The sequence below is a fragment of the Macrosteles quadrilineatus genome, unplaced genomic scaffold (assembly GCF_028750875.1).
Source record: "Macrosteles quadrilineatus isolate MER2022 unplaced genomic scaffold, UCM_ALF_1.0 Scaffold_2__2_contigs__length_208266976, whole genome shotgun sequence".
NCBI classification, from domain to species: Eukaryota; Metazoa; Arthropoda; class Insecta; order Hemiptera; family Cicadellidae; genus Macrosteles; species Macrosteles quadrilineatus.
In genome coordinates this window covers 28521570-28665748 of record NW_026542595.1, presented here as the reverse complement: position 1 = coordinate 28665748, position 144179 = coordinate 28521570, and the positions used below count along the sequence as shown (strand labels likewise).

Sequence of the window (144179 nt, the reverse complement as noted above, 5' to 3'; positions counted from 1 at the left end):
TATAGTTGTGGTTGGAGTTAATCAAATGGTTGGAAAATGCCGACTTAGAGGAAATTTTAGGCAGGTGTTCTTTGAATCGGGTGGTAAATGATCGTGACGTCTGGCCTATGTAGAAGCTTGGGCAGTCGTTGCAAGACAACTTATAGACTCCGGTTTTATTGAACTTGTTGTCTACCCCTTCTCGTTGGTATCTTGATTTTAGCATCGAGTCAAGTCTATTTGACGTCTTGAATGCTACAACGATGTTACTTTTTGTCATCTCGCTTCTTAAGGTGTTATTAAGAACAACGCCATACTCAGCACTGACGTATTTTTTATTATTCTCCCCATCCAAACTCGGTCTGGTCGTGTTGGAGTGTTTTTTAATGAGTTTATCGATTAAGGAAGGTTTGTAACCGTTGGAAACAGCAATGTACTTTAATATGCAAACCTCATTCTTGTAATCAGTATTGTTGAGGGGAATGGACAATAGGCGGTGGACATAACTATTATAAGCGGCAATCTTGTGGCTGTATGGATGGTGTGAAGATGCGTGTATTGTCTGATCAGTCGTGGTCGGTTTTCGGTATATCTTAAATTGCAAACTATTTTCGTTCTTTGTAATAGTGACGTCCAAGAAATTTATTGAATTGTTGTTTTCGGTTTCTAGAGTGAAGCTTATGTTGGGTTCGATACTGTTTAGGAATGTTCCAAATAGTTTTAACTGTCTCTCGTTGCCATCAAACAAGATCAAAGTGTCATCGACATATCGGCAGTAAAATGACAACTTGTTTTTATGCCGGTTATTATCTGACCATAGGTGCTGATTTTCGAAATGGTTCAAAAATATCTCAGACATGATGCTGGAAAGGGGGGATCCCATTGCCAAACCTCTATTTTGAATGTAATAACTATTCTCGAACATAAAATAGTTTTGTTTTAATACACAGCTGACTAGATTCATTAATTCATTTTTGGCTTCTTTCTGTAATTTAGAATGCTTCTCTAAATTATTCCTTAGAATATTTATTGTTTCATCAACAGGTACATTAGTGTATAAATTCACTATGTCAAACGATGCAATAGTATGTGATTTTTTAAGCCTGATATTTTGAACTCTTTGTACTAGATCAACTGTATTTTTGATGCTGTGATTATTTTCAAGGACTATTTCATTTCTAATGATTTTATCTAATTTCTTAGCGATGTTGTAGGCAGGGGAAGGTCTAAAATTGACTAACGGTCTCACAGGAACATTGGGTTTATGTATTTTTGGTAACCCTCGTAAAATTGGTGGTTGGGGGTTGGTGACCTTTGCGTATCTTATTTCGTCTTTGGACAATAGATTAGTAGATTGAGAAATTAATTTATTTATTTCCTTTGAGAATGATGTAGTGGGATCGTGGCGTAGTTCATCAATATTATTATTTGTAATAAAGTCGTGGACTTTGTTTACATAGTCATCTTTACTAAGGACAACTAAACAGTTCCCCTTATCGGCTTTTGCGATAAGAGCGTTGCTTTGTTGCAGCTTGTCCCTTATGTTTGCTGCGACTTGTTTCAATGACCTGTACTTAGACAAATACTTTATTCTAGATGTTGGGTTGTTGATTGTTTTCTTTACTTTATTGGAAATCATCACTCTAGTTGTGTCTCGTGCTTCGGTTGTTTTTAAATATTTTATTGCTGTTTCGGCATTGAATAACTCGGATATTAGGCTATTTTTACGGTCATTTGGGAAGTTAAAATTTAATCCTTTATTTAAAAGACTGAGCTCTGCATCCGAAAATGTTATGTCGGTTTTGTTTATCACTCTAGGGTGAAAAACATGATTGCATTTTATAATTTCACTACTCAACTGTGACTTACATAACATTTCAAATTTCTTAGCTTGAGTTTTCCTTTTAGCTTGAACTTTCTTTTGTATTTGAAAATCCAATTCCAAGAAGACGTTATTTTGTTGTGTGTGATGTAAACTGTTCATTAACTCAAGGTGTTTATTTAGGAGAAGTTTGTTTATCATGCTTTTCTTGGCGTACAATGACTTAATTTCATTTTTAATCCAGGAAGTCTCAGCTACTCTTTTTGCTATTCTAGCTTCATTAGAATTGTTTGAGATCCGATTCAAAGAACACCTGCCTAAAATTTCCTCTAAGTCGGCATTTTCCAACCATTTGATTAACTCCAACCACAACTATACAGATATAAACAATAATCTCAACGTTCTCCATTTATGTAACAAAGGAAAATACATGGACACATTAGAAGAATTTGAAATATATCGTGCTTCAAAAAAACAGCCTGATAACATCTTAAATGAAAAACTCTCATTCGAGTCGAACATTGTTTACAATGCCGCCATACGCATCTTAGACCACAATAGATAACAGCTGATAGTGGGGGGCTATCACTTCCGGCACACGACAGTCATGACCTACCTTCTAGCGGCGCCGTACGTGTCCGATGCCTATCACGCGTTTTTCATATTTTTGTGTTGGCCAATTTATGTTTTAATGTTTTCGTGTACGTGTATGTGTCATTTTTGTGAACTTTAAACCTTGACGACCATTCCATGGATTAAATCAATGTATATACGTTTGACCTGAAGATGTGTTTTTACAACATGAAACGGCTGTAGTCAATTAACTACAAACCAGGATCACTTGACGGATACAGGTAATTTAAACCTTTTATTATACAATGTTTTACACTACCCCTAGCTTATTCAAAAACAAGAGCTCACTTATCTATTTATTTATTTATTTATTTACGGCGAAATCGCCTTTTGTACAATCAATTTAATGCATAACAATTTGTGGATCAATAAATACTATTAACATACTGTAAGTTTTACATCTTGCTATTTGGTTATGCTTTATGAATATACTTATCCATTATTAATTCGTTGTTTCAGCATATTTTACATGATAGTTAACAAGTAGCAATGTTTTACCATGGTATAATTTCCAATGATGTTCCAAAGTAAAAAAAACATTGAAAAACTGTTTACAACAAATTTTGACGTAGGCCTATAAATTAAAGTTTTTTGGTAAAACATGTTTCATGTTCAAAACCTAAAGATATCAATAGATATACCATACAATCTCTTTTAAACATATGCACAATCAAATACCTAATACTGCACGATATAAAATGTCATTCTTTTACTAGACACAAATGTCATCGACTCGCTTTGCCATTGTAAACCTGTACTAATTAATTGAGTTCTGTCAATTGGTAAATGCATTTACCCAGCCAACAAACGACATCATTAATTGGCCTAAATGATGTACATTAATTTTATTTATCGGACTGAAATATGAGGATGATTGACGTTAGTTGTTTAAAAAAAACTTGTGATGTTTAAAATATTGTTATAATAATGTAGGTACCTACTTACAAACTAATTAATTAGCTTAATCCTAGTAATATAGTTAGACTAGTTTGTAATTGAAAACCTTTAGTATTGATGACCTGGGCCCTGAGGTGAGTTGTCATGTTTAGTACCTTCCTATGATTTGTTCTCAGTTATATTTTACAGGCATAGTAGTTGTTATACAATAAAACAAATATAGTTCATTATGACAAACAATATTCTGAGAGAGAGAAAGAAATGACAAAGGATTTTAATTGATATTTAGATATTTAACATGTTTATTTTTGCAAACCAAGGAATTCCTTAAAAGCTTTACGTAAATTCTTCTAGTTTAATCAAGCTATCTGTCTATTTTTTTATTGAATCGTATTCTTTAACTGTCTATATGGTAAACATTTGACATTCAAAAATTATTTGTGAAAAGCACATTTACTTTGATGTAATATTTTATGCCAACAGTGTACTTTGATTTAAAACTCTAAAACGTATGCTCTTTGAGTTACTCTCCTTTTAAATCGATCTGAGCTTTTGTGTGGTGAAAAGGCAGCATATCCTTTGAAACTTTTATACCTTACTCCAATACAGGCTGGACCTCTTAGAGCATTTGGAAAGAGGAATGGATTATTAGAATTCAGTTTTTATGCTTTAATTTTATGCTTCAGTGAGTATGTGCCTTGCAACATACTCACTGGGGAGTGTTTGATTTAAGTTTATTGCAGATTAGAAGTATATCGTAAATGCAAAAAAACTTCAGGAAAATAATCTACTGTCGTTTCTACAATGAATGATACACTATGAATGTATTTGCAATTTTCAACAAGTTAAACACTGTCTACCTGTAATGATTATTGTCGTAATAAGTTGACACCAAAACACAACGTAGGCCTATAGTGTCAAAAGACATGTAGCCTACTCTGGTATGGCAAGTACACTTTTATCCAATTTGACCACCTAATTGGTGAATGTGGTAGAAATTAACAAAATGGGTTGGATAGTAGATTAAACCCGCCTGCCGTTTTTTACGACGAATGTGAATTGTTATGAAGTCTTAAATTATACGATTAGTAGCTAATCAATCTTAAAGGCTTATACTGCTTTTTACTATGTTTAAAAAAATATATTGCATTATCTATACAATAATCTATATGTATATTAACACGCAAGCAGGTTTCTTTTCACAGTCATAACTCGATAATGGCTTGACGGATTTTAACGTTTGAGGTATCAAATTATAGGTATCACGTAAATGTGCAAATACGTCTCAGAACATTAAGAAAGTGCATAACTTAAGTACAGTTAAGGGCTAAAGTTTGGGAACGGCGGCGCTATCAGTTAACATTAGATCAAACTCAATTCCATTTGTTTACAACTAAACATATGGACGTAGTTTGAAATAGTTTTTAAGGTTAACCACAGGCTGCAGGGCTTATTACTTTCAGAGCAAAGCCGGAATCACTGAGCTAAAATTATAACTGGAGGTAGCACTGCCATGGCAGAAGTCTGTCAAAAGCGAGTCGCTGATTTTGTTAGGTTGGTATAGCAGTAAGTTTTCTTACCATAGCAATAACATGGCTTCTTATAACTAGGTTGTATAGCAGTGAGTTTTTTTGTCATAGCAATAACATGGCTTCTTATGGACACCCACCTCACGCAAACATGGCGGCTGGCGACACGCATCTTTGACATTCAGTGCTACCTCCAGTTAGAATTATAGCTCAGTGGCCGGAATTCATATGTTTTTTTTAACATCTATTAACTAGGTCATGTTGGTTAACTTTTATATAGTCAATGCTTTCATATTTTATTTAAAATCAAAATTAAATGCCACCGGAAAGACCAAGAACTGTTAGTGGCTGGAGGGAGCGAACGTGACCGCTTGCATCAATCTCCCAATGGAACATTTTACTACAGATTAAACATACTCCCTAATGATTTTACGGACACAGAGTGGCAGTACCACCATGGTGATACATCCGACCTTGGAGAAATGAACACATAAAGTTAACTTTGTCGTGGCTTACATTTTAAGCATGAAAAGACTGGCCGAAACAGTTAAATTTTTACTCTTTGTTGCCATAAATGAAAGGTTTGTTTTTTGCGGAATTCGCCATACTTTCAGGAACTTATTCGGAAACTCCCAATCCGAAAACAGGGATGTGAGATTTAGATCCCTAAATTATTTGAATATAATTCGTCAATTCAATTCTGCCTTTGCCATGGTCAGCTCTCAAGCTCATTTAGATGAGAGGATCTACAATTTCAAGATCCATGACTTGTTTTGCCGACGAGTAGGTCCTCTAATTCCTCAAGAAGGTGTAGGTTTATCCTGAATACCTACATATGTATAACTACAACGTTGGCCCTGGACCTTAACAGACCATCAACACAATTCAAACAAAAAACGCAATTAAAGAATATGCGGGAAAGAGGGTCACAATGCCAACCCATTTGCCCAATCTTTTAAGACTGTGGCAGAAATTTGTAGGGACGAGAGCTCCGAGTAGTCAATTAGGATTCTTATGTACATAATAAGAGACAAAAGAATTGACTTCCCTCGCTACAATTATGCTACCTGTTATATGTCGCAGCTATTTTTAAAGCTGAAAACAGTGCCCCACCTGGCCAGATAAATCATAGTTTTTTTTTTACTAATAATGTTAAACGCGTATTTATTCTAGATCCATCGTTAGATCCACTTGCTTGCAATCTCATGTTCCCAACCGGAGACTTTGGTTGGGCCCCCTAATTTAAACACGCATAAAACAGAACATATCGTAGAAATAATTTAACAATGCTATAGAACGTGTCGTACTGGCTGGCCTCAAGAGATGTATTTAGCTTAGGCCTACTACATTAGGTCTGAAAAGCTCACTTTACAGTGTGTGGTTGTCACCTACTTGCTCATAGAGTGCACCCGCCTGCCTACTGTACATAAGAGATAACCAAAGCAGTACGAGAGCGGATCTATATTTCAATAATGTAGATTTCTTATATAATTTTGTACAACATAACATATTTCAAATTTCTATAATCAGTCATAGAAATTACTTTAGAGTGACTAGTTTAATTTAAATTAATTTAATTAATTTAATTTACTTTAATTTAAATAGCAAATGTTTTATTATTTTTCCATGAAAAAATTGTACTATAACTTATTATAACTGTATTAAAGTGTTTTGTTTCTGTTTTGGTTTATTTCTTTATAGTAACTCTTGGATTGAGCTCTTGCTTTTTATGTTTTTGGTATATATTCTCTTTTACGAGTTGCAGTTTTGCTCGATTTCGAGCAACGGGTTATCTAGTTTTGTCTCATTAGGCCTACATGGATTTTATTTTCCAAAATTTCCCTAAGATACATGTTTCATGCCATCAAGTATAATCGATCTAAAACAATGGTTTTACTTAGATGACAAATATTATTGTTTCCAAACAGTTGCTACTGTGTTGTAAATTATAAAGGTAGACGTTACGTAGATGTTAGAATGATTGAAGTATACAAGGTGGCGCTAGTGGAAAATGTTGTGGTAAAATAAAGCCATTAAGTACAGCAAGACAGAGTGGGTCTCGGCGTGTTATTGCGAGGCGATGTTAAGTGCAGCCATTGCCGCTGTTCTAGGTGTTAAAAAGGAATTCGACTCAAGTTGAGATTTGCTGCCTGTCGTTCCTTGACTAACGATTTCAAACGCTTTTCCCCAGACATCATTAGATATCCAAAGAGTGTTAGACTAAAATACTTTTGCACATAGATAACCAAAACCAACGTGAAGTCCAAACGTGTTCAGAGGTTGTGCACATACTACGTTTTAGTACATATTAGCGAATTGCCCTATAGGGAAGTAGCTATCACTGTAGGTGGCACGGTAAGACCCAGAGCCGGGACCGATGTATTTTTTCATTTTAATGTCCCTAGAGGCCAAAAACACTATTCGTTAAAAATTGTATGTATATACGTCCGTGAACGCGATAACTTGAGTGAATTTTGTTGATTTTAATAAAATTTGGTTTGAAGGTGTAAAGCTGAATAAACTTGAATGAGTTCGCGAACCAGCATGATCGGATCATGGGAACAGGGCTTTACGGGGGGTTTTATGGGGTAAAAATTGGGTTTTCTCATTTTTGACCCTCAAAACACAAAATTTCCCAATTTTTCTCTAGAGCTTTTCAAAGAGCTTAAAAAAACAATTTAGTGTACCGGTACCAAAGTGTTTATGTACGGTTATTGGCTAAGGAAAACATTTAAAAAAGTTGCAAATTGAAAATTTCGATGTTATTCTTACGGAGAATATTGTAAAATGGTGTAGTTTGCTTGTTTATGAAAATATTTGGATAAAACTTGGCAATTTTTTAAAATTTTATGCTAAGCTACTAATCTTTTTCCAAACAACACAGTTTATTAGCCTCCCTCTATCAGCAAACCTAGGTACTCGTTAAACTTAGGCCTAATGTTATTTCAATATAATTAATTGAAAATCAAATAAGGTAAAATAAATTCGCTTAGTCTGCAGGTTTGCTGCGGTGGGGGTATTTATGATATTCATAATCATTTCGTTCGTTTGATGCAAGTTCTGCTAACAGATATATGTGACTGAACCGTTTCATGTTTTTAAGGCAATATTAAATATATAAAATTTTAATAAATAAACACAACTCGACTGTCACAGCGCGAGGGGAACAAGAGTACTGGGCGGTAGTGGCGAGCTTGTTCACAGTCTGTTGGAAACGCCGAGCATGTTCGCAAGCATGCTCGATCGTCTGTTGAAAACGCTGAGCATGTTCGAGATCGTGTTTGACCGTCTGTTGGAAACGCCGAGCATATTTGCGAGCATGCTCGATCGTATGTTGGAGAAGCCTAGCGTGTTCGCGAGCATGTTCGGTCGTCTGTTGGAAACACCGAGCATGTTTGGGAGCGTGTTTGACCGTCTGTTGGAAACGCCGAGCATGTTTGGGAGCGTGTTTGACCGTCTGTTGGAAACGCCGAGCATATTTGCGAGCATGCTCGATCGTATGTTGGAGAAGCCTAGCGTGTTCGCGAGCATGTTCGGTCGTCTGTTGGAAACACCGAGCATGTTTGGGAGCGTGTTTGACCGTCTGTTGGAAACGCCGAGCGTGTTCGTGAGCATGCTCGACCGTCCGAAAACCGACGTTAACGTCCAAAGAACTCATTCAAATAGACTTTGGTTTTCTGTATTGTATCCCAATGGCATTTAAATTGAATAGTTTCTTACGAGATTTATCGTCTCTACGAAAGCACTGACGAATAACAACTGTTCGCCGACAAAGTGTATCATAAGAACTAATTACAAAACTCTCCACCTTCTCCAAGTCTGCGAAATCATGCATGACGATAATTTTCATGTAACTAAGCAGGGCCTATGGGTTTTGTAGTAAATTAATTATGCTCAGCGATATTAATCCAATTGTTCTTCCCTTTTGTTCTTTGCAATGTGCTAGTTTAAATGATTCTTTGACTAAAATACGTTACGAATTTTTTGTTTAATTTTTTTCTATCCTCCAAAATAATTTCATGGCGACTAATAAACCCTTAAGACATCCCAAACTTCTAAAACTTCTAAAAATATAAATTCGCTTAAAAATCCTTTATGTACCATTTCGGATTGATACCTTCCCATAGTTGGTTACTTTACTGTGCTAAATTTCATGCGGATCGCTTCAGCCGTTCAGGAGGAGTATGTGGAAAACAAAATCAGGGTTGTATTATAAGAGCTTCACTCGCTCCGCTCAACAAGAAGGCAACAATAAGCTACAACCGATTGAATCAATCTTTGCATAATTTCGATGCAACTGAATCGCTAACAATCGAAGTTTACAAAAGAGTTTACGACGGCTTATTTTTACTCCCTAGGGAAAAAGAGCTAATTTACATCCGAAACGCATGTAAGTAGTGGCGAACTACCGGTTTAAAGGCACTTGGGGCACGTTTTCCCATAAGAAATAACATGGGATCATTTTTTGGCCACCAAATCCAAAAATCCTGATCTTTGCCTAAATATCCCTATATAAACCTTATTAAACCTTGTTAAACCTTATTTCTTACTTATTCCCCATAAATATATTCGATATTAAGCTAAAAAAGCTATTTCTTATATTTATTGACCCTTACAAGTGTAAATGTAGAGTAGAGGCAATATGCCGGTTTAACGCCACTTTAGGCACGTTTTCCCCATAAGAAATACAAAATACACCACAAAAAAACGTTTGATACAAATGATGTAAAAACGCTTTGTTTGAAATATAAATATAATTATATGTCGTGAATATCCATGGTGAGCTTTTTTTGACCACTTTTTTAAAAATCCAGCTCTCGGTCTATACAAGCCTATATAAATGTTCAATACCATTGTACAACTCCATTACAATTTCAAATCCATATCCATTCGCATGTATATTCACAAAATCATCAACTTGACAGTGCGAGGTTTGTACGCGAACTCGGCTCATGGCGTGTGCGCGCTCCCGACCCATGGTCCTGCTCTCACTTCTTGTCTCTAGTGGTCTAGTCCTAGTTGGGAGACCTCATGTTGAAGTAATTTTTAGTTAAATTGTTTGAAATTTTATAATTTCTAGTAAAAAATTTAGAAAATTTCACAATTTCTGGTAAAAAATTTTGAAAATTTCAAAAAGTCTATAAATAGAGGTGGCATCGGCCCAAGACCTCATTCTCGTGCGTGATGCCGACCTGTCAACACTGCTCCGTGTCGCTCTCCACCAAAAGTAACCTGATTCGTCACTACAAGGTAATTCATCAAATGAAGGTGAAACTGTGCAAAGTTTGCAATTTAATCTGTGATAATAACGTGGCTCTAAAATCACATATATTACAAAGTCACAAGACTTGTAATTTATGTAAAATGAATGTTGTTGGACATTTTAGAAGACATGTCAATTCCTGTAATAAATGTCCATACACAATGATTAAATTTGTTGGTGAATCGATTAGAGCTGAACTTGAAAATACTCTTAAGTCTTGTCATATGCCAATAAAATGGACTTTAGTTAGGAGAATTAAATTTATAAAATATTCAATGGATAAAAATGGAAAATTAGTTAATGAAAAAGAATGTATAGTGGATTTTAGAAGTCTTACTACCTTAACTATTGAGAAGCGAGATTTAAAGCCTCAAATTAAAAATGCACTTTTAAAGATTGATGCATCCATTCACAAATATCAAGCCCAAGGCAGTGGTTGGATATATGACCATACTAAGTATTGGCAGCTGCATGTTTACAAGTATAAGCCCCTAACTCCAAAGTCATATATCCCCACACCAAAAAGTATTCAATCAAAACATGCAGTTTTAAATATAAAAAATTCAGATAATAAATGCTTCCTTTGGTCAATTTTAGCAGCTTTATATCCAAGGAATTGTATCAATGAAAGTGCTAATAGGGTATCTAACTATACACCCTATGAAACACAGTTAAATATGACAAATATAAAATATCCCGTAAAAATATCTGATATAGATAAATTTGAAAAACAAAATAATATAAGTGTTAATGTTTTTGGAGTTGAAGACCAGAAATTAATATATCCATTAAGAACAACTAAACTGAATAGTAATACTCATGTAGATTTATTATTATTACAAGAAGGTCGTAAATCACATTATTGTTTAATTCGTGATTTTGATAAGTTAATGTTCCACTGTACAAAGGATGACCATAAGAAGCATTTTTGCAAGCTTTGTTTGCAACATTTTTACACTAATGATATATTAGAACGTCACACAACATATTGTAAAAACTTTGATGCTCAACGAGTGGAAATGTCTAAACAAGATATATTACAATTTAAAAATTTTAAATATCAAATTAAAGCCCCATATGTAATTTATGCTGATTTTGAATGCTTTATAAACTCCAATTTACATACTCCATCGGGTTTTGCATTTGTCGTAGTAAAAGATTCAAAAATTATTTCTGAAGAGTTGTACAGTGGTACAAATGTTATGGATGTGTTTTTTGAAAGATTATTTCAGACTTATGATTATATTAAAAATCAAATGGCAATATATATTCCCCTGGTAATGACTCCTGAGCAAGAGGTATCTTTCAAAAACTCAACACATTGTCATATTTGTGAAAAGCCCCTATATTTTGATAGGGTGCGAGATCATTGTCATTCATCTGGCCGATACCGTGGAGCTGCCCACAATGATTGTAATTTAAACTATAAAGTAACAAAGAAAATCCCAATATTCTTCCATAACTTGAAAAATTACGATGGACATTTAATAATGCAACATTTGGGAAAGTTTAATAAACGTAAATTAAATTGCATAGCTAAAGATATGTAAAAATATATATCATTCTCTGTAGATGATTAAGTATTTTTAGATTCATACAACTTTCTGTCCCTTCCATTATATAAATTGGCTTCCAATTTAAACACATTTAGATTTATACAAAATCCACTACTACAACGTAAAGGTGTATATCCCTATGAATATATGACGGGACCAGATAAGTTTGCAGAGTCTCTACCTCCAAAAGAAGCATTTTACAGTACTCTTACTAAAGAACACATCTCTTCCATTGAATACGAACATGCTAAAAATGTCTGGACCCATTTTAATATAAATAATTTACAAGAATATCATGATTTATATCTTAAAACAGATGTATTGCTACTGGCTGATGTCTTTGAGACATTTAGAGACCTGTGTTTAAAGGATTACAAACTTGACCCCGTACATATGTATTCACTCCCTGGACTAACATGGGAGGCCTGTCTTAAAATGACTGGTATAAAATTACAATTATTTCAAGATATTGACATGCATTTGTTCATAGAAAGTGCAATCAGAGGAGGAGTCAGTATGATTTCTACACGTTACGCTAAAGCCAATAATAGATATATGGGCGAACATTATGATCCCAATCAAGAGAGTGTGTATTTAATATATTTAGATTGTAACTCGCTATACTCCACAGCTATGTGCGAGCCACTGCCTGTGGATGAATTCCGTTGGACTAATGAGATAGACTACAAATATAATCAAAATGATGAGATTGGATACATTTTAGAAGTTGATTTAAAATATGATAAAAGCTTACATGATTTACATAATGACTATCCATTAGCACCTGAGAAAATGAATGGCAAATTAATACCTAATTTAAATGACAAAACTAAATATATTTTACATTATAAAGCATTACAAAAAAATGAGGAATTAGGTTTGGTTGTTACAAAATACCATAGAATTTTAAAATTTAGACAATCAAAATGGCTTGCACCCTATATTAATTTTAATATTGAAAAACGAAAATGGGCTAAAAATGATTTTGAAAAAGACTTTTACAAATTGCTAAATAATAGTCTCTTTGGTCGAACAATTATGAATCAACGAAAGTTTCGTGATATATATCTCAAGGATGAGTCACTATTAACAAAATATGTCACTAATCCAAGGTTTGACTGTAGCAAAAAGTTCGATAACAATTTACATGCTATACATTTAAATAAATTAGTTGTAAAGTTTAATAAGCCAATATATTTGGGAATGACCATTTTGGATATTAGTAAAGTAATAATGTATGATTTCCACTATAATTATATGTCAAAATTTAAGAACAAAAGATTTCTTATGACTGATACAGATTCTTTAATGTATTCTATAGTTCCAGAGGACTTTTACAAGGAAATAGAATGTGACTTGCACTATTTTGATACCTCTGGATATAGTAAAGACCATTTCTTATACTCTGATAAAAATAAAAAAGTCACAGGCAAGTTCAAAGACGAATTAGATGGTCATATTATGTATGAATATTGTGGTTTAAGACCAAAGTTATATTCTTATATTCCTCTAAAATGGTTATATGAAGAAGACAAGCAAGCTTTAGAGGTGAAGAAAGCTAAAGGAGCTGATGGTGCTACAGTTAAACATCTCCTTAGACATCAACATTATTTGAACTGTCTTGCAACTGGGCAAGATTACTATGAGAATGTGACAAGAATTAAATCTACAAATCATCATCTTCAAACCTTAACCATGAACAAGAAAGTACTATCATTTGACGATGACAAGAGGTTTATTCTAGAAGATGGCATCAATACGCTCGCACTTGGTCACTATAAAATTGATCAAACATGAATTGTATGTGTAGATATATAATAAATGTAAATGTTAAAAAAACTACAGTCTTTTATTTATTTACCCTTACCATCCTCTTGATAGAATTGGTCAAACATAAATCTATATTTACCATTATTCTTTGACCTTTCTTTGTCTATTACGAAAAAGCCATATTTAGTTTTATCCCAACATTGATGACAGAGATTTTTAAATTGGTCAAATGAAAAATCATTACCAACATGATTGTGATATACATGTTTTAAATTTAAATCATCTTGTTTAAATAATATAAGGAAATTTACATTATCACGTAAATGTTTGTGTACTTTGCTGTAAGATCGACACAAGTAAAAACAGTTAATATTTTTATGTCGACCCATTGAGAAAAATTGTGTAATATTTTGACTATTTATGTCATCAAATACAACAACTGACTGTGATTTTACATCATTTGGTGTGATTTCACAGTCAGTAAACGTGTGTAATTTCACTTCATCACACAAACTAAATATTTCAATTATTTTTTTATATTTTTCTTGTTCTAAAGATTTAGATATTAAATATAAGTTTGCAAATTTTAATCCTTCCTTTCTTACAATTAAATTATAAATTACAACCGTCTTCCCACTTCCACTTGGACCACAAATAACACATCGAATATTGGTAGGAAATAGACCCAACTTCTTTGGTATATTTTCCTTAGTATGTACTATTTTAAATTTGTGTTTTTGTTGAATAAAAGACATTTTTTATATAATAAAAATGGTAAAAAATGATAATAAGAAAACATGTAAAAAGGGCAAAGGTTTATTCCTAAAGCCTTACAGAGGTCGAGGGTTATTGAATACTCTTATAAATAACCTTCCATTTCCACTTCACATACCATCTTATCAGTACTGTGGACCTGGGACGAATGTACGTGAGAATTTAGCTAAAAATGTACCTCCAAAAAATAAACTAGACTCTTATTGTAAAGAGCATGACATATTCTACATGAATAATCCCGATACCGCTGCTCGGAACAAAGCAGACATGAGATTAGCAGACTTAGCTTGGACTAGAGTAACGGCCAAGGACGCAAATCTTACTGAAAGAGCAGCTGCTTATGCCGTGACAAATTTGATGAAGGCAAAAGCAAAAATGGGAATGGGATTAAAATTTAATAAAAAAGATGGACAACTACCAGCTGTTAGAGGCCGCAAAAGACGTGCCTCACTTCAGGGGAGTGTACCTAAAAAGCGAGCTAAAAAATCTAACACCAAGAGTAAAAGAGTGCGGAATAGTTAATTTAGATAGCTCATCTGGCACACATTGGACAGCATATCGTAAAAATAAAGATATTGTAATTTATTTTGACCCATTTGGAATCCAACCTCCAAAAGAAGTAATTAAATATTTTGAAGGATATAAAATCTACTATACAACTGATCAAATACAAGATTTAAATAGTTCAATTTGTGGAATTTTATGTTTATCATTCATAAAAAATATTTCTTTATAAAAATGGATTCATTTACTATAACATTTTCGGGTACAGAGCCAGAGCTAAAGTCAGTGTTCTTTCCTCCCATAGAATTAAATGATGATTATGTAATTGGATTAGTAGATTTTCAAAGTTATAATTCTATATTTAATGTTAAAAAACCTCTAAATACTTTAACATATTACAAAGTAGAGAAAAAAACATTACCAAAGGGAGAGATCTCAGTTGATGATTTAAACCAGTTATTAAATGGTAAACTTAAAGTTATAATAGATAAAAATGGAGAAGCATTAATTAATACTAAATCCAAACTTTTATTCAAAGGGCTTATTCCAAAATTAAATCAACTTAAAGGCAACAAATTAACCATTGGAGAAGGTGATGATGTTTTCTTTTATGATCACAATGCTCCAGTTACAATAGAAATTTCTGAAGGAACATATGAGGTGGTTGAGCTTGCAAAGGAAATTCAAAAGCAAATCCCAGACTTTTTCCTTACAGCTAATAATAAAACTATGAAAGCGACATTACTTTCTAGCCACGTGTTTGATTTTACAAAACCATGTTTAGGGTCTGTTTTATTGGGATTTAAAGGTATTTCTACTCCTGGTGTTCAGTTTGAATCTACAAATAAAATAAACATTAATAATGTAAATGTGATTAGAGTAAAATGTAATATTGCAAACGGGTCCTATTTAAACGGCAACAAATCACATACCATACATAGCTTTTATCCAGAAGCTCCTCCTGGCTACAAAATTATTGAAGTTCCAAGAAATATTATATATTTTCCTGTAAATAAGAGAAGTTTAGATGTTGTCAGTATTACATTTGCCGATCAACACGACAAGGCAATTGACTTTAACGGAGAAGAAACTACAATTACTTGTCATATAAAAAAGATATGAGAATTTATAACAATTTATCTATAAGTGTACAAAATGCTAGGTTCCTAAAATCAATAGGACTAAAGTTAAAATTTTCTATTAATAAAAATGGAAGATTTTCTAGACGTTACAGGGAAATTCCAATTCGACGATAGTGTGGTTAAAATTACAAATCACTCCTATGTTCCCCAACACTTTAGCAATAAATAATTCTGATGAAATTCGAATATGTATTAATAATCAAGATTTGCTAACTCTCCCATGTAGAAGTTATCTGTATATTAAGGGAGAAATTGAGAATCATGATAAAGGTCATTTTATAAATAATGCATTTGCGTTCTTATTTGATGAAATTAGATACGAAGTCGCAGGTAAAGAAATAGACATTGTAAGAAACCCAGGAATTTCTAGTCTTATGAAAATATTGAGCTCTTACAATAAAACTACTAAATTGTCAAATGTAGCATTTGATTCTGACACAAATTTAAAAGAGTTCCATAAAGGTGGCAAGTTTAGTACATGTTTGCCATTAGAGCTGTTAATGGGTGTATTCGAGGATTTTAATAAGGTATTAGTAAATGTCAAACAAGAATTGGTATTGAAAAGATCCAAAAATGATTTAAATTGTATATTAACAACCACTAGTGCTCCAGCCAGTGGCACTGCTGATATGATTCCCAAAATTACACTTAACTCAATTCAATGGGTGATGCCACATGTAATACCATCAGATGGGGAGAAGTTACAATTACAAAAGATGTTATTGCAAAATAAAAATTTGCAAATTGCATTTAGAAGTTTAGAGCTGCATGAACTTCCATCATATCCCAATACCACAAGACATACATGGTCAGTAAAGACATCTTCAAGTTTAGAGAAGCCTAGGTATATTATATTTGGTTTCCAAACAGCTAGGGATAATAGTGCACGAAAAAGAACTGATGAATTTGATCACTGTAAATTAAAAAATCTCAAAGTATTTCTAAACTCTGAATATTATCCTTATAGTGATTTAAATCTCGACTTTGAAAATGGAGATGTCTCTAAAGCTTATGAGATGTTTATGAGGTTTAGAGAGACTTACTATAATACTATCCCAGATCCTATGATTAGTAGGGCTGAGTTTATGAAGAAATATCCACTAATTGTAATAGACTGTTCTAGACAGAACGAAACAGTGAAGGAAGGAATTGTTGATATTAAATTAGAGATTGAAACTGCAGAAAATGTACCAGCAAATACATCTGCATATTGTTTGATAATACATGATAAAGTGTTTGAGTACAATCCTTTGTCAAATGAGATAAATAAAATGTAAATAAAAGATGAAAAACATTCAACAAGAATTGGTTGACTCTGCAAATCAAATACGAGAGAAATATAGAGCTTTAAAACGTGGCAAGTTTCTAGAGGCTGAAGAGAGGTTCCAAACATTCCAACCTTTAATAGAGCCATTACAAGAATTAAAGAAAATCACATCAGAGAGGCCTCAAATGGAGATACTCCCAATGACTCCATCTAGAATATCAATGATACCAAGATTACAACCATTACAACCATCCACCCCACAGAAATTCAGACTATTTAGGAAATTACCTCAGTAAAAGTAGTATGACAGACACTACATATGGTATTAGACGAGAAGCAAATAATTTTTTTATTGGAAATAAGGAAGTTGATATTGCCAATGATGATGTTACAGTTGCAAATAAAACTTACAAGGGGACAAAAGGCTTGTGGCAGTTGTTAACTTTAAAAGAACCTGAGGATTATACTCCGGCTGATTTGCAAAATTATAAAGAAATTTTGGAAGCTACAAATGGGCATTTAAAGAGTTACAAAGACGGTGCACCAATTTCAAGTAATAGACATACTAAATATCTTAATATAATTAAACCTCTATTTAAATCTGTTGGTGAAGGTTTGAGACAAGTGACTGGTAATAAAATAGACTATATTTATTGGGATGATCCTAATGAGCTTGTAGATAGGTTAAGACTTCTTTGGCTAAGTCGCCAAGCCGGTAACTCAGGAGTGGATAATGAAATAGATTCCATTATTGAGGAATTGAGAGAAAGTGGAATTATTTATTAAATAAAAATATGTTTATAGATAAATTTTATCGTTTATATAATCCATATAATAAGCCTGCAGAACCCAGGGCTAGTAGTGAACCTACTTTGAATTTACAAGACGATAGTTGGAATGGTTTAAACCGTAAAATTGGTAATGTTAAAGATGGAGAGTTTGTAGATGATGTATCAACTTTGGGACAGACATTAACTAGAAAAGGTGATGTCTTTTTACAAGGTAAAACTAAATATGAGTTTTTAGAATCTAAGAATAAAAATTGGAATGCTAAAAAACAGAAAATTACTAATGTGGAAAAGGGTGAAAGTTTAGATGATGTGCCCACTTTACAACAGACTTTAATACGTAAAGATGGTGGTACATTTGTACAAGACAATAAAAATTATGAATTTTTAGAATCAGAAAATGGTGTTTGGAATGCTAAGAAACAGAAAATTACTAATGTGGAAAAGGGTGAAAGTTTAAATGATGTGCCCACTTTACAACAGACTTTAATACGAAAAGAAGATGGTAAATTTATACAAGACGATAATAATTATGAATTTTTAGAATCAGAGAATGGTGTTTGGAATGCTAAGAAACAGAAACTTAGCAATTTGATGGAAGGTACAGATAGTAAAGATGCTGTGAATGTTTCACAAGTTCCAAAAATGGAAGCAGGCTATTGGGATTTTAATAATAAAAGGTCAGTACGTGTTAAACCTGCCGTTGATGACACTGACTGTGTTACAAAAGAACAGACTATAACTTTTGATACAAAAGAAAAATGTTGGGATGCCAAAAAACAATATATAAGAAATCTACCAATGGGGGAATATTTAGATGATATTTGTTTAATGTCACAAGCTATGTATTATGATGGATCAAAATTTGTATATGCAGGAAGAAAATTTAATTTGATGGAATACAATCCTGATTTATTAGTTGCCGACCCTACATCTTTGAGTGGATTTAAGTATATAGATAATAGACCATATATACCAGAAAACTATGTATTTAAAAGAATGGAAGATAATCTATTGATTGGGGCTAATGGTAATATATTTACAGTACAAGGAAAGAATGATGTTATAAAAAATGAATGAAATTGCATACGAACTTCATAAGCCTGCAAGAAAGAATTTCATTAGAAGGTCTTTCAAAGTATTAGGTATAAACGAAACTGTACAAATAGATTTAATTGATATGCAAAACTATGCTAGAGAGAATTCTGGCAATAAATATATTTTAACTTTAATAGATACATTTTCTAAAAAAGCTTATGCTGCTCCACTAAAGAATAAGACAGGGTTGGTGGTTACAGAAGCCATTAAAACCATTCTACCAAAGGGGGTTAAAAACATTCAATCCGACAATGGAAAAGAATTTTTTAATCAATATTTTAGCAAACTAATGAAAAAATTAAATATTAATCACTATCACACGTTTTCTACAACTAAGGCTGCAATTGTGGAGAGGTTTCAAAGAACTTTAAAGAATTGGTTATATAGGGAATTTAGTGCTCAGGGGAGTTATAAATGGTTGGATTTACTTCCAAAGTTAATTCGAAAATATAATAATAAGGTGCATAGATCTATAGGAATGAAGCCTAACCAAGTGAGTATTTCGAACAGTAAATACGTGCATGAGAGGTTGACTTCTAAAGTAGTGCAAGTTAAAAAGCCAAGATATAAGGTAGGTGATAGTGTGAGGATTTCCAAGTATAAACATGTTTTTAGTAAAGGTTATACTCCGAATTGGACAGGGGAACTATTTACAATAGCAGAAGTTAAAAATACAAAGCCTGTGACCTATATCTTGAAAGATGAAAATGGCAATATAATCAGGGGAGGCTTCTATACAGAGGAGTTGTTAAAGACCAAGTATAAAGACATGTATTTGATAGAAAAAGTAATTAGGAGGAAGGGTGATTTATTGTATGTCAAATGGCTTGGATTCCCAAGTAGCCAGAACTCATGGATTTCCACTAAGGATGTCCAAGGGAGCGCACCATGAGTCGGGAGCGCGCACGAGTTCGCGTGCAAACCTCGCTCGATTTTGTGAATGGATGTGGATTCGAAATAGTAATGGAGTTGTACAATGGTATTGAACATTTATATAGGCATGTATAGGCCGAGAGCTGGATTTTTAAAAAAGTGGTCAAAAAAAGCTCACCATGTTATTCTTATGGGGAAAACGTGCCTAAAGTGGCGTTAAACCGGCATATTGCCTCTACTCTACATTTACACTTGTAAGGGTCAATAAATATAAGAAATAGCTTTTTTAGCTTAATATCGAATATATTTATGGGGAATAAGTAAGAAATAAGGTTTAACAATTATATAGGGATATTTAGGCAAAGATCAGGATTTTTGGATTTGGTGGCCAAAAAATGATCCCATGTTATTTCTTATGGGAAAACGTGCCCCAAGTGCCTTTAAACCGGTAGTTCGCCACTACTTATAAACGGTTGTTTTTGCTGCAGTGTGACAAAACCAAATTTTCGAACGTCTAAAAATACAGCCCTGTTTATTAGCGTGTGTTGTTTTACTTACTAGGAAGTGTTTATTTTAGAAGTAAATATTTTATTTAGTACTTTTAATTGTTTAATTTAAAAAAAACTCAGTTATAAAAACTCGTCGAACGCAATGATCAACAAATAAATAAATATGAACTTATCCATAGATAAATATGAAAGTTTTTTATTATTTAACCTCAAGCGTGAACTGTACGACATTTGGGGTTGTAAAATGTTTTTACATACTGTACTGTTAAATGATTATTTTCTCTAGATAGCCTAATTCCCTTTTTTCTCTCTATGTTTGTTTATTCAAACCTCAAACAAATCAGCTGACAACATTAGTATTGTCGTTACCAGTGGTCGTTACAATATTAAGGTTACTAAATAACCTACTTCGTGTTCAATGTTGTAAATTATAGTGTCTGTCTCAGTTGGAATAGGTTGTATTGATAAATCGTGTTCGTGTTGTTCCATAAGATGTCACGTTTCGTCAGTTTAGCTCCAGTTAAATTACATGAGATTAATGAAATTCAGGTGAACGACAAGCTCCTCTGCAGTGTTTGCCACGAAGACTTTAAACTCAGCGAGTTAGTGACCAAGTTGCTCTGTGATCACGTATTCCACCCGAGTTGCATCCGTCCTTGGCTGCAGAGAAAGAACACTTGTCCTGTATGTCGCAGGCTCCAGGTGGAGGAGGATGACTATGACGTGGAGGACGATTGGGAGGACAGTGAGGAAGAAGATGTTGATGTGGAGGATATCGACGCTGACATTGGTCAAGCAGTAACGGTTATAAACAATGGTACGGACAATTCCCTGTCAGTCAGTGTACATTACCAGCACAGTCCACAACATGCAACATCCATACAGACAATCAGTGATTCCGATGACGACACTCAAGTTGTATTTGACTTTGATGTCACTGATACTCCCTCCTCGCCATCGATAAATTCCGACATAGACGTTTTCGACACGACTTTTGATCCGTACAGTGATGTAGAATTTTCCGATGCCACGTCGGACATGTTGTGTCTTGCAATTCAAAACCGCTTCGACACTGATTCAACCTCATCGCGTTCTAATTTGACTGTAGATTTCGAAGACACTTTTGACTCAAACGATTTAACATGTTTTGATGTCACTTTGGAAAGCAGTATGGATATTGATCAAGATTATTTTTGAATAACTAGATTTTCACCTGGGAGAATCCCTCATTTTTGTACATGTTGGTATTATAATATTGTTATTTTCCCTAATACAGTTGTGGTTTTATTTTTTATCTAATCGTTCTAGATTCGTATTAAACAAATACTACTTTGTTGATTTAGTTTTGAAAATAATTCTTGAACTTGTTTAAGGGTGGTAATAAATCTTGAATGCATGTACTTCATGTTTTACTTTAAGAGCCTCTATACATGAACCCATTGTGTTTAAGGGTTGAAAGTTTGTTCATATCTTGACCGACTCTCCGCTCAACTTGTCCAATAACCAAACTTGGTTGATGTAGATAAAACCCTCACACCTGCTACACTCTGTGATCAAGTGGGAGTCGTTATGTTCTAATGCAATATAAATGTTAAGATGACAGGATAATACAAGATGCAGTATTAAGCCTACTTATCAATCAGTATGTAGCCTACTTTATCAAGGTAGGCCTAATGAATTATTATATTACAGTACTAGTATTGTATTGAAAACACATTTCTTGGATAGAATAAGAGTTGAATTCATTGTGTTTTTAATTTAACAACCAATCTGCTCTGGCGTAGTCTCATACTTAAACAGGTTAAAATAATTGTGGGGCCTTTGGTTCACCTATAGAATATTGTAAAATTACCTATTATAGAATAAATGCACTTTAATTGATAGGAACTAATAATGATAGTGTAATGTAGGCATTTGTATAAACATAAGAAAACAGTTACAAATTTATAATTTTCAGTTCAAAAGAGATGCTTAAAATGGTTAGGGATATAATTGTTTTAAAAATTTAAATTAAAAATTCCTGTTATTTTAATCCACTTGCTAAGAGGGTTCCCGTTGTGCATTTTATGTATAGAAAAAGACCCTAAGGGATCATGTAGGTACTATGCGAGTTATCATTTTTCACATGGGTGCCAGCTTGGCAGAGTGGGCATAACCTGAGAATCGCCATTTTAAAAATGGCGGTGGCATTTATTACATGAAACTCATAGGGAGCTTATATCTCGAAAACGGTAATATATAGCGAGTTACTTTTATTACAGTAAATGTTGCTTACACAACAAGGAACAACTTTTGTATTTATAAAAATGCCCAAAATATAACTATTTAGGAGTTGTTGAGCGATTTATGCTAATTTAACCTATAAACTCTGTTTGACAAAAAATTCTAATATTTTTATAAAACTGTTCTTTTTAATTTGGCACATAACACTAATTGATATTTACATTTAAGGTCAAAATACCCATGCAACAGCAAACCTGCAGACTAAGCATACATTTACCTGGCTGCATTTCTACTAACATATTCCCTTAAAATTGTCAGATTGATTCCTATTTAAATAACATTCATCTATAATGAGTACTTTAAGTTTGCTGCTTCAGGGAAGGTATCGAGGTGTTTTTTTTTTTTTTTTATTATCGAAATGTTGATAGCTTAGTATGAAATAAACACAATTTTCTAATTTGATTATAACATATCCATAAACAAGCAAACTACAAAAGCTTATTTATTCTCCATAAGAATAACATGGGAATTTTTAATTTACAATTTTTGAATTACCTCTGCAGCCGTAAGCATTCAACAACAATTCAATATACAAAATTTTTTCTTTTTTAAGCTCTACAAAATGGTTAAAAAAAAGAAATTGTGTAATTTTATCTTTTTAGAGTCAAAAATGGGAAAACTCAACTGTACCCTCATAAAAGCCCTCATAAACACCTGTTCCCATAGTCCAATCATGCTAGTTCGCAAACTCATATGAAAAACGTAGGTTTACACGATTGTGCCAAATTTCACTAAAATCGGATCATTTTTGCTTCAGTTATCGAGTTAAGCCGTAGTTCTGTCTTCGGATACAGATGTCGTATTGTTGGATTTACACTTTATAAATGGATTCTTTTCGGAAGGTTTACAGGAATTGTGGATGCGACTTGGTTCAGCAAGAACTTCACGATATGTACCAGTTCACATGATAGCAAACAAGCTTGGAAGTGACATTTGCTCAGTTTTCAAAGCACTTTGAAAGAGGATACATTTAAGGAAAAAAGGACACTTTTTCTCACATTTAAAAAAAGGATACTTAGTGTGAACCTGTGAATGATCTAAGACCCTAGATGTACAGTGTCCCTGAAGCAGCAAACTTAAGTACTCATTACAAATGAATGTTATTTAAATAGGAATCAAATAGGTGTTTTTCTATACATAAAATGCACACTGGAACACCCCTAGCAAATAGATTATATTCTAATGGAGAATAATTAAACTAAGCTTTCTGACTTTAAGGAGATATTTTAGTGAAAATGCAATCAGACATAAATGCATATTCGCGTAGTTTGCAGGTTCGCTGTGCGGGGGTATTTATGAATAGGTATGCTTAGACAAGGATTACTGGTGGCCTGGCAGTAGACACACCCAGGTATTAGCAAGTGACCCATCCTCTGTGGATTCTGGCAGAGGTCTTCACTTCCTCCTTGTGGTTGCTATAGATACACCTACTTCAATCCTCCCCCTCTTTAGTGTTTCTTCCCATGGGTACATACAATCAGACATAAATAAATTTTATTTTACTGTTTTAACAGGCATTTTTCTTAAGAAGTACGTCTTCTTATTTCGTTTTTAAAACACGTCTTCTTTATATCTTATCTTACTAATATTATAAATCTGAAAGTTTGTGAGTTTGTGTGTTGCTCAATCACGCATAAACTACTGGAAGAATTGGGCTGAAATTTGGCATGATGATAGCTAACATTCCCGATTAACATTTAGGCATATTCTTATCTCGAAAATCCTTTTGGGCTCCGCCCCAGTGGCTCTGTAGCTCCCCATTTTAACCTTATGAGTACTCATATTTAATGGGAAGTAAAGAGTTTAGTCAGCTGTGTTTCAACTAAAAAAGTTGGTTCTATGATATTCAAAAGCATTAAAAAGTTATAAGATTTACCAACAGGGTGCAGCACTATTTTTTTGCATTTATGAACAGCTAATTTGAACCTTTGAACTAAGCAGCTACAAAAAAATGTGATACACAATGAGAACTGTCAAAGTATGATTGTTTATAAGTAAAAAAATAAGTAAATTGCTGTAGTTTTCTTGTTTATGGATATAGGTAAATTGTGATCAAATTTATTTATTTTATACTAAGCTATTGATATTTTACAGAAAAAAACACTCTTTATTACCCTCCCTGTTGCAGCAAACCTAGGTAATCATTAAAGTTAATGTTACTTAAATAGGTTTAAGGGAAAATCAAATCAGGCAAATGGAAATTTGCTTTGTCTGCAGGTTTGCTGGGTTGGGGGTGTTTCAATAAGATAGTCATAGCTTTCATAGTGGATCCACCATGTATAGCTTCAGTATCCAATAATCAATGGTTATAGTCAACTCAAATAGAACTGGCAGTTGATTAATACCAGCTGTCCTATTTAAAAATACCTTGATCGGCCAGTATTCTATTCCCTTTGACTATAGTGTGATATATAAGATGCTATATCACAATTAATTCTATAAGTTTGATTTGGTCCAAAAGCCAGCGTATATTGGACAGAAATCAGTAATTTACATTATCACTCTCAGTCTGTGGCCCAATTCAATCCATATTTTCTTCTAAATAATAGTACCTAATTACCGGTATTTTATTTTAAAACGTATTACTGTATTAGGCATAGCATGATGGCAGTTTAGTTAGGAAATACAAAAAGAACAAAATTTGCAACGTACTAAGAGGTAACACATAGTCAAATAAACAAATAGGTAATCTACAACATTAATTCCATGACTAGTGGTGGGTAAATGGAGTAACTTACTGATAGTTAATGTTTAGTGGTCCTAGAACAATGTAAGATAAGTCTCGAATGTATATACAATACGATAAACCATTTCTATAACACAAAACCTTCTCCATTTTCTTTATAACTGTTATCCTGCCTTAAAGCTAAACCTATTTTGGATAACTTATTACAACCAGCAATTTTTTATTGTAGCCTACATTATGTTTGGATTGGACGCCTAGAAAATACACTGTCACTGCCCCCCCAAGTATTATTATGAAATTTCTTTGTGTTTTTGGCAGTAGTTTTACTTGACTTTAAACAACTTAAACATCAAAATCTCACAATACTTATATTCAAACATACAAAATAATATAAATTCGGCTTTTACATAAGGTCGTGGTATACTCTGATGGCTACAGTTAATTTGTCGTACTCTCTTGAGAAGAGATCCTGAGTAATAGCTTCTTTTACTTCTAACGAATGTGCAAGAGTCTGTTCTTTAATGTAGTCCATCCATTTACAAATGGCTTTCTTAATTTCCATGTCAGAAGTTTTTATAACAACCCAGATTTTATCAGAAATATCCAAATCCGCTTGTTTTCTTGTTTCTTGAATATTTCTTACAACATCTCGTGCATGGCCTTCTAGTTTTAATTCTTCGTCTAACTCAAGATCATAACTCAATACCCCTTTTCCATTGTCAAACACACATGCGTTTCCTATCGGTTTAAGTTTTAAGTCATATTCGTTTGAATGTATTTGATACTCTTCCGCACCCTCCCCAATTATCACATTACATCCAGCTCTTCTCCACTTATGCTCACCAAGTAGTTGGATGATTCTTTTTATTTTGTCAGGAACTCGCTTTCCTATTACTGGGAATTTAAGCTGCAGGTGCGTTTCGGCTAGTCCCTCATAGTTTGCTCGCCATTCGATTTCTTTTACATTAGCCTCTTCTTTGATCGCAACAGTATTTTCTTCTTCTAAAGAATCAATCAGTGATTCATGATATATCCTGAGGGTTCTCAAAGGCTGCCTGACTCTAACTTTGCACTGTTTTCTGGCCGACATCGCTGCATTGCAAATATTTCTGGTAAAGTCCATTTCAGCTGAAATATTATCACTCTCATGAACAGGGATATACGGAAAATCTGTTAAATGAATCGATGATTCATTAAAACGTAGACCTTGCCAGATGACGTCAGTAACGTGTGGTAGTAAAGGTGCTGTTGCTCTTAAAATGTAGTTTAACACTGTGTAAAGTGCATTATAAGCATCCAGTTTGTTTTTATCATGTTCCTTGCTCCAAAATCTTTCTCTATTCCTCCGAATATACCAGTTATTAAGTATTTCAAAAAATTCGTATACAACTTTACAAGCTTTTTGGGAGTCATAATTGTCCATTGACTTCTTAATTTTGCTAACAGCTTGGAAGCATTTAAACATTATATATTTATCTATTGTCTTTTCATAATGTAATGGATTGTTACTAACATTTGCTTTGATTACGTCGGCGTTAGCATAAAGAGTAAAAAAATTATATGTGTTCCATATAGGTTTAATTATTAGTCTTACAACATCTTGTATGGATTTCCCTTTTTTATCTATATTGAGATTTTCACCCATGACTACAGGACGAGAGAGCATCATGAAGCGTAGAGCATCAGATCCGTACTCCACAATCATCACAGAAGGGTCACAAAAGTTGTCCAAGCGCTTTGACAGCTTACAACCTTTACTGTCTAATACAACACCATGGCAGATACTATTTTTGAAAGGTGCTTCATTAAACAATGCTGTAGAAAGAATAAATAGTGTGTAAAACCAGCCTCTTGTTTGAGCCATATATTCAGCAATGAAATGAGCTGGAAAGTTGGTTTTGAATTTGTCTTCATTTTCAAAGGGGTAATGGTACTGAGCAAAGGGCATTGATCCCGACTCAAACCAGCAATCGAATATGTCCGGAATTCTTCTCATGGTTGAATTTCCACTGGGGTCATCTGGGTTTGGCCTTGTCAGGCAGTCAATATGAGGTCTGTGTAGATCTTGGATTTTTTTACCAAAATCATGCTCCATTTCTTCAATGGAACCGTACACATCAATACGAGGAAATGCTGCATTGTCCGACTTCCATACCGGGATGGGTGTTCCCCAAAACCTATTGCGGGAAATTGACCAATCATCTGCACCTTCAATCCACTTACCAAACATTCCATCTTTAATGTGTTCTGGCACCCAGTTGACATTTTTGTTTAATTCAATCATCCTGTTTTTTAATTTGGTCACTGCTACATACCAAGAAGGCATTGTGCGGTATATCAAGGGCGTGTCAGTTCTCCAACAGTGTGGATAGCTATGAGAATATGCTTCTGTATGAAAAACATTCTTATGGGCTTTTAAATGTTTTATGATGGCACTTTCAGCGTCAAACACTTGAGTCTTGTTGAAATCCCAGACTTCATCTGTAAATTTCCCAGCTTCATCAACTGGACACACAACACTGATATTCTTCTTTTTGCACAAATTAAAATCATCTTCACCAAATCCTGGTGCTATATGTACCACCCCTGTACCCTCTTCAGCACTCACATGGCCAGAGTCTAAGATTTTAAATGCCCCCTCAATTTGATCAAAGTACGGGAACAATGGTTTATAAGGCAGATTTATCAGATCCTTATATGAAAATTCCATGTCTAGATTCACAGTATCTACCTTTTTTTTGCTAATTACTTCTAAAAACTTACTTAAATACTGCTTGGCAAAAATATATAGACAGTGTTCTGTCTTCCTTCCATATGAAGGTTGAACCCATATAACAATGTATGTTATATTTCTTCCTACAGCCAATGCTAAATTACTGGGTAAAGTCCAAGGGGTGGTGGTCCAAACAAGTAGTTTACATGGAGGAGCTAGATTTTCTAGTCTTGTTGGTTTCTCTAGTAGTTCAAAAGCAACTGTAACTGATTTACTGGTTTTAATTCTATACGAATTGTCTAACTTTGTTTCAAAGTTTGACAAAGGAGATTGACAAGCCCAACTGTAAGGTACAACTCTCTCTGATTCATATATTAAACCTTTCTTATATAGTTGTTTAAAAGCCCACATTACTGACTCCATGAACCTTCGATTCATTGTTAAATAACTGTGACTAAAATCGACCCACCGACCCTGCATGATGATGTAGTTTTCCCAAGCAGACATGAATTTAATTACCTCGTCCTTACACCGTTTATTAAACTTTGCTATACCAAACTCTTCAATTTTTGTTTTTCCAGAAATATTTAGGGATTTTTCAGCCTCCATTTCTGCTGGAAGACCATGACAGTCCCACCCTAGCCACCGCTCAACCCTCTTACCCAACATGGTCTGATATCTACTGTATGTATCTTTGATGAAACCAGTAAGTAGATGGCCGTAATGGGGTCGGCCGTTGGCAAACGGGGGTCCATCATAAACAACATACCTATTTTCTTCTGACCTCTGATCTACAGATTTGAAAAATATATTGTTTTCTTCCCAAAATGTTCTAATCCCTTTCTCCTGTTTTGAGAAATCTACATCACTTTCTGTCTGTGGATAGTACAAAGCAAGCACCGTGTGACCAGGAGCTTGTAAATTTAGGTTTATGTAAACTAATAACATCCAAAGTGGTACATCTTGATTTCTTGACATTATAAACATCGTTGCATTTGGATTTTACTTTAATTCTGGATGAAAGTACGAGTAGTACTTTACAATAATAGTTAAGTTTAAGTAATATACAAATTTAATGATGAATCATTCATGCTTCTTTTCCCTGAAACAAATACACAGTATAAAACATAAAATATTATTATTTAATAGTAACAGTACCCGTTAGTTACTAGAGGGTACCCTACCTGCTTATTTGCTAGTCCTTATATATAATACGTAAAGGCGATTTCTACGAAACACTACTCCTCCGTTAATAATGGACGGATTTTTACAAACAATGTGTCAAAATTAAGTATTTTTTGTGTAGACGCCCCCTTTCACCAATTCCTGTAATAAAACTCCTCGGGCTTTGCCCCACAGGCCATCAAAATCCCAATGTATTTCTTATGAAGAAAAGATTTTGTTTACTTAAACAGACGAATTATTTGTGTTGATTACAGCTGTTCATAGTAAACACATGATACACACAAGAGTGTTAGTGGAGTGATCTTTGAGTTGACTCTTTGAGTTGAATCGCGACTTTTATTAGTTTTGAACGCCTGTAATACTTTGCAATTGCTTGAATTCGAGCAACAGGTGCATTAGTTTAATTTATTCTATGTATCTGTTTTACTACTTAAGACACCTTGGAGGCTAGAGGCCATCTTGGATAGTTTCAAACAGCCGCTGAAGAGTTAATTATTTTCAAAAAAAAACTTTTTCCTACAGTTACCTGACAAAGTGGACTTCATCCTTTTGCACTGATAACAGCCCACCAAGTGTGAATAAGGAGTTTTATTTTTTAAGTGCGTAATTCATTAATTTATTGACTTTCTTATTTTCAAAATTCTTACTATTGTATTTGTAAGGTTTATTTCCAAAAAAGAATGTCTGGGAAACGATAGTAGCCAGTACCGGTAAGTATTTTAAGTTAATATTTTTAGTGATCAGAGGAGATGAAATGTTTTTATTTACTTCACTCTCATTTATCATCACCTTACACACATCACATATTAATAAACTAGCTGGCCCGACAGACGTCGTCCTGTTGCCTAATGTGGTTTTATGTCAAATGCTCGTTCATTTTCAAGATGAGCTAGTTCGCATGGCTCAATCACGTCCTGGTTGAAGTTCGTTCGCTACGCTCACTCACCTTTAGGTTGGAGCTCGTTCGCACAACAAATATTCGTAAAAAACAAATGGAATAGAAACCTATTTGATAGCTCTCATTTGTTATGCATAGATTTGTTTTAAAAAATTAGGTTATCATTACAACAGCTGTTTCCTTAATTTAATTTTATCAAGAAATGACAAACATGGCATGGTATACAAAATAAAACATTCTTCCATAAGATGAACATGTAAACTGCAAAAGGCCATAGGACGCATCCCTTAAGGGTTTTTGAAACGGAAACAGGCTATTATGTTATTCTAGTACCTAAGGAATATCCCTGTAAATTTGCATGCCAATTGGTTCAGTAGTTTTCTAGTTATAAACGCTGTAACTAACACAACTTTCTTTTATATATTAAGATGTGTGCAAAGCAATTGTTGAAAATGTGAGAAACTGGGACTACTTCTTAATCTCACTCTATACGACAGTGACGGGAATAATTACCTCAATTCCAGGGAATACTTCTATTAAATGTCTAAGCTGTTTACCTTTGGTTGGTTGTAGCTTTAACCTTATTCAAATTTGTTTTCGAGGTTAATCGGAATAGTGTGAATTACATGTCAAGTTTGGTGATGTACGTAATCCCATGAAAATTTAAGTCTAAATTGACACAATTCATGTCTAGCGGGCACTTTGACGTTTTAGAGCCACAAAAAGAGCCCTTTCTCCCAATCGTCAGCCGATTCAGGAATCTCAACAAAATACATTAAGGCGTAAACGGCATAGCAGGTGCACAGACAAACAAAGGAAAAAGCAGGTGAAGAACGCAAGCAAAAGGTATAAACAAACTCATCCTGAAATACATTTGACAAAGATTCAATGGATGGTGAAACATCTATCAACAATGACATATCATCCGAAAATAGACTATGAAGGAGATAGCTCGGTGGCGATAGGTACCATGACGTTCAAATAATGTAAGTACTGCGAAGCCTCAAAATGGAAAGAATTTAAACATTGGGCATGTACTGCAATGGTGGTAAAGTGTAGCTACTACCATTTCAGCACCTACCTAAGCCTTTATATGCAGTCTGGTCATGGGCAACCACCCTCATACACACTTTATGAACCGAGTGAGACATTATAATATCTGCTTTATGACATCGATTGGAGCAAAACAGGTTGTAGCTTAATTGTTGACTGAAAGGCTGTTGGATCTTATACACTAATTTATTAAAAATGTCAACCAATGTGAAAGTTTCCGTAGCAAAGCACGGGTATTCCGCTAGTTAAGCATTATTCAAGAATGGTTTGTGTAAAGTTTGGTGCAGATCCGTCAAAAGGGCTCCACCCTAGAGGGTTTAAAGTGGGCAAATGTCAGACTTTTTGAACTACAATGTTTACAAATAAATACAACTAGCTGTTACTCGGCAACTGTTTTGTAGGTTTGAATAATTATAACATGCTGTATTAGTTATGATTTGAAATAGTGCCACAATGTTTCCACAGAGTGCAGCACAGAAAACTATTTTACTTAACTGTGTAAAGTTTAAAAAAGTTCGGTGCATGAATGGGCATGTAATATAAAATGAAACGTTTAAACCCCTTCGTGGGTCACCCGATAAAATCCAATGTATGTTTGTTTGTTTGTTTGTCCTTTATGGACTCATAAACAGCTCGACAGATTGTAATGAAACTATCAGGCATTATTAAGCAATATTCAAGGATGGTTTGTGTGAAGGTTGGTGCAAAAGGGCTCCGCCCCAGTGGCTCTGGAGATTCCCATATGTTAGCCTTATGAGTACTCATATTTCAATGGAATTAAAGAATCTTAACAGCTGGTTCAACTAAACAATTTGATTCTGTGATGTTCAATAGCATTAAAAAGTTAATAGGTTTACCAACAGGGTGCAGCACTATTATTTTTTTTTTATTTATGACAACACCTAATTGCAGCCAAAAGGTGAGTGAGCGTAGCAAACGGACTTCAATCTGGAGGCGAGTTAACGTAGCGAACGAGCTAACCTGAAGGCAAGTGAGAGCAGCGAACAAGCTCCAACCTGAAAGTGATTGAGTCATGCAAACGAGCATTTGACATAAAACCACATTAGGGCAGGACGATAAAAAATATATATATTTATACACCTAATGAAAAAACATTGTTTATCCACTGGCAATTAAGTAAAATGTTCTATTTTTATTTTTGGTATACACTTTTATTATTGTTCTAATATTGTAAAGAACAAATTACCATTTAAAATAATAGTTGTTAAGCACAGCAAGGCGCAACTGCTGGTAACTGATAAAATTCTTAGTAGAGGGAAACACTTTACAATTAAAGTCCAGTTATACAGTAAGAAAATAACCTATCTTTGAGCTACACACTTACCAAAGAAATATTGTTTGCATTAAGTACAATATGATAGTCAAAACAATTGCTTATTGATATAATTTTCCATGATATGTTCAAAAGTAATGTTCCAATTAAAATATTTCAAAATTCTGTTCTAATATTAGCTACTTGTACTTATTCATCGAAATCATAATGAAAGTCACAAAAACAAACACACTATAACTAAAAAACACTAGTTCTGCACAGCCAAACATTTTACTTTCAGACTGTCAATAGCAACCAGCTAGAACACTATCACAATGTTTTCGATTAGTTTTTTTGAACAATACTACCAATACCACTACAATCAGTATGTCTGATCATCTGATAGTAATTTTACTGATAAGTTTAATTTAGACCGAAGTAAAACTTCTCCGGTTCTATTACCGGTAGTTTTAAATATAGTTTATTTATTCACCTGTATTCTGCATTCAACTTGTGCTGTTGGTTTTTTACCCAAACAATACCTTTGTTAAAAAAAAAGAATCAAAATTGTAGCGTTCTGTTGTTCTACCGGTTTTTTAAATGGCTTTCAACAAATATTTCATATACGTTCATATATTTCATCTCCTTGTATATTTAGCTTACAACTTACTTTCAACAAATTTTCACGGTGGGAAATGAGCTATTACCGTAGCTTATGGGTTTTATGGTAGGACCTAGACCCCAGTACCGATTATTGATTTACATTTTCAAGAATTAAAACACTAATTGTTAACAATTAACATACACTGTAAACTCATGTGTGTGTCCTAAGTGCGCTCAAGAAAAAATCATCTGATTCTAAAGAGATTTGGTACAATATTTATCTATCTATATATTAATAGGCAAGCATGTTTCTTTAAAACCTTTTTTCTCAGCTCGTGTGCATCGTAGGGAAAATCTACGCATACCGTTAGAAAGCTATTTTCCTGTAGGTGTGCAGAATCCCTTTATAAATTAAAATAGGCTCAAAGATAAGCACAAAAAATGAGTTTAAAAATTTGAAAAAATTAACATGGATCATATGGGTTGCCATGCTGGTGACGAAATAACAACGAAATATAAACAGAAAATCAAAACAAATGGAAGAAACTCCAATCACATGTTTTATTTAGAGTGTGGGGTGAAAATAGAGAAGTGAGTAAGTTTACATTACATATTTTTGGTTGAGTTTCGACAACTGGACGACCTCTCGTATGAATAAATATACGAGGTGTGAATATAAAATAACTAGAGACTCAAGGCCAAACACCATTGCCTTACCCCATAACTTCCCGCCTCCCTGTTCCAGCCGGTTTTACAACACAATAGGTTGCTTAGTGGTCACAGTCTTTGTTCAGGTCTGATCATGTATTTGCCACTCGCCGGAAAATTGTATAATTGAGCTAGGGGGCATTCTCGTTGTGAAGCTATTCTGACTAGCGGCCAATATAATACTATCCAATACAAAAGCACGCTATGGTCAAACTAAGCAGCTTAGGCTGGTCAACAGGCCGGAATGCGGCAATACAGCTTTTGGCCTTTAGGTTAACAAAGTTTATTTCTTAAGAAACCAGTCTCAGTATTGTATAGCCATACCTTCTATGTTTGTTCGAATTATAGGAACTTTTTGTATGAGGTAAATATTCTATTTCTATTTACCTATAAACATCAAATCTTCCAATCTTTGCCATTTTGTGAAGCTTATATAAATAGTGAATAATTTATACTAAACTGTTTGCTATTTTAACGTGCAAAATCCAATAAAGTCAATTTCAATTTCCTTAGTCTACAGACTTGCTGCGGCGGGGTTTTTTTACTATTATAAACTAGAGGTTCAGGCTTATGGAAGTTTATATGTATACATAACTGAAATTTGATTTATTTTGCATTATATGTTGTGGTTGGTAAACATATTTCTGAAGTACTTTTACATCAACAAAGGCTCGTAGTGTTTTAAGTGTTTTAGTAATGATACTGTTTCGTAAACTTCATTTGAGATAAGACAGTGTTTCTTCCAACTATCTCTCTGGAGTTCCAAAACATGAAATGTCAATCAAAGACGTTGCTACACACCCTAAGGAAGTTATCTTATCACTCAGTTTGAGCAGTGTCTCCAGGAGTTTAGATCTAAAATGGTTCTAGTAAGATGTGCACTCCTCTCTATGCTTCCTTTCCTTGTATCCTCTCAAATCATCAGGTATAATAATATTATATAATGTATTAACAAGGTTAGGATTATTTTATATTTGATCTTAAGTATACATAGTATGCCTTTTTGATTATTACTGATCCTTTTCAGGATCATGGTGGGAGAGAAAAATACATCTGAATCATACTATAACACAAAATGTGATATAAACATAATGTTATCTAGTGATTATTTAGGTACCTGCTGGATTTGACCATCAAAATGAATTATGATTTAAAACTTGTTTTTGGTATTTTTTTCTCCCTCCCAGAAAAAAAATATACACCAATAATCCTATCATGTAATGCTTTCCATTTTTTTTTTATACATGTTTAATAGCAGGAAGTTAAATATAATATTATATTGCAAATATAATTTGTTCTGTTCGAGGGGCAGTCCTTAAAATTCACACTAATTTGTATTTTGTAGTACTTAACAAAAATGTAGCTAAACTGGTGTTTGACAATGTAATTGAACTTATTGATATTAAAATCAATTGAAAATGGAAAGTATACTTGTTAATAAAAATCAGATTTCTTGTTTATATTTTAAGACATTTATTTAAGAGCACTCTACCATTTTTTTTTTAAAGTTTATTTTATTTTATGGTTAATATTCCTGCAAATGCAGTTGCCTTAATTGTGTACCAGCTGCCCAGCCATGTTTTTTGTGGCGTAAATTTAAAAAGATCACACTATCAACTTTTATCTCAACAACAAAACATAAACAAAACACAACTCCTGCTGTCCACCATACAGAACAATAACAAAATTATCTTCAGCTGTTTCATAAGGATAAGAAATCTACTATAGTCCAGGCAAATTAGATCAAATATAGGATGTGCTCCCCAAAAAATCGTCTAAAGCTGGAAAGTGTTTTAATACCTTTTGGGGGTCCCAAATAAGACTCCTGTGAGTTTGCGACGGGTTCTGACGTCTGCTTAAGTTTTGGGAGTCGAAAAAGTATGACAATTTTGCACTTTTTTCAGTTTTTCACTTATAACTCCTAAATAACGAATCCTAAGGAAAATGTTGTTCAAAAGTGTCTTTTAGTGCATTAAGTTCCGCGTCGATTGATGTTAAATACGTCAAAATTGGCCGAGCCGTTTAGCCGCTGTAGCTTTTCAAAGGTGGGATATTTTCATCAACATGGCAAAAAGGTTGATTATTTGACCAGTTTTCGGCTTAAAACTCCTAAACGACGCATGCTATACAAAAATGCACCTGTAGTTAGTTTGGAAAACACAAAATTCTGCGTATAATGTTTTTTTTATTAATCAATAACGGCAATTAATTGTTACCTACTTTCTATGGACGCCATTTCATTGAAAAAAAGTATTAAAGTTAAAGTTGGGAAATTTTAATAAAATTGGTAACAACATAGATCCTGTCCTTAAATGGATTATGAATTATTAGATAGTGGTTTATTCCATGATGGTCATCTAGAGGCTTATCTAATAAGGTGTGATGAGAGTAAGACCCCCTATGTAATTTTAAGTCTAATATTGTTGTCTGTGGTTCCGAAAATTCTAGGATTCATCCCAACCACCCATTATATACGATCTATCCCTGTATTCATCTTTCAGTTTTTGGCTTACATCTTCTAACGCATGCTATAAAAAAAATTTCCTGTAGTTAGTTTGAAGAGCATAAACGTCTGCGTAGAATGTTTTCCAATTCATTAAGATCGGCTTCACGAACTTCACCATTTAACCGCTACAGTATTGATTGTTAAAACTAGATCAGATGCTTGTCAAGTGTCCGAAGTTTAAAATCTTACCATTGAAATCTGACAAACAACCACCAAAAACATAGGTGATATGGCAGTGAATCTATCCAATAGTGTGACGTCATGGATCCTGCAGCATTGGCCTATGAATATCTTACTGTGGAGAGCTTTTCCGAGATAGGGGAATCAATGATGTGGCGTTTCGCCCAATGGTTCGCTGGCAGGCCCATCGCAGTGAATGCTACCCATCAAGTTAAAGTATATTGTGGGATCACCTCTTCAACATATTATCAGCAAGTTGACAATATAAACTCCACGGATACGGTGGGATCAAAAAGAAATTCATCAAATGGTTCCAGTGTCACGACCCATTTACTGAAAATAGTTCGCTCATGTCAATCAGCTCAGCAGTTATCCCATATGATAGCATCAACGCGAGATATGTATAAGGCAAAATGGAAAGGCACAGCTTGCAAGAAAATCTTAAATAGGCAAGCCTATTATAATGACCATAAACTGTGCAGAATAAAAGTAAGTGGTGACATTAATCGCGAGCTGTGATGGCAACAGCAAAGGTTAAAGAAGAATCTGCCCCCTCAGTCAACACGTGATATTCCACATTAAATCCAAGCCTCAATTTGAATCATACTTTGGATAAAAAATAGGTCCGTACCCACTAGCGCAGTTTGATGAAGAAAGCGTGATGTAGAAGAGTCGAAAATCTAACTATTCATGTAGCCTAAAACTACTCATGCTGTTTAGTCCAATCAATGTGGATCTCACTGTGTTCTGACGGGTTACAACGCTTGGCGAAGTTGCAGAAGCAGATGGGCCCTATACATGGTTGGGAGCAGAAAATATCCAAATCAAGTGAGGGTTGGTCTCTTCTAGAGGACACTTTCAACTAATTTTGACTTTGATTCTAACAAAAGGGGCTGCTCATCCACCAATCCTTTAGAGCTCATTTAAAATTGTACTTAATTCAGAGAGATAGGTATGGAAAATTAACGTCAATGAGTTAACTCTTATCACTACGACTAATCCACCGGTTCGAAAAGAACTTCTCAACTCCGTCTACCTATCTAGACCATCGTGTACATGTTAAAAAGGTTTACATTTTCTCGCTCCATATGAAATGCAGGGATGTAATGCACTACTGTTTGAAAGACTTGCAAGGGGCACGATTATCTCAATTCGATATCTGACGAAAAAGATGGTACCGAATGTCACCATTTGTGGCAAGACCAACAAGAGCAAAGAATGAATCCTTATTCTTAAGATTCCAATGATGAGAAGTAGAAAAGTTAGATGGTAAAATCTACGAAAAAGCCCAATAGTTTTTTTTAATAGGCTAAACTCATAGTAAAACTATGTACATCCGTCCCATTATCATCTTTTGTTTATTAAGCTAAAAAATAACATTTTTGCTATATTTAATAAAATCTTTCTCGTTGTAATATTTTATTATATATTAGAATCGCTTAACAACATTCCGGAGTGTCCAGAGATGGCATCGTATAAATGGGAGCTTAGGACGAATCCTAGAATTTTTGTAACCCCCTCAACAATATTAGATTTAAAATTGCATAGGGGGTCTTCCTACCCTTCCCTTCACACATTCTTGGATAAACCTCTGGATGATAACCATGAAATAAACCACTATCTAGTCATTCATAATCATAATTCTACGCAAAATTTTGTGTTTTCCAAACTAACTTCAGGCGCATAATTGTATAGCATGCGTCGTTTAGGAGTTGTAAGTCGAAAACTGGTCAAATAATCAACCTTTTGGCCATGTTGATGAAAATATCCCAACTTTAAAAAGCTACAGCGGCTAAACCGCTGGGCCGATTTTGACGTATTTAACATCAATCGACGCGGAACTTAATGCACTAAAAGACACTTTTGAACAACATTTTCCTTAGGATTCGTTATTTAGGAGTTATAAGCGAAAAACTGAAAAAAGTGCAAAATTTTCATAGTTTTTCGACTCCCAAAACTTAAGCAGACGTCAGAATCCGTCGCAAACTCACAGGACTCTTATTTGGGACCCCCAAAAGGTATTAAAATACTTTCCAGCTTTAGACGATTTTTTGGGGAGCATATGTCTAATTTGCCTGGGCTACTAAGGGAGTATGTTTTATCCATGCCAATAGTAATTGCTTTTACCATTGACCTTTTTAGACTAAAATAATGTTAATTGGACATAGTTTGAAAAACTGTTTTAATCTACAGAGTGTGTTTCATTTAATAAGAGAAATAAATTGTGTCTCACAGATATTGTTTTGTTTTCTTTCAAAGGGTTCCATTAAAGCAGTACAGCAGTGCAGACGCCTCTAAATCTACTGAACATTCAGAAGCTAATCTTTTCAAACTCCCTGCCATTCATAAAACTGATTATTACACATCAGACATCTTCTCAGAATCTTCTGTCAGTAAGAACACGGCTCCCTACAGCAGGCAAACTGATAATAGGAATGTGCATGGAGTTAATCTTCATAATGACAGAGACGTAAGTTTTTGATGTGGTGGAATGTCCAGACTTAGCATACCCCACAGAGCATAGAATAAATATAGAGTCGCCACTCCTATACCTACGGCTATACCAGTAGTGAAGCCGATTTCTGCCATCTTGGTAAGAGAGTCGGGCTCGGAACTTTGAAAACACAGCGTCATTACCACTGTGTTATTCTATGCTACTTTATGAATTAGATGAAGCTACCGCTCCGAGGATACATATAGAACTACCCCCCTTCGATGTTGACCTGGGACACTGCCCCGCGGGCTTTCAAAGTTCTGAGGTGAGAGTTTTAAAAGTAAATATTGATTGGTGGGTTCCATGGTAACAATATAATGGTTTAAATGTAACTGCAGACCGGGTCGGCCGCCATCTTAGTACGAGAAGCCTGCTTCACTCGGGACGGCAAGTGCCGCCTCTATATTTATTATATGCACTGTGGCATACCCCTTGATCAAATCCATATAACTTTAAATAAAAACATTAAGTGTAGGTACTTAACAGACTTTTATTCATATAAGACAAAAATAGTAGTACCGGGTGTTTCAAAATGAATATCAGGGTTTTAACGCCTTATAGCTTTTATTGCATTAAACTTACCGCTATAAATGAATCATCAAATGAAAAAGCAACTCAAAGAGTTTTACATAAAAGGCTATAAGTGTTCAATGTGAGCACCATCTATCACACAGCCCACGTTGAAATCTCAAGACAATATGAGATTTATTTCCAAACTTTGTTTAGTGTCTCTTGCGTAATTGTTATAGCAGCTGTTTCAATCCTGTTTCTTAATTCAGGAAGGTCTGTTGGTAGTGGAGGAAAATACATATGATCTTTTATGAACTCCCAAAAGTAAAAATCGCAAGACGTCAGATCGGATGACCGCGGAGGCCAAGTGAAACAAGCTCTGTCATTGGGTCCTTTCGGCCAATCCAGCGGTCGGCTACAGTAACGTTCAACCAATCGCGTGTTTTGTTATGCCAGTGAGGCGGAGCACCATATGTTGCTAGAAAATGAAGTTCTCTTGTTCATCATCCTTTATCTGAGGGAAAAGCTATAATTGTAGAGTATCAAGATAAGAAGTACCAGATACAGTTGCTTCACCAAAAAATAATGGCCCATAAACTTTCTGCAGAGATATAGAACAAAAACACTCAATTTGGGGGAGTCGCTTTGCACTTTTACCATCACATGAGCCTTTTCTGAGCCCCAAGTTCCAACATTATGAGTGTTCACATGTCCACTAAGTTGAAAGATCGATTCATCACTGAAGATGACACCATCTAGAAAATCTTCATCCTTATGTAACAAAATTTCGTTAGCGAAGTTGGCACATATAAGGACGTAGTTGTAAGTGTAAGTGTCTCCGTAAACCTCTCCAAACAGTCGTTACAGATATTGCTAATTCACGACTAGCCCTCAGAATGGACTTCTGTGGGCTACACCTGACAAAGCACTCCCTCAACGCTCTCTTCACTAACTCTTGTTTGTCCCGTACCTACTCTTCCCCTTACAAAAGCAACCGGTATCATAGACTAACCAACAAAAGTAGACTTCCGAGCTAGATTGTAAATTTTGAAGCTCGTTTTCGTGTCTAGTTCATGTCTGGTAACTCTGGTGGCTAGTGTCGATGAAATTTTGTTTCTTTTATTTTATTTTAGAGTTAATTTCATGATTTGTGCTTAACTGTTTGGTTATATAACCAGAGGATGAGTTATTGTTAATGATTAGATTGTATTATTTGGTTAAAGGAGGTTTTAAATTACTGAAATAACAAGAAACAAATTGTAAACAAAACACGACATCTACAGTGGGCTGGACAGAACTACTGATCAAATTAGCTTCAGCTGTTCCATAAGGATGGGAAATCTACTAAGGGAGTATGTTTTATCCATTCCGGTATCTTCAAACTGATGATACCATCTACAGATATTATTATTATTTGGAGGATCACACCGAGCTTAATACGGAACGCACGTTGCACAGTAACTACAGATTCCAATTTTGCAAACTGTAAAACACAAAAACCTTTATGTTCACCAGTCGTCATCCTTGCCACTAACACTTTTTAACACATGGCGACAAAAGAATTGCGTGCACATGTGCAATAAACAAAACTGATTGAATTTTGGTTTAATTAGATGTGTCATTTATAGTGGTAAGTTTAATGAATGTAATAAAAGTTATAAGCGTTAATCTGCAGCTAGGGGTGGGAATCGGTTATTATCACTGTGTTAGTGAATAAAGTAAAGAACGGAGCCCATAGGTATCAGATTAGAAATAGCCTTATTAGTGTAAAAACACACAGGATATGGCACAGCGGGGCACGTCATGACGCGTCAAAAACAAATACGTAGTTTGTAATATGAAGGAACACACAGAGAGCGTCACGGCATGGCACAATGTTCAAATGAAGGGCGGCGCGTCTTCGTTTGAACCAGTTGAGTTTGATTTTTGGAGCAGCAAAAGGGGTTTTTGGTAATATCCTAGTGATGGACGGTAAATTAAGACTTGAAAGCCAGCGCAGTGGCAGGTGAAGCACAAGCGTTACAAGAACAGAAGAAAGACTCTTAGCCAAGTTGTGGATTGAGGAGGCACTAGCAGTCAGTGCTTCAGGTAAGAGTGTCAAAGATAGGTAATGATTTTTAAAGATGACTATTATAAAATCTTTTTCAACATTTACCAATATAGTTTTAACAACAATCACATAAAACCAATTAATGGAGAATTTTGGCTGTGACGTGAAGCAAGGATAATTCACTCGTCCGTCTCAAGATGGTAAGGCCTATATTTAAGATAAGGGGGAGTTTTTTAATCGTTTAGCAAAAAAGAGACTTTTTATCTTTTTATTATAAACATAGAAATTTTGGAAAGTAATATTTTGCAGGATAAATAACTACCTATTCTATATTTTACCTAAATTTTATAAGTGAGTTTTTGTGATAATTGATTATTATTTTTTTCATGAGCAGTTGTTTTACTACGGACCTATATCTATTGGAACACCACCGCAGGAGTTTCAAGTGATCTACGACACTGGTTCAGACTACCTGTGGGTCCCGTCGAGCCAGTGTAGTGCTCTTAACCTCCCATGTTGTAAGTATAAGTTTAATTTAAGTATATATCAAATGTTAGTGTGGGTAGTGTTATTCCTGGTACTCATTTAATATTGATTGAATGCTGAGGCGATATATTTCAGGTACAATCAAAAATCGATCAAATCTTTAAGTTAGCGACGCACACACGTGTGCTGAATATGTATGCAGAGAGAGAGAGAGTAATAGACTATTGGTATAATAGTCATTGATAGAATTGAGTGATATCATTGCTGTGATGAGCTTTGTTACTGACTAAGATTAGCAGTTTCTTTAGCTAGGGCAGTTTATTAAAGGTCCGGTGATCAAGGATAGCTGGATCCAGTTTGAACTATCATAAAGCCCCTGATAACCTCATAATCACTAAGTCCCACAACAACTCATCTGCCCAGCAATGTACCGAAGATCAGTGAGTCTCAACCAATATTTATAGTATCAGCAAAACCGGAATGCCGATGGAGACCAGGTCAAGTCCCATCAAACATACGCACCCCACACTCACGGGTGCAAGGGACAGGGTAAGTTGCTCGGCCGATGAATAGTTGGGATGGCCCGGCCTTTAAATCCCCTCACCAAATATTCCACTTAAACACGGAAATGTAACAAATAATCATTGTTTTCAAAAATACTTGATACTGTATTGATAGTTATCATAATACATACAATTGTGTGTCCGTCCCATGTTAATCGGCCGACTTAAAGTGTTGTACCAAACTGTTTATTATCATTATACACAAATGGTAAATATACAGTTAACTATACGTTGTTTGGTGTATTATTTTTCTTGTTATAATGTAACGAGTTCAAAAACAATAAAGAAGTCAAAATAAAATTACAAATACAAATATTTTCTTTTTGATTGGTTAAGTACCATAGAATATTAACGGGTGGAAATACGGCTGGTCCTAATCCCCTGCGCTTGTGTATGTGCGATCTGCGCGTGTGAGTCCTTCCTGGCCTCCATCGACATTCCAAATTTGCTAATACTATAGATAGTACCTCAATGTGTGTTCCTGTTCCTCAGGGCAGAGTAAGCAGTATGACAGCCAACGTTCCAGCACTCACGCAAGGGTAGGAGAAAGGTTTTTCCTCCCTTACGTCACAGGCTCCTGCTCTGGCTTCACTTCCCGTGACACAATCACTGTAAGGTCATCGTAATTGTAATTCATCATCTGAAATGTATGGTTTAATATTCAAATACTATCGAGTTGTTGCCCTAAACAACTATTATTTTAAATACCCCTGCCGCAGCAAACCTGCAGACTAATCAAATTTCAACTTGTCTGATTACATTATTACTAAAATATTTCCATGAATAAGACATATTTATTCCCAATTTAAATAACATTAGATTTAACGAGTGCTTAGGTTTGCTGCTACGAGGAAGGTAAAAAGTGTTTTTTGACCATACGTCAATAGTATAGGATGAAATTAATAAATTTGCCAAATTTTATCAACATATAAACAAGTAAACTACAACAGTTTTCATTTTCTCCATAAGAATAACAAGGGAATTTTAAATTACACTATTTATGAATTTCCTCCGTGACCGTTAGGCATATAACAGCTCTTCAATATATATTAAATTATTTCTTTTTTTTACTCTACAAAACGGTTTAAAAAGAAATTGCAAATGGTTTTGTTTTTAGGGTCAAAAATGGGAAAACCCCATTTTTACTCCGTAAAACCCCCCATAAACCCCCGTTCCCATAATCCAATTATGCTGGTTTGCAAACTCGTTCAAATAAACGTAGGTTTACACGTATGAATTTGATATTTATATATATGAATTTGAACGGATGGTAATTTTGGCCTCTATGGACTTTGGAACTAAAAATTATATCTGTCCCGGGTCCAGGTCTTACCATGAGTACTACGGTAAGCTTATGCCCTATATTGGAAATTTGCTAAAATGGAAATCTGCTGTTTATGATAAATAATTAATTACTATTGAAGGACACCAAAAATCACTTAAATATGACAGCTTTAAAATGAGCCTTATTTAACTTTCCTACGACCCTTAGCAACAGGTATATTAAGCTGTAGATTTGATCCATTCATTTGGGACATGGTGTATACCCATAGGCCTGTATTTTTTATTAATATCGAGCAAACATTTACAACGACCAAATAAACATGCAATAAAATTTCTGAATTTATAATGTGCAATGTGTTTTGCTGAACTATGAGTCAATACAACACAGTGTATTATAGTAACAGCGTATTAGAAAGAAGCCTTTGTAACAATAAGGTGTATTCACGGCATTTCTGTATTAGGAAGTTCATTGTCGGAGTTTTGCAATAACCGAGCGAGATTGAGAATTTGATGAGCCTTGTGTACAGTCTGTTCAAAAACTAAGAATGTCCGGGTTCGTCGTTTGCGTGGAACTGGGATACTTTTCCAATGTGTCCACGTCCAGTTTCGTCGTGTCGTGGACGCCAACGCTGGACAACTGAAAAATGTATCCGGGTTCGTCATTTGCGTGCAACGTTGAACTGGGACATTTTTTCAATGTGTCCAATTTTGTTGTGTCGTGCAACGCCATCTCTGGACAAGTCTGCTTTTATCATTGTCTGATTAAGGTGGTGTCTGTTTTTATCGTTGTCCGCTTGTAACGTTGTTTAACTTTGCCATCGTCCCGTTAATATATACTTTATTTTTCAAGCTCTACAAAATCCTGGCAGAAAACTTAGAAATTTCATGTTTTGAGGATCTAAAAGTGGGTAAAACCCACTTTTTACCCCGTAAAACCCCATTCCCATATTTCCCGATCAAACCAGTTCCCTAAATTGTTAAATTAAACATTAGTTTACACTTTTTACAAAATGTCCTCAAAATCAGATTATTTTTAATCAAAATATCCTGCTAACAGACACTATTATATATATATATTAATTCAAATGTATTATGTTTTTGGCGCCTAGAGACATCAATACAAAAAACAAAAAATCGGTTCAGGATCCATACTCTGTTCACAAAATTTAGGCAGTTTGAGAAGAACCGATTCCATCCCCTCCACCTCACGCTAACATTGGAACAACAACCGACAGCTGATCTGCTGATAAATAATTGACCTAAAAAAAGGGTAGGGGAACCCAGGAAACCTTCCCCTTACATTTTGTGAACGGACTATAGATCTTACCATAAGCCATATATGTGGAATTTATTAATTTACATAAATATCTAATAATCATAAATTATTGTAGAATTTGTTCTTGTTGTCCTGAAGGTTGGTGGTGCGTTGGTCAGATATCAGCTGTTCGGGGAGGCCACAGAACAGCCAGGACCTGTGTTTGTAGGGATGCAGTTTGATGGTATCCTGGGACTGGGTCTCCCACACACAGGACCTCCTGGGTACTCTCTGGTGCAAAACCTAGCAGACCAGGGGCTGGTGGCACACAACGTCTTCTGCATCTATCTCAACAGGTACACATACAAACAAGTCCCATACCAAATATTTTTTGGTCAAAATTATTTCTAAGTTGCACTAGTGAGTACTACGACTATCCGCAGTAGCATTCAGATAATTAGACCAATTAAATTGAGTACAAGGAAAAATGTGGTTCAGATTCTACTATAAACTGTATGTAGGTCCCTTGGTTGTCATTGGGTGTATGGGTTGTTAATTAACAGCTGTGTCTAAGGAACATGTCGGCCTTAGTCACTAACAAGACTACAAGATCCACTCATCCTTCACTCATATTTGGGTTAAAATATAGTGGCATCCCCTTCTTAAATAATTGATATAATTCATTGATAATTGGTTGAAAATATTATAATTCTAGCTATTTTAGATTCTGGCCAGTTCTAAAACACATGTACTTATGTATATTTTTGTTTATAATGCCTTGATTTCCATAGCGGTTATAAAACATTCTATTTGTGGTGTTTTTCTTCTTGAATATTCCGAAAATCTACAATTACTAAATTAGAAAACTATAACAAAATTATTTAACAAAAACCTGAGTGATGGACCAGTTCGGGTTAAAATGAAGTCCGCTGTGTTAAGCATTTCAGCCAATAACATTTCTGGTATTGTCTCATGGGCGTGCGTCATTGCTCGTGCGGTCTCGACCAATGTCCGGTTGTCTCGCTCACTCCAGCAGCTTTGCTCAGGCGTGTATTGCATTGTTAACCTATGCATGATCCCATGATGCTGTACGGTAATATTTGTCTCAAAATACCACTATCGAACTCACTACCGTTGTCACTTAATACTTCCTTTACAATCACTCCTGTAGTCTTACTTTCAGCCAAAAACTGCTGAAGTTTCTCTGGTACTTCAGACTTCTGCTTCATGAAATACACCTGTCGTATCAAGAGAAATCATCACTAAACAGTACATATTTCTTCATAGTAATTTTGTGGTTTAAGTATGTCATTCCTACCTAACATTGCAAACATTACATAGTCTTCAAGTCTCTTGCGAGTTTTGATGTTTTCACGCTTTCGCAACTCGTATTTCAGACTTTCTTCTATTTCTGATTCCTCCTCAGAATCCAGTCCAACGATATTTTCCCCAGTCCTACTTCTTTTGAAGTATTTTCTTCTTGAAGTTTTGATGGTCCATGGTTTGGTAACAGTAACAAGGGTCTCTGAAAGAATGGTTCTTCATGAAAAATTACATCTCTTGATCTAATCAAAGAGTTATTTCCTTACACCAAATTCAATATCCATCATTATCATCATAACCAATTAAAGATCCCTTTTACTGACTTCTTTTCCATTTTTTCTGTTTAGGTTTATAGTCCAGTCAATCTGGGGTTTTTAGACAAAAAAAATACTAACAGGCTGGATTTTTTCCCATCGACTACTACCATGTAGACAAGTCTCCAGCCAAAAGTCCCCACCCCTAGCACTCTTGCTTTTTTCCCTAGAGCCCTCCAAATTTTTTAAGGGTGGATAAATGCAGTACTTTATAAAATCGCTTATATTTCAGTAACTATTTCAGATAGACCTTACATCTTGTTGTTTTTAGATCCCTAAAATTACGGTCTAAGAACACATTTTGTAGGATTTGTGATTAATTTACTAGTTTAATAGTTATTTCCATCTTTAATGCTAGAAAAAACAAAATGTTTCCATTTTATTCCGAATATTTAAGAGATATAGCTCCAATAATAATCATTAGTAAAGAGTTTTTATTTCAACATATTCTTCATTTAATAAGCTTTAAAATGATATATAACTTGGCATAACTAGCACTTACTATGCCCTTTAATTACCCATTTGAAGTATAGTAAGCACCGCCACTGCCGTGAACGCGCGCCCCGTCCCGCCCGCTTGCGCCGCCGCCGCGCCGCGACGCGATACCGACAAGGGCTCGGGACTAGGCATGCCTCCGTTCACATAATAGATGATTTATTAATTTAAACGATCTTCATATCACTTAAAAACAAACATATTATTATTTCTCATATTAATTAATTAGGAAAATTAAAAAGAAACTAATATAACTAAATTAATTAGTAATTGCATATAAAGCATCGAGCCGAGTAAATACTGCATAGTATATGTGTGGTAAATAATAACTTATTATATTATAAGACAAAAATAATATAAATTTAAAATGTGAACACAAATTGCACTTAGGTAAATAAACATAAACAGTGTACACAACTGTGATAATAATATTAACAAGCCTTATGTTTTATTAATCCTTATGTTTTCCCCTTTTGTGTGCCCTATTAGTAAAATAAATAATACAGTTACTGTTTTAATAAACGATAGAACAATGGCAAATCATGTTTTATACGATCACTTATTTATTTTTCCATTTCACTTAGAACCTTTTATTTCGATTTTCACAGTTGGTGTTCCTGTAACCGATTTGGGTTGGCACCCCTGCAACCGTTTCCGTATAGTATATTTTAAAGGTTGGCATCCCTGTAACCGTTTCTGGATGGTGATCAACTTGCGTGAGTGTGATATAAAGATGGTGTTTTTTCGAAGTGAATATAAGTTTAAATAAATGCGTGCTTGTTATTTCCTAATAATGTTATTTAGTTATCACTTGAGTTTTGACGTGAATATTTAGTGTATAATTATGGAAGCGGAATGTGACGAAACGGAGGAAGACTCGGCTCGATGCGTGATCTGCAAAGGACAGTTGGCAGCAGGTGAAACTGTGAATGTAAGATCCAAAGGATTGTTAAGCCTAATTAAGTCCAGCCTAACAAGGAAAGATGACTTACACAAACAATTTGAGAATTGTCAACAAATTAATTTACACAAAGAATGTAGGAAGACCTATACTCGCTGTTCCTCAATCAGATCATTTATTTCTATGTCTGCATGTAAAGAAACTACTTCTATTAGCACAGTGCAGCATTCATCATCGTTTAATTCAAATTTACTTAATTTTGACTATAAAAATAAATGCTTGTTTTGTAGCAAAGAAATTGTTATTGACAAAAAAACTCCAGAGCTATATAGAAAATATATTCGTATGGTGCAAAACAAAAGTGTACAAAGTACGATACTGAAATATGCTGAAAATAGAACCGATGATTGGGGCGAGACTGTAAAATCGAGAGTGATAGGGGTTGCCGACTTAGTAGAATGCGAGAGTCGGTACCACTCAGATTGCTTTGCCAGATTTACCAAACCATCGTTGACCACAAAAAAAGGCAGACCAGAAAACGAAGATTTAAAAGAGGCTTTCTTAAAAGTTTGCGAATATATCGAGGACAGTGATGACTGTCAACATCTAGTTTCAGACTTGGAAGAAATGATGAAAGAGTTCTCAGGGCAGAGCTACGGAACTCAACATTTCAAAATTATGTTAGAAAAACATTTTGGAAACCGAGTTATCGTAACAAATGTAAAGAAACAATCTTCAATTATTTGTTTAAGAGACAGGGCCGATAAGATTTTAACTGAATCTTGGTACTCACAAAGAATGAAAAACACCACAGAAGAATTGAAAAGAATAGTAACAACAGCGGCGACCATAATAAGGCAAGAGATTCAGAATAAGGTGTATGATGTATCATCATATCATAGTGCTAAAGACATAAGTACAGGAGGCGAGGACTTGATACCAGAATTATTAAAGTTATTTACTAATGAACTAACAAAAAGAAAAAAAATGAAATCGGACGATAACGTGGAACTCCAAAGAAAGAGACTTATGATAAACAATATGATAGTAAAACTTTGCAGACCTCGGTCTTTCGAATCGCCAATACTTTCTGCTCTTGGATTGTACCTGTCCCGGCAATATGGCTCTAAAAACCTAATAGACATTTGTCATTCACTCGGAGTTTCTAATTCTTACCATGAAACCGAGATGTATTTACAATCATTATTAAAGGCAGGCCAACCTTTGACAAAAGATGATCCTTTTTTCCAGTTCGTTTTTGACAACATAGACATTAATGTAAGAACCCTAGACGGAAAGGACACTTTTCATGCCCTCGGAGGGATTAAGTGTATAACACCAAAAACTGCAGTTTTTAGTGATGTAAGAGTGCCACGCAACACATCGTTCAATTTAGAAGGCTCATTTAATGTGCCGGTTCTGTTGTATTGCCACAGGCAAAAAAGTGGCTTAAAAAATATTATAATATCAAATTTGTCTGAGGATATGCCCAAACAAGAGATTGTCTCTTCACAAAATTTCATGTGGTTGGGTTCTTACGCCCTTGATCACATCCCATTTCCAGGGTGGTCTGGCTTCATGCATAGCTGTTACAACGGCAGACTGGACTTTGAAACTTCCTACATACTATCCTTACCGTTCATTGATGTTGATCCAGGAAACCCCACGGCGATTTATTCGGCATTACATTTTGCTGCTGAACAGAGTAGTTCATCAAAACAGCCCTGCATCGTAACTTTCGACCAGCCATTATTCTTGAAAGCATGTGTCATAGTCGCCAGTAGCGCAGAAGACAGCAGCATTTCGAAAGTTATCGTCAGGTTGGGAGGCTTCCATCTCCTAATGAGCTTTCTCGGTTGTTTGGGTAAATTTATGGAAGGAAGTGGGATCGAAGACTTGTGGTCCACTGTCTATGGAAAATCTACTATCATCCATCTACTTTCAGGACATGCATATTCCAGATCGTATAGAGCACACATGATGACACAGGCGGCATTAATGACACTTATTTTGGAAGAATGTCCATCTTTGAAGATTCTTATTGAAAATCACTTTAAAGAAATATATAACAAAGTCACCTCTAAAGAGGTATCAATTGAAAGCGCAACTGAAGATAGCAAGATCAAAGAAATAATGTTGCTGTTTGAAGAAACTTGTACCTATCTAATGACAAAAAGTCGAACATCAAAACTTTGGCTCCAAGAGTTTAGGCTCGTTAATTTGGTGCTAGACTTTATTCGTGCTGAGAGAACAGGTAATTGGCAACTGCACCTTTACACTGTAAGACAAATGATACCGTATTTTCATGCTGCTGGACACTTACTGTACGCAAAGTCTGCTCATTTATACTTGCAGCAGATGTTTAATCTACAAGCAGTCTTGAAAAAGGAAGATTATGAAAGATTTGTTAGTAAGAGCTTTTTTACAGTTCGAAGAACAGACGGGTTTTTTACTGGCAATTGGACTGACATGACAATTGAACAGACGCTTATGCGTTCATCTAAATCCATAGGAGGACTTACTCATGGACGTGGATTAAGTGAGAGGACATTAACTAAATTTATTGCTTGTGCACCAGGGTTTTTGCAAATAAGTGAAGCATTTGAAAAGTTCTCTGGTTGTTTAACAAAATTCAATGATCAACACACAGAGTTGAGATGTAGTAGAAAGGAGAGAGACCTACAAGATGTAGCAAAATTCGTTGAATGGTTTCAAATTCATAATCCTTTCAAGCAAGGTATTGATTTTGTTGCCTTGTCATCTGGCCTTGTGGTATCAAACCACGGTGTGAACTGTGACCAAGCTTATGAAATTGGACTCCGCTGCTTAAAGACAGTTGAAGGCAAGAACTTCGCAGATGTGAAATTGAAAAGGAGCGAGAGAGTAAAAACGGTTGCATCAGTAGCAACTGGTTTCAAGCTGAAAGACCAAGACATCCAAATCGACCCTGATCAGTTGTTTAACAGAGTAATTTGTATTTCACAAGGCACAAATAAGTTGAAAGATTATTTCAAATACGAACTTAGCCCGTATCCACTCTCCCTATTTGAAAACAACCAAATGATGAGGAAAGGAACAAAGTCATCCATTATGAAGATATTTGAGAAATGGGTCATGAGGGAAGATGAATACCAAACCTTACCACCACGTATTTTTGTCATCGATGGTGGTTACCTTCTCCATAGTATCGTATGGACACCTAATGAAACATATGGCAACATAATCGATGCTTATGTTACATGTGTTCCCAAACGGTATGGGAATCAATGTCACATAGTTTTCGATGGCTACCCAGATCAACCAACAACTAAAGGCCTTGAACAGACCAGAAGGGGGAACACCCAACAGATTAACTTCACTGAAGAAATGACATGTTGTGTAAACCAAAATGAGTTTTTGGCTAACCCTAAAAACAAGAAAAACTTGATAAGACTCCTTGTTCAAAAGCTTAATGAAAAAAACATACCAACATTTGTCGCTGAGGAAGATGCGGATCTTGCAATCGTGGAAACAGCAGTTGCTCTTTCTAAGTCACACTGTCAAAATTCAGTAGTTGTTGTGAGCCAGGATACTGATGTTTTTGTTTTGCTTGTTGGACGGCCGACATCAGAAAACCTCCAGCTTTACTTTCACAAAAGAAATGGTGATTCCGCGAAGAATTATAATATAAATCAAATTAGAAATGAAATAGGACCGATAAAAGAAGTGTTGCTTCTAATACACGCTATATCTGGCTGCGACACTACATCGTCACTCTTTGGGAAAGGCAAAATGAAGGTTTATAATTTGATGGAAAAATCCGAAGATTTACAGAAGAATGCATTGCTATTTTATGACAGTAAAATAGATAAAACAAGTCTCAAAGATGCGGGAGAATTCATTATTCTTAAAATCTATGGTTTCTTTAAGCATTCAAGTCTCAATGAAAGTAGATTCATAGCATATTTAAAGGCAGTGGCAAAAATGTCTCTCAAGTCTAAATTTAACAAGGCATATCTTCCTCCAACATCAGAAGCAGCAGAACAACATATTTACAGGTTCGTAACACTTTTTAGTCTTTTTTTATATTTTGGTTTTGATATTTTCCATAAAAATTTATGTTAACCTTAAACGTTAACTCGTAAACGTTCTTAAAAGGGGACTCCAGTCCCACGTGAATTCCTGCTTCTCCCAAAGCACCAATTCGGTACACCCTCAACTGCTGATCTAAAACTGTTGATCGATGGCTCTTTTGAAACAGCAAAACTATATCCAGAGATTTTACAACATTATTGCCACGCATTGATGGAAATATTTTCACAACGTTATAACGATTTTAGGGTTTCAGTAAGCGAAATTTTAATGTTACTTTTAGTGTTGTTGCAAATAAATCCGCAAAAATCGAGATTTTAGGGATTTTATATGTATTTTTTAGATATAAAATATCTGCTCACTGAAATCGCTACATAACGTGTTCCCTTTTAAATAACCTAGAAATCAACAATTTACAAGCGGCTGAGCTTGTTCCGAATTACGGTAGAAACGCGAACTCCCCCCATTTTAGAACATACCTCAAAACAACAATCAATCCTTTAATATAACCCCCTACTGTTGTAATACCCTCTAAATTTAATGTAAACAATTTATAAAATGAAAAGTTCAAAATATGTCTCTACTCAACATGCAAGGGCCGAATTAATTATTGAATTATCAATCATCAACAGTTTCAAAGTTTGAGTTCATAAATTCCCTGACCCCATTTTTGTCCATTAATTTACTTCAAATCGATCAAATGTTTTTACAAATTGAATTAATTTAGTTCCGGATCTGGTATGAATAGTCTTTAGTATTAAATACATATTTTTTTATTATTATGATCAAATTCATTGAAAGATATGCACAACCTTAACTGAGAGTGTTCTATGTGAAGTATTTTTTAGAGCTTTAACCACCTTATTAGTTAAAAATAGAAAATTTTACAGGTCGTACTATCAGGTTCAAAAATGGTTGGGGAATAAGGAAATATTGGGAACTGAATGGGGTTGGAGGCTTCAAAATGGGACGCTCTTTCCAATCCACTCCAACCAACCTCCAGCACCTGAGGACGTTTTTACCCTCATTTCTTGCAATTGCAAGAAATCTTGTAGAAACAACTGCAGCTGCTTCAAGGCTTCTTTAAATTGTACAGAAATGTGTGGAGTATGTGCGGGACAATGTTCGAACAGTGCAATAATAGAAGTGGACCTGGAAGATACAGCATAAGCAAGCCCGTAGGAATTGGCAACTATAAGTGCAAACAGTGCTTTCATGTTATAGTCACAAGATCGAGAGAGCTCTTCACTAGAGCTGACCTTGGTGCATACCTTAGATCTATATTCATTAAAAATGAATATTACATGTTTTTTCTATACAAGTTGTTTTGTTCTCCAATATCAATTGTTAAAACTAGGTAAATAATAATTTTTTTTGTTCCTTATTGTTTACTTATTTCTTGGAATGTTTCTTGTATCCTTGGTCTTGTTCCAGGATTGTTAAATTGTAAATAATACAAATAATATGATGAAAGAGGTAGTATTTAAAAATAAGTTGCCCTAGAGCAATAAATATTTATATGTAAAGTGAACGCAGGCGTGCCTAGTCCCGAGCAGTATCGTCGTCGTCGCGTCGGTACGAGCCTCGGCGCGCGGTCGCGGCAGCCGGTGCACACTATACGACTTCAAATGTTAAGTCACAGGGCACAATACGAGCGAAATATGACAAGTCATATATCATTTTAAAGCTTATAAACAGGAGAAAATATTTACTTGAAACCTCTTTATTAATGATAATTACTGGAGCCTTGTTTTAAAATAATATGCGCAAATATTCTAAATGAAATAGAAAAATTATGCATTTTTATTATTAAAGATAGAAATAACTATTAAACTAGTAAACTAATCACAAAACCTACACATCATGTTCTTAGACCGTAATTTTAGGAATCTAGAAACAACAAGATGTAAGGTCTATCTGAAATAGTTACTGAAATATAAGCGATTTTATAAAGTACTGCATTTATCCACCCTTAAAAACTTTGGAGGGCTCTAGGGAAAAAAGCAAGAGGGCTAGGGTTGGGGACTTTTGGCTGGAGACTTGTCTACATGGTAGTAGTCGATGGGAAAAAATCCAGCCTGTTAGTATTTTTTTTGTCTATCGGCCTATTTTAGGAACAGATTGACTGGACTATTAGGAACATGTGCATAACAATTGCATCCTATGATCTTTAGATTCTTTATAACTGGCTTCATTCCTGACCACAGCTCAATAAGAGATATCTCTTGTAAACTCAACATTTTAGCTCAATCATAGATTAATCTATGGAAACGTATCTACTCTTCAATCTCTATGGCTCAACTGAACAGATTTAACTTATCTTGCTTGTTTGTACAGTTTGAAAACTACTCTTTAATTAGAGCTGTTTCAGAATAGTTCCAATTGCAAGACAAGGGGACCATATTGCACATAATAAGGTACAGTAAAACCTTACGAACTCAAAACCTGTCAACTCGACAGTCTATGTGTATGTGTAACTCGGACAGTTAACAGCTGACAGGGCGCAGTCTAGCTGGCATTGCCTTACTATTGTACTCGACTTTTCAAGGATGGCTGAAGATTGTTTATAAGATTATTTGTAGATTGCTTAATCAATACGTAAAAAATATACATGTAAGTAATACATTTATAAAAATTAGTCTGTTATGTATGGATTTATTAAAACCCATTACAATTTCAATGTTCTGGATCACTCGACAAGCTCCAAACTTGCCAACATCTGGGGCCACAAATAATCGAGTTAGTGAGGTTTTACTGTATTTGTAATAATTTTCCTTAAAATTAACAAAACATTTTAAAGTCAATAACAATTAATAAACTGATTTGGTCAGTAACACATCTGCAGAAACCAATGCTGAAGTGTCTTTTGGTGGATGTTTGCACCAATATCACACAGAACCTTTCCAGTATGTTCCAGTATCTGACAGCAGCAGGTGGATTGTCAAAATAACCTCGTGAGTATCTGCCAGTGGTAAAGCACTTAAGTTATCAAGTGTAATGCAGAAGTCAATATCAAATAAACAAACTGCATAACCTTACAACTACTGAAATATAGGTAGAGTGTTAATTTTTTGTGAATGTTCTGATTACAAAACCCATCAATAAATTGTAAAATTACACCTATACAAATTAATTACATACAGTAACTTATATAAGTTTGGTTAGGAATAGATATAGTACCTCCTTAGTTTTTGTTTGAAACAGCTAATTGTCACCAACAATGTAAAACATATTTTCAGTAGCTAAAAGTTAAGTTTTTAGAAGGAAAATATTGCTACCATGATACACATTGAGACAAAAATTGGTGTGTGCTTATTATAGAAAAAGTCGACTAGTAGCTGACTGTTACTGGTTTTTTTGGAATACAACAACGCTCCAATGTACAAAATTATTTCTTTTTTTAAGCTATAAAATAGTTTCAAAGGAAATTGTGAAATTTTGTGTTTTAAGGGTAAAAAATGGGAAAACCAAATATATATATATGAATTTTAACGGATGGTGTTTTTGGCCTCTGGGGACCTCAAAACAAAAAGGTAAATCGGTCCTGGGTCTAGGTCTTACCATGAGACCTACGGTAATAGCTTATTCCCTATGTGGGAAATTCGCTGAAACTATCTAATCTTAAACAATAACTTGTCCACTAGCTATATAATCAAACAGTGAGACACAAATAATAATGAGAAACTAATCCTAAAATAATAGAAACAAAAATTGTAAACAAAACACGACATCTACAGAAAACCGGACAGAACTATAACAATAAAATTGGGGGGTGCGCCCGATTGTGATGTCGTTCTTAGCGTGTAATGGTCACAATCTTCGGGGAGGCTCCTTCTGTGCACCCCGTCTCGGATGCTCGCCGCCTAGTATAATGCGCCACATTTGAACCAATGCCCCACAACCGATTTTGTGCATCCCGGGAGGTAAAAAGTCCCTGGGCGCTCAAATTTCACAAGGAACAAAATCCGATGGCGTGGCTTTTTAGCACCCAACACTGGCATCCCTAGTATAATCGCCCCCATTTGATTTACCCCGCTAGCGTCCCCGGCCTCCCGGACGCCAGTTTCCTAGTATAATTGTAGCCTATGTGTATGATTTGTTTTGACACAGTATGACAGTGCACTATGGAGAGGAGACTTATGATGTAGTGCAGGACCATCATGAAGAGTTGACAGCCCTGATAGACTCTGGGACTAGCTTCTTGTCTCTCCCCAGAACATTGTACTCAGGACTCATGTCTTGGATGTTCAGCCAAGGCCTTATAAAACAGGAGGCTGACCAACAACTATTTACAGTTAAGCAATTTTTTGTACCCATCTAGATATTAGTTAGTCAATGATTCTGCAATTGATCGTGGTTTTTAAATTGGGTTGTTTGTAGAAACTAAAAAAAAAACCTGTATAATTACATGTCACTTGCATCTTCTTCAATAGTACAATGGTGATAGTGATTTTAAACCATTGTTTGTTATTCAAAACAGCTGATTCGAACAGTTTGTTAAGGATTTTAATTTGACTGAAGAAAAATCATAATAAAAATAAAAATATAAAATAGTACCTAGAATCCAATAGTCAATTCTAGTACCTAGAAAGTGTTGCCAATGCATCTAGAATAAAATTGCGTAAGACCATGGTGGAAGGAAAAAACATAGGTGTGCTATTCCCACATATTCTGACGTCACTCGGATTGCAAACAAAAGATCATGTGATTGTAACTGTCAAATTAGTATGTATTGGTTTTTATTTGATTGTTATTGTTTTTATAATAATAAAAAGTAAAAACAATAACAACCAAATCAAAACAAATACATATACTAATTTGACAGTTACAATCAGATGATCTTTTGTTTGCAATCCAAGTGACGTCAGAATATGTGGGAATAGCACACCTATGTTTTTTTCTTCCACCATGGCGTAAGACTAGATGTAGGCATACTTATCTTTTATGTCAGTTATTATTAAGCCCGTTATTCAGCGGCCATCCTCTGTTGGTAGGCCCATATCTGCTCATAGTCCAAATTATTTGTTCCCTGTTTTAATAGGGTTAACAGACATTGGAGTACAAATTTCAAGGAGTACAAAGCCGATTCAATGTGTTGGCTTGCATACAGACGGATTCATCTGCAAGCCAACACATTGAATCGGCTTTGTACTCCTTGAAATTTATCAAATGATAAATTCTCCAACCAGGTCCTTGGTGACCGGCCCGCACTCGAACGAGTTAATAAATAAATGACAAAACACATAAAATGCAACACAAAACAAAACATTTAACACTGGTCGACGAGACGGTAACAAAGATTTAGATCTGGGTGGGCATCTTTCTGGTGGTATTCCCTTGCAGACTAGTACTTGCCGTAACTTACCTTATCTTACCTTAACTTACCTTTATCTTACCTCCGTGGCCACAGAAACCTTAAGAGGATTCTGACCTCCCAAATATGAGTTAAAACTTTCATGTCATAAACTTATACCAGCACAGATTTCATTGACAACACTTATACCAAGGCCACACTAGTGTGGCCAAGAATAGTTCAAAATCATACATTATTTGCTGATAACCTGATAACCTTTCCTTTACAGAAGGAAAAATTCTACATTTTAAAGTGGAATAGTATAAAAAGACAAACACTGACCATCAATATTTTTGTAAACAAATAACTTGACATAAACATTTCTATTCCAAGGGCAGTTTGAAACCAGCTGTTGAAACAAATTTAAATTGTAAGCGTCGGCTGCTAGACTTTTTAAAAATGAAAACTTAATTTAAGAAAAACTGAAACCCTACTAAAATTATAGTTTTAATTCCCTTCTATTTCAAAATTATCTTTCTTTCAACGCAAAAATCATGAAAAACCGTCAAGTGGTTGATTCAGAATCGTAAAATAAAAAATCCCTGTCACATTATAAAGAATACAACAACTTTAAAAATGTGTATTTCGTGAAAGAAACATAATAGAACCTTCTGTTATCATTACAAAGAATATTACAAACAAAATTTTCTCTCAAAAACAAGTTCAGAGATGTGATCCCCTCCAGACACTCGAGAGTAATGACAACCCGATACTCAAACTCATTCCACACTCTCTGTAGCGTAGCATATCAGGCGTAACAGTTTGGATAGCTGCTGTTATTTCTTGATTCAAATCATCAATGGTGGCTGGGAGATATGGACAAAACACGCATATCCTTAACATACCCCCATAAGAAAAATTTCAGGGGGAGAGCTTCTTGGAGGCCAGTGATGAAGTGCTCTGTCACGGGCTGCTTGGCGACTGATCCATCACCTCGGTTAGTTGAGGTTCAGGTAGTCACGGACGGTACCAATGTCTCCAACATTTCCAGATACTGTAGTCCAGTTACAGTAGCACCTTAGAAGAAAAAGGGACCAAAAACAGTATTGGCTGAAATGGCACAGAAAACTTTCACCTTGGGCGAGTCACATTTTGCTGAAACAACGTGAATTGTTTCCCTTGGTTTCTCAGTACCCCATATACAGACATTGTCCTGGTTGAATTTAACATTAGTGTGGAAAGTCACTTCATAGCTAAACACAATCTTTGAAAAGAAAGATTCATCTGTTTCCATTTGAGAAAGGATAACATTACAGAAATCAATTTTAATCTTATCTTATCAGCTGTAAAGGGCTACAGAACAAGGCAACTAGCCAATTTCAGGCAATAAGGCTTCATCATATTCTTAACCTTTTTCGTAGGACTCTCCATACAGTTGATTGTGGTATTTAAAGCTCTCTGGAAATTTACCTGGGCTGCAAATAAATGCTTGCTGGATAGGTGCTACATTTTCATCACTCGTGCGCGGCCGTCCAGATTTTTTGACTTTGCACAAACACCCAATCTCTGTAAACTGTTCATAGCAACTAATACACCACCAATCAGGAGTTTGAACACCATACTTTGTTCGAAATGCACACTAACTGTTGTAGATTCACTAATCAATGCTGCCGTACTCCATTACACAAAAAGCATTCTGTTGAGCTGTCGCCATCTTAGCATCAACTGAGACTCTACGCCTTAAGCGAACAAATGAGCAACTAAATGAAACTTTATAGCTTCCTGATCAGTTCTTTTAGTTATTTTTTTCTCTAGTCTGTTTAAAATTAATTAATTCGCAATTTCACGAAAGCGCTCGAAATGGTACAACAGCTGATGATTTTTAAATAATTCATTATATTGTACAAATAAACATTATTCTATTCTGGTTCTTCTTGTTATAATGACTTGATTAATTTTCTCTTATAATTTTAATTTATTTTACACAAACACTCTACATTATTTAATGGTCCTTCGATCCAAGATATTACTTAAGCGATTTTGAATTACACTCATCAACTAGAACTCTTCTTATATTAATATTTCCTCATTTTACCCACTGATTTCTGTGCTTCTGAACTCTTACCCAACCAAACTCTTATTTCCATATTGGAACTCTTAACTCACTCATTTACACTTTGTGAATTTTTGACATTTATCTCCTCATTTTTGTACAATGGCATCTCCAAAAAGTGATTTTAAAATTGAAACTTATAACTTATAAACTTACTCACATCTTTTATTAAAACACGCCTCAACAAAATAAGAAACATCGTAGATCAACTTGTTGAACAAGAAGAATCATTAACATTTGTGCAACACGAAGCCTTAAAGACTCTTATGCAAGAAGCCCATAAGAAGAAAGAAGACTTTGATTCTTATTTTCATCACATTGTAAGTACGTCAAGTGAAGATGATTTGAACATTGAAACTTTAGCTGAAGATGAAGACCAAACCAGTGAACTATTCATCCACATCACCAGCCACATTAAAGTGCTGCTTTCAGAAATTGTTTCCAACCCTTATTCGACCAAGGTTGATTACAGTCCAACTCAACCTCATAGAACTACTGCAGTGCATATAACCAAACCGAACTTATCAAGTCAGTTTCAAATAAAATGCAACGACATTATACAACCTGGAACAAAACTCATCACAATAAAGAGGCCAGTGGTAAATCACGATTCCTAAGTTCACAAACTCGAAAATTACACAGTGACAGTGACAATACCTCAACCTAAGAATACAGATACAACAGTGAGCTCCAACTACCTTGACAAGTGACAGTGCTACTATCACTATCCATCCTACCAACACTGCTGTTATACCAAGTGACCATGCTGTTATAAACCCTACTGATAATGCTGACACCCATCCTGCTGACCGGGTTGCTATCCAAACAGACAGTGCTGCCGTTAACCCAATCCACAGTGAAACCACTACAGTAAAGACAGTCAAGCAATCCAGTCAAGTGGTTATATCTTCCGATGGAGCTCTGACCAATAGCTACTCTTCATCGCAAACTACAGAGGAAACGCTCAGCCTCCAATATCAACTTGTTGAATTGTTGAAACAAGAATGCTTTAAATTGAGGAAATGGGGTTTGAACCCTCGAAACTTGTTAACTTCTATTCTTCAATCTCATCATGAAACACCAAAGTTCCTTCAAAACTCTGATGATCACCATTTCAAAGAGCTAGGACTTCAGTGGTCTCCAGCAAAAGGTTTTATGTTGTACCCTAGGAAAGATGGTATGGGTTGAAAAGCAAAAGTAGGAAAAAGCAACCAGCTGCTATAGCCGGCCTACAACAAAAATTTGTGTTCCTGTGCTTTGCTCTGGAAACTGTTGAAGTGAGGACACTTCAAGGCCGGGAGTATGTTCAGTTCTTTTAGTTAATTTTTTCTTTAGCCTGTTTAAAATTAATTACAACAGCTGATGATTTTTAAATAATTCATTATATTGTACAAATAACCATTATTCTATTCTGGTTCTTCTTGTTACAATGACTTGATTATTGTCTGGACCACGTAAGTTTGCGGTTGAGGGAGGAGCCTAATTACCATATGGTTTTGAATGACCCAACGAGAACGGTGCGGTGTTGCCAAATCTAATAATACCAGCTGATTTGAAAATATTGCTTAGTATATTTTAATTAGTGTTGTCAACGGACGATGTGGCAACGTTGCACTAGCCTCGTCTTGTGATTGGCTGCCACCAACTGCAAACTTACGTGGTCCCGACAATAATTTTCTCTTATAATTTTAATTTATTTTACACAAACACTACACTTCCTTTGTTCACCGGCAGATAGTGATTAGCTCACCTTTCTTTCTTTGCAGAGTTTTAAATTCCTAAAGTTGTGGTATTCATTTTGAATCACCCATATTGCATTTTATAAGGAACTAGTAAATACGAGTATTTAAGTGACTTTATGAGCTAACTGTGTCAAATATTTGTTTATTACAAACTTTTTAATGGCTGAAATTTGACTTTATTATTAATTTCTTTTGTAATAAAACTCAATAATGTCCTTTATTTCATAGGTTGACTGTGTCAAAGCTCCAAACCTTCCAGACATCTTTATAACCTTGGGAGAAAACAATTTTGTTTTGGAAAACAGACATTTGATCATACATGTAAGATGTACACACTAAGGCCATACGTGCTTAGTTTTATTCTACCGTACTGTATATAGCTAAGGTATCGTAATAATAAAAGTGAGTCGTTAGTATTTGACTGGTTTTCTGCAACCTTTAATCATAACTTTATGACTTATATATTGTTAAATTTTTGAGGTTTTAGAAAAATATATGTTCGGGTAACTCAGAAAGGTTTGAGGAAAAATCTTAGTTGGAAAAGGATATTGAGAAAATCTTGCCCAATCTAGTTTTTAGTTGGAATTTAAAATGCTAAGAAAAAATTTTCTTGAAATTTATTGTTAAAATTATCCATTTTTGAGTTTTTTATTTATTGACGGAAAATCCATTTTTTTACAAAGAATACATTGTAATAATACTACTTACTCAAAATAAATACTAACAAAATATCAAAATTGTGCATCAAAAGATTAACTTAGAAAACGTGCTGACTAGTACTACTTAAATATTAATAATATGTGTATATATAAAAAAGATATTTAAAGAGTTACAAATTAAAACGGCCACCATTTTGAAATTTCTTATCGGACCAACTTTATTTTTTCTATAATAGAGGTCTTGTGTACGTTAACATGCTTACCAAGTGTCATAATCATTGAATGAAAAACTTCAAGGATAAAAATAGTTATGCATAAAAACAAAATGGCGGATATCTAGGTAAATATGCATTTTCGGACATACCTTCAAATAAACTTTTTTCTTCCTTTTTGGTATGAGGATTCATCCCAAAGTCCTGAAACGTTTTTTATGGACATCCTGTAGGCTATAATATGTGTCCATTAGCTCAATTAGCTCAATAACTAAAGCAAAAACCACATATGCCTAACATATAATCGTGTTTCATCCGAAAAGCGCTAAGCAACGATATATCGTGCCGGCGTGACTTTTGACTCTGTGAGTTTAAATGGTCATATCGGTTGACTCGGTTGTTGTTTCGAAACAGCGAAGGTTTCTTTTTCGATTCCTCATATGATCAAGGCCCATCCCCCATCCTTAATGTTACTTAATCTGTGGATGGCCCTTTAAAGGCATTAATGAATATTCAATATTATGTTGCTAGTCTCAGATTGAAAAATAATATTATTATTTTGTTAGTTTTGTAATGTACTTAATTATATTTACTTTTTTACAGAGGCAAAATAGGATTGGTGCAGATGCCTGTTTTATAGCCATAACTCCCTCTGATGAAAAGTTTATAATACTGGGAACAGTGTTCATGAGGAAATACTACACAAGATTTGATGTTGAAAAAAAACGCATCGGCTTCTCTCCTGCGGTCTCTGGCGGCTATTAAATCTCTTCAAGCTTTTATGGACTATTATTACAAGACATACTATACTGAATGTTAAAATAAAGTTTTCTATAAGATCAGATGCACATTATTTATTCTTATAAAAAAACTTGTATTTAAATTTTGATAGTAACAGGATCCAACTTCTTATCTCAAAAGGTATGTAAGGTCAGACCCATAAAATCCAAAAAGGTATTTTATGAAAGCCTACATGAGTAGCCGATTTCCAAAACCTGTTATCCGTCTCATTTTTTGAAATTGAGATGTTGGTTGCCATGGCTTCTTCAGAATACCTGTTATCATTTCCAGTTGTTATTTACTTCCAAAACCTGCTAAATATTTAAATACCCCCGCCGCAGCAAACCTGCAGACTAAGCGAATTTCTACTTGTCTGATTACATTTTTACCGTACTAAAATATTTCCATAAAAAAGACATATATTTATTCTGAATTTAAATAACATTAGATTTAACGAGTGCTTAGGTTTGCTGCTACGGGGAAGGTAAAACATATTTTTTGACATACGTCATAGCAAAGAATGAAATAAATAAATTTGCCAAATTTTATTAACATATATTCGTTAACGAGTAAACTACAACGGTTTTCATTTTCTCCATAAGAATAACATGGGAATTTTGTATTAAATTTTTTTTCTCCGTGACCGTTAGGCATACAACAGCGCTTCAATATACTAAATTATTTCTTTTTTTAAGCTCTTCAAAATGGTTAAGAAAGAAATTGCAACTTTTTTGTTAGGGTCAAAAATGGGAAACCTCCATTTTTACTCCATAAAATCCCCCACAAAGCCCCGTTCCCTATTTGAAGCAGGTTAATATGCCTTTTGATTATCCTCAAGAATATTACTTTAGTAGCAAATATTGCTTTTATACACATTCCCTTAACCAGTATAATAGTTCAGTTATAACTATAAAAGCTTTACCTGTGTGTCATTAAATTCTTTTTGTCTATGTTTTCCCTATAATTTCCCGTAGTAGGTAAAATTAACGACAACTTGTAATCAGCTTTCAGTTGTTTTCGCTGGATTTTATTGAAAATAGTAGCCACTCTGTAACCGTAGGAAAATTTCAATCCTTTCTTGATACGGTTATAATAAAATTATTTATTGTTTTTTAAACATTTCCATTCAGCCATCCCATTCGGTTTTGGTGTGTTGCCGTTGCCACTTGGAACAAAAATGCGGCCTACAAAACAAAGACAGGGGGAAGCCGGCATAATAATCAAGTTGCCAACATGACAGAATATAATATTAAGCTGAGAAGACTCTTATTTTATTACTGTAAGACATCTCCCCTGACAAGAAAAAACAATATGGATCTGGCCAAAGCATTAGAAATCTGTAGGGCTGCGGAAAAGGACTAAGCTTCAGCTGGAAAGCCTATGTCCTACAAACACTGACAGTTCCTTATGTAAAATTTGCAATCAAAAGTTAAATAAAGGTACATAAAGGTAAATAAAGGTCATCTAAGAAAGGAGGATCTCAAGATGGTAAAAGTAATCCTAGTGCTCGCGCAGTTTTCCCCGAGACCTCCAGGCGCTAACAATAACTTCATTTGTAACTGCTGGGTGAATTGGCTGGTTACAACCACCAAAAATTCAAGCGTCCGGAATTCGGAAAAAGATGCTCCATTTGCAATATGTTGAACCATATTGCCAGTAAATGTAATTTGAACAAGAAAGTAGTCCCAGATAGCAAGGACCCTTGATTCAAGGTAAACTTTTCCCTACAATTTGCATTCACAATTCAAGGTTGCAAATATTAGGAACATTGTGGCTGGATTCAAGGACAACAAAATACTGCCCTTTTTGAGTTCATAGATTCCGCCCTGAAACAGAGTCAACAAAACAACAGCGCGAATTCCCATGATGCAGTTCGACCAAGCGACGCCAGCCAGACGCCAGGATCCACCCCTAAACAATCCTAACCTCTTTGTCTTTGTCTTTGTGTGTCTTGTCAGTTTGTCTTTTTGCGACGTTTGTTTCTCGCGTTATTACTATATCAGAGTTTTTAGACATAAAGTATTCATATTGAAGTTAGTTTTTGTCAATTTTCAATTTCTTTGTTCATAGTTAATTAATTCCATAGTGTTCGATTTTAGAAGACTAACTGCAACAAAAGTGCTTGTGAGCCAACGAAACATAAAGGTGAGTCAGCTAATCTTTTCAATGTATTCATAATATTTTTTCCATTGTTATGATAAGATATGTGTGTTAGAATGCTAATCATACTGACATTAGAACCTCAAGTTACAAGTGCTCTGAAAATTATCTTACAACAATAAACTGCCAAATTTGGACTAGGATCCAGAATAATTCTAGGCCTGTGCTTGCCCTAGGCCTCATGACTGGTGAATTGTTTTATAGTTGGCCTAGAAAGTATTGTGATCCGTTGGAATATTGTATCTGGAATTGTTCAAGACCTAGTTACTTATTTTTGCCAAATCCGGTGGGCTACAATATTATGAACACACAAGCCAATATGTAACTTAATGATGCAGTTTTTTATCAGCGTAGATTGTCTTAAATTATCATAGGCCGAAGTTATGAAGTTTCATTTAAGAATGAAGAAATGATTTTCGATGGATTGGATAAATAGACCTAGGCCTATAGAAAAATATTTTAATTTAGCTTAGGCCTATGTCTTAAGTTATAGACTTGGTACTGTAGCCTAGGTCTAAGGGCTTATCCTAGTCCTATGTCCTGATGCTAGGGTTTTTCGGCAAACGTTTAGATGGGTTAAGATTAGCATCTCTCAAAGATTTTAAGTTTTGTACGCCATACCCATTGATTAAACTAAGTAAAGGTAGGCTACCGTAATGAACTAATTTAAAACAACCTTCTACAAAATGTCACTTGACTGGAGACCTGCCATTTTGGTTTTATGTAGCTGTTAACTTTAAATCATATCCTGGTAACTTGTGCCTATTTAAGTTACTAAAGATGTACGGTATATTGCCCATGCTGTAAGTTGTAAAGTTATTGTAACAAGGTTACCTAGGCTGCTGTGTTATTTTTCAAATTAACTAATTAGCTTCAGTGAACACAGATTTAAAACAAGTGGCTTGCCGTTTGAACAAACGTTACAAGATGAGTTGCCATCTTGCTTTGCATCGAAATTTGCAGAATTTAGAACTGTAATTTAGACATTATTATGAATAACTTGGTCTGTGTGCTGCAATTTAACTTATGGTACCGGTATTAACAATTTTGGAAAAATTCTTAAATTTTCTGCTTTAAATAAACCTTACCATTTGTAGGCCTATAGTTTTTAAATTTTATTGATGATTTGTAATTTAAAACAAAAAATATTAATAGCCTAAATCATAACTTAATATTATTAAAACCTTAGAGTAAGAAAGTTAGTAGGTTAAACTTACTAAAACTTTCGTTTGTTGGTCAAACAAAAATTCACTTGGAAGAAAGTTGTTTAAAAAAAAATTAATGCCAGACTTATGGTTTACTTCTTTTTCCATCTTGCTTAATTTAGCCAGAATTTCAGGTTGAACAGAGAGGCAAGACCATTGAACGAGTCTAAACTAAATTTTTTGTACTTGATTCATTTGGTAAATCCCACTGTACACCCCTGAAAACACACACTGACCAATTATGTCTATTCTGTACTTTACTACAGAAGTGAGATTGTCAAAGCTAGTTTGTTAAATACAAATACATGGCATATTCTCTCTAAAAGCTGATTGTTTTGTATTTTTCTTCCAATACTAGCTGTAACCCGCGGGCTTTGCCCCGTTTAACTTCTTAATTTTCAAGATGATCTCGTTCGCATGGCTCAATCACGTCCTGGTTGAAGTTTGTTCGCTACGCTCACTCACCTTTGGATTGGAGCTCGTTCGCTACGCTCACTCACCTTTAGGTTAGAGCTCGTTCGCTGCGCTCACTTGCCTTCAGGTTAGCTCGTTCGCTACGCTAACTCGCCTCCAGGTTGAAGTTCGTTCGCTACGCTCACTCACCTTTTGGTTGCAAATTAGCTGTTGTCATAAATGTAAAAGAAATAATAGTGCTGCACCCTGTTGGTAATCCTTGTAACTTTAATGCTATTAAACATCATAGAACAGAACCATCTTGTTTAATTGAAACAGCTGTTAAGATTCATTAATTCCATTTCTCATAAGGTTAACATGGGAAACTCCAGAGCCACTGGGGCGGAGCCCAGAGGTCGGAGGGTAAAATCCTTTCTTAGTGATCGTCTACTACCCAAAAGGATGATGCCTGCCAAGATTCAGGTTCCTAGGTCTTATGGTTTCTGAGATTTCGTGATGAGTGAGTGAATGAATGAGTCAGTGGTATTTGAGCTTTATATAGATTTGCATAACAAATTCTTTTGTTATTGTTATCTATTATGAGGCGTTTCACTTAAACTGTTTCAGTTGTAGCCAAGAGACTGTTGGCTGAAGCCACTGAATTGAAAGTAAAAAAAAACTGCATCCGTGCATGGCTGTGACAAGCCAAATTTAGGGCCAGTACCTAAAAGGTTTGTAGAGCATATTAGTTATAGAACTGTTTATTTCATAAGGTTTACTTTTGTTGTTACAGTAGAACCTCGATAGTTCGACACTCCCTGTAGTTCGACACAGGCCGTGATGACAAGACATGGCATCAGTGGCCGATGACGGGTTCACCAAGGTTAAAAACTAGAGCATTCTTAGTGTTTTCGTGCATGGAAAAACTCAATAGGTAGCCTACTTAAAATATCCCATTAACTTACATTTTTTCTAAGATCCAAAGTGTAAAAAGCATGTGACGTAAATTATGAGGGGCGAATAAGATTGTATTTACTGAGCAGCCTACCCCTAGTACCAGCCACGCTCAAATTTCTTCCCCGGGGTGCTGAGAAGGATTCACGGTTTTGACTGATTAATTATTTTAATTTAATCTAAGGTTCAGAGCTCTAGAAGCGCTCAAAAGATCCTGCAGACGCCCAGGAGGAGAGCAATATCATCCTCGCCTTTGTTAAAATGTTATTGCAAATTTTGCCTAACTTTTAGAATAACTGTAGGACAGACGAGTACTCTACCCTGGCCAATTCGATAAAACTACCTACTCGTTTAAACTGTTGCAACAACGGGTTTTAGAATTCTAATAACAAGTCTCGGGTTTGTTAATTTGGTTTATTAGTATAAGGAACATACAAGGGTGGTTTTTCAAGTAAGAGCCAGTTTCTGCGTATAAATCCATAATTCGCTTAAGTACGCTGCAGCAAGGCTCCTCGCCACTTGCTGGTATCATTTGTGAACAGAATGACACAATTTGCAGCTCTGTAGCTGACATGTAGCTACATTTCGCTGTGTGTTTCAACAATTTTTTAGACTTTTTGTCCCCGCACGCTAGGCTGGAGCCCGGGATTGTTTTTCACATTACTTCAGGCTAGACCTAGGGGTTACGGCATTATCACTTAGTTAAAATCCATTGGTGATTTGGCGGGATTTGAACCCTGGACCCCAGGAACCGGAATGACCGCGCTCTAACCACTAGACCTGCTCGCTCCCCAATTTTTTAGACTATTGATAATGTCAATGATAATCAGGGCCGGAGAGAGCCATCATGGGCCCCTGGGCTCAGCGATCCCGGGCCCCCTATTTACTTGATTTAGTGTCCAGCCGTCTCCGTGCCGTTTTGTCACACAAATAACTATATTAATAAATGTTTGCTCACAGTTTCAGCTTTAATCACAGTCAAAACAATTCAAGTAAAAAATTACCGTACTTAGTGAACTGGAAAACCATGCTGAAATTTTTAACTCAAGCAGATTACATGTACAGAAAAAATTAAAAAAAAATTAGATAAAACATACTCCCTTAGTCGATACTTTATGATTTTTTTTTGTTGCAGGAAAAGAGGAGTTATTGGTGCACAGAATAGGAACATCAGGCTGAGGTTATGCGACAGTAAATAATGTATAAGTAAAATGTCACTTAATTTAACTCATGTTCTAATTTTCAAGTTTGTTTTATACTTTATATTTTCATAAAATAAATTTACTATAACCAATGTCACTTGCTACATTTTATTTATACCCCCACAAATAGTGATATTTTGGCTATGTTTGAAGAACTGTTTTGAACTTTTAAACTTTTTGTTGATCACTGAGATGTCTTTTCTAAAGCAGGGTCTGGTGTAATTTGATGAGGCCTTATTAAAAATTAAATGCTCTCACCCTTCACTCACAAGCTTTGCAGAATAGGCTTATTATTTTTAACCTAACTCAGTTATCCTATACAACATTTAAATAAAGTGTTATAGCATCATTTATAGGTTTCTAGCTGCCCCTCCCCTTGGGCTTCACAACAGAATTGAAAAATTTTCTTTGCTACAAACAGTTGTTTTGCATTGGTTTTGCTTAGAATTTTCCTAACAGCGGTTTGGTAGCTAATACAATTAAACGAAAGTTCTGTCAAAAGAAAAATATGTTAACATTGTAATTTTAAAGCCAGTGAGCCAGAGCCCTGATGGAATCTCTCAATGCTACTTCTTGTACATATTAAGTGAAACCTATTATGGAGGTTAAGTGAAACCTCCATGCCACCAAGTTCTGAGTACATATGCATGGTAGTTTTTGAGGAATAGTGATCAATGAATGAGTGAGTGGTAACTGTATTATAATATAGATTATAAGGTCAAATTATGTATCCACCCAAAGTTTTCTGCGTAGATTAAAGCTTAAGGTAATGTACGTTGCGTTTAATATTTTAAGGCTTAACTTACTGCCATAAAGCAACCAATATTTTGATGTCCTAATAGATAGCTGTCCCCGCGCTTAGTAGGCATCATTAAAGTTCTTGAGTTCACAAAGACAAAACAGCTAGGCTATCCACTAGGACATTAAAATATTGGACTACTTTAAGACCGTAAGAATGCCGTAAGTCAAGTAAAATTCCTTGTCAGTCAATCACTTGTTACTGTATGTACTGAGTTGATCATGATTATGCTTTTATTTAACCCGAATTCAACAATATATTTTGATTTCAGCCAAAAATCTTTACCTTGAATTAACCTTAAATTTTCAGGTTATGAGTCCTGAATTGACCATGATTTTACCTTAATTTAAATATACTTATACCTTAATTCAACCTCAATTCAGCCTTGATTATGCATTACTGCCAGAAACGTTTACCTTGAATCAACCTAAAATTTTCAGGGTTGATTCAGGTTTCACAAGTGTTCAGTAGGACCCTTGAATTAGCCCTGAATTAGGCTTGATGGCTTGATATTTTAAGATTAATTCAGGCTTGCATCTTTGAAAGTTTAACCTTGATTTAATACTGAATCAGGAAAAAATTGCTATCTGGGGTGCCATTGAAGATGGTTCTAAGTTGTGTCTGGGGGAATAAATTAATCAATCAAACGCAGGGCTTCAAATTTACCGAAAAGGCACAGTAGGTACGTGCATAGGGCGCTAGGTAATTGCCTTTTATGAGGGGCGCCAAAAATTGGAAAATAAAAAATAATTTGGTGGTTGTATTTGCATGCAAACCTCTGATAATCCCTTGCGGCCGCGTTGACGTCATTATCGTCTCCCTTGATCACGGCAGTATATACATAACTTATCCCGCGGTTGTGAGGAGATTATCGTCGTCTACCGCGAATGAGGCAAAATTCTGATCTTTTCCCTCGGTCGTGTGGATATTATCATTGTCTTGCGCGATCGCGGTAAAATTCTGATAATCCCTCGCGGCTGATATTATTTGTATCTCCTTCGGTAATGAAGAATTTATTGAAATTCGGCTTTGGCCAAGATAGCACTTGGCCGAGATGGCACTACATCACATTCGTCGCAATAATTACCTTTAATACGAAATTCAAATATATAACTCCAAATCGAAAATTCCCGACAAGAGGTCCCTATTTGCTTTCTACATCACATAATAATAGTCCCCTAGTAGATTTCCCATCCTTATGGAACAGCTGAAGCAAATCTTATTGAGCGCGTTCTGGGAACATGCACCGGTGCACCGGTGTTGCCCCGGTGCAAAAAATGTGTCGTTCTGGGAGACCGGTGAGTTAACCTAGCAGACAGCTATTTCCTCTTTTTCCTCCACCGGTGCAAGATTTATGCACCGGAGAAATTGTACGGTGCATAATACACCGGCGGCTTCTGATTGGTCAGTTGCTTGGACAACGACAACAGCATGCAGCTACGGCAAGATGGCGGGTCCATCGAATAATGTTCATCAGTTTTATAGGTTATGTTGCGTAATGAGTGAATAATTTATTCTATGAGGTCGTTAAATTACGTACTTAGTGAATAATTTTCAAATAATTTATTCTGTAAGGACAAGTTTGTTTGGTTTAAATATTATAAAGTAAAAATAGGTGAATGTGTAAATCATGATGTGTAATACGATGTGTACCGTAAACCGGTGAATAACCGTTCTGGGATACCAAGAATCTTGCCCCGGGGCGGTACCGGTGAATAAGTCACCGGTTAATCTGCACCGGTGCACCGGTACATGTTCCCAGAACGCGCCCATTGTTAGTTCTGTCCGTTTTTCTCAGTTTTTTTGTAGATGTCATGTTTTGTTTACATTTTATAAAACATACTAGGTGAACCCGTGCGAATTCGCACGAATAATAAATTAGGATATTATAGCAACGTCGATAGAAGTTACTTCGTTGTATTAAAGTTGGTCTTGGAGCTCGATCGTTGGCTATATGCATTCTAAGTTCTTTTGCTGTTCATTAGGAATATTTTGCAGGACGGAACTAATCATGCTGAAAACTTGCGCGTATGGATTAAAATCAACCAAATGTTAAGTCAAAATGTGCATGAGTTCAGTGCTGCAAGAACCATTAGCTTTGTTTAGCATTCTTCCTTGAACAGCGGTTTTGACGTCCGTAGATATAAATTTGGGCAAGGATGCTCCCCTTCTGACGGTTAAAAGGTGCCAATTGAGTGATAAAATGTGCACCTAATACATGAAAGGCCCTCCACCGTTATGTTCTTCAATTTTAGCTCGAGTACTGACCATTGCGAGCAGAGAGTTGTTTATCTATGGTTGTACGATCTAATGTTCTCTTTGTAGTTTCTGCTCAAATGATTTGCTCCATTAAGTAGGCTCTGGATATAATAGATTTCTTGGTTAGTGGTAGATTCACTTTTCTTTTACGGCAGCAGAATAAAATCCTTCACCTCGTCCTCTTTGTTCTTCAATGTAGCGTACCACATTTCTGACATTTTAATGTCATCTCGCCAAGTGAATGATTCTGAATACTTGTATTTGTCAGTGTAATTTTGTAAGTACACGTTGCCACTAACTGTTCCAGCTCCTCGTCTGGGCTCCTTACGTTTTGCATTGCTTGCCCTATGTTGACTCACCGTGTCTGACCGGCAATATTTCTTTGTCGTCGGGTCCTTGACATGTTTCAACGAACATATAATGTAAAACTTTTCTCCCGTCGTGTCCTATAGGTAACATTTCTTTGCCGGGTTTCAAATTATTTTTAAAAACATGCAAACTGTTTACATTTCAAAACCAAACAAAACAGCTGGGATTTAATTTTTGTTTAACCTAATGTATTGACATCTGTTTCAGAATATAATAACATTCAAATCAATCACAATATTATCCTTATGGAAGGAACTTTGAGGGCAGCCCACGCCCTTAAAAAGACATATTTCGAAAATCTAAAGCCAGTTTGCACATCTACACACCTATAGACGAACATTTTGGTATATAATATGTGGGGTTAAATCTTAAAACAAAAAAGCCTTATTGTTCACAAAGTTTCATGTCGCGTATTAAATATTTTCGAAAATCTTAAGCCAGTTTGCACATCTACACACCTAGACGAACATTTTGGTATATAATATGTGGGGTTAAATCTTAAAACAAAAAAGCCTTATTGTTCACAAAGTTTCATGTCGCGTATTAAATATATAGATTCCCTTAGTAGTTTTCCCATCTTTATGGAACAGCTGACCGTGGCTGAACGTAGTTAAAGGCGGCCGTGGTGAACCCAACTTAATTGTTAGTTCTGTTCGGTTTTATGTAAATGTCGTGTTGTGTTCCATAAGGATAGGGAATCTACTAAGGGACTATGTTTTATCTATGGTACCGGTACTTACAATTTTTATAAGTAAGTATTGGTTTGCACCCTGGGGGGACCTTGAGATTTGTACCGTTGGTGCTGGGTGATTCAATTCTTTGCTGGTTCCAGGTTACAAAACAGGTCATTAACAACTGTTCGTATATGCATACATGAGCTGTAATGGAATGAGTTTAAAGGCGCTTTAAAGTAACATTGGATGAACCGGGAAATATCTTTCTACAACGTTGCCTGCCTGTTGCCCATCTCGACTACTTCTTCTTACTTCTCCATCATCATCTCATCAGCCAGCAGAAGAAAAATAATATGTAGTCTAAAAAATGGCGTGAGCTTAGATGTATGTGTGTTAGGTGTGTGCTTATGTTTTTCTGTCAACGGTGTCAACATGGCAACAACTGGAATTTTACCGACTTATCAACGATATTTAAATGGTGCTCCCGTGCCAACATCCACGCGTAGGTCTTTTAGACCTCGTGAAAAATATTTAATCTTGTTAGTATTTTTTACATTTGGTGTTGTCTGTTTTGGTGCTTTCTTCTTCCTGCCTGAATTTAGAGGTACTGGAACTGTAAGTAGTGTTTATAAAGTGTATAAGCATATGCAAAAAGCTGGACCTGAGCTTTTAATTCCTGCCCCTCCCCACGCTGATGAATCAAGTGAATCTCCAGGGAAGCTAGCCTTGGGGCTTCTAAGGCACAATGCAGAAAGTCAACAAGATCCTCATAGGCTAGAGGACAAGGCTAAACTTTTGGCCAAAATTGAAGAGGAAGACCGCAAGAATCAGAAGGTACTCGAAAGACCAGATATAGGCGATTCAATGAATAAGGCAAGTGTCAGCTCATCAACAAAGATTGGACAGCTAGCAAATCAGCTAGGCCTAAATGAAAATGTAGTAGATATGGCCGAGGTAGCGCCCAAGATACAAACAATTCCTCCCTTAGATAGTGACCACTACCCTGCTATCCAAGACGGGGAGGATAAGGACCCTACTGCCAGAGTTCGCCGTGACAAAATAAAAGAGGTGAGCTGTAGTTTTGATCATTTACTGACAAGAGACTTAAGGTTGGCTTTCATTTAACACGTTTGCTACCGAGCCTCAAATATATGCGACGCCGCGGTCAATGTCACAGACAGAGGTATACAATTTGATCTTACACATAGACCGGCTGTCACTTGGTTACCAGTAGGCCTACACGCAGACCACGGGCAAATAGGCCTAAGTTACCTGTTTAACAGTGATCATTTACTCTACGCTGCAATCAAATTTTTAAAATATGTTCGGTTCCTGTTTTTTTTATATTTTTGATAACTTAACCTTTTGTAATGTCGTATATTTGCGCTGCGCGGTCTAGGCCTATAGCGAAGACGGTACCTATTTATTGCGACGAACGTGACCATGGGGACCTATATAGATTTATATATCACTAGAAACTAGATTTTTAGCTGAAAATAATGGTGCAAAAATTTTTCCGTGCTCTCAAATATTAACGGAGTTAAACGGCTGTTTTAAGTTTTATTTACCGGCACTTTGTTTTTTTGACCTAACGTATTTATAAGCCTATGAAATGTTCTCTCCAGATACTTGATATATTACGTTAATTGTAAGTAATTAAAGTAGAAGACTCACTTTTTACCAGGAAATAACAGTGCAAAAATGTCTCCGAGGCCACGAATATTAACCCTCCGAGTGTCATGCGTCGCTGCAGCGACTCACGAACACTGTTTACGGCAAAGGCTGTATGACTGACTGAATCGGATTGAACTGGATCGAGTTAGGTATCGTTCTTTTCGTTAAATTATAAGCTTTCTCCAGAGGTCTGTCTCAGCGCTGTATGTTCTCCGAGCCGATCGTAATTGTAGCAGACAGCTGACGTGCCTAATTGTTAACAGCTTGGTTATCCTCGGACCGATGACTGATGTGTTTTATTACGTTTATCATTGTTTTAGTGTTAAAAATCAAAAGAAGTGATATACGTGGTGCATTATAAGAAGATTTAACCCTCCCAGTGTTACTTGACGAAAATTCGACAAGCAGCACACTTTGTGTAGTGTTACTTGTCGATTTTTCGACACACAGACATCGTTTACGGCGAAGGCTCTATGACTGACTGAATCGGATTGAACTGGATCGAGTTAGGTATCGTTCTTTCCGTAATATTCTAAGCTTTCTCCAGAGGTCTGTCTCTAAGCGCTATTCATTTTAGTTCCGAAAATATTGTAGCAGACAGCTGACGTGCGTGTATTTGTAAACAGCTAGGTTCCCCCGGACCGATGACTGATGTGTTTTATTACGTTTATCATTGTTTTAGTGTTAAAAATCAAAAGTAGTGATATACGTGGTGCATTATAAGAAGATTTAAGTGGTTTTGAAGTGCTGGTTGATGATCCTGAAGAAGTAGGTAGTGATATTGATGTAAATTATCAGCCAGATTCCTAGCTATGGTTAGGCTATGCATTCTTAGCTAAACGCTATGTACTGAAATCAGTTTTTTGCCCATAACTTATTTATTTGCAAATCTACTTCCTTATATTATTATATATTTGTAATCCTCATAAAATTTAGAACAAAGTGGCTATTTTCAAATATTTATAGGCCTATAATTTATACAATTTCATTGAGCGCGAACTTATTTTTTTTTTTTTGAAAATTTTCGAAATTATATTTTTTTTACCTAAAAATTTTTTTTTTTTTAATGTTCCTTATGTTTTATATATAATATTGAAGCCCATGATTTTCCAAATAAAATGGTATATAGAACATTAGAATTAACATTGTTTTATGCTTCTCAGATCCGTTTTAATAAAACCTTGCAAATGCGCCAAAAATAGGTGGACATTAAGGCCTAAACTATGGACACTTGGAGGGTTAAGTTAGGCCTAAGTGATTTTGAAGGGCTGGTTGATGATCCTGAAGAAGTAAGTTAGGTAGTGATATTGATGTAAATTATCAGTCAGATTCCTAGCTGTGGTTAGGCTATGCATTCTTAGCTAAACGCAATGTACTGAAATCTGTTTTTCACTCATAACTTATTTATTTGATAACTTACCTCACTATATGATTATATAGGCCTATTTGTAATCCTCATAAAATTTAGAACAAAGTAGCTATTTTCAAATATTTATAGGCCTATAATTTATACAATTTTATTGAGCGCGAACTTATATTTTTTTTTAATTTTCCAAAATTTTTTTTTACCTAAAAAATTTTTTTTTAACAAATGTTCCTTATGTTTTATATATAATATTGAAGCTCATGATTTTCCAAACAAAATGGTATAGCCTATAGAACAGTATAATTAACATTGTTTTTAAGCTTCTCAGATCCGTTTTAATAAAACCTTGCAAATGAGCTAAAAATAGGCAGACATTAAGGCCAAAACAAGGGACACTCGGAGGGTTAACTAGAAGATACCGGTAACTTAAGATGATTTGTCGTTTTGATTTCCTTTATCTACCTTCTATTCTAGTCTGCTACTGCTTGCCGTGCGTTACGGAATTGGAATTACGGAACGTACTAACTGTTACTTGTACAACTACTGAACCTGAAATGAAAATGAAAATACAAAATTGAAGAAAAGAGAATAAAAATAAGTCAATCAAGTCATTTAAATTACCTACATGTGCTACAAACATCTAAGAAACAACACGGCACTGAATAACTTATTTCAGAATGATTTTATTTAGGCACGTGTGGAAGGCAAGTCGGGCTTATGCGGATTCGTGACTGTATTAAGTGTTTTGAAGTTAGGTTAGATTAGGAAGGTAAAGTGTAGGTTATAGTGAACTGAGTTGATAGTTTATAATACACACGGGCAGTTGTTGTGCAATTAAAATAGTGTGTTAAACACAACAAAATAACGATTTCAAAAATGCTGCAAGCAAATGCAAACAAAATGAACAATTATCTAGGCCCTAACCAAAACCTATGACATTATGCTACGCATAGGGTTTGAAAATGTAGGTTTATTAATATTTTCTTCCATTTTCAGTCTTAACATAGGCCTTCAAATTTAGGATAAAACTAAGGATACAAAAGAATTTCCCTAGAGCGAAGTTTATAGCTATTTACCGTAGGTGGCACAGTAAGACCTAGCTGCCTGGGACCAATTTACTTTCTCATTTTTATGTTCACAGGGGCTAAAAAACACGATCGTTCAAGAATTATTAATAGGCCTATACGTGTGTCAGTGAACTTGAGCAATTTTGGTCCGATTTTCATGAAATTTGGGTTGAGAAAGGTGTAGTTTGGGTTAAACATGAATGAGTTTGCAAACCAGCATTAAGAACGGACTTCCCAACTTCTCTCTAACCCATTTTGAAGAGCATAAGAAAAAAAAAATATAGTATAGGCCCCTACGGTATTGAAGTTCTTCAGTAGGCCTATGTTTAGGCTTAACTTATTTGTTTTGGAAAAATATTGGAGGAAAACGTTAAATTTAAAATTCACATTGTTAAATTCATATGGAGAAAAATTTTTAAATAACATTCGGTTTAACGAGTACCTAGGTTTGCTGCTACAAGGAAACTTAAATAAAGAGTGTGCTTTTTAGTAAAATATTGATAGCTTAATAAAATAAAATAAATAAATTTGCCAAGTATGAAAAAAAATCATTAGGGCCTAATCAAGCTAACCACAACACAACACACACAAAACACACTTGGTAATATCCTCCATAAGAATAAAATAAGAATTTTAAATTTACAAATTTTTAAAATTTTCTATGTTAGGCCGAACAAAACCGAACAAAAATACTTTTATGTAGGCCTACTAAAATATTTGTTTTTAAGCTCTTTAAAAAGGTCTAAAGAAAAATTGGGAAATTTTCTGTCTTGAGGATCAAAAGTGAGAAAAACCAATAACCAATTAACCATAAAACTCTCCGTAAAGCCTCGTTCCCATGGTCCGATCAATGCTGGTTCACGAACTCATTCAAGTTTATCCTGCTTTACACCTTTTTTAAAGCCAAATTTCATTAAAATCGGACAAAAATTACTGAGTTCACTGTATACCGGTATCAAAATTTGAACCAATGGTGTTTTTGGCCTCTGGGGAGATCAAAATGAAAAAGTAAATCGGTCCCGGGCCTAGGTCTTACCATGCCACCTACGGTAATAGCTAAATACTTCCCTATAGGAAAATTCGCTAAAAAATAGAAACATGTCAAAAATCCATGACATTTTACAAATTTTGGAAGTAGGGTGTTTTTTTAAGGTGAAGGAGTGCGATTGAGTGTCCGTATCTAGCCTACAATTTAATTCCTGACCATGAATATTGTACCGGTATGGTACCAAAACTTTACTAGCTCTTACCGTTTTTTATCTAGGCCTATAGCCGTTCAAAAATAAGGGAGATTTAAGGGATTTTTTGGGGGAGTTAATTACAATTTGAAAATTTAACTTTTGGATTTTCTGGCTGGTTTGGGACCGAGACGGACCTCCACAAAAAAATTTCATATCACTAGCTATTCTAGAAGTGGGTAAACATTCCTGATCAGTGAGTAAGTGGAGTTACTATAGTTTTTCTATCTAGGCTACTACCAGTACACTAGACTGAAGAGAGTGTAAAATATTATTTAAAACTTCTTCAGTTAATAACCTTTAAAATGATGTAAACAAACCTACTGTTTCTTTTATAAAAAAAAAATGGAACGGCCAACATCGCATTACTTTAAAATAACATCTAATTTGCTTAAATATATGGCAATAGCCGCATTAAAAGTTACTAGCGAACCTAGCGCACGTAAGTTAATCGTGCGCAATCTAGACATAGTAGAAGAAGGATTTGTATTGGTCTTTTTTATTTGGTGTTTTCTGGTTTCTTGGGTTTGTTGTGAAAGGTGGAGGTGGTTAAAGGCCTAATTAAGTTGTCAGTTTACGTGCAATTTTTGCAGTTTTTTTTAAGTCAGTAAAAGATTCTCTTTTGATAGGTTTTGTTACCTAAATGGTAAACCAAAGCCCCTCGTTCCCTCCACCACCACCTCTGGCTTAAGTCTGGGACTTATTTGCCAGGCTGATTCCCCGTGAAAAATCTTCATTCTTCTTAGGCTTCGGCCACTTTAAATTGTCGTCCAGACACACTATGTGTCTAAAACCCTAACAGCATAGATCCCTTCTTCCTTCCACCCTGAGCAATAGGGATCATTGGGATTCGCTCTAACCGTTCCTATCCTCTTCATGGGGAGGTTTTCATTCCCTTTCTTTCTTTGTTTTTGTTTGTTTCTTTTTTCAATTTAAAAACCTGGAGGCCTAATCATTGGTTCTGCCTATTTCCCTAGCTACTTTCCTAAACGTCTCAATTGTTTCCTTGTCTCTCATCAAGTTTTATTTCCTCATCTCTAGACCTTTCCTATCCAAGACTTCTACCTGTTCTCGCCTATTTGCCTTCTGAAGTGGACAATTAATCAATACATAACACGTTGACTAATTTTTTGCGCAGCAGCATACTTCCTCTTCCACCAAGTTAAATCTCCACAAACTCGCCTTGAAATGTTCCATGTCCTGTGAAAAATTGTGTTCAATAATGGCCCATCTCCCAATCGTGTTCCAGTCTCCTTCTGATGTTTGGCATATATCCGAATGTTTAACTTTCTTTCTCATCTGCTCCCAGCGCATTTGCCACTCAACTAATGTCTCCTCTCTTCTGGCACTCTTGCTTTCTGACGTAGTCCTAATCCCACCCGAGGTCTTGTTTTCCAAAATCCTACTCCTTTCTTCAATGAGCAGGTTGAGTGGTATGGCTCTGGTCAAAACCCTAATCTTATCATGCGATATTGTATTGTATGATTTCCCTACTTTCAACAAAACTCTTCATTGCATACTAAAAAGTTGTTTGTATGTTTGTTTGTTTGTTTGAAGTTCAATCACGCATTAACTACTGGATGGATTGGGCTGAAGTTTGGCATGAGCTATCATGCTCACATTCCACATTTCATTAACATATAGGCATTATCTTATCTCACAAATCCTTTCAGACTCCGCCCCAGTGGCTCTGTAGTTCCCCATGTTAACCTTTTGAGTATTCATGTTTAAAGGGAACTAGCTGTTACCATTGACTATACGTATAGTCAATGCTGTTACCCACGGGCTTCACCCCGTTTGACTTCATAAGTATTAATAAGACTATTGATTTGTTAAGTTAAGCTGAAATAAACAAAACAGAATACAGTAATACAAATCAATAATCACACCTGATTTTTATAAGGCAATAAATTGAAAGAATAACGAACAAATAAGTACAGAGCTAGGATATTTTTAACATTAGGTATATGGAAAGTTCCCTTTAGAAAAGAATTACGACCTTAAAGGGCAATTTATGAAAAAATGGATAGTGTTGCGCAAGGTTTCTCATCATGACGAACATTTTAAGTAGCCTATATGGTTTATGGAAGTGTGACTTGTAGTTTTCTCAAAAGTTCATGGACTTTGGGATTTAATATAAGGACTAATGTACCTATTGCTCGAATTCGAGCAATTGAGAAGTATTACAGGCGTTATATTAAAACAACTAACAGTCATAATTTCCGAAGAGTTGACTAAAAGATCATGGAAATACTCACGATGTACATAACAAGATCGATATAATCAAAATTTCTTTTAAATAAATAATTTATCATTTTTTCAAAAGCTGATCTTGTTTTTTAGTGTTTTCTACAAATATTTTCCCCTCATAGCCGCATTAGGTTGTCCATAATAACGATTATAAATAATAAAAACATTTCTATTTCTTTTACTTGGTGGTGTTCTATGACTTTCCTATATTTCCATAGTTTACAAATCGGTTCTTTCAATGATTCCTCAAGAAAAAAAGCACATTGTTAATTCAGTTTTCTTTTTAGTAAGTTAAATCAAATTGTCCAGACTTTCTCGCTTTTTTCCATTGTAATATTTATGCCAACCCCATTTAAAATACTAAATAAGTCAGTAAAATGTTTGTAGCACACATTTCCTTAAATTGCAACTAAAATATTAACAGCAATTACATTATCCAGCTGATCATAATGTAAACAAATACAGGGTGACAAAAAAGTCTGGAAACGGCTTAATATCTTTTTAACTAAATCCGTTAGAAAAGTCAAACTTTTAACATCAACTTACATGTATAAAAACTACTTTTTCCAAGCATTTTCATGTTTTTACCTCCACCAGGGGACGACCCGTAAGGAGTAGTTACAAAATCTTTAATGTAAGCATAGGTTGATATGCACACCATTTTAAAGGTCTGGTCAAGTGGAGTTCATTGCCGGAAACCGCATCTCAAAAGGTTCATTCGTTACAAAATGGTGGCATTTCAAAGTTCTTGTGGAATATACCTTTACAGGCCTTAATATTGGTAAATACTCGTATTAAACATTATCTTGAGAGCTGAAATTGTATTTTAAAGTCAACTAGCCCATAGACTAAGTTTATTCAATCTTCAAAACAAATTTAAACGGGTTTCAGATTTCCCGGCTAATTTTGACTATGAGTATTTACCATTTCTAAGGCCTGTGCAGGTATATTCCGCAAGAACTTTGAAATGCCACCATTTTGTTACGAATGAACCTTTTTTGACGCGGTTTCCGGCAATAAACTCCACTTGACCAGACCTTTAAAATGATGTGCATATCAACCTATGCTTACATTAAAAGATTATGTACCTACTCCTCGTGGGCCGTCCCCTGGTGAAGGTAAAAAAATGGTAATACTTGCAAAAAGTAGTTTTCATACATATAAGTTGATGTGAAAGGTTTGAATTTTCTAACGAATTTAGTTAAAAAGATATCAAGCCGTTTCCAGACTTTTTTGTCACCCTGTATGTTCTTCATAAGGATAACATTGGAACTTTAAAAGCCACTGGGACAGAGCCCAAGGGACTTTTTTCAAAAAATGTAAGGTCAGTTTGCAAATATACACACCTAGACTAACATTTTGGTACCTATATAATATGTGGGGTTAAATCGAAACAAAAAAGCCTTATTGTTCGTAGTGTTAGAACATTACGGCTATGGTAGATGTGTAATACTATAGTAGCCTATACCGTAAATTTAAAGAAGCAAATTTTATCAAACTGTGTCCTCCCCCATTGCAAACACAAAGTTTTTATAACTGCAATAATAAGCATTTTATAGCCTACTTATATGTCAACCCCGATGGACAGATACTCTGCTAGTATCTTAAATATATATTTTAGTGTTTAATTCAATCTGATCAAAGCTCTGCCCCCTGGTATTACATGTATAAAAAACTGAATGGATGGTGTTTTTAGCCTTTGAGGAATTAAAAATGAAATACCCCCGCCGCAGCAAACCTGCAGACTAAGCGAATTTCCATTTGACTGATTGGATTTACACTGAAATGTCTACTTAAAAATATAACATTTATTCTTGATTTAAATAGAATTCAAGTACTTAGGTTTGCTGCATCAGGGAGGGTAAAACTGTTTTTTTTTGTAAAATGTGAATACAGTAGAACCTCAATTACTCGAACCTCAATATCTCGAATTCCTCAATATCTCGATTTTTTTTAAATCCCCTTGAAATCCACATTAATCATAATGTTAAAAGTACCTTTATAAGTCGAAGTTTCTAAATATTTAACCTCAATAAGTCGAATTTTAACAACTTTTGAACAGTATTCTACCTCTATAACTCGAATTTTCCCGTCATCGAGCCTCAGTAACTCGAAGTTTACCTTTATAAGTCGAAGTTCGCATGAATGTGCCTCAATAATTCGAAGTTTTGCCATAACAGTGCAAGTCAGTTGTGATTCCTGTCGAGACGTGAAAATCAAACTTCCTGTGTTTGCTTCCCGTGTCTGTTTGGCTAGGCACTGTAGTCAGTGTAGTTTACCCGTTTTGCCAAAGTAGATTCAGTACTTAACTACATTACGATGCATTTTGTTTATTATTTTAATCACACTAGAATTTTCCCTTTAAATATTACTCTCTACAGTCTACATACTTTTTGTATGTACAGTATTGTACCTATTCAGTATTTTTGTTGTTACAGTACCTAGCTTGTTTTTACAGTACATATAAAGAGGTTGACTAACGTTTGCTTTAATCAAACATTATACACAGTAAATGTAGTTCCGTGTATGGATGATATATACTGTATTATTGTTTTGTACAGTATTTAAACTATTTTTTTGTCATTTAACATGTTTTTTATGTACTTTATCAAACTTATTGCCAAATAATAAATACAGTACTTTATGTGCATTCAAATTGTTTTATTTTGCTTCCAAAGTTACTCTTCAGTAAGTTACGTATAAATACAGTTTGAGTTCGATTATTAAGGTTTAACATGTAATAAAGTCGAGTTATAAAGGCCATGACGTAACATCACTGTCAGACCCCAACACCTCAGTATCTCGAACTTTTTCATATGGAACCTTCATAACTCGAACCTCACTAACTTGAAAAACTTGATAACTCAAATTTTTATCATAACCCCTTCAGATTCGAGAAATTGAGGTCCTACTGTAGTTAGTAAGAAATAAAAACGTTTTCCAAATTTGATCAAAATATGTTCACAAACAAGCAAACTACAACAGTTTACTTATTCTCCATAAGAATAACATGGGAATTTTAAATTTACAATTTTTTGGAATTTTCTCCGTAACCATTAGGTGCATAATAACGCTTCAATATACTAAATTATTTGTTTTTTTAAGCTCTACAAAACGGTTGGGAAAGAAATTGCTAAATTTTATGTTTTTTGGGTCAAAAATGGGAAAAACCTATTTTTACCCCATAAAACCCCCCGTAAACCCCCCTTCCCATGGTCCGATCATGCTGGATCGCGAACTCGTTCAAATAAACGTACGTTTACACGTCTGTACCAAATTTCCTCAAAATCGGATCATTTTTGCTCGAGTTATCTTGCTGACGGACACACACACACACATATATATATATATATATGAATTTGAACGGATGGTGTTTTTGGCCTCTAGGGACCTCAAAACGAAAAAAAAATCGGTCCCGCGTCCAGGTCTTACCATGAGTACTACGGTAATAGCTTATTCCCTATATGGGAAATTCGCTAAAAGAAAATCGGTCCCGGGCCCAGGTCTTGAGGTCTTACTGTGCCACCTACGGTAATAGCAACTTCCTATTAGGGAAATTTGCTAATAATCAGCTGTTTGTGTGAGATTGTTATTATTTTCATTTTGAAAGGCTTTATTAATTTAGTTCTACTATTTTTTCCAAAGCTATTATTTCCTTCTGACCTATAATAAAATCCACTTACTAAACAACACACACATCGGGCCTTATGCAAATTCTTTACTCTCACATTCAATAGCAGCTGGACATATTTTAGCCAAACTTACTAGGATTATATCAACAAACAGTGGAAATATTTTAAACAAAAAATTCAAATTTGATAATGTCTACAAGGTACAGTTTAAACCTAACATAAAATTTTCAATTTTGTACAGCTGGCCTATGGGTTGCCACAACAGCTACAAAATAGCAACGTATAGGCTATATTTTAACAAAGAAGCATGGCATATGTTTATAAACAAACCTATGTATGTACATCTAAATGCTGAACAAGGAAAACATTCGGTTGAAGACCATGCATAAAAGAATACACAGAATACAATTCAGGGAATTTGAAAACTACCAATGATTAAATAGGTAGGTCTACATCATCTTAATGATTTTCCTTATTTATTTTAAATTAGAACGAAACAAATGGTGTTTTCAAATTACTAGCAGACTGTCAAGTCAAAGTTTATCCAAAACTATGAATAGGCTGTAGAAACATGTTGTTTTACCATTGTCTGAAAAAAGTTACTGGGTTTTAAGTATAATTCATGTTGAAAATGAGTGTTCTTAAGTAGATTTAACGTTAGTTTACAAATAATATTGATCTATGTAAATGGGAATTTTTAAAACGATTTAAATCAGCTGTTATAATGACTAAAGAGCATTGTAATTAGTCCAAATCGATATTCAGTTTAAGTTATTATGAACACACAGTAACATTACAAATGTAGCTCTACACGGTGGGTCTAATTAAAATTGATCATTTCCATTTTTTAGGGTGGCTATTTAAAAAAAAAACAATTAATAAAAATTATAAAATAACTCAACAGTGTTAAGTTACAAAAAATCGGGACTTTTCTACCACACTGTATAGGCCTATAGATATATAAAGCATACTGTATATACATACAAATTTTTACGAATTGTGTTTTTGGCTTCTGCGGACATCAAAATGAAAAGTGCATGGGTAAGTTGACTACTTTGCTATATAGGGTAATTAGCTATAAAATTCATAAATTGGTTTATTCCCCATAAATATAAACAAGACTTGTAGAACCTTCAATATCTGTCAACCAATACGCTATCTTATGTAGGAGGTGTGTTGTTTAACCATTATTTCCAACTAGCAACAGAGCCCGTTGTGGTCGAATACAACAGTCTCTAGTAAAATAATGGCTGTGAAATCCATACACCACTTTACTCACTAATATTAATGGTACAGATTAAGCACATAACATTAGAATCACATATTTAACATAAGAAACTCACTTTTAACACAAATGCAAATTGTTAACAACAACATCATTAATCAAAGAAAAATCAATTAAATAACAATTTAACGTTCAATAAACTGTTAAATTATTAATACATGTTTCGTATGTTTAGATTATGCATACTGGTAAACCAATTATTGCCATCTATAAAAATTATTTGTTTTTCTTTTCCGAGTCGGGTTAAAGGTCTTCTACCCGACCGATTTTCATAATTTTGGTTTAAACTAAAGGTATGGACGCACCACAGATTTGCCATCAACCATCGGCATTCGTTTTGACGTATATTTCGAGTTATGCAAAAAATGCGTTCCTGTATATAAAGCTATGCAAGCACATATTTGTTATCAAGCATCATTATTAATTTATCTAATGTGCTACTCAACGAAAAAATATAATTTTTTTTTTATATTTTTTACTTCAATTAAAGATGTATTCCAGCAGTTCTAATTACATTACCTTATATGTTTTGGTCTAAAAACCTTTAGTGAAATACCAGCTTTCATTTGAGCTATTGATTATTAAGATTCCGATCTTAATCAACAATTTATAATCGTTTTAGTACTTATCTGCAATCAATGATACGTAACTCAAATTTTATTAAGGTTATTTTATATGTGTTGGCCTTAAAATACTTCAAAGGCTTTCACTTGAGATATTGATAGTTTTAATCAGTTAAGTTAAAGATATGCTGTATCGCTCAATCAGAAAACATAAATTTAATTATATCTTGAATATGGAATTTAGTTTATTATTCGATTACGTTGTTCTATTGGTTTTGACCTAAGGACCTTCAGTGAAATACCAGCTTCAATTTGAATTATTGTATATTAAGATCGGACGCACCTAAAGCACACTGCTAAATCACGAACAACCCAAACTTTTCAAAAAATTGAGTTATTTATCATCGATAGTCAAACGGTCTTGCTTACAATCTCAACAGCAACTGTCAGACTTCCCCTGGTAAATCTAAAAAAAAAAAACTTAATAATTATTTCCAAATCTACACGAATTAGGTTTTCCAATGACCTATTAATTAATAAAATCGGTTCTGTAGAACTTTAGATTTAATTGTACAAAGTTTAACAACAAAATCTTTAGTTCAGTATTTTTTCACCATTATAAATTTAGAGGTTGCTTTACGTTTTTGCAAATAACTTTGAAATGGTGAGGAAATCGACCAAAGTGGAAGGTGATATTCTGATAGAGAATAAAATTTCCTACAAATTACTATCATGTATTTCTGGAAAATACTCAATAATGGCAGCCTAAAGTTGGCTACAAATGTAAACTTGGAAATATACACTTTGAAAAAGGCGTTTTAAATGTAATATTATTTATTTTTATTGTTTTACCACAAATATGTAATAAAATCAAACTTTTATAATTATTTGCAAATCTACACGAATTGGGCTTTCTAACGACCCACTAAGTAACAAAATCGGTCCGGTAGAAGTCTAGATTTAGTTGTACAAAGTTTAACAAAAATATATCTAATTCAGTATTTTCTCACCACTATAAATTTGGAGATCACTTTTAGATTATTGCCAATAACTTTTAAATGGAGGGAAAATCGGCCAAAGTGGATGTGATATTCTGAAAGAGAATAAAATTTACTATAAATAACCCCTATGCATTTCTTGAAAATGCTTAATAAAGACAGCCAATAGCTGGCTACAATAGAAACTTGAAAACAGAAACGTTAAAAAAGCAGTTTTTAATGTATTTTTGTTTTCTTTTACTTTTTTACCACAAAGATTTAATAAAATCACACTTTCATAATTATTTGCAAATCTACATGAGTTGGGCTTTCTAATGACCCATTAATTGACAAAATCGGTCCAGTATAAGTCTAGATTTATTTGTACAAAGTTTAACAATAACACCCTTAACTCAGTATTTTCTCATTACTATAAATTCGGAGGTTGCTTAGCTTTTTTGCAAATAACTTTTAAATGGTGAGGAATTCGACTAAAGTGGAAGGTGGTATTCTGAAAGAGAATAAAATTTCCTACAAATTGATACTATACACTTTTTGGAAACACTAAAAAAAGGCAGCCAAAAGTCTCCCCCAAATAAAAAGTGTGAAAAACACCGTTTTCAATGTATTTCTTATGGAAAACATGTTTTTTTTTTCAATTTTTCATCATAAATCATAACAAAAACAAACTTTCATAATTATTTGCAAATCTACACGAATTAAGCTTTCCAACGACCCATTAATTAATAAAATCGGTCCAGTAGAACTCTAGATTTAGTTGTACAAAGATTTTTAAAACTGAATTATATATAGAAAATAGATTAGTCTACGATGTAAAAAAACATTATGGCTCCGTTAGGATTACATTTATCCGACTGAGATTACTTATGTTTCCATAGCTATAAAAGTTCGGCCGCTTAGAAAACCACGACAAGTTTCGTCGTAATTCGATATGATGATTTGCAACAGTTTCCTTATCACATGTTTTCAATTAGTCTATTACTTTAGCATTCGTTAATAACTATGTGTGTTTTCCTGAGCCGAGCGGACTAGTCCCATGGAGATATAAACACCATTGTATATTTATGTATCGACGACTAGTCCAGGCAAACGCGTGGGTAACACCGCAACACTCCCGCGTTCATTATGTATTCGCTTTATATCCACCAGTTTTACGACGGTGACAAGTTTTTTGACATACGACACAGCGTCCGTTTTATTATAGGGGTTGTCACAATAAACGGTGGATGACGTGGACGCGGGCCGATATGCAGGAATGTCGATGTGGCTATTAGCAATTACCTTGCCTAACTACAACTACAGCGGTACAGCAGTCACAACATTCCCTGGATATCAAGGTCTCAAGATCGCGCACTAATGTACCGTCCTCTCCAATAAAATATCAAACGTACCTCGGTTTGTGCGAAATAGCCGGACAACACATCCGTGTAAAATTGTAGGTCTGGTGACTGCCCCTTGCAACAACCCTTTTCGTGAAATCATGCTGGCGATTCATTCGATTAGACAATCATCCAACATCGTGTGGCACACCGCCGATCAATTTACCCGGATAAAATAATTCGTAGCAAACATTTGGTTCTAATGGACAAATTGATAACACGTATATCATTTAAACATACCTAATAGAGTTTTCATCTCATATTTTAGTTACATGTTGAGAATAAACCTCCGAATAGGCTAGGGCCTATATTAGATAGGTAGCTTTAAATTTCAAACCTTTTGTAAAAAATGAGGTTTTTATTTTATTAACAAAACTACCAAGGAGACCAACAATAGTTTGGTCCTTTTTTGCAAAAAGAAAAACTCCGGAAATAAGAAACTGTTAAGAAGTTTAAGCTAAAATGCATTTTTTTTCTTAAAACTTTGTAAAGGAATCTCCCCGGACTACATGTTCGAATAGTAGGATAAAATCGTTAATGGTAAACCCGTTACTTTTTTACTATTTACCAGCTTAGCTAAGCCAGGAAAGTGGCATTCCGTAACTTAATTGCATTGATTTTGATCCAACATCTATTAGCTCACATTATACAAATTATAATGGACTTCGAAGAACTCGTTTTGCGGATTTACTTCCTCCACTCTATTTCTTTTTTCAGGACAAAACTGAACATCGACATTTTCCTATGAGATATCTCTCGGGTGTTTCAGCAATTTGGAGGCTTGAAGTTTCGAGGATAATTCAACGTTTCTTACTGCACGTGATTAATATAGCTCTCGTCCTCAAAATATACAGCAATAAGACCTTTACAAATTTGTGGTTAGTTAAATACAACTTTCTCCGAGCAGACACCCTTGGTCACAAAGCGTGTATTGATATACCCTCGGCTCGGTGAACAATATTTGCTTTAACTTATTAATTAAATACAGAAACAAGTCAATAATAATGTACCTTCAATACCGGTATCTAGTTAGCATTTGCCCTATATTAATATGCTTCGCTACCCCCACAACCAGTATGTTGTTGTTTTGTACAATGTTTTATGGAGAAGATATGCAGTCACTTGACATATAGCTTGTCCTAAACTTAGCTAATTACTGGCTCTGCACAGTAAACTATTATGTTTTATTGTATGTAATAAGCTCTTAGATTTACGACTAAAGTTGCCATTCTCTAACTAGACCAAATGAGATGAATCCTTCAATGAATTCAACGACTGTAGTTGGTTTCAGATACGGAATGTAATACATTACATACATTGCAAGGTAACTTGTACCAATTTACGATATTGTAAGTAGGCCTACAAATGTATTAAGAATATCGTACGTTATTCAAGTCACAGTAATAAATCAGTTATCGGTGTATGCTGTATACCGGCATTTTTTATTTTTAACCAAATGTGTGTGATGGATAATTTGGCTATGCACAGCAGTTAGACGAAGCTTTACGGAGTCATTTGTAGAACTATAGTAAAATCTGATTTCATACGTAACTCCTCTGCTACATCATTTCGTTTGGCTTACACCAAAATGAGGGGCTGCAATCATTTGCATGAAATTCGCACGTCAATAATCTAATCGTTATTTAAGTTTGAACTTCTTCATGCTTATAATTGTTCGTTTGTACAAATTATATTGGTTACTTTAGTGTTAATAATCTGACAAGATAACTCTATTCCTTATCTATTTTATGGGATCGCAATAGAACATAAACCACAGTAATTATTCATTATCCCCGCTCGTTGACGGAACAATTTCACTCCTTCGTTAAAAATGTTACCTTAATATTTTACGTTCAAGAAATTTAAAACTGAAAATGGCAATGTGCACTTATATCTAATCTGCCACTTGTTGCTTTCATTCATATCGGGTTGACTTCAATTGTATGTGGATAACTACGTGACCTATCCACTTGGAATGGTGAGTGGTGCCAAATCCCCTATACTACTCAACACTACGTATCGCTGCCACCACGGTACACAGTACACAGTACACATCTCGCCTATAACTGATCAATCTGTTCAATACTGAATCTATCGCTTTACTAGCCTATATACTTTATAGCTTATTGTAACGGACTTTGTTTTGTTCCTTTACAATCAAAATACAATCTAAGAGTTATTAAATTGCCATTTCGTTTGCTTTGTATGATTCATCACTAACAACTATCTATGAAGATAACAAAGCTATGGCGTATTTCTGGAACAATCCAACTCGCACATAATCCCACGGCCGTACTTTTATTTTATTTTAAATTGTTACAGTAATCATGAATGGTAAGTGCCTACTGTACAACAAAATTACAAACCTGCGAAATCACATTCGATTTCACGTGTTATAACATTGAGGAAGCCGCACTATTTAAAGTTTTTCGTATTTTCAGTAATAGGCTGTGGATCACAACTGACGACCAGTTCTTCATCAACATTGTTGAATGACAACTCTCTCTGACTACGTAGCCTATCTAGTGTTGTTTGTGACTCTGGTCTGGTTTATGTGAGAACTAGTTGCCGACACATAACGGACTACGGTGGATGCTAGATGCCACTGAGGTTGTATCGTGACATATCTACTGAGTTGTGGTCCTCTGTGATCTGTGGCTGAGTGATTTGTGTAAATAACTGGGATACAACCGGCATTTGCTGTGCACGGCCCAGCCAAAAATATAATACTGTAATCGTAAAATACGAATGGTGATTAATACGAATTGCGATTTACCAAACCATTGCCTATAGATACGCTGAATTGTAGTCAAAGATTATAACTTTGTAAAATTAAAATTCTCATCTTCAAATTCACTTCAATAGCAGAAATAAGGTTGCTGTGAGTTTTCGTGGTCATTTATTAAATAAGTATTGTACTGCCCCGTGTCTGTGTATTAAGGAAGAAGATTATCAGTAATATTCATCGCGTACGGTATAATTGAACTTGACAATTGTCGTATCTCGACGGGAAAAGAAATTTGCATTTGTTATTCAAATTACATGTCAAGTTAAGGTGTCACATATATAAATTGAATTGAATATCATACGCAAAAGGATTATTTAAAAGCACTAAAGACATAGTGCTTTCAAATAATCCTTTTGAAATATTTTAGCCTAAAAAGTTGAGAATTTGTGAACTTTTCTCAATTTTTTAAAAATATTTCATGATTTTATCTATATAATTAATACGCTACATGAAACTTTGTCGGTTGAACTCCTCCGCCATTTCTTAACCGATTTTATCCATTGACGTCTCATTGGAAAGAGCGTGTCGCGTAGATTTGCAAACTGGCCTTACATTTTTGAAAAAGTCCCTTGGGCTCTGCCCCAGTGGCTTTGAAAGTTCCCATGTTATCCTTATGAAGAACCTAATTGTTTACAATTTGATCAGCTGTATAATTTAATTGCTGTTATTTATTTTTCAATTCAATGAAACGCATTGTTCGAGTACATTTATTTACTACTAGCTGGCCCGACAGACGTCGTCCTGTCCTATTGTGGTTTTATGTCACATGCTCGTTCATTTTCAAGATGAGCTCGTTCGCATGGCTCAATCACGTCCTGGTTGAAGTTCGTTCGCTACGCTCACTCACCTTTAGGTTGGAGCTCGTTCGCTGCGCTCACTTGCCTTCAGGTTAGCTCGTTCGCTACGCTAACTCGCCTCCAGGTTGAAGTTCGTTCGCTACGCTCACTCACCTTTTGGTTGCAAATTAGCTGTTCTCATAAATTAAAAATAAATATAGTGCTGCACCCTGTTCGTAAACCTATTAACTTTTTAATTCTATTGAACATCATAGAATCAAATTGTTTAGTTGCACCAGCTGTTAAGATTCTTTAATTCCATTTAAATATGAGTACTCATAAGGTTAACATGGGAAACTCCAGAGCCACTGGGGCGGAGCCCTATTGACGGATCTGCACCAAACTTCACACAAACCATCCTTGAATAATACTTAATAATGCCTGAAAGTTTCATTACAATCTGTCGAGCGGTTTTGGAGTCCATAAAGGACAAACATACAAATATACAAACATACAAATATACAAATATACAAATATACAAACATACATTGGATTTTATATATATAGATTTGAGTTTTAGTGTAAACATAACCCCCAAGACGGATCGTGTTAGTATGGATGTATCTTAAATTTGTGTAGATTTATCGTTGTTTTGTGTTGCTATGACGAATCGTGTTAGCATGATTGTAACTTAAATTTGCGCATTTATCGTTGTTCTGTGTAGCTATAATTTGTTTATTTGTTGTTTTTTCTTTTAAATGCCTTTGACGCCACGACAACGAAACATAGACAGGAGGCGTAATCGTGATAACGACCGCAGCTGCAGAACAGTGGCGCTTAATAGGCTCAACCATCGACTCTACACCTCTACTATAGGTTAGGTGTAGAGGTGTATAGTCAATGGCTCAACTCATCACAGTCAGCACCTGACCCTGGACAATCTCAACTATTAGGTTACGAATGCGCCCTAACACTACCCCAAAACGACTTTTCGTTATGAATTGACCCTCTATCAATGATCTGTGTTGCCTGTACAGCGAGGCATTTTGAGAAGGAGAAAACCGGCCGGAATGCTTTAGGTTTATCAATAACGAAGATAAACATGGACAACCTTATACGGCTAGAAGTCAGGAAATGTTTGTAGAAAACATAAAAAAACAATACCAGGTTATGAAATATGATACAATATTTAAATGAAATGTTGATTACTGTTATATAGAGTATCTCCATGAGTTACACAATGGTAATCTTTGAGTTGACTCTTTTAAACTTATGTAAATATGATTGTTATTCGTTTTAAAATAACTCCTGTAATACTTTGCAATTGCTCGAATTCGAGCAACATGTACACTAGTTGTTGTTTAATTAGCGTTTGATGAGAAACTAGCCGCAAAATTCTAAAATATGGTCGGCCTAAGTTTTTATTTGAGATATTTCCTATGTTAAGTAAATTTTTATTTATGGTTCACTATTTTCTGGTATTAAATTTATTGTACATTTTTTTAGCGAATTTCCCATATAGGGAATAAGCTATTACCGTAGTACTCATGGTAACACCTGGACGCGAGACTGTTTTTTTTTTCGTTTTGAGGTCCCTAGAGGCCAAAAACACCATCCGTTCAAATTCATATATATATATATATATATATATTTATATATATATATATATATATATATATATATATATATATACCGTATATGTGTCCGTCAGCACGATAACTCGAGCAAAAATGATCCGATTTTGATGAAATTTGGTAAAAACGTGTAAACGTACGTTTATTCGAACGAGTTCGCGATCCAGCATGATCGGACCATGGGAACGGGGGTTTACGGGGGGTTTTATGGGGTAAAAATAGGGTTTTCCCATTTTTGACCCAAAAAACATAAAATTTAGCAATTTCTTTCCAAACCATTTTGTAGAGCTTAAAAAAACAAATAATTTAGTATTTTGAAGCGTTATTATGCGCCTAATGGTTACGGAGAAAATTCCAAAAAATTGTAAATTTAAAATTCCCATGTTATTCTTATGGAGAATAAGTAAACTGTTGTAGTTTGCTTGTTTGTGAACATATTTTGATCAAATTTGGAAAATGTTTTTTATTTTTTACTAACTATTCACATTTTACAAAAAAAACAGTTTTACCCTCCCTGATGCAGCAAACCTAAGTACTTGTTAAACTAATTCTATTTAAATCAAGAATAAATGTTATATTTTTAAGTAGACATTTCAGTGTAAATCCAATCAGTCAAATGGAAATTCGCTTAGTCTGCAGGTTTGCTGCGGCGGGGGTATTTAAATTTTATTGAGAATTACTATACATTGATATGGTGTTGAAAACCATCATTTGGTTAACTTACGTTTCGCTACCTAGGTACCGCATTGTTTTTTTCTCAGTCCCATTTTTAAACGTTATACTGTATTTAGTATTTTAAATGCTTTTATCAGTTTAAAGTCATTTCAAATGTTATTGCGCATAGTTATCAATAATATTCAGGTAGCCTACATTATGATGCTGCCCGGTTTCAATTAGGTTCTAATTATCTCTAGTTACGACCACACGACGTGCCAATTTTGTTGTGTTTCTAATCAATTCCTCATTAACTGGAACACGTATCAAATCAACAATGTTGGCCTACTAATCCACAGCTGTGTTATAAACAGAAAACATGTCATTTTGTACATTTTCGTTTTTAATTTACGACAGCCAAGTTAAAACATCCCATATTTGTATTCAAACGGTTGTTGACTTTTCGACCACTCGAGTTTTTTTGTTGTCACAAGATCGACATTGATAATGTGTGCAATAATTAGCAGTCGTTTGCAAAAAAGACTAATCACAATGCAAGAGCCATACAGGGGTCCCCAACTGGGTTTATTTTCAAATCGGCGTGTGGTTTAATTAACACGGTTTAAATATTCAACATTCAATGTAAATACATGTATTACCTTTGAATTAGATATTGTTTTATTTATTAGGTATCCGTCCCCCGCATTGCAGTTTAAATACTGTACGGCATTTGGCTGTAAAATGTTATTGTTTCATACATTATGGAAACTTTTCATTGACTGTTATTATTTTTTTATGGAAACCAATTTTTCTTTCAAAGGAATCGTCAAATTAATGTACACACATTAAATAAATATGCTAAATTCAATTCAAAAGTTGTATTGAAATTATTGCTGAAGAATATTATTCTGCCGGCTTAATTTACCTACTTACATAATTCAGTTAATTTGTGTTTTTACCAGGAAAGTTTTGATTTTTTCCATTTCTTATGTATTTTGGGGTGCTGAATCCGAATCTGAGGTTTGCCAACAAAAAATCTTGACGCAACATTGAAAAAAATGAGAAAAATATGGAAAAAATGATATTTTTTGTAATATTTGGCTTATAACTCTGAAACTACCAACTTTCCGTTATTAGACTATATTATAAAAATTAAAGTACACAAAATTTGCTACAAAATTTACCCCTAATGTGGTAATCTCCGATGAACCGTTTAGGCTCCAGAGCTATTTGAAAATTGGAACATTTTGTGTTAGTTTTTAAATTTTTCCAATTATTCTGTCAATGACATATATTAATTGTATATGCCCAGGCAAAGGTCTTATATAAATCCAAAGTCTTAAAATTGATTAATTTTGTGTTACTGAACCGTTGATTTTTTATTTAGTGTAGAGATAAGTTACACGAACTGTTGCCGTATAAATTATCCTCGCTCAGAGGGTTGTAATGAGGCAGGTTCTAGCAAACGTTTCGATGCATTATTTGTGAGCATTCTAGCTTGTTCATCTGGCCATTTTAAAAAAGTTTAAAAGTAAAAAAATTATCAAAATTAAAATAACAGCAATCTGTTTATCATGTAATATCGTATGCACCTGATGACGTGATATTAAGATTTACGTAAATAATAATAATGTTAAGTAGGCATATACTGTTACTAAGCATTTATATTGTGTGTAGATTTAACAAGTTAATAAATAAAGGAATGTGCGTTTGGTACCATACTTACTTTCTTACTTACATAGACTCTAGCATCACAGCCCATTGTACATCCTCAATCGTATTGGCACCCATTATACAATTTTCTGTGTAAAATTTCAAGACCGATGCATGGCTTAGAGTGACTGGCACTGTTACCATAGGCCAATACTAATTTTTTTCACCCCCTATCATTCACCCGAATGTAAATGTAAACTCTAAGCGAGTTATGTCCACGCAGCTGCTTGAGTTGGGAGCAGTGAGGCAATGTTGGATTTAGTTTTCTAGCCAAAATTCGTATTGACTATCTTAAGTCAATTAACACTTACCACGCTCATGTAGGCCTATGCCCTACACCCTAGGACTTACAACCTACAAAATATACACACAATGTAAATGCTTAGCAACAGTATATACCTAGATAACATTTTATTATTTACGTATATCTTAATATCACGTCATCAGGTGCATACGATATTACATGATTAACAGATTGCTATTATTTTAATTTTGATAGTTTTAATTTTGGTATTACTTATTATTATGTGTATTTTTTTTACTTTTAACCTTTTTTTATATGTGCAGATGAACAAGCTAGAATGCTCACAAATAATGCATCGAAATGTTTGCCAGAACCTGCCTCATTCCTCTAAACGAGGATAATTTATACGGCAACAGTTCGTGTAACTTATCTCTACACTAAATAAAAAATCAACGGTTCAGTAACACAAAATTAATCAATTTTAAGACTTTGGATTTATATAAGACCTTTGCCTGGGCATATACAATTAATATATGTCATTGACAGAATAATTGGAAAAATTTAAAAACTAACACAAAATGTTCCAATTTTCAAATAGCTCTGGAGCCTAAACGGTTCATCGGAGATTACCACATTAGGGGTAAATTTTGTAGCAAATTTTGTGTACTTTAATTTTTATAATATAGTCTAATAACGGAAAGTTGATAGTTTCAGAGTTATAAGCCAAATATTACAAAAAATATCATTTTTTCCATATTTTTCTCATTTTTGTCAATGTTGCGTCAAGAATTTTTGTTGGCAAACCTCAGATTCGGATTCAGCACCCCGAAATACATAAGAAATGGAAAAAATCAAAACTACCCCAAAACTTTCTCGCTATGAGTAAATTTAAATACAAATTTACTGGATTAACAGTACACTTTTAAAATATAGTCTTTACGAGAACAAATTTAAAGTAGGTACACTTTTTGAACGAGTATCAGAGCCATCAGCTGGTCTCCTTTCCTAAACAGAACAGTGGGGATGTAACTCGGTGGTAGAGTGTCTGCTTCGCATGCTGAAAGTCCTGGGTTCAAATCCCAGCATCTCCACATCTATTTTTATTTAGCTTGTTTTGTTGGAATTTTAAATTATTCCTTAGGCCTACTCAACAAGTATGGAAGTGTTCACTACCAATTTAAAAGTCACTCTCTTAAATGCCTGATTAGGATATTAAAATAAACTTGTAAAGCTACAGTATAATTTTAACGTCGGTTTTAGAAGTGTTGCATTCTATTCTATATCTTTTCAGTTAAGTTGTTTTGTTCCCTATAATGCGTTTAGTTGTGTGAGGGGCAGCGGCCTTGACTGACGAAGTGGAACAGACATTTCCTCCTCCAACAACAGTCTCTACTCTGTCATTCCATTTTGACTCAACAACAACAACAACACTAACTCACCGTAAAAGTTCAATACTGAAATTCTAGATTTTTCTCGGATCGAATGATTAGTTTACGTAGATAATAGACTGATAACTATTTCAGTTTGCACTCTCAGCGAATCTTCCTATAGGGAAGTAGTTATTAATGTATTATTGATGGTAAGACACACATGTATGCAGGCAATGCAGCCTATAGTACCCCAGGAGCCAAAAATACCGATCGTTTAATCTGTTGTGCAGGGTGACCCGGAACTCCATTGCTAACACACATATTTCACTATATAATAATGGTTTGAACGAAATTTCGTAGTTACATGTCCATCTGCTAGTCTACCAACGTTGACTAATAAGGTACCTTTAGATTTTGTTTTAAAACACAGAACCTTATATTTTCTTTAAATTTTGAATATGGATTTAAATAAATTTGAATTTTTAAAAGATTAGTCATATTGAAAAGTTAACATCTTGAAACGTACAATTTGTTACGTATTAAGGGCTATAGCAATTAGGCTTGTATCAAGTTTGAAGCTCTAATGTATCTTTTGTTATTAGGCCTAAGTATGTAGTAACCTATTTAAAATCGCATACAGATGGATACACATATACATACAATCACTGTCGGACTCTGTTCATAATATGTTCATATGGAAGCAAGAGATAAATAAAAACAAAGACCTGGGAGGTCTGTGTCCTCGCTTATACGTGACCTTTAACGTGACAAATCTCGTTTAAGTCGTTCAATTTTCTAAGAAATATGAATTAGACCTAAGAAACAATCCATTTGAATGTGTAAATAGCAAACCAACGCGATCCGACCAAGAAAACAGTGTTTGGTTAGTGAGGGCAAGAGAGGTACAAAGTGTGCAGTAGTGGCACTACTTAATTGCTGAATATTTCAAATAAACATTTAGCTACTGATTTGGCGTAAAATCCGTACAGTAGGCCTAATACTATCTCCACCCGGCCTGCTGTATAAGATGTGGTTTCATACAGTTTATAAAATGACGAGAGGAACCAAGTGGTTATTTAATTCTATAAGTTGTTAATATTCCCTTAGTGACCAATATTTTACCAATGCGTATATTATAAGTAATGCTGTTTGGATCGCAAACAAGCATGTTTTCCAGCAGATTGCGTTTAGTATCTAAATAGCGTAAAATGATTTGTTGTTATAGATGTATGTTGTGAAATAAAAAGATAATGTTTCGAAACAGGAGTTTTAATGCCTGTTTTAAGTAGGGCGTGTACATTTTGAGGACATTTTGTTTGCTTTAGACGTGGTTCGGTGTTTTATATCCACCCACATCCTTGAGGAATCATTCAATGTTTGCCCTTGCGAAGCCAATATCGTTCCCACAACTGTTGTTATTGCTAAATTGCAGTAGACCTATTGCTATATTTCTTATTCTCATACTGTTGAAAATCGTCGTTGTGTTATGAGGAAGCCCACACTCTTCATACAGTAAGAAGAATTGCATTATAAATGCCGGTTTATACAATTTTGATTGAAACAACGGGTTTTGAGCAAAAATGGTAATGCAGCGCCTCTTTGATGAACTCGTCAAGAGTCTAAACACTTCAAAGTTATATTGAAGATGAGCGAGGGTGGTCTTGACCAAAGGCTTTTCCAACTACGTAGCTCAACAACTTTATAATTTTTTTTTAGTTAAGAAACTATAAAAGAAAAACATCGTGTTTACGAGACTGATACATTGACGCCGGTCAACTGTAGGATGCTTTATGCTGTGTATGTTATCACTAGTTCGGCGCTTCACACATAGGTGGCAGCTCCGCTTGCTGCCTTCACTCTAACTTGGACCACAGACAACAGAAACTGCTGCTTTTAGAGTGCAGTTCTTAGAGCTGTCACCAATAATTGATCCCACCCAGTTCCGTTAACATTTAAATACTAATCTGCGTATGGTAATGTGTGATGTATACGTACCGCCCGGTACGTACTCAGTCACCGCCCTGGAAATCAACAATGGTTTTCAGGTATGTGACCTGACCAGTGACCAGTGACCACCTGTGCGTGACTCGGTGCTCTATGACCTCCTTCTTCCTCACAAACCAAACGTATAGAAAGTTCTTTCGAAAACAATTTTGTCTGTATTGGTGATACAGTAGTGTATTTAATTATTCAATCTAGTAGAATTTTACCCAAAGTATGGCCTACATGTAGTTGAATTAAATATTGTATATAGCTTTTTCGTCGATGACCCCAAAATCTACCCTATAGAAATGGATACCTTATCCCTATATTTTACAACTATTTGTAGGCTACAATTTGTAATATCCATGTTAATTATTTTCCCACCATCAGTGTTTGCAACAGGTCTCTAGATTTTGACATTGTCATCAAACTCATAATAATTATGTGCCACCCTCATCGTCCTTTCCAGAAAACTCTCAACTCTTGTGTCATTATCATCAAATGCGTTTTATGTAGTCACGATTGTTCCATCGTCACTGTTTTTAGCCCAAGTACATGATCGTGTGTTTGTCATAGGACGGTTTACACTGACATGGTTGGCCATGGTTGTGTCGTCCGTCTGCGATGGTTGTTGTTTGCAGTCCTGTATCCGTGGTCAATGGTCATGTACGCAGTCTCCCCTCCTCAGTCCTCGCCCATCCACCATCACCGCCATCAGCCTCCGCCATCTCTTGAGTTTTGGCCTGTTTTTGCAATCTAATTGCTGGTCCGTCTCGCCAGCAATGCCATTGTGTCTCAATTTGTTAATGTTCTACAAACATTCTCTCCGCGTGTCCTCGGCAGCTAAATACTTTTTTGTTCGGACCGCTTTGTCTACCGATGCTTATCCTCCGATATATGGCGGCATTGTGTGCTGCCGGTATGCCGCTGTCCCCTGTCGCCCGCCTCGCTTCCAACGTTTTTGGACCATTAGCCCCCGCGAACCACCTGACGCGGCCGGCAGGCAACATTTTTCATTTGTCCAAAATCTCAAGTAATAATCGTCGTTATATCCTTTAAAACTACTTGTTCTTCAATACCGTGAATACCCCTGGTTATCATCATGAAAATAAAGCACAATAAGCTTACGCCGTTAAGGTGTTTGATTAAGATAATTAGTATTTATGTAAATCTATCCATCCTTCGCGCCGCGACGTTGACTCCGTTGGTATCGTGATCGCGGTCATTCAGCATTTCCAGAGAATACTAGATTGTCCTTTAGTTTGGTTTTGGGTGAAAAAAGTATATCATTCCTGAACACACACTTGTTAAGTTTATCAGAAACTTTAAGGTAGTAGTACCTACCAAACAATATTTACACTTCATTTCTGTTATCATAATTCAACAGCATGTGGCATATGTTATCATAATGTAATTACATGTTTTGGCAAAGTGGACGCTTCAGTATTTGACCGATCGCTGTTTGCCTACATATTGCCTTGTCTTCTAGACACCAAACAGCTTGACTCGCGTAATTTAAAATTACTCCATCAACGAATGACAATCACTTCTCGTGTTTGCTTTCACTGTTTTTATGACCAATAGAACAAGATCGATGACCTCGGGGTAACCGAATAGCTTGTGACCTTTGGAGAGTTGTAGTTGATGCACTCCTCCCCGCCTAGCGCCTGGTGGTGTGTGGTGTGTGGTGTGTTTTGTGTTTGTTTTGGTCGCGGCGGTGTAGTATATCCCGTATAATTAATGCTGCCGTGAGTCGTGCAGGTCCAGGTCGCGACCGCGTGTCCCCGGGTGCCGCCACACCAAGTGACATGAGCTACGCAGCTACAGTCGTTTATACATCCGCGTTGCTTACCAGAGGAGTTTGGGTAGCGAAGGGTTACGTGGTGTACATGCATGAATCATTGTTGCCCTACTCCACGTCCACACCGATCTAGAAGCGAATTGTTCTTCCCGCATACAAGCACGCTACAGTATCTGTCAACAGAAACCGTCAAGATGATTGCGAAACAAACATAATAAAATTTAGGCTTTCGATAGAACAATTTAATTCCTTAGTATACCTGCTAAAATGTGTTTTCTCATAAGAACTCTTATTTCAAAGAAAACTAAATTTTAATTGAATACTATCCCCGATGTGGGACTGAATGTTGACAACGCATCTAATCTCAGCCAAACTTCTCTGCTATAGATTTAAAACATCATCTTCAATTCGGTTAAAAATAAATCAAAATTCTAATAATAAAAGTCTATGTATACCAGACACAGAATATTTATATTAATGGTTATATTATGATACGCATGTCACTCCAAGAATAAAATTGGGCCCAAGCATACATTTGGTTTTTGGAAATATGAAATTTATAATATGTGGCAGAATGCCTAAACCTATAAATGGGACCTCTAGACCTACCGAGATTGTTTTTACAATTGATTATGTAGTAATTTTTGTCCGTAGGTTAATTTGTACCAATATTCACCAATTGATGTAATTTCATTTCACCCATATTGCATTGTTAAGTTTCTAATGTGACGCACAGGCTCTCACTGTCCATGACGTGGACGTCCTCGGGATGTAGACAGAATATACCCCGATTTGTGATATACTTTTGTGTTTTTAAAATTGAGTGGGTTCAGAAGTGTTGCCATTCCCACGAAACACACACACACAGATCATACCTCATACCTCTATCTTACAATACAGAAACATAGATTTATTCCCTCAAAATATTTCGATATGAATACGTTTTGATAAGGTTGTCATATGGTTTACTTCACTCATTGTGAGCATAAAAACAAAGGGTAAAATAAATAACCATTTCTCAATTACTCAATATATATGAAGAGGATTAGAACCTATAGTTAGATCAATACTCGTAATATTGCGTATTATAAGTGTTTCGGATAGTATTTTAAGAATAAACGGAAAGGCATCAGTTAACTGTAATTAGATCTAATGCGATGGGTAGTGGCACAACTACTTTCAAGTGTGGATGTTCGGACAGCTAGTTTATCATGATTGCAACATGATTGGCGGTTAGTTTGACTGAATCGTACACTTTCCTTCGGCCTGTTCTTCTTAAGTCATTACAATTTTACAGTGCATTTTTGCGTTAATGGTCGTATCGTTCTTTGTAGAGTTTATCTGCATGAATTGTCTTTCGCCAGGAGCAGAATAATTTATTGTTTTCGTGGAAGTGAAGCATGTTTTCTTCATGAAGAATAAATTTATTTTTTTTTCACTTCAGGTGGCTTTCAAAACACCTGTTACTGTGTAGTGGTGGTGTATTTAATTGTGAGTATTGTATAATGTCAGTGCGGTCAACGGTCAGCTGGTAGTCATAATGTTCACGTTGGAGAGCGTTGACCCGCAGCTCGCAGCTCACAGCTCGGTCGTGCCTTGTCAACCTTCCCTCTCACAGCCTCAGCAGCTCACGGACATGGGTCGGCCTACACTGTACACCCTACACGTTCCACGCATATTGGTATATTGGTTATTGGACTATCCATGCCTATGGATTAGATTCATAATCGTGTCCACACCACTAATCCTTCCGAATTTCCCTATAGGGAAGTAGCTATTACCGTAGGTGACACGGTAAAACCTAGGCCCGGGGCCGATTTATTTTTTCATGTCGATGTCCGCAGAGGCCAAAAACACAATTCGTTCAAATTTATATAGGTATATAAAATGTAAACACAAAATTTCCTAATTTTTCTCTAGAGAATTTTAAAGAGAGAAAACAAAAAAAATAGTAGGCCTATACCAAAGTGTTTGTGTACAGTGGTTATTGATTACGGAGACAATTTCAATTCAGACAAATGGAAATTCGCTTAGTCGGCGGGTTTGCTGTGGCGGGGGTATTTCAAGTTTCAAGGAGTATCCGACTGATTATCAAGTTGTCAAATTGAAGCTCACGGTACATTACTAATAAGCTAAAATATCAACGTATCTCCGTTTGTGTTGTATATTTAGTTGACTTAAGTTTTGTCATTGATTTGTGTTATTGATTTTGATCGATGATTATAATTTCATTATTAGATTGATAATGATTGTTATCGATTGTTGGATTTTTGTCATCTAAGGATTGTTATTTGCGTACCATCCTCTTAACTTGCCAATTGACTGTAATTACATTAGAAGCCTATGTTAAGAGTCCTTGGAGGCTGGCGGCCATCTTGAATTCGGCCGCCATAAGAGCAATGTTAATTTGTAATGGTCGCTGAAGAGTTATTTACCATCCTAAAATATTGTTTCAGGTACCAAAATGATCGTAATTTAAATATCTAGTACACCATGAGATTAGAAATGTAGTTTGTTGTTTTGTAATCGTTTGATGACCAAAAAACAAATAATAAAACAATAATTAAAAATTTTAAAAACCTTTTCTTTTTTCAAAGTTTTTTTTTCATAGTGTACTTAAGAATTTAGTTGTTAGCACTCTGCTAAATTTTCAAAGCTTTAGGAGTAAAGGTAAGATGGTAGTGAGCGTTTTAATGACACATTGTTACGTTGGTTGCTACCCGTCTCACGGCAACTGGAAGTACGCAGCTAGTTCCAGCTTTTTCCGCGAGACAGCGGGCCTAATCGTTTGTTCCTGACCTTGAACTGCACGTGTTACAGGTGTTTCTGTCTCAATCTCTCAGTATAGAACGATTCAAAAAACCAAAATAAAGCAGCGGAGAGTTTGCAATGTAATACGCATCTGTGTCAGTAGTGTTAAACGTAAACTGTGCAAATATTTTTCATCGTGCATCTGTTTTGGTTTTAGCACAAGTGAAGTGAATAATTGTATAGTTAAAATGTTATACGGGTTTTAAAACTTGTTTTTATTTGCCCTTTATTTTTTTCAACTAACAGAACTAAAGGTATGATTTTAGTTGCTTATTGTGTTAACAGTGTTTAGTGTGTTAGTCATGGGGAATAAACGGAACAAAACTCGTAGACTGAAATGTCGAAACGGACAACGGTTTGAGGAGTGGCGAGTGCTAAAAAGCTTCGATTTAGCTAAAACCGGAATCGGTAAATTATCTAAAAGTAGAGGCAGTGATCAAGACAATCAATTGTACAATGTTACTAATTTAAGTGAAAATTCCACACCTCCTTCAGCTTCTGATAGTATGCTTGCCATTGAAAATAATGGTCAAGGTCAAGTAGATACCCCAGTTCCCAATGATCTTGTCATTGAAAGTGATAGCTCTCCTGGTGAAAATTCTGTCGAACCTTTGTCTGGGAGGCGTATTGTAGACATTGATTATTTTTTTAAAAATATTGTTCAAATGGGATGTCACGGGGAACAGTATGGTTGTACTCTACGCAACATGGTGTATTCGCAAGAAGTAATTAGGGGGTTAAAGTCGGGGTTTGTTTTCGTCTGCAATATGTGCGGCTTTAAGTACACATTATGGAGTGAACCAGAAAAAGAAGACTATATGGATGTAAACACAGCTGCCGTGGCGTCGGTGATGAATATTGGAGGAGGATTCACCAGTTTGCAACAGCTGATGTCTGGTATGGAGATACGTTGTATGAGTGTAAAGACATACGAACATTATCACTCGACAGTGTCACGGGGTTGGGAGGAGACAGCGATGGTAGAGATGAAGTTAGCAGGGGCTGAAGAGGCAGCTCTGGCTAGACAGCGCGGAGACGTGGACAAGGAAGGTGTTCCATTCATCACAGTTGTTGCTGACGGAAGCTGGGCCAAGCGGTCATATCGCACCAACTACAACAGCTTATCCGGAGTGGTAAGAAGCCATATAATTGCATTTATGCTTTAAATAATACATAGAGTGTTTAGTTATGCTACATCTAATGTTTTAGCCAAAATTTCCAAAGGACCTAAGTTGACCTGAATTACAGTAGTCACAGCTATAGCCTGGGCGCGCGACCGCGCTAGGGCGGGGGGTGTAGAGGGGAGTGTTTATTGCTCATTTCCAAAAACATATGGCCCACACGGCTCTCTGGGGTTGTTCAGCGAGACTGTGGGGGTGAGCGAGCCGTTATTCTCAGCACGGTTAGTACACACTCAAGGGTCCGCGCCCCCAGGCTAGCTGCGACTACCGTACTATGGTGTGGCTTATTATAAAAATAAAAAAAACTCGTAAAGGCCCGCCACACAATGGAGCGAGGCGAGGAGCAGGCGAGGTGCAGGGTAGGTACAGTTAGTTTGACTCTATTAGCTATCCGAAAAACTGTAAAAAATGTTTTTGAAAACGTGATTACACGAAAAAAAAGATTAAGCCATGGAGATTATGTTTTAACTAATGAACTGCCAGAGTGGTCTTTAAGAAAATATTTTTGAGTGAACAAACAACAGTTTGATGATATCCATAACTTGATTAAAAGTGGCATTAGTGGAAAGGAATGCAAAGCTCAATAACTTATAACCATCTGAATAAATGCTCCATTTATATATATTTCACTTACAAAACACTAGAAACCCAACGCAGGCGCGAGCGAGGGGCAGGAAAACTGTATTCCAACTACAACGCCGCGGAGGCCTGATAGAGGCTGCAGCTGTGCTGCGCGGAGGCTGCGCGCAGCCTCTGCTCAATGTGCGGTGCTCCATTTAAACAATTGTATTACAGAACAGCCGCGCCTCGCCTGCACCTCGCCTGCACCTAGCCTGCACCTCGCCTCGCTCCAATGTGCGGCGGGCCAAAAGGTTTTCACAATTTCATACAAAACTACATAATCTTGGTTTATCCTGTTATTGACTAAAATACACTATTTTTGTGGTACCTTGGTATTATTCGGATGTTACCCTTACAGCGCACTGCGGCGCTTATGTTAGGTTGGGTAGTCATAAATATGTTTGTTGGACGTTCTTCGTTTCGTTATGAATTGAACGATACCAGATAAGTCATACTTTTGCCCGTCAAATCCCCTCAAAGTTGGCCAAGGTCATGGTCATGCCGTTGACCTCGCGCATCATCTGTCACCACCTGTATCTGGGTGTGATTATACATCGATGGGTCTGTGTCCGGAGTGATTTATTGCCATGTACTAGGTTTATTTTGTCTCCATAATAAGTGACGTTCTTTTGGACGAAACCAGGAAAGTAATACAAATATATTTATGATAACTCAACTTGAAATAACCGCCGTAGCGTGCTTATAAAAGTGGGCCACAAAAGTCGAAACCCGAAACTCGAATATGAAAATTAAACAGCGAAACCAGTTTACTTAGTTGAGGTTACAAATAAATTAAGATAGGGTACTTAGTAATACAATTTTTTTATTCAATCAAAACTGATATAAGAAAATGAAATAATCTCACTAATTTCTATGTCTGAACGGGGGTTAGAATTCTGGGAGAAAAAAACCGGGGAAAATTAAAAATATTGGGTAAAAAGTTCAAATTAACTGATTGGCAATGTGTATCGGCAAGTAAAGAATTTGGGTATACAAAATAATAATAAATAAGTTTTGTACGGCAGTTATTTGGGTTGCGCTAAAAAATACCCTGCACATTCAGCGTAAAAGAATTACCGTGGAAATAAAATATGAATAAAATAATACAGTTAGTACTACAAAACGATTTGTCATTATAATATATTTCAAACATTAATCAGTGATGCGACACCTCCTTAGTAAAAGTGGTTGTTAGTAATGGGATAAATAATACCAAAAACTGCTGTAATTTGTGAATATTATAACGTATAGCCATAGTAACTATTTTCAATTTTCCATTCCAGGGAGCCATTGTGGGGTATCACACGAGAAAGGTTCTTTACTTTGGTGTAAAGAATAAGTACTGTTGTATGTGTGCTCGGTACACTGGGAAACCTATGGACCCACCGCCTCATGCCTGTTTCAAAAATTGGGACAAAAGTTCTAGTAGTATGGAGGCGGCAGCAATTGTGGAGGGCTTCCTTTGTAGTGTTGATATGCATGGCGTCAAGTATAAAAAAATAGTAGCGGACGGAGACAGCAGCGTTTACCAACGGATTTTGGAAGTGCGACCTTATGACAACATGCAAGTCGAAAAGATCGAATGTAGGAATCATTTGCTGCGCAACTTTTGCAATAAGATAAAGGAAATAGCTACAACAACTGACAAAGATCAAAACACCGACAAAGCGACCCATTGCAAACAAAGAAAAACCATCAATTCATCAGTCATGAGATTAAGAACTGCTGTTACCAAAGCTATTGCATACAGGAAGAAAGGAATCTACACTATAGAGGAAAAGGCTAAACAGTTGAGAGAAGACATAATCAATGGGCCTAGCCATGTTTTTGGTGAACACCGTCGTTGTAGTGAACTCAATTACTTTTGCAAAAAGACTGTTCCTGATGAAATAAATCACGTTCCTGTTATGAGGCAGTGTGGACTATACCAGAAAGTAATGGCTGCCGTTGAGGCGCTTGCCGATCAGAGCAGGCATCTTATTCAAGATATTGACAGCAATGTTGCAGAACACTATAATGCTGCGGTAGCCCGATCTGTAGGAGGGAAAAGGGTGAACTTTTGCTTGAAAGGTTCTTACCAAGCTAGATGTGCTGCAGCAGTGGTACGTCACAACTCAGGACGCTCCTACTATAGCCTATACAAAACCATGTTTAAGAAAAGCCCGGGAAAGTTTAGCAAACAATCCGAGGAACGAGCTAGAAGATGCGTTCTTTTGGCAAGATTAAGGAGAGCTCAAAAACCTAAAGCTCGGCGTTCTTTAATGACAAACACGCATGATAACAAAGATGAACATTATGGACCCCTGTGTAAAAAGCCCGACTTAGATGCAGATGTGTATGAACGAAAGGTTGCAGATCATATGAAAAGCCTCCAGTTACCTGAAGAAGATCGACGTAGACTAGAAGAAAACACGAGAGATCAGTGTAACAGTGAGCTGTGGCGAGAAGAGCGGAGAATCCGTCTTACAGCGTCCATCTTTGGAAAGGTGTGCAACAGGAAAGTGTACTCAAACTCTGCCCCTGTTGTGTCTGAGATTTTATACAATTTCCCCAAAGACTGCCCAGCCACTAGGTATGGCAGAGATATGGAACAGGAAGCCAGGAGGGAACTATCGCTTGAATTAGGAAAGCCCGTAAATCCTTGCGGGTTTTTCGTAGATGAAAATCTTCCCTTTTTAGGGGCAACGCCTGATGGCCTTATAGGTGATGATGGCATTGTTGAAATTAAGTGCCCTTATGCAGGAAAGGACCTATCACCCGATGATGTAATTAGTAAAAAAGTAGGGGAAGTAGGTAAAATGTTTGTAATGGACAAGCATTCCAAAAGCTTAGTCGTAAAACCAAAGCACAAATACCATTACCAAGTGCAAGGACAATTACATATTACGAAAAGAGATTTCTGCGTATTTGTGTTATGGACACCTGTAGGTATGAAAAGATTCATAATTAACCGGGATGACGACTTCTGGCGAGTTGAAATGGAATCTAAGTTGACAGATTTCTACATGAACTGCCTTTTACCCGAATTAGTGGACCCAAGAAAACGTAGGAGTATGCCCCTAAGAGAGCCTTTGTATATTTTGGAAGCGCAAAAGTCAAGGGAGGAAAAGAAAGAGCTCGCAAAACCACTGCCATGCCTGTAGAGTCTGTAGTATTTTGTAAATAACTCCACATGAACCATTTTACAGTATTGCAACGTTATTTGTGATTTTTTGTATTGTAATAATGAGTTATTTGTTTTGTAAAACTTTGTATATCTGTATGAATAGGGGTTTTATACAGATATTTTCGAATTTGTATACTTTATTTAATACTTGACTTGTTGTTTAAGATTGTCCGTAGTATTTTGTAAATAACTCCACATGAACCATTTGACAGTATTGTACCCTTATTTGTGATTTTTTATTTTGTAATAATGAGTTATTTGTTTTGTAAAACTTTGTATATCTGTATGAATAGGGGTTTTATACAGATATTTTCGAATTTGTAGACTTTATTTAATACTTGACTTGTTGTTTAAGATTGTCCGTAGTATTTTGTAAATAACTCCAAATGAACCATTTGACAGTATTGTACCCTTATTTGTGATTTTTTATTTTGTAATAATGAGTTATTTGTTTTGTAAAACTTTGTATATCTGTATGAATAGGGGTTTTATACAGATGTTTTTCAATTTTTATACTTTATTTAATACTTGACTTGTTGTTTGTTGAGCGTCTGAAAATCACCCCATGATTATTGATGAAGTTTTAAGAGCGTTTCATATTTCTCATTCCACAATTTTGGTCACTTGAACTATTTTACATAATTATAGATTTCAATTTCCAACATGTATAGCCTCCGGATTACCAACATACAATATAAGTGGTTTAAATACTTGTACAGTAATCCAAATGTTAATTTGGTTAATGCAAGTAAGTTTACACTTACGTGTAAGCTTCATTTATTTATGTAGCCCTTTTGTGTATAGTTGTTAATTATTTGACAGTAATTTTAAATATCCTGTAAATAAAAAGTGTCCTGTAAATAATAGTGTAACGATTTAAATTTCATTTTAATTTATTACAAAATGTCACAGTGTATATTAATAACAATGTTTTTCAAATATACAAATTATTTAACCAACAGTTCGAAAAATAATGTTTTAAGCTGTAGAGCTGAAATAGGGTAGCCCTTACTGTATGTCATGTTTCTGTAAGACTAAATGGGAAAATATATTATTTTGAAAACTTTTTGCTATGTATTGATTGATTTACATAATAGGCCCACATCATAATTATTTGTATCTTGTATTGTATTATTTACGCAAATATGATGACTAATAAAATGTAAATACAAAAGTTAGCTGTTCGTCAGACAGTAAACATGAGTGGAAAGTGAGCCATTATTACATAATACCATTGACTATATATACCTACAGTAGGTATATATAGTCAATGATAATATTTGAGACCATTATATGTTTGAAGTATGAGATTTATCGAGCACTTTAAATAAGGCCGAGAATATTTTAGACCCTTTTTCACTCGCTCTTTGAACGTTACTTTTCGCTACAATACATAAATACTAAAGATTTTTAATAACAAAAACCAGAGCACAAAAGAAAGAACTCAATTAAATAGCTGTTTATACAGTTAATAGGTACATTAAAAACCGCATTGAATTTTTTAGGTTATGACTTCAATTTGAAGTTGATATATTCTTTGGTTGTACAGTTTTGGTTGTTAAAAATTGAAATAGTTGACTAGTTGACAAAACAATAACAAGTTTTTGTTAGTTTACGTTCGAAAAAATCAAAAAAGATGGTTAACAATACTTTTGCATAGTACTAAATTTTGTTTGACTGCAGCTGGAACACCTAAACATAAGTGAGAGTTGAGAGAGGAACACAGCAACACAGCAGCAGTTCAGTTACAAAGGTTGTACTGTTGCTGTAGGTACCGAGAATGTGTGAGTCACTACCATCAGTTTCCCTTCCCACAGGTTCCGCTCGACAACCATTCTGCGTTTAGCGCAATCGCCGCGCGTCTACGTAGTTCTCTAGACGGCTAAGAGAAAGCGCCACCGCCGCGTGTAGTTCTCTAGTTGACCGTGTGACAGCGCCTAAGTCGATCTCGCTGGCTGGGCTAGGCTCCAACGACTCTTAAGCGCAGTTCATTCTTGCTTGTTAGTAGGCATTAAATACAAATATCGCCCTCTTTGCTGATAATAAAAGGACATTTAACACTGCGCGTCGTAGACGTTTCTCATCACATGATTTGTATCCAATTTGTCTTCTCTTCGTCTGATCTTCCGCCGCTCTTATCTACACAGGTGACTGAACGCTGCGCCTAGGACGGACTACAACACACTGACCGCGGACCGTGGAAAAGTCGAGTTATTTCACTAAAACTGTTGTAGCGTTCTTAAATTTACCATAAATTCATCAAACATAGTCATACACACCAAAACTCATTTGGCTTCGAATTCTTTGTAGATTATAATTTAATTTTTATAAAATAATAGTTGTTTGTACTTACACACGCCCTGATGCTGGTAAGATTGGCGTTTTCCATTCAATGTTTTGTGACCTCTTAATACCTGCAATGTAGTTATAATTTTAAGTTATCGTTAGTTTGCAAACTAATGCTGGTCTTGGTCAACGATAATTTTATCAATAAAGTGAGAACACAGTGTCATCAGACTGGTGTCAAGGTATGATGTAACCCTTGTAATTAGCGCTTTGTACTTCTGTGATAACAGGGATCCTGAAACCGCTTAGGTTTCGCGGGAGCATTAAACCGTTTGTTGTAATGCGTTTTTCCACAGTGAAATATCATCCTGCAGTTTATTAAAAATCATAAAAAATGTAAAAGCAACTGAGAAATGAAGGCCACACAAAATGGAGACAATTGATGGTTCTGACATGGAGACAGTTTCATTTCATTAGTTAATTACGAAACTCAAGGTCAATAACTTGTCGATAGGAGTAGTCTACTAATGAGTCTGAGCGATCACGGAGTCCCCCTCACTCGGCGTCGTGCGTCCGTCGCGGCATTGCCAACTGCAAAAAAATTAACAAAGGCTTTTAATTACGTCGCGGTCGTGTTTTGTTGTTCGTTATCTCCAGGAATTCGCGACAGCGATCTTTTGTTACCAGTGTGACATTCGGATCGACAAGTGTAGACACGGGGAAGACACGAAACACGAGACTGCAGCGACGGCGACTGTCGCTGCAAAAAGGCTGACACATAGCATAGGTCGTCGGCGCGACGCGGCGCGGCGGTGGACGTGACCATACGACGCGACCTTTTTGTCGCCGAAACATGACATAACAGCATTCCACTACCTTCTTTAATTACTCCGGGAATCCACCAAAACGGCGGATGGCTTTGAGCGGCCGCTGCTTCGTTATTGATGGTGGCGTAAGACAACAAAGTTTGACTCGGCCTCACCTCATATCTGCACCGTGCAAAAACAGTTTGCCGCCGCGACTCTTGTAAACCTGCAGCTCTGTGGTGGTTGAGGTCTGATTAGCTACGCCCACTCAACAGTTTGTGTTACCCAGAGGCGTTGAATATCCAGGTATTCTCAATTATGGGCAAAGCAAATTCACGTTGTGCTCGTTACATCCCTTCATATTTCCTTACTGCGATTAGAGAACGCTTTGTTGTTCTAGTTTTATGGTTTGGGGGAGATGAGTAGGCCTACGCGTGTTTGTGGTACGTACGTCTCACTCTGGAGGGAGTGATATACGCGCTGTATATCAAGTTTACGGTGTTGTGTGGCCCCCGCCCCTGTGCGTCGGCGAGCGTGCTGTGCTGTGCTAGTAACTCTGGCAGAACAATAGTTCCCAGCTGACCTCTACCCCTCACATCGCACCTCCAGCAAACTACACATGTATCTAAATTGTGTATTGGAAATATAACAAGTAACTCGTTTGGTAATTTTCATGGAATTCATTAGATAACAATTATTTGCACTTTACGATATGTTTATGGTTACCGTGTGTATTATATTCTTATTTATATTGGACGAGTTAAGTAAGAAAGTATTCTAAATCCATAGTTTTCTTTTTTACTTCGGTAATGTATATCAAAACAATGAACAATTAATTTAGTTTTAAATACCCCCGCCGCAGAAACCTTCTGACTAAGTGAATTTCCATTTGCCTGAATTGATTTTAAATAAAATCTATTTAAATAACATTAGGTTTATCGAGTACCTAGGTTTGCTGCTACAGGGAGGCTAACAAAGTGTGTTGTTTGGTAAAATATTAGTAGCTCAGTATAAAATAAATACATTTGCCAAGTTTGATCAAAATATTTCCATAAACAAGCAAACTACACCATTTTACAATATTCTCCATAAGAATAACATGGGAATTTTACATTTTTAATTTTAACTTTGTAAATTTTCTCCGTAATCAATAACCGTACACAAACACTTTGGGATACTACATTCTCTAGAGAAAAATTGGGAAATTTTTTTATTGAGGGTCAAAAATTAGAAAAACCAATTTTTACCCCATAAAACCCCCCTTTAAACTCTGTTCCCATTGTCCTAATCATGCTGTTTCGCGAACACATTCAAGTTTATCCCGCTTTACACATTCAAACCAAATTTAATCAAAATTGGCCACAAATTACTCAAGTTATATATTTTTGGCCTCTAGGGACATCAGAATGAAAAAGTATATCGGTCCCGGCTCCAGGTCCTACCGTGCCACCTACGGTAGTAGCTACTTCCCTATAGGGAAATTCGCTAAAATCCCTACTATGACAAGATGAAACACTTGCGAGCGCATCTCTCGGACTACAATGTGTGCGAGACTGAGGCGGTGTTGTTGTGGAAGCGTGTTCTCGCGATAATCCGACCATTTAGAGCGCAGCATGCGTAAAACCGTTCCCACGGCGAGCGGCGCGGCGCGGCGGTCCCATAACTGTCAGTCGACTTGTGTCTTAATCCCCGACACCCCCGGCACTGATATAGCATAGCCTTTGCGGTAAAAACTACACTTTTCAGCGTACAATCAATTCCGATGTCATATAAAGAAGGTAATTGTAAATTTCCTACTATAGCCTATGTAAGTTTGGACACCTCGTACGTTTTATGGACGGGTTTCAAAACAAAACATTGTGCAAAACCCGACAGACGGATAACTCGCTTGATGCCAAACATGGGCTGACAAACAATGGTTTTGGTACTCTGAGCAATAGCTGTAAAATATCTTGACATGGTGTCTTGTAGTTTGTGACGAGACTGAATCGAACTGTGATGCCGGTTTATTTGATTTGGCTGATTTGGTCAATTCAAACTCTACATTAAAACATAACTCAATGTTCTATTATTTATTTTGTTAAAAATTGCAGTATTCCGTAACATAAATCCATGAAATCCTTTTACTATCCCTTCGATATCTGAACAATAACATTGACATAAAATCCATGATTTCTTACATATCATCAGTTCCCACGAAACAAATAAAGCTGCTATAGGTCAGATAGTTACGACATAAACATTTAAATCTAAAGCTCTTTGAGTGAGACTACCCCTGTCGGATTTAGTATTGTCAAATCTGTGCTGAAAAGCAAAAAAATTGTCGGAAGATGAATTTAATTTAATCCAACATAAAGGTTCGAACAGGGAGAAAGATGAATAATTTAAACTATAATTGTATTGTTTGTTTGTGAGGCAGAGCATCGTGACGTGGGTCGGATACATGCAAGAGTGCAACAAAAACTGTGACAGTTTGAAAAACGGTTCTGTCGTAGGGTTATAGAATTAATTGGAATACGAGAGAAGAAGAAGAAAAGGATTGTTTACAATAGACATGGGATCCCACCGGGGGGCTGACTACTACATATACTACCGTGACTTGTGTTTAAGGGGTACGAGGGGTTTTAAAACGTTAAACTATCACGGTCAACAGTGTATCAACAGTGTTATATGTATTGGAGACGACCAATAATCCTGCATCAGACAAGTCCACTTCAGTAATATCGTACATGTTTCAATAAAGTTGACGTGTAGTTGTTAAATTCTTGTTTGGTTACAAGACAGTTTTTTTGAAATCCAGTTGTTGTAACACGCTCACTCATTCTACTTACGTACTTGCAGTAGTGTCTTTCCTACTGCAAACATGTCTCTGTGAATGAGTATCTGAGTAGAGAGTATGGCGTGCTAAATACTGTCAAATACATTTACAACGATGAGTTAATTTGCATTTTGTACTACACCGTCGTCAGGTGTTGAATACTTAAGTCAATAGTTGCTTGCTCTGCTACACAAAGCATTGAGCAAACGTTTGTCTTGCCGATATATTCGTTATATTTAAGGTGGGTTACTGACTACTGTTAGGTTCATTGATTTGTGTATTTATAATTATCATAGACTAACGTTCTTCTAAACTTACTTGTTTATGTTAGAAATCAATGTAAAATAACTAAAATAATAACAATACTGTAGCATCAATTTAAAATTGAATTGAATGTTAATTTTTATTTTTATTTGTACTACTCAGTGATTAGACTAGCACTATTACCTGTAACCGTAGCATATCTTTATATATGCTAATAGATGCGGTAATAGAGATGCCTTTCAATCGCTTTTCTACAGGCCCTTCAGATGAACACACCAAAACATTTATTTTCATCCGAAAGTGAGGGTTCATGAATAGGTGAATTACTCGAAACCCCAGGCTAAATATAATAATCTTAACAAAACAAAGCGGTTGCACGAGAAACCTAGTGGTACGAGGGATACACAAAATATATTGGATTAGCTTTCGAAATTCAGTTGTAAAATCAAGAAATCTGCCAAATGTGGAAAGAAGTAACCCGAATAATCTTTGGGGTCAAGTCCATTCAAACCTCTTTCCGTGGTTAAATTAATTTAGATGGTTAGTGAACTCATTCAGTGTATATAGGTTTATAGAGTTCAGCCAAATCCCAATATAATTAAATAAGCGGTATCAGCAATCTGACCCATTCTTTCTGTCAACAACCCTTACCATTGGTAAGCGCAGTGCGAGTAGCTATGCTTTTCATTTTATGTGGTAATTCACAAAAGTTGCAATTTCTTTTAAAACGCAATTTTTGCAGCAATGGAGGCTCTGTCGATTTGTTTAGAGTTAGAAGGACTATAAACAAATTCAGTTTTCATCAATATTGTTTAAGTGGTTTGTAATCAGATCTTTTCGTTATTTTATAGGTTTTTATGTGTTAATCACCATTTAAAATGTGAATAAAAAAATAATTATCTGGAAATACCATGGATTACCTTCATACCATATTTAATCAAAATCTGTAGTTCTGTAACACACACATACACATTAACTTACAAGCAAACGAATTTGTTTTGGGTTCAGGTATAGCCTAACAGGATATCCACCCGAAACTGAAACTAGAAGTTCTGACGAAAAAATACTTTCTCCATAATATTATGCTTAATGGGTGAAGAAGTAAAGATTATTAAAATTATTATGGTAAAGGAATTATCGTAGCCTACATATAAAAAATAAACTGATGGTGTTTTGGGAATCCTAAAACGAAAATTGGGCTCCGATCTAGATATTCCCATAAACACAACCCTAACAGCTACTAGCCAGTAGCCATGTAGCCTAGAATAATTCGCTTTTGATACAGAATTTAAATAACCTTTTAAACCTTTTAATGCTTTTTTTTTATTCATTAAAAGTCTTATAACAAAACGTTATTTAATGTAGTTATATGACGGGTTTTAAATGTAACAAGATCGCATTATAACGGAACAAGGGGATGTAACAATAGCGCGGGAAGCAGACCTGATTAACATACATTGAACACTATGACGTCATCCACATTCATGACTGGTGTTTAGTATTCTCAGTACTCTCCCTAGCTCTCGTGTGCAAATATCGTTAACTTTCCACTTCATCTGCTGCACAAATGGGGCCAGCCAGAGTTTCCTTCGCACTATTGGTTTAAATGTATTGATGAAAAGAATGTAGGCTATAACCATCAAAAGTATGCTTGGAAAAACGTACAATGTCCATCCTTCAAATTAATTAAGAGTAATTTTTTTGTTGTATTTACCACAAAGAAATCAAATTATCAACGTCATTTTAATTAATATAACAATTCACATAGAGGTTATTCTCTCTGTTGATTTCGTATCGATACAGACAACAGAATCGCCTTACGTAATTAAATATGTAGATTTTGGCATCCCTGTGTTCTCTACTTCATTGTCATCATAGGTATATCTATGAGGTGTAGTCGGAATTTATTGTAAATATATAAAATTCCCCAATATCAAAGAGTTAGAATACTACGTTAAAAGTAAATCATTGATTTTATGCCAAGAAAGGTATGAAATTAAGTTTCCAAGTATGATTCTAGTAGGTACCTAATAAATCAACTATTATTGACATACTGGATACAAATTTAAGGAAACAGAATCTGTAGTAAACAAAAGTGTAGACCAAGTGAATTTCCATTTGCCAGATTTGATTTTCATTTTAATCAAGAGATTTCAGTTTTCCTTGAATTCTGATTTGGCATAAATATGAATATTTAAATTTGATGAATTTATGTGTGTGTGTGTGTCCGTTATCACGAAAACTCATCCGATTTCGATGAAATTTGATACGAACGTCCTAATTATTCGAACGAGCATGATCGAACCATTTAAACGGACGTTTATGGGGGATTTTATGCCCGGTTTGAAAATTGGTAGTTCTTATTTTCGACCCTCAAAACATAAAATTTCCCAATATCTCTCCAAACCAATTAAAAACCAAATGATTTAGTAAATAAGTGTGTTTGTGTGGTTTTTTGGTTAGGCCTACTATAAAAATAGAAATACTGGTACATTAAAATTACCATGTTATTCTTATAGAAAAAATACCCTTTTGTAGTTTGCTTGTTCGTGGATCAAACTTGGCAAATTAATTTATTTTATACTATACCGTTCCTGAAGCAGCAAACCTAGGTACTCTTATACCTTATTCTATTTAAATAGATTCAAGTGAGAACCGTACCAGGCAAAAGGAAAATCGCTTAGTCTGCAGGTTTGCTGCGGTGTAGGTATTTTACATTGACGTATTTACAAATTATTGATATTTGTTTTTGTCTTTTCCAGGTATGTTTGCAGTAACACTACGACCTACGTCCCATAGCCTAACGTGAGTATGTATGTTAAGTGTGAGTGTAGTGTATGTGACCAGTACGCAGTACGGTGACGTCGCGTTGATCACTGCTCACTGCTCGCTGCTCGCTGCTCACTCTCGCTATCTCGCGGTACAAATGGCAGTTCTCGGACTTGTAGACGGCTAATTGTCAGCTTTCCATTACATCGGAATGTTCAAGAGCAATGACGCTGCGGCAGAAATCAAATAAAATTATATAACCTATCCGAGACGGAAAAACACAACCGAGTGAAAGCTTTGTCTTGTTTTGTTTTGACGTTTAATTCTCACTAACGCGTTTCCTTCCATTTATAAGAATCAAAGTCCAATGACTTGTAGGTTGTTATCATCTAACGACTCGGGTATGGAAGTACGTTTCAAAGACTATCAGTAAATATAAATGCGCGCATTTAGTTGCACCGATTACATTAACTGACGATTAGAAGTAGTCGCACTAAATAATGTTGGTATCAGTAGTATTGTACGACTATTTAGACCAATGGTCTATAATAACAACAAAGCTAACAATAGTTGAATAATCATTTATCATTGTCAAATTATTTTTCATCTGTATGTAGACCTGTGGTGCTATCCTACGATAGTATATATACATAACGAATCTGTTGTGTATACCAACTAAAAGATGCAAGTCGGCCCTCATAATCACTAACTCCAGTTTTTTTAAAATATATGCTTGATTTTCAACTTATCTGCAATTAAATACAACAGTTTTACAGCATTTAATTTTATTCAGATCAACCGCTTGAAAACTACATGTTTTAGTTCCCTCCCATGTTATCGCCAACTTATTTTAGTTAGAAAAGCTTGAAAAAAAACTACGTGCCTCTTAAGAATCTCAATTGAAGCGTGGATAGAGGTTTTTTTAGTGTGGCCTTGATAGAGGCCAGAGGCCATCTGATTTTATTCGATTTGCCTGTTACAATCAGGAAATCTATGCCGTTACTAACGTGACTGCAACCGTTACAGTTGGAGGTTGAATTAGCTTTTGGCATTGACTATTAGAATAGTCAAAGCTTTTGATTATTAAGAATAACGCGAAAAGTGCAATAGACCTATACTGACTTATAATAGCATAGATTAGGAGTAGACACCTTTAATATATGATAATATGATGAGATGAGATTTGCCAGTTACAATGTAATTATGTGGCACGCCGTGAGAAGTTCAATGTTTTTCTTTGTGTAAACTACTATCCAAAGCGGATGCAAATAAATTGGAGACTATTGCACATAACCACACAGTGCATGCTCCAAATGTGTTTTCTAAAGCATAATACTAATACAACAACCGGGTGTACATACAGGATTACACTTGTTAAGTGTAGGGTATGTTTGTTAACTTGTTTGGTATTCTGTGAAGAGCTGAATCTGAGGTGGTTACTGATAAACCACTACACTCATCATGTTGCCATGGTTGTGTAATGATAACACCACTTTGGCACATGAGCTACAAGAGTTTATCGCCTTCATTATGAATCAGCAATGAAAATACTACAGCATGGCAGTTGTTAACCTGAGCACTAGCCTGCATTTCGCTCAGTTGAATTCAATAGTATTAACACAACGTTGGTTGAACTACATTAAACACGGCTCCAAAAGTATTTCGCTCTCCGCCTGAGCGGACCCAACCGTTCCATACGAAGAATGTCCATTTATTGGTAAAAATGCACTTTTTGCGAAACGAGACTAGCTTTTATTGCATCTATTTAATACTAGCTGTAACCCGCGGGCTTTGCCCCGTTTAACTTCTTAATTTTTTAAGATTATCTCGTTCGCATGGCTCAATCATGTCCTGGTTGAAGTTTGTTCGCTACGCTCACTCACCTTTAGGTTGGAGCTCGTTCACTACGCTCACTCACCTTTAGGTTGGAGCTCGTTCGCTGCGCTCACTTGCCTTCAGGTTAGCTCGTCCGCTACGCTAACTCGCCTCCAGGTTGAAGTTCGTTCGCTGCGCTCACTCACCTTTTGGTTGCAAATTAGCTGTTGTCATAAATGTAAAAGAAATAATAGTGCTGCACCCTGTTGGTAATCCTTGTAACTTTAATGCTATTGAACATCATAGAACAGAACCAACTTGTTTAATTGAAACAGCTGTTAAGATTCAATAATTCCATTTCTCATAAGGTTAACATGGGAAACTCCAGAGCCACAGGGGCAGAGCCCGAAAGGATTTTTGAAATAAGAACATGCCTATATGTTAATTGGGAATGTGAGCTATCATCATGCCAAATTTCAGCCCAATCCGACCAGTATTTTTCGCGTTCACTTGTCACAAACATACATCCATACATCCATACATCCAAACTTTCTCATTTATAATATTAGTAGGATATTCTTGTACTCCATTCTTATTGTCTATAACCATAACTGCGATCAAGTTTTTGTTAAAATTAGTTTCCAACTGGCTGGTGAGGGCTATAACATGTTACCTGACTGTCTTGCCGTAGACTGTGATCGAAAGGCCTTGGTCTGTAATCACTGAATTATTTTGTTTTAGGGGTCTTACAAACCATACAAACTCTCCGACTTGAATATAATTTGGGTGAAACATTTAACATCTATGTGTATGGGTACGCGAACCATCCACTAGGAAGGAGGCTGTGGGAGATTAATTACCGAACACATTTCCATATCTTTTAAATGCATTTTACTATTTGCTTGCAAATACAAACGAGTAAAAAAATACGAATAAAATACGAATTACCTATTTATCTACGCCTCTTCCTTACTGAAACATTTCTCAGTTCTTATGAGTAGCTCGTTGTTTCCCCGGATATCCTAATGGAAAATAAAAAAAAAAATATAATGTAGAATGTTTGCTATTATATTAGCATGCTAACACCATTGATGAAACATGCTGTACTCCCGTCCATGCTAACACCCACGTACATGTTACGTGTTTTTATTCGTGAATCTGGCCAAATTTTTTATAAGTAGATGAGTTATTAAAATATAACAGCAAACCGTTCCTGGGTTTCTTGATTCAGAAAAAAAATATTGAGTGAATATCGTGTTTAATACTAGGTGTTGATTTAATAGTATCTTTTCGTGGTTTGTTGTCCATTAATGTACCTCACTTCGCTTGTCCATTGGCTTGTTATTCGTGATAACCACGAATACTTGAAAAGTTATTATTGTAGTATTCGTGATGATGACGAAGCAACAACAGGATGATCGGTGAATATAGGCTGATCAACAATTCATATTCCACAATTACATTCACTTTCTTATCTGATGTTCAGCTGGGTTAATTTAAGTCAGCTGCAATTTTCCGCTCTGAAAGTAGGCTGTTGGTTCGCTTATTAGTATACACTCCTACTGCCTATTTATTCGTACAGGCCTATTTTATTTTTTTGGATGATCATTACACACATATATATGTTGAGTGTAATGTTTTTTGTTAATACATTACACTCAACGCTTTTTGGCAGTAGGCTACATAACTCATTACAAGATTTTTTATTTAGTTATATTGCTTTGTTTGCAACGTTTTTATTATTTAACAAAAATAGTAAATAGAAAATAACGTATTATTTTAGTCATCGTAGGTTACATAAAATACAAAGTTATGTTTTGCATGAAAACTTCTGTCGGATACAGTAAAATAAAAGTTCCGTTCCTTAAAAATATACAAATACAGAAAAATATTTTTACCATTCTTCTTAAATGCCTTTTTTAATGTAACCATTCTGTTACGCCCTTGTTGGTAAAGCATTGTAAGTAGGAAAAGGCCTTTTCCCCACCTCAGTTCTAACCCGTGGTAAACTACAGCAGGTGTTTCCGGTGAGTACAGCCATTGGTACAGCGCTCACAAACCACAGATATTCATACCGATTTGGTATTTAGATATTGAAGTATGTTTGTCAGAACCGTACTATGAACTATAATTGGCGTTTGAAGATCAGTGATAGTGCTTTTTATTGCACTTTTTATCTAAATTCCCTGATGTGGTCAAATTTCTTTAAATCATAAACAAACATTTGAACATTAGTCTGAAGTTTAGTCAGTATTTTTATTTTTTCTTTCGTTAAACAACCAGAAAAGGTAGGGAGGCTCATACTGCCATAGTAAAAGTGAACATCGCTTAGGAAAGTTTCCAATATGCACGCTTTCTAGGAACGATTTTGTTGAGTAACTGAAGTGAAAACATGCATCACTGTCATATATCGCTGACATTCCGCCTATTATAGCTGTGTAGAACTATGCACGTACTGGTAGTCGTCTTGTTATGAACTTACGAAATTTCGCTTCGTATTTATATGCACTCCATTTATTTCTTCATCGCAGATCTTAACACACTAACTTATAGTATTTACGATTAAAAGAATATTTTAGGATGGATAATGGATTCTCGACCACTAATTTTACTTGCATAGAGACACTTACCTATATATGGTGTCTTTCAACCATTATTATGAGCATGTCAAAAGAAACAAAAAAAAGTGTAATATAACAAGTGTCCTATCTCATTCCGTTTTCGGTCTATCTGGTTGTATGTGATTTTTACAAAACTATTAATTCATAACTCATTAACTGTTTGAGCTACGGCGTTGAAATTCTGTAAAAATGTTTATCTTATAGACCACTATGTTTGTGTAAAATATGAATAAAAATGCTTTAAACGTAAAAAAATGGCAGATTTTAAACATATTATGTTGTAAATTGACGGTTTTCATGGAATTTGTATCAAATATTTTAAAAGTCGTCATTTTTTAATGGCTAAAGCGTTTTCATTCATATTTTGCACAAACATAGTGGTCTATAATAAAATAATAATCTATAAGATAAACATTTTTACAGAATATCAACGCCGTAGCTCAAACAGTTAATTAGTTATGAATATTTTTTGTAAAAATCTCATACAACCAGATAGACCGAAAACGGAATGAGATAGGACACATTTTATATTACATTTTTTTGTTTCTTTTGACATGCTCTATAACGAGACAAAGTTTGTTCATATGGTTGCAAGACATCCTGTGTAATAGGCTAAGCCGTTTTTTGTTTATTGACTACTCCGTTATTATTCGCCCGATTTTGACGTTTCAGGTGCCAAAATAAAGGTTTAACGTGTAGTTGTGCCAAACGGTATAAGATTTTCGATAAAGTCGTTGTTTAGAGCGGCCCTTAAATTCCATTTTTCTCCATAAGGATAACACGGGAGATAATTTTTATTTACAGAAACATATATGTTTGTTAGTTTAAATAGTCATAGTCTACTAGGCTACATAATAATTGCAGTGTATTATGATAGTTATAGTTCATGTATACTAAATTTTAATCAAGATTTTATCATTAGATACGCCTCAACTGTATTCACTAATACCTAAGAGCGTTTAAAATTTACTTATTGTGTCAACTGCTACTGCAATTAGAGCCATTAGAGCATTAGAGCTCACGAACCGTTGTGTGGTAGCTGATGTAGCCTAGCTGGGGAGAAATCACGCGTGACAGTCCAGCACTGCCCAGGGACTATTCTGTCTTCCAATGTATTTAGCTTACTGTATAAGCTAAATATACTCAGACCTGATGTGTATTACACTGCGTCTTATACTGTATTACTCTGTGACTATTTAACCTACCTTGCTACGGTGGTTGACTAAAAAACCATACAATATACCATTTCCAGTACACTAACAGTAACATGTACAGTAACTGTATAAATATACAAAGCGCTAGGGTAACTACGATCCTTGGAATGCATCAACAGACGTTAAACAAAACTGCATTTCAGGAATTCTAAATAACGTGAACTCAAAAGGCGATAAAAATATAAGAAGATATTTTACAATAATAAATCATTGAACATTTTATGTTACATTTATGTTATATGTTAATATATGTTATATTTACTTTACTTGAAATTGTGCACCAAACCTTCGTTTAGACACAACTATTAAAAATAAACCGATGTTGGTCTTAAGTAAGTAGAAACATGAATTACGAGGTAAACGTAGATTGTCAGAGAGATTGTTACGTAGGATTAGATAACAATGATAGATGTCTTAGCGGGTATTACATGGTATTAAGCACAAGTAGCTTGTTGAGAGGCTTCGCCGTCTGCCGCAGTCAGCTGTCTGCTCATTCTGATACTCTGCTACTGTACACTTAATCAATTACGAGGTACACGTAGATTGTCAGAGAGATTGTTACGTAGGATTAGATAACAATGATAGATGTCTTAGCGGGTATTACATGGTATTAAGCACAAGTAGCTTGTTGAGAGGCTTCGCCGTCTGCCGCAGTCAGCTGTCTGCTCATTCTGATACTCTGCTACTGTACACTTAATCAATTACGAGGTACACGTAGATTGTCAGAGAGATTGTTACGTAGGATTAGATAACAATGATAGATGTCTTAGCGGGTATTACATGGTATTAAGCACAAGTAGCTTGTTGAGAGGCTTCGCCGTCTGCCGCAGTCAGCTGTCTGCTCATTCTGATACTCTGCTTCTGTACACTTAATCAATTACGAGGTACACGTAGATTGTCAGAGAGATTGTTACGTAGGATTAGATAACAATGATAGATGTCTTAGCGGGTATTACATGGTATTAAGCACAAGTAGCTTGTTGAGAGGCTTCGCCGTCTGCCGCAGTCAGCTGTCTGCTCATTCTGATACTCTGCTTCTGTACACTTAATCAATTTTATGTCAATGACGTAAGATGATTAAATAATGTTGCTTAGGCGGCTGGGAAAATGTTTATAAAACTGTGTTGTGGGTCTTGACCTTATTCGAACAGTTATCTTTGTGCAGCTTGTTTAGTGTTGGGTTGTAAGTAGTTTCCCCAACACCATGGGCAGGTCTGTGTGTTTTGTTGAGTTAGCGATCCTCTCCCACCGGTGTCCTCCTGATTGCGAACAGTCCTGATTGCGAACAGTCCAGACTGCGAACATGTTTGGGTCTACGAGGTGGAGGGGGTCGTCCGTGAGGTGGGGAGGATTCCTGATTGCGAACACATTTTGAGTGGTCGGGGTTTTCAACCCTTTCATAAAAACCCTTAACAGAATGATTTAGCCTAAATCACAACTTAAGACTGGTAATATACATAATGGAGAGGATGAATGTTCTTGAAGACATATCTTTATGAGACGTAGTATAATTTTACGTAAAGCCGCTTGTATATTAACAGACAGATTCTTCCAGACTCACAAATTCGTTCTGATAATAGGTATTTAACGTGGCTGTTTATTTAAAATTAATTATAATGTGTTTGACTTGAACAAGCAACTTAACAATAACTAAACAATCTCAGAGTAAAAGAAATAAAACAATAATTTCATATGAACTAGGGTACCTGATGCTCGAAATCAAGCAACTGTCAAGTACCGGTATTATACAGAAGTTATTTTAAAACTACATTATTAACAGTCATAATTTTCGATCAGTTTAAAAGACCCAACTAAATGCTTATGATTGTAACTAATTGAAATACTCACACTATTTAATAGCGCTTTGTAATAATAAACACTTCGTTTATTTTAGAATTTTTTGGACCCGGCCTTATTTTTTAGTGTTTTCTATGATTGTTTACCTGGATCCCTTACTGTGAGACCAGGCCTCACCTCTACTCTTCTCATACGTATAAGATTTCCTATCAATTGTCTCCTCCACCTGTTTTCAATATTTCTCCTTTAAACTTAAGAAATTGTCTGTTCTTCCAACAAAACTGATTGAGTTTAGATTTGTCTATAACCTCTTAATTATTACAAACATCAATATTTACTCCCAAAAAGCTGGTGAGTTTCTTTTTATATACAGTTTTTTTTTGTTTTTAAATTTGTTTTCAATGTAATTCTTATGGGGAAAATGCGACCCTTGAGAGCGTCTCATGCCCTTAAAGAGTAAGGGTTTTTAAATTTATGTACAAATTGAGACGAATTATTTGACACCTCAAACGTTAAAATCGGCCCAGAAATAACGGAGGAGTTTTGTTCACAAAGAACAGCCCTGACGTATTAATATAAGAGATACTGACTATAGTTTAACATAATTAGCCGAAATAACATGCATTTGCCAATATCACTTTCCAAACTCAATCATTACCTCAAAAAATACATCGTCAACGAACAATTTAAATATCAACTAAAACAAATACAACACTTACATACATCTTACATCCTAAATAACATGTAGCCTATATGCATTACACATTACAACATCAATCATTCAATCACATTTCAACTCAATTATTACCTAAAAACATCAAAAACAAGCAATTAAAACTCACGTTCAACAACAGCGACTAAACCATCTTAACAGATTCCAAAATATTTGTTCGCAGTCTGGACGACTCATGTTCCGGTAGTCCACAGCATTTTTGAGGTGTTCGCAGTCTGGACGATTTTACCCTTGTTCGCAATCTGGACTGTTCGCATTCGGGACACAACACACACACACTGCACCACAGTGACACCGTTCACACATACATTATGCCACCTATTGTGCTCTACATTCTAGTCTACAGTAGTCCCGTTGTACACCAGTAGTATCGTGGTTTGTCTCTACCTTATCGTAACCCGAGAGCTAACTGTTAATTATTCGGCTAACAAATTAAAACTTTTTACGATATACACGATTGTGAATCTTAAAATTGGTAACTCAATATTGGTTGTTGGTTTCTATTGCAGAAAATTGACTGGTCTTAAAATGACTTGCAAATAACTTTGCAGTTGTGGTCAATTTCGGTTTTAAAGATAATACATAACAAGATATGATTGTGTTGGGTTGTAGACTTATAGTTTCTACTTGTCTACTCAATGTGCTAGGTTAGATAATAAAGGTATACTTTATTCTTGTTTACTAACACGATTATACAACTGTTTGCAGGTATCTGAGCTTTTCAAAAGAATAAAATCTCCATTATGGATTATTTTCTTGTATGTAGCCTGTTTTTTAAAATATGATCTACATATTATTTTTTTACTTTTCTTAAAACAAGAATTTCTTAATGCTCTTGATTAATTACGTGCCAAAATTGAAAATTAACAATATCATTTTTAAAAGTAAAATCTGTCTAAAATTTAACAACGAAGAACTGTGCTTAAAAGGGGTACATTTTATTAATTGAAGTCACATTTCTTCCAATTGTACCTTGAACCATAGATTTAACATACTCATACACATTTGTCAACTTCATGGGTCAGCTTAATACAATTTTAATGTTACCTAGTTAGTTCCGCAAATGAATACAAACTACTATAGTTGTTTGTATTCATTGCTGCAGGGGTGAGTTTTGTTTACAAACTGTTTCATGTCATTTCAGTTATTGTATTTTAAAACTAATGTAGCTAAATAAATAATTATGATCTTATAAAAAAGTCATCTGGTTTTATAATCAAACCAGTAAAATACAAATCATGAAATTGATCAGAGAACAAGAGAGAACATGTTATTTTTACCACTCTAGTGCTCTACGTCATCAACATGAAACGCGCATAATAACAAGCTTCAGATTTCACATTGTGATGAGAAATATAACTGTGTTTTAGACTATGCTTGAACTTCGTATTCAATTTTCTTTTACAAAACCAATCTTGTCACACATGTCTTTAACATCGATACGATACCACAAAGTCCCTTGTGTTGGTTAGTCAATGGTGACTCGTATACCTATTGTAATCCATTTTTTCTTATTTACGTCTTAACTTAACAAATTCAAAATTGCTCCCCGGCATGTAACCAAACACAACACACAGTGTATTGCTGAAAGTGAAGCAATGAACCTTGTTTGAATGTGAACCACACTGACAATGCTCGTATGAACCTCTGCTACAGTGGGACTGCGGGACTCGGCCTACGCCCGCGCCGCGCCGCGCCTCTCCCCGCCTCGCAATGTTGTAAACGTCAGTCAAGGCGCTACACAATTTCTACATTATAAACCGACGCGACGCGACGTCTCTTATGACGGCGGTTTATAGAGGAAGCCAAACATAAATAGTGCCACTGTGCGACCGTGCGTGTACCCGAACTGCATATAGTATCTCTGTGTGGCATTCTGGGATTTCTTATCATGCATGGGGCAGCTCACTGTCCCTCAAGGTATTACTTGGCGGCCTCTATGTTTTAGTGCACATTCCGCAGTAATGGAGGCAGTAGCTTAATATGCTCAAACACACTCCATGCTGCTTTCTTCTAATTGTTGTGGTCAACTGGAAAACATACAGCTTAGTAGTTTATTGACCATATAAACTGTATTACATTGTTGTCCGAGAATATCATCTTGCTGTTATTAGTACCCACCCTTCAATATCTACAGTATTTATCCTTATAAGATGTAGGCCTACTTGTGGAATTATTTTCATTTGGACAGTAGACTGTTTTGGTGGTGGTCGAAACTTAAATCCATTCGATTATCTACACTTTGTAATTTGTTTGTAACGGAACACATACTGGTAACAGTAATTTCTGTTTGAGTTCTTCAATTTTTGGTTATAGTTTAAGTAATATTTTGGAGTCAATCATTTTGTCTTCTTTTCCTCCAGCTGATTTTAAGTATACAGGAAAATAATACGTTTTATCTATGCTAATACTGTAGTAGCTTAATTTTCGATAAAAACTGAATTTTATCATCAACTAGCAGAGTACCCGTCCTTCGTACGGGGTTGGAATATAAGTATAAAATTCTTATTGCAATTATACTCAAGCTTTGCCCCGTTTAACTTCTTAATTTTCAAGATGATCTCGTTTGCATGGCTCAATCACGTCCTGGTTGAAGTTCGTTCGCTACGCTCACTCACCTTTAGGTTGGAGCTCGTTCGCTGCGCTCACTTTCCTTCAGGTTAGCTCGTTCGCTACGCTCACTCGCCTCCAGGTTGAAGTTCGTTCGCTACGCTCACTCACCTTTTGGTTGCAAATTAGCTGTTGTCATAAATGTAAAAGAAATAATAGTGCTAGTGCTGCACCCTGTTGGTAATCCTTGTAACTTTAATGCTATTGAACATCACAGAACAGAACCAACTTGTTTAATTGAAACAGCTGTTAAGATACAATAATTTCATTTCTCATAAGGTTAACATGGGAAACTCCAGAGCCACTGGGGCGGAGCCCGAAAGGATTTTTGGGATAAAAATATGCCTATATGTTAATCGGGAATGTGAGCTATCATCATGCCGAATTTCAGCCCGATCCGACCAGTATTTTTCGCGTTTACTTTTCCCATACATACAGCAACCACCTCTTTTTTATAATAGTATAGATATCAAAAGGCATAGGTTTTAATAAATTGATCATATTTAAAATATATTGAAAACTACCAAACAAAGTAGACTCCCTCTTAACCGACCCTAACGGGACCGAACCTAAGTCGCATATATTTAAAGGTCGGATAAACGGACAATCCCCAAACACTTTTTTATGAAGTGCTATTCATTTAGAATTATATAACCATTATTATGAAGTCGTGATTGCATTATTTAAAAAATACACTACCGCATACTTTCCTTTTTTCTTAAGTATTGAAGATAGAAAATTCACAAATAAACCCAAAACATGGTTAAGTTATTACTTTCAGTGTAATAAATTATCTTAGTAGACAATGGTGACATGGTATTTGGTGTAGGAAAGTTGTAGCAATGGTACCTCAAGTCATGTTGTGCATTTCAGTTACCAGCGATGACCACGACCATACGTCACAATGAACATAGCAATGGTACCTCAAGTCATGTTGGGCATTTCAGTTACCAGCGATGACCACGACCATACGTCACAATGAACATAGCAATGGTACTTCAAGTCATGTTGTGCATTTCAGTTACCACCGATGACCACGATCAGACTTCACGATGAACATAGCAATGGTACCTCAAGTCATGTTGTGCATTTCAGTTACCACCGATGACCACGATCAGACTTCACGATGAACATAGCAATGGTACCTCAAGTCATGTTGTGCATTTCAGTTACCAGCGATGACCACGATCAGACTTCACGATGAACATAGCAATGGTACCTCAAGTCATGTTGTGCATTTCAGTTACCACCGATGACCACGATCAGACTTCACGATGAACATAGCAATGGTACCTCAAGTCATGTTGTGCATTTCAGTTACCAGCGATGACCACGATCAGACTTCACGATGAACATAGCAATGCTACCTCAAGTCATATTGTGCATTTCAGTTACCAGCGATGACCACGACCATACGTCACAATGAACATAGAAATGGTACCTCAAGTCATGTTGTGCATTTCAGTTACCAGCGATGACCACGATCAGACTTCACAATGAACATAGCAATGCTACCTCAAGTCATATTGTGCATTTCAGTTACCAGCGATGACCACGACCAGACGTCACGTGACATGGACGGCCCACCATTACATTTGGCTCCGTCGTAAATTTACACTCCGGTATAAAATATGACGTGTAACCATAATAAAACGAAGCCGGCCAGATTTGCATTGGCATGCCGGTGTATTTCACGCAGTGTCCGCGGTCTGGATTCCTCCTTTCCCAGCCCGGCTAACTTCTGTCTCAAATTGCACTTGACTGAACACAACTCCAGCGCAGACTGCCGTAGCTGATGGTATCGTTAAATAACATGCCACTTTTAAATCCTTGCGGCAATTTATTCACCTATGAAATATCGATTTTCTATTACTTTAGGCCGAAAATTCGGTTTCCCTTATTTTAAGAATTATCTCGTAATTCATTCAGAAACCAAGTGATAATATCCGTCATTTTACACTCGTGCTTCGCCTTAATCTACACACCTTTATATGGCCAGTCTTGCAGTTAATCAACAAATAACTTCATCTGAATGCAAAGCAATCAGAAATGGAGAGCAGTAGTGTTTGTTTATCATAAACCAATGCCTAGGATCCGATTTACGGAACTTTAATGAACAGATCGCTGATTGTGGTTGTAGTTTCTAAAATACAGTATAGTAGTACGAACCGTTATTTTACTACTGAATGGATTATTTCCTACACATACCGGATGAGATAAGTGATGTCTACTGAAGGACGTGTTTTGTCTGACGTCTGCTGATAGACGTGTTGACAAGCCCCAACGTGAGACGTTTATTTCCAGACAATTGAATTTTAAACTAAGCGAAATAACAATTCTTGACTATACGTTATTTATACTATTAGTGTACTTTTGTTTAGTATATGAGCATTTACAACTACTATTGGTAATTGAAATGCCACTTTCGATTGTTTATTTTTGTGAATTTCCCTTATATTATATGGAATAAGCTTTTAACGTAATGCCTGGATCCGAGCCCAATTAACTTTTTCATTCAACTGATGTATCCTGGTCAATGGGCTGTCAGTAAGCCCGGCAATGGTCAATAGGGTTCGCGGGTTCATCAATCGTCGATCTCATCTTTGTCATCGTAGATGGCTGATGGGGGTCGTAAAAGCAACACATCATCTACTGCACTTTCTCATCGATATTGATTGATACGACCCAGCTACCGAGAGTCATGTATCCTGGTAAATGTGTTGTCAGTAAGCCTGGCAATGGCCAATAGGGTCCGCGGGTTCATCAATCGTCGATCTCATCTTTGTCATCCTGACGAACGCACCTCTCACGAGTTGTCTTCAGTGGCATTTTCGTCGAAGCCACCTGATCGTAAGATCATATATGTCGTGTTCATCTCTAGTTAAAAACGAATACTGTATTCGATGATTTACTAGTTGCGTAAACGATTCTGAATGAGTGATAAAATATGATATACCAGATGTCGATTTGATGCAACCATGCAACATAACGCGGCTAGTCTCGCGTCGTGCCGGGTACCGTCCAGCTGTGCGGTCAGCTCTCCCACGCTGATGGACATTAAAACCATATTTATCCTGTCCGGTGCGGAGGTGCTGATGAATGAAGCTCGGTTAGTGGTTAGTATGACAAACAGGCTGCTAATCCTAGCAATGCATCACCGCGACGCGCGACGTGTAATATATGAACGGTCGACGGTCGGCGACCTGGCGACCTCACCCCTAGATATGTTCATCACAGCGTCAGTGCGCCCGGGGCCGACCTCGCATTCATTCATAAGCCCACCACTATAATTATGGCAGCGTATTTATTTTATAATATTATTTTATTGTGTCCAGCTGTGAGATGCGATCTCGCCGGTCGCGGCGGCCGTGCCGATCGATGAATAAATATTCGGCGAGGCGGCCTCTCGCTTACCTTCGCCATCACAACTCCGCCACTCCGCCACACCGGTAGAGTCAAGTCTCGTCGAATAACCTTTTACTGTGGTATCATTCTGTCTGTTGAAATGTTTTCAAAATGTTAAAGAGAAGAAAATTGCAAGTATGTAAAATTGTGTGTTTCATTAGCCTAGAAGTGATCCTCTAAGTAGATGAGAAGAGAATGCTTTTTATAAATATAATAACTTGTTAGGATATAATATTTAGTACGGTGCAATTAGACCTAAACCGGGACATAAAAAAAAAAGTTTCAAACCAATGCAAAGTTGTTGAATATACTTCCGTCAATATGTAAAAAAAAGTTACTCTGATTTGAGTGTCGGGTTTGGGGGGGAGGGGGTGAAAATGGGGTGAAAATATGACTTTTTTTACTTTTTCGCAAATACCTCAAAAACGGTGCGTTTTTCTTGAAATACAATGAATTACAAAAATAATCTACATTAAATTTCGAACAAAATGATACCATACAATACCTATCTACTATAAACGGTTCAGGAGATATTGGGGGGTAAATGTGATTTTTCTTAAAATTCTAAAAAAATAATGTTTTTTAAATGGAGAAAACCCATGGACACCCATAGAAAAAGTTTCTAATGAGGGCCAAATTGTTCAATAGATCTCCCTTAATATGTGTAAAAAAGTTACACTGATTTGAGTGTCGGATTTGGGAAGTAGGTTTTAAAGAAAATAGGGTGAAAATAGGACTTTTTTACTTTTTCGCAAATACCTCAAAAACGGCGTGTTTTTCTTAAAATACAATGAATTACAAAAATAATCTACATTAAATTTCGAACAAAATGATACCATACAATACCTATCTACTATAAACGGTGCAGGAGATATTGGGGGGTAAATGTGATTTTTCTTAAAATTAAAAAAAAATTGTTCTTTAAATGGAGAAAACCCATGGACACACATAGAAAAAGTTTCTAATGAGTGCCAAATTTTTCAATAGATCTCCCTTAATATGTGTAAAAAAGTTACACTGATTTGAGTGTCGGATTTGGGAAGTAGGTTTTAAAGAAAATAGGGTGAAAATAGGACTTTTTTACTTTTTCGCAAATACCTCAAAAACGGCGTGTTTTTCTTAAAATACAATGAATTACAAAAATAATCTACATTAAATTTCGAAAAAAATGATACCATACAATACCTATCTAATATAAACGGTTCAGGAGATATTGAGGGGGGGGGTAACTGTAAGAAAAATATAGGTAATGTGTATTACGTGCAAAGTGCCACTTCGCCCACTACTTACACAAATATAATTTTATCTAACCTGATATTGTTGATTCATTCAAACTTACACGCACTCCTTTTAATTTTATGAAAAATGTCATGAACACTTTTATTTCGGTTTTAAAATTCCCTATCAAACGACACCAAGCTCAAAAAGATCGAATAAAAATAACTAAATTATAACGATTTTTAGTTGTAAAATTATTATGATCAAGGCTACGCTATTCAGGTTTGCCTCATTTTACAACTAAAAATTGTGATATTTTATTTATTTTTCCTACAGTTACCTAACAATGTACATGTTCTCTCACTGATTTGAGAAAGCAAAGTGGTAAATTCGCGTCTCACTCTAATTACTTTGTCTCACTCCAGATTTGCAACGTGAAGGCACGCAATAGTGAGCGCGTAACATGCAGGCAACGTCGTATGCGCGCGAAATACGTTGGCAGCACTGGCTGTAAATCAGCTGGTCAGCTGTTGTACTGTTGTATTTGTCACTTCACATTAAATGTTTTATTAAAAGTTCACTTCTGTGTAAAAATAGGTTATGTTTCTTCACCAATTTATTTGTTTTATGGTAACTGTAGGAAAATTATAATGTGCAACTCGAGTTCAAAGTACAATTGCCTCACTCGAGAAACCATTCCTCACTCGCCTACGGCTCGTGAGTAAGGATTTCTCTCGAGTGAGTCAATTGCTCACTTTTCTCACTAGTTGCACAAATAACTATTTTTTATTATTTTCATTATTTTAAAAGCTAAATAAAATTTTTATTGACATTTTTTCATAAAATTAGCCATTTTTTGCAATTTCAATTCAAAAAATTTAAATAGCCACCATTTTGAAATTTGTAATTGGATTAAGATAATTCTTTTTCTAACGAGAGTCTATTTGACCTCAACATACATACCAAGTTAAATAATGATCGGTTAAAAAATTCAAAGATAAAATAATGTTTATGTGTAAAAAAACAAAATAGCAAATAGCTGGTAAACGAAGCGATTTTGGGAAATAATTTATTCTTGATTTTCTTTTTTATTACCCATAGAACCATTTCCTGGAGTTTGGCTGTTCTTACGGGACACCCTGTAGGATGTCTCACGTAAAGTGAACCTATAGCTAATTTTTTTTTATTATGAGTTATAGAGTTGACTTTTTATGGAGCACTCCCCTTTACTTTTTAGATGTTTTTTGGGATGATTTCCAATTTTAAAAATATGTTTGCCATTTTCCAATATGGCTGACAACTTTGTTATTTCTTATGGAACACCCTGTGGTTTATGATTGTTTTAGAATTCAAATGCAGTTTAAAAACATTTTAATTTTGACATTTTCTCTTAAAAACTACTCGTTTAGGAGTTACAACGTGTTACACTTATGGAAAAAAGGCTTGCTGTGTACATTCCACATCCTGTAGTCATAAACGAATAAGTTTATAGAGAAAATCCAAAGAACAAAAAATTGTTAAAATCACATTTATATCTTAAACAGACCATGTTTACAGAATGTTCCAATATTAAAGTTAGCTGCCATTTTGGAAAATGGTGGCCAATTTTTACAAGGAAATCAATATTTTTATCGTATTTTATTAGAATGTAGTTGCAATTTTTACAACCGTTCATAGTATAGGTATTGTATAGTATGACTGTGTTTGAAATTCAATAAAGATTTTTTTTTTTTATTCATTATATTTAAAAAAACGCATCCTTTACGAGCCTCCCTTTTTGAAAAACCCTCCTACCAAATCAGAGACTCAAATCAGTGTAACTTTATTACACATATAAAGGGAGGTCTTATTGAATAATTTAGCACTCAATAGGAACTTTTTTATGGGTATCCATAGTTTTCCTGCGTTTAAAAAAAACAACTTTTAGAATTACAAGAAAAAAAATCACATTTACCCCTCAATATCTCCTTACCCGTTAATGGTAGATAGGTATTGAATGGTATCATCTTGTTCTAAGTTTAATGTAGATTATTTTTGTAGTTTGTTATATTTTAAGAAAAACACACCGTTTTCGTGATATTTGTAAAATAGTAAAAAACGCCCCATTCCCCTCACTTTTCTCATAAACCCTCCTTCCCAAATCCGACACTCAAATCAGTGTAACTTTTTTGCACATATTAAGGGAGGTTTATTGAACAATTTGGCACTCAATAGAATCTTTTTTAATGGGTGTCCATGGATTTCCTCCATTAAAAAACAATTTTTTTTTTAAATTTTAAGAAAAAATCACATTTACCCCCCAATATCTCCTGAACCGTTTATAGTAGATAGGTATTGTATGGTATCATTTTGTTCGAAATGTAATGTAGATTATTTATGTAATTTATTGTATTCTAAGAAAAACGCACCGTTTTTTAGGTATTTGCGAAAAAGTAAAAAAAGTCCTATTTCCACCTCAATTTCTTTAAACCCTCCTTCCCAAACCCGACACTCAAATCAGTGTAACTTTTTTACACATATTAAGGGAGGTCTATTGAACAATCTGGCACTCATTAGAAACTTTTTCTATGGGTGTCCATGGGTTTTCTCCATTTAAAAAAGATTTTTTTTTTAGAATTTTAAGAAAAATCACATTTACCCCCCAATATCTCCTGAACCGTTTATAGTAGATAGGTATTGTATGGTATCATTTTGTTCGAAATTTAATGTAGATTATTTTTGTAATTTATTGTATTTTAAGAAAAACGCACAGTTTTTGAGTTATTTGCGAGAAAGTAAAAAAAGTCATATTTTCACCCCATTTTCACCCCCTCCCCCCCAAACCCGACACTCAAATCAGTGTAACTTTTTTTTACATATTGAGGGAATTGTATTCAACAATTTTGCGCTGGTTTGAAACTTTTTTTTGGATGTCCCGGTTTGCTCTTTTTTTAAGCTAATTGCACTGTACTAATTGTTGATTATTGTTGTTTGGATTGTGCTTGTTTATTGGCTTAATCTCGTAAAACTTAGGAAGAACTAAATAGTTGGTGGCACGGCCGCCAATATTGGTGGGTAGATAAGTTACTGCTACGTATGTACGATTTTGCCAGCCGAGATTTCAATGGATATCTGTTTACCTCTCAAAATTAATGATAGTCATACCTTTTGAGTCTTCAGAAACATATTGTATTTCAGTATACTTTTGACTGTGAAATTGAAAATATTACGTTTTCCTACAATTTGAAAATAGGTTACCGTGCTACACACCACAATTCATCACTGGATTGTATTGGCTTTTTGTTTAATTATGTTCAACTCTAACAATTGCATACTTCATAGTTTATCTCGTACACACCCAATCAACCATTCAGTATCAACGCAGGTTACTGATTTGAAATGTATATTGCGGTAACCGGAATTGTAGGTTAAGCTATTTTCATTAAACTCTTTTTAAACATTATGATAGTTATATACAGGGTGGAAAAAAGTCCACGAAAAAGAAGGGTGGAAAAAGAACGTCTGAATGTCTCACTGTAACGTCTGAACTGTTTAACAAACGAATTAAATAACTATTCCGCTGATCGTGTCTCCCCAGTATCAGCGAGCATCATGAAATAATATAATCTTGGTAATCAATAACCAGTACTGAAAATACAATTATTCTTTGTTACGTTGACTGAACTGTTAGAATGAGCGAGTGAAAAAAAAAACGCTGATCGTGTCTTTTTAACAGTGACTCAACTCGGCTTAAACACCTTTGACAACTAAGTAATATCTGACAAAAATAATATTAGGCCTCTTATTTCACCTACGTTCCTCTCTACTGTAGCACTGTACATTGTACAGTCGATGGACACACTACCACTACTCACTACACTACAGTATACAGCTGCCACAGCGGCGACTGTACGCGATGAAGATGCCCACCCAGATAACTGGACCAGTCCGAGCCATTTTTCTCCGACGCAATCAAATAATAAGCGGCTATTACTCTTGGTTTCGGTAGTGTGCTTATCGGCCGCCAGCTCATTTGTCCTCTTAATAAGCGCATTTATCTAATTATTCCTGTTCGCCATTAGATGTTAGATTGGATGGCCTGGGTCGCCGGCGGCCCCGGAGCGTCTCTGGCGATCGTTGCACTTCCTCCGCGTGCCCGGTGCCAAACTACGGATCAACTAATGTAATTCACAAGTTCATCTATAACCACACTTTCCCCGGTTCTAACCCATTCCGGCGCAATAACACGCTAGTAACGAAGGAAGAGTTTTATAAAGATGAGTATTAGAGCAATTGATACCTCGCATGTCGATGACATTGATAAATTGGTGTTTTCACAAGTCTTTATGCTTCTACATGCAGTACTTGCCAAATCTCCATATCTCTATATAACCATTCATTTTATATATTTAATTTTAATCTGTTAAAGTATTGGCCTAGATTACCAACACCTACTCATATAACGTTGGCCTATATCTTCATCAACTACAAGGTAGCCTATGTATTTTGTTTGTATTACACTCGTCGACACTCGACACAGCATATTATTCTCTGCCACAGTTGTTCAAAGTCTTGTATACCGTATACCCACTAGGCCCTACTCTACACACTCCAGGCATCACCTTGTCTACGTCCACATGTTTGGACGTCACGTTTTATTGCTTATAATGTTCGGTCTGATGGCAATTTCTTTTGATAGCATGCTATGGTATGGGCTCTGTGTAACTTAATGTTTTGTCTGGACCAATTTTCCATCACATAGTCGGTAATATCATTTATTGGAATTCGTTTAAAATCCTCGGTCGTTAAAGCTCCAAAATAAATCGTTCGTCGTAACGAGTTCAACCGGGTAGGTCGCTTACGCTGAAACGATTCTCAATTGATTATACATTTGGTGGAGTAAATCGTCTAGTAGAAACCTAAGCACAGCATTTGTTTGACCTTTTCAATATTTTACCATTATTCATCTAGTCGGTTAGTGTTAATATGAATGGCAATCGATTCTGTAACTATCATAACTCAACAATGGAGGCATCATACACCCTATCCACAGATAATCACGATGAACAATCAATCACTACCAATCGTTAGACCTACAGTACTCTTATAGCTAGCCATTGTGGGCTCGGCTTGGATCAGGGTGTAATCCTTGGTGTAGATCATCTCCCATAAATGTTTTTACAAGTGCAATAAATTAATGCACGTGACAAGAAAAGGGGAGAGTGAACAAAAAAATAGCAACATGTCATGGGGAGCAAGCGCCGTAAACATGTCTTCCGTATGCCGTCTCCAAGGTGTACATCGGTCGCCGCGTCCTATGGTTTTTATTGCCGGGCAGCCGTAATATACTTCGTTCTGATTCGATAAAATTGTGACCCGATGCAATTTAACTATCCATCTTGTCACCTCGTTTGTCCTGGAATGTTAGTGCGACCTCCCTGCAGTTTATTGATCTGTAAATACATCTTGATGTAAGCTGTACATCCTTTACTGTATATCTTTAAGGCAAGCAGTATTTTTATCCTGTAATACACTTCCAAACACACTCTCTTATGATTTTATATTTGAAGATTTAGCTATCCAAGATTATAAATCTAGTAGCAATCGGAAGCATCGCGTATTTAATTGCTGGTGTAAAGTACAACCACGTCACTATCCATTACCTAAGGTACCGCCAGTTATAATTAGGTGGGCTACCATCACCAGGTTGGGGTAGTCGCCCAGTGGATGTGGAATGTACTATAAATTGTCGGGCGAGTGAGACGTCGCGACGGGACACCGCACATAAACTGACCCGACAACGTCCTACGGCTACAATACACGCGTTGGCGATTGACAGAGGAGCGACGAGCGACGAGCGAGGCGTACCTTGCTGAACATGCGATATTCGATTTCACATATTTTAGGTAATCTATGTATTAATAGGCAAGCATGTTTCTTTAAAACCTTTTCTCAGCTCGTGTTCATCTCAGGTAAAATCTACTCATACTGTTGGAAAGATTTTTTTTCGTAGATGTGCAGAATCCCTTCATAAATTAAAAAGACTCAAAAATAAGCACAAAAATGAATTTAAAATAAAACACTTGGACCTTATGGGTTGCCATGCTGGTGACGTAATATCAACAGAAAATTAAAACAAATGGAAGTAATTACAATCACATGTTTTATTTACAGCGTGGGGTGAAAATACAGGGTGGCTGAAAAGTAACTTGCACCCCCCCCCCTTAGCTTTTCAACCATTTGAGATATTTGAAATCTGTTTGCGGCAACATTCTTAGATATGAGGGGCTACAATAATTATGGTCAATTTTGAAAATTTTGCCCTTAGGGGTAGCAGGGGTTGGGGGTAGCTCAAAATTTTCAAATAGCAAGTATAGTCGAGTTTGGTATTATTTTGTAGGTCTTGACGAAACATAACAATTAACATAAAGAAAATAGATATCGGACCATTAATAACAAAATGGCAGTTCAAAATTACTTTAAATAACCATTGTCTCAATCATTTTTAGCTGCCATTTTGTTATTAATGCTCCGATTTCTATTTTGATTTATGTTAATTGTTATGTTTCGTCAAGACCTACAAAATAATACCTAACTCGACTATACTTGCTATTTGAAAATTTTGAGCTTCCCCCTACCCCCGCTACCCCTAAGGGCTAAATTTTCCAAATTGACCATAATTATTGTAGCCCTTCATATCCAAACAAGTTGCCGCAAACCGATTTCAAATATCTAAAATAGTTAAAAAGTTAAAGAGGGTGCAAGTTAATTTTTTGCCACCCTCATGGTTATTTGGATTTGAAACGTTTTAGGGCGCCATTTTGTTATTAGTGAGCCGATTTTGGTTTTCTTTATGTCAATGTTTATGTTTCGTCAAGACCTGTAAAATGATACCAAACTCGACTATACTTCTCATTCGAAAGTTTTGAGCTACCCCCTACCCCCGCTACCCCTAAGGGTAAAATTTTCAAAATTGACCATAGTTATTGTAGCCCCTCATATCTAAGAAGGTTTCCGCAAACAGATTTCAAATATCTCAAATGGTTTAAAATTTAAGGGGGGGTGCAAGTTACTTTTCAGCCACCCTGTAGATAAGTCTGTACATATTTGTGGTCGAGTTTTCGACTACTGGACGACCTCTAGTTAATTTAAATGTGTATATTTTCTAAGATTATTTCAATTGCATTACTTCTATTTTACAGCACTCACAGTCGTCCATTACACAATAATTTTGGCCAAATGCCAAAACCAATTGAAGTATTAACTTTGCATGACATCTAAATTGTATAAAATCGCAACACACAAATGAATTAATATGTTGTTATCATTCTTAAGAGCAATTTGTTTGGGCCATTATAACTCAGTTAGCTGATGATAGAACACTGCAGTACTGTATCACGATTTGTGTTGTTCCTGTCAGGTCCTTTTAAGATTGAGCAGCCTATTTTAGATTAAGGAAGGTGAGTTGGGAGGTGATGCGCCTGTCAGCTGTCAGCCCCTGTCGATGAGGTCAACATAATCCGTCTTGAGCCGCTTACGTTCTGGCCCCACAACACCTGTTTTCTGTAAGGGGATTAATAAAACCATTTCTACAGCCATTCGTGAGAAATTAAAATACCATTTCAATTAGTTAGTACTACATTTCAACGTCTTATGATCGTGATGTTATTTATGGAGGTTTCGTACATTTTTTGTACAATTTATGTAAGCAAAATTACAAATTTGAATGGTAGAATAAGGTGATTCCCTTCTGAAATCCATTATTGTACTTAAAGATAATCACCTGTTTATTTTTTTGAGTGGCTGAACTGGCTGGATACATGCATGTTTCACAGTCCATTCACATCGTTAGAGCGTTGAAAATATTAATATGGAATCCAGAATGTAGCATCAACATTTATTACTGTATCATAAAAACTTATATTATTCTGGTTCGCCGAAAATAGGTTTGATTTGAAACTAGACTGAATGGTGGCCTTGTAACTTCGTTGATCTGTTAACCTGTACAATCAATAGTGATTTAGGACATGTTCAGGTCATTCATGTTTCCAATTCTCTTCAGACCATGTCAGAGTCTCTCAAAAACTGGCCTCTAGGTGAAAGAATGATAATAATTGTGCAAGAATGTGCTTATACAAATTTTACTTAATCACTTCGTTGTTGGTGTAACATTCATGCATGATGGTGATGCTCTGTCAATCACGGTTAGCTTACATAAGGTCCACGTGACTTAATCATGTATGAGCCAACTCGAGTTAAACTAAATAATGTATTCCTTGGATCACTGGAGGAGAATATTGTAATATCCAAGCATTGTGGTATGTCCACAAGGTTGTGGTTAAAGTTTTAATTCCAATTAAAGACGCAGACCTGTTTTTTTTATCATATAGTATCAGTTTCTGCAACTTGTATATTTTTTGCCTAGACTGTCAATAGTACAAGAACCTTACAAAACAGAAACCATCGACGGTAAAATACATACTGTAATTGCGTCATACGTTTTCCACCAAGATAACGTGGAAATTCCCATCACTTTCCGCTATCTCTTCACAAGGTTCGTCAATATATTCGTCATCCGGTAATACCCTTTAGCTTTTGGTTTGCACAGTCAATGACTACTGAACTCTAATATTCTAGTGTTGGTAGCTAACTGTGTAACGTGTTAATAAATTGATTAAAAATCAATCACTACTGTGACTTGGTCGAACTAAAACATTCTCGTCATATCCGTTTTCAACTCAGAACATAGCAAGGTCTAGGTCTACTACTGTCCCTACAATTCAGACCACACAACTTTTGTATTGCCGTATTTTATCTTGACTTATGAGTCATTGACTACCGGTACCGAAGCAGGCCGTGAGTAATATTTATCATTACCGTTCCAATACGTGAACTGTCCCGAGTCTCGCAGTATGAAGAGCCTAACCGTTAGCATAGATAAAACATACTCCCTTAGTCAGTGCTAACGATGTCACGTACTGCTCCCATTCTTCGCCAAACCCGGGGGGAATCCGATTATTCTCCGCACGATTAAAGATAGCAGCCGCTATTATGAAATGCATCTGCGCTTTCTGTCGGCTCGCTTTGTGGTTTGAAATCACTTCTCTCGTATTCTCACTGCCCTCATAAATACAAACTCGTCATATTTGTGCAAATTATACTAGTGCTCTTCCAAATATGCCTTGTTCAGTTTGAGTTCGACAAGTATAGTATTTTTTTTTCATTTCCCTTGTAAATATATTTTAATTAATTGCGTGTAATAGCTGTCGACGTTACCTCTGCGACTTGATGTTGCCTCTCTCCTTGGTAATAATAAATAAAGAAAGTAAGGTACGATTCGACCAGAGGGATCGCTAGAATTTGATGTATAGTTTAATCCAAATATTTTTGTTGTAAACATGTCTCAGTCATATTATATGTTCTTATGTAGTGTATCTCTACCTCTTCCATGTTACACAACGTTATTTTGTAAAATGATTATTAAATAATGTAGTGGCCGAGTAGATAAAAAAAGTAGCCATTGTGTAGATGTAAGCAGGGTGTCCACATTCTGGAAAGTCATGGAAAAAAATTCTGGTCATTGAAAGTCATGGAAATAGGCAAATATACCCCCGCCGCAGCAAACCTGCAGACTAAGCGAATTTCAACTTGTCTGATTATATTTCTACTAAAATATTTCCATAAATAAGACATAGGTTAATTATTCCCTATTTAAATAACATTAGATTTAACGAGTGCTTAGGTTTGCTGCTACGGGGAAGGTAAAAAGTGTTTTTTGACAAAACATTGCTTTTTACGTCGTGAGCAAAGCAACAATGAATCGTCCTAGTAATAAAATTATATAACTACATTTTTAATCGGCAAATTTTAATTGTATATTATTAATATTAATTCTTTTAAATATTTATAATATATCCTAGATATTATGCGGCATGGGTCTGTGGCCGCACGGGTTGTGCGGCGCCGCTTGAGCGGTTTAAATTACCACAAAACAATATTTAACAAAACTCGGCGTTCTTCACATTCTCGGGTCCCCTGTCACAGATTCCTCCATTCTCTATCCAGATTGATGTTATAAAGTGGATATTTAATAGACCGACGCACGGGGTGAGATTCCTCGGTGGCGAGTGTCATTACACATAGCCAAGGTCGGAGCATGCGCGGTGCGCGCCCCTCCATTGTTCAACCTAATTAAAGCCTCGGTGTGAACCTATTTATCCCGAGTGCGACGCTAATGGTGGCGTTTATCTCACCTGGCTATTTATTAGGTGCATTGTGTGAAAATACTTATTAGTCTAAATGTAAGATCGAGATAATACGAGGGATTTATAAGCTCCGCGCGCGATAATTGTTTTGTTGTATTTGATATAGCTTTGCCTTTGGGCGCTTCGGCGTAGGGAATATATTAAATATCAAGCGGTATCGTAACATGTATTTTGTAATTTGTTTGTGCCAATGTAGTTTATGAATAATATGACTACAGTACTTTTAGGCCTAGTATATTTCGTTGCTTTTAGTCGAACGTAACATTTCCTTTTTTTAGGTAAGATGCCGTTTTCGCCGATCAGTCGCAAAAATTATACATTAAAATAAAGTAG

At 35.5% G+C, this 144179-nt stretch overlaps 2 protein-coding genes, 1 long non-coding RNA gene and 1 other non-coding gene across 4 annotated transcripts; 3 read left to right on the top strand and 1 right to left on the bottom strand.

The window, feature by feature from the left end:
- Positions 1-25495: 25495 nt before the first annotated feature.
- On the bottom strand, positions 25496-32838 carry LOC128986588 (isoleucine--tRNA ligase-like). The gene is made up of 2 exons (XM_054407027.1): positions 32568-32838; positions 25496-29188 (listed from the first exon to the last, which is right to left on the bottom strand). Exon 2 carries the CDS (start codon positions 29071-29073, stop codon positions 25777-25779), a length of 3297 nt encoding a protein of 1098 aa, XP_054263002.1. The 5' UTR covers positions 29074-29188; positions 32568-32838; the 3' UTR covers positions 25496-25776.
- Positions 32839-34667: 1829 nt separating this feature from the next.
- LOC128986590 (lysosomal aspartic protease-like) lies at positions 34668-63096 on the top strand. Its single transcript, XM_054407029.1, has 9 exons — positions 34668-34731; positions 38752-38962; positions 41941-42064; positions 43088-43206; positions 45294-45490; positions 55070-55192; positions 56349-56532; positions 61615-61707; positions 62861-63096. The coding sequence occupies exons 1-9, from the start codon at positions 34697-34699 to the stop codon at positions 63020-63022; spliced, it is 1248 nt and encodes a 415-aa protein (XP_054263004.1). The 5' UTR covers positions 34668-34696; the 3' UTR covers positions 63023-63096.
- A 1646-nt stretch (positions 63097-64742) lies between these two features.
- On the top strand, positions 64743-69099 carry LOC128986591 (uncharacterized). Its single transcript, XR_008490140.1, has 3 exons — positions 64743-65182; positions 67589-67729; positions 68885-69099. It is a non-coding gene; the product is annotated as an uncharacterized LOC128986591 (long non-coding RNA).
- Positions 69100-97332: 28233 nt separating this feature from the next.
- Trnaa-cgc (transfer RNA alanine (anticodon CGC)) lies at positions 97333-97404 on the top strand. The gene has a single exon. It is a non-coding gene; the product is annotated as a tRNA-Ala (tRNA).
- Positions 97405-144179: the final 46775 nt, after the last annotated feature.

Coding starts and splice junctions, on each gene's coding strand:
- LOC128986590 (XM_054407029.1), top strand. CDS start 34,697: ATGCTTCCTTTCCTTGTATCCTCTCAAATCATCAG. Junction 43,207..45,293: donor CTTCCCGTGACACAATCACT/GTAAGGTCATCG, acceptor GTTGTCCTGAAG/GTTGGTGGTGCGTTGGTCAG. Junction 55,193..56,348: donor TGGATTGTCAAAATAACCTC/GTGAGTATCTGC, acceptor GTTTTGACACAG/TATGACAGTGCACTATGGAG.
- LOC128986588 (XM_054407027.1), bottom strand. CDS start 29,073: ATGTTTATAATGTCAAGAAATCAAGATGTACCACTTTGGATGTTATTA.